Raw genomic sequence first — 116,715 nt, forward strand, 5'->3', positions numbered from 1 at the left:
GGAGACAGTTGTCCAAACAATTGAATGTTTACCAATTTATAACATTTAACTCTCATGATACCAATATTTGTGTATATAGAAAGCTTCTAAATCAATAAGAAAAAAGAATAATCAATAGAAAACTGAGCAAAAACCTTGAACAGGCATTTTACTAAAGGGTAAACTCATCATGTTGATGTTTGATAGAAAGCAACAAAATTCTGTAAAGTAATTATCCTTATTATCCTTCAGTTAAAAAAAGAAAAAAAAAGAGCAAACTCAAATGATTAATAGATATATGAAAAGATGTTTTATATTATTCACAATCAGGAAAATAAAAATTAAATCTACAGTGAGATAATACTATACAACAAACATTATCAAAAAATGAGAAATCAACACTTACAAAGTATTGGCAAGGATTACATAGTATTTTCCAATTGCTGCTGGAATAAAGTACCACAACCCCAGTGGCTTAAAACAACACCTATTTCTGGAGGTCAATCTCACTGGGATAAATTCAAGATGTTGGCAGGGCTAGTTCTTTATGGAGCCTATAGGAGAGAATCTGTTTTCCAGACTTTTACAGCTTCTATAGGCTATCCGCTCTCCTTGGTTTGTAGTCCTGAAATGGTATACCTCAAGTTGGGACTTGAACCCACAGGCTGGTACTTGAACTCAGCCAAAACCCAGACTAGGGCTTGAACTCATGGTCTTTTAGTTAGAATTACTCACGTGGTGTCTGGACCTACTGAGGCTCAGCACAAGAATTAAGCAGGCTACATTTTTATAATGAAAGGAAAGTGGGGACGGGGAGAAGACCACCTTCCTCCTCATTCTTTGAGTAGAAGCCAGGCTTACATCACTAGCTCCTCCTTTGCATTGGGCAGAAGAGCGTTTGATCCTATGAGGTCAAACTAGGACTGTCATGGTGTTTATTCCAATCAGCAGAAGGGTGGTGACATATACTAAACTATGTTAAAATCATCTCAGGTTTCAGTGTAGTGAGGGTCTCTCACTTTGGAATGTTACCTTTCCCTGATAATCCTGTCCTTGGTTCTAAGGATCATCATCTTGCTGGCCTTGAGCAACAGGATGCAGGCCTCATTTTTTTCACTTAATGACCAGGGGCATAGCCTGTGCTTTTATCGATGACTTTATAGTTAAGCAAGTCTGATGCATTCCAGTAGCTTTCTTGAGTGATCATTAACTTATAGTGGTCTCCCAAAGTTTCCTAAGTTTCCCTATCTATAACCCCCTCATGGGATTTCTAAAACTACCTGTGTAACTATCCTAATCTATCCTTATCAGTCCCTCCTTTCATCTTCAAAGTCAGCAATGAAGCATCTTCAAGCCTCTCTCAGAGAAGGCCATGGCAACCCACTCCAGTACTCTTGCCTGGAAAATCCTATGCACGGAGGAGCCTGGTAGGCTACAGTCCATGGGGTCGCTAAGAGTTGGACATGACTGAGCAACTTCACTTTCACTTTTTACTTTCATGCATTAGAGAAGGAAATGGCAACCCACTCTACTGTTCTTGCCTGGAGAATCCCAGAGATGGGGGAGCCTGGTGGGCTGCCGTCTATGGGGTCACACAGAGTCGGACACGACTGAAATGACTTAGCAGCACCAGCAGCAAGCCTCTCTCACCCCTTCTGACCTCTGCTTTTCTTATCACATCTCCTGTGACTTTGAACCTCATGCCACCCTCTTTTAGGTTTCATTATCATTACATTGGCCACCCCCATTCCCTCCAATCTCCCCAAGTCAAGATCCTTAACTAATCACATCTACAAAGTTTTTTTTATAATATAAGAAAAGGAAACATACTAACAGATTCTGGGAATTAGGACTTTTGGAGTGCCATTATTCTGCCTACCACAGACCGAAACAATGGGATCTCATTGTGCTGCTGGTAAATGTATATACTGGTATAGCTGAAATTGAGTCTCAACTCAGATTGAGACTTGAACACATGGGCTGGAACTCAAATCCAGCCAAAAGTCAGATTGGGACTTAAACCCATAGTCTTTTAATTGAGGTCACACACCTGGTTTCAGGACTTAATGAGGCTTGGGTTCTTGATGTCTCACCACAGAAAGAATTCAGTGAGAGACAAAGTAGTAGATAAGAAGTGAATTTATTTAGAGAGAAACTGACTCCACAGATAGAGCATTGGCCATTTCACAAGGAGAGAGTGGCCTTGAAATTTTTTTCAAGTGGCATGATTAATTTTTATGGGCTGGGTAATTTCATAGGCTAATGAGTAGGAGGACTATTCCAACTATTTTGGGGTAAGGGGTAGGGATTTCCAGGAATTGGGCCACGGCTCACTTTTTTACCTTTGATGGTTGGCCTCAGAACTGTCATGGTGCAAGTGGGTGTGTCATTTAGCTTGCTGATGTGGAAGTCTACTCATTTGCCATCTTCGACTTAGTTGATTCTATTCAGTTTATGTTTATCCTCAGGCTATATAGTTCTTTTAAACTTTGTGCCCTGCTCCCTTCCTTCCTGTTTCAAAACTACTTTAGAAAACAATTGGATATTTCCCAACAGAATTGAACTCATGCATTTCCTATGACCCAGAAGTTGCACTTTCAGCCTCCACCTGAGAGAACCCTTGCACCCAGGTACCAGAATAATCAAAGAGATCTAGTCCAAGTATCTCTCTGATCTCATCGCCTTTTGTTTTTGGACTTGCTTACTCTTCTTCAGACATAAAGGGTGTTATAAGATGAAGAATTTGACTTATCTTTGTCCGTTGGTTCCTGGGACAGAGCTCCTGAATCCTTGGAATTTCCTCAGTGATAGAAGTGTCTTTGTTTTGTTAGTTTTTGGCCATGCTGGGTCTTTGTTGCAGCACTCAGGCTTGGTTGCCCCATGGCATGTGGGATTTTATTTCCATGACCAGGGATCCTCTACATTGGAAGGTGGATTTTTAACTACTGGACCATGAGGAAAGTCCTAGAAGTGCCTCTGTTATTCATGGTGGGCCCTCAGATCACACCTAAGTTCATGCAAATGATGTGACTCAGGATGGGGGCTGGGCATGCCAGAAAGACCGTATGATAAGAGGGTTGGGGCTTTGAGTCATGTGACATGAGCCCATCTTATGGGAGAAGGGGCTGCAGATCGAACTACATGGGCAACAGCTGATTTAATCATACCTACTTAATGAAACCCTGGACACAGAAATAGAACTCAGGACACAAAAGCTCAGGGGACACTCCCTGGATAATAATACTCTGTGCCAGGAGGGTGATGCATCCTGATGGTGGGGAGTAGACATGGAAACTTTGTGTTTGGAATCCTCCTAGATCTTGCCCTGTGAGACTTTTCTTCCTGATTTGAATCCTTTTTATTATTGTAAGATTGTAATCATAAGTACAGTGTGTACTTGAGTTCTATGAGTTCTTTTAGTGAATTCTTAAACTTGAGGAGTAGGGGGAATCTCCACATGTTTAACCAGTTGTGGGTGGCCTGGGGACCCCTGAGCTTGGAGCTGGTGTCTGAAGTGGGGGTAGTCTTATGGGGAATGTGCCCTTAACTTGCGAAGTTTGGCCTAACTCTGAGCAGTTAGAGATAGAACTGCATTGTACAGGCCCTTCTGTGTGGGTCATGCCTTGAAACTGCCACGCTGCTCCTTATTCTGCTAGAGCTTCTTTTGCTCACCTTAGATCTTCTCACCTTAGATGGCTGTGTGTCTTGTCTTAGATGTCAACTCAGTGGGAAACCTGCTTATTTAACTTCTATGTAGAGTACATCATGCAAAATACCAGGCTAGATGAATCACAAACTGGAATCAAGATTGCCAGGAGAAATATCAATAACCTCAGATAGGCAGATGATACCACTCTAATGACAGAAAGCAAAGAGAAACTAAAGAGCCTCTTAATGAAGGTGAAAGAGGAGAGTGAAAAAGCTGGATTGAACCTCAACAGTCAAAAAACTATAATCATGGCATCCAGTCCTACCACTTCATGGCAAATAAAAGGGGAACAGTAGAAGCAGTGACAGATTTTATTTTCTTGGGCTCCAAAATCACTGTGAACAGTGACTGAAGCCATGAAATTAATAGATGCTTGCTCTTTGGAAGGAAAGCTATGACAAACCTAGACAATGTATTAAAAAGCAGAGACATCACTTTGCTGACAAAGGTCTGTATAGTCAAAGCTATGGTTTATCCAGTGGTCATGTATGGATGTGAGAGTTGGACCATAAAGAAGGCTGAGCACTAAAGAATTGATGTTTTTGAATTGTGGTTCTGGAGAAGACTCTTGAGAGCGCCTTGGACTGCAAGGAGATCAAATCAGTCAATCCTAAAGGAAATTCTGAATATTCATTGGAAGGACTGATGCTGAAGTTGAAGCTGCAATACTTTGGCCACCTGATGCAAAGAGCCAACTCATTGGAAAAGACCTGATGCTGGGAAAGATTGAAAGCAAAAGGAGAAGGGGGTGGTAGAGGTTGAGATGGTTAGATAGCATGACCAACTCAATGGACATGAATTTGAGCAAACCCTAGGAGACAGTAGAGGACAGAGGAGCCTGCTATGCTGCAGTCCATGGGGTTGCAAAGAGTGGGACACAGCTAGCAACTGAGTAATACACATTGTTGTACCATCCTGGTACTTTCCATCTCTTTCCCTGCTTTTGTTCCTAATTAGGACATCTCATCATTTAACATACAATATAGCTTATCTATTCTTAAAAATATTGATTGTAGTCCTCCACACCTAGAATACCCATGTAGAAAGGGATTTTATCAGTTTTGATCACACTTCTATACTAATGCCTAAAGTAATGCCTGGCATCTACTATAGTAGATGCTCAAGAAATGCTCAAGTAGATGCTCAGGGAGTGAATGAGTAATAGCAAAAATGTCAGCTCCCCAAATGTCTACTAATAGTGGACCAAACAAATATAACAGAATACCAAACAACACATGAATAAGCTACACACACAACATGGGTGAATCTCACAAGCCTAATATTGATTATACAAACAAATGACAGTGGAAAATATACAATATGATTCCATCCACAAAAATTCAAAAATAGGCATACATATCTAGGGGTAAAAGTTTAAACAGAGGCATGAGAATTAATATCAGGATAATGTTTACCTCTGAGAGGGAAGTGGTAGGGAGAGGAGATGAGACAATTGGGGAGGACACATATGGGGCCTCACATGTACTGTACAAATGTACATACATGTGTGCTCAGTAGTGTCTGACTCTTTGTAACCCCATGGACTGTATGTAGCCTGCTAGGTTCCTCTGTTCATGGGATTTTCCCACCTAGAATACTGGAGTGGGTTGCCATTTCCTTCTCCAGGGGATCTTCCCAACCCAGGGAATGAGTCTGCATCTCTTGCATCTCCTGCATTGGCAGGTGGGTTCTTTACCACTAGCACAACCTCTCAGGTACTGACAATGTCCTAAGTCCTGATTCCAGTGGTATTCTCATTGTGATTATTCTTGAAATTGTACATACACATTTCATACACTCTTCAGTCTGTCTGACATATTTCACAGTTAAGAAGAGGAGAGAAAAAACCATAAAAGGATGACTGAATAATATTGAGTTCTCAGTTCCATTGATAAATTTACTGTGAATTTAGAGTGATAGCTAGGCTATGCTGCCTCTGGCAGTGCTTAGATACCTGAGGGTACATCTGGAGAAGGCAGAGTTGGATTCTTCTGTCACTGGAGTTTTGCAGGTGGGAGGCATGAAGGTAAAACGAGCAAGGACATTTAGTGTATTGGAAAGAGAATAACCAAAAACTTGTTCTGTGGAAACAAGGCTGAAAGGGGAGGCAAGTGAAACCAGGAGGGAGAAAGCTGAAATCCTGGAAAGATCTGGTTTGGGCCAGGGATCAGAGATCCTGAGGACCCACGGAGGTCAATGAGCTGGACTCCATGAAAGTAAAAAGCTGCAAGACGATGCAGTCATGGTGTTGGGAGGTGTTCAAAGGGGGCACAAGCCAATGTCTGGTGCAGGGGCTGAATTGTCATAAACATTTATTTTAAAAATATTTCTATTAATTATTTATTTGCCTGTGCTGGGTCTTAGATATGGCATGTAGAATCTTTAGTTGCGGCATGTGAGATCTAGTTCCCTGAACACGGATTGAACCTGGGCTTTCTGCTTTGGGAGCATGGAGTCTTAGCCACTAGATCACAAGGGAAGTCCTAGACATACATGTCTTAGTTCCCACACCTGCAGAAATCCCTCTACCCCAAACAAGCCTAAATAAAGCAACATTCAAAGCACTACCAGCGTCCCACCATGCAGAGGTACCTTGGGACGGGACGTGCTCCCCAGCATGGGAAAGGGGCTCAGAAGGAGTCACTGGAGCCAAAGGATGTGGGGCTCCTCCCTTTTCTCTGACCCAGGCACTTCTGGCTCCATATGCAGTACGTGTCCAGTTGCAAATGTTTAGCACCATTAGCCCTATTAGCTCCACTAGGTATCCTAGTCTGTCACCATCATCCATCATCTAACTATTGCAACAGTCTTTTAACCTCTCCCTCCACTTCCCCTGTGCTTCCTACAGACTTCATCTTTGTGGCAACAGTGGCCATGTTCACTGGTAGTAATGGATCATCCTGATTCCCCCGCCCCCACCCCATAATAATGGATACAGCAAAAAGGAAGGGACAGTCACAAACTTATGGACAACATCTCAAGAAAAAGAGATGACAAGGTAGAGGCCCATAATTATACTGGAGATTTTAAAAAATTAATTTACATACAGTAAAATTCACTCTTTTTGGTGTACAGTTACTTTAAGTCTTGACAATGCAGAAAGTTATGTGATCATGACCACAAATCAAGATACAGATACGCTCCATGGTTCCTAAAATTTTACCCAGGGTGTAGTCAACCCTCCTCTGCCCTCACCCTACCAACTCCTGGGGACCACCAATCTGTTCTCCATCTCTTGGAGTTTTGCCTTTTCTCGAATGTCATATAAATGTCATATACATGGACTCATTCTGTTTGGATTCCTTTGAGTCTGGCTTCTTCACTCAGCATAATGCTTTTGAGAATCATGCATGTTGTTGCTGAGTAGTTTTCCACTCTGTGGATGTATACTCATCGAAGGACTTGGGTTGTTTGCAGTTTGTCCCAGGAACTGACAGAATACAAGATACAGTTCAGTGGCAATATAGATTTAGACTTGACTAATCTGGGCCAAAAAATTGATGCTTTTGAACTATGGTGTTGGAAAAGACTCTTGAGAGTCCCTTGGACTGCAAGGAGATCCAACCAGTCCATCCTAAAGGAGATCAGTCCTGGGTGTTCATTGGAAGGACTGATGCTGAAGCTGAAACTCCAATACTTTGGCCACCTCATGCGAAGAGTTGACTCATTGGAAAAGACCCTGATGCTGGGAGGGATTAGGGGCAGGAGGAGAAGGGGACAACAGAGGATGAGATGGCTGGATGGCATCACCGACTCGATGGGCATGAGTTTGAGTAAACTCTGGGAGTTGGTAATGGACAGGGAGGCCTGGTGTGCTGCTATGCATGGGGTCGCAAAGAATTGGACATGACTGAGCGACTGAACTGAACTGAACCAACCTGACCTATCTCATACATACAGGATTTTCATTCTTTTCAAAGGCATATGGGACATTTACCAAAATAGAACATATTCTGGGTCATAAAGAATGTATAAGCAGATTTCATATAATTGAAGTAATTCAGAGCCTCTGCCTTTAGTATAATTAAATTGAAACTCAATAACAGGAAGATAACTAGAAAATCCCCTAATACTTGGAAACTAAGTAACACCCTTCTAATATAATACATAACTCATAGGCTAAGAGAAAAATCAAAATGGAAATTTAAATATTTTGAGCCAAATGATAATTTTAAAAAACACTTAAAATTTGTGAGAGAGTAAAGCAGTGCCTAAAAGGAAAATTATAGCTTTAAATGTACCTAGTCAAAAAGAAGTTTGAAAATGAGCCTAGCTTCCAACTTAAGAAACAAAAGGACAATAAATATCCCTCTAAAAGTAGAAATATAGACATGATAAACTAAGGACAGAGATCAATTAAATAGAAGACACAATAGAAAAAAACTCAACGAAGCAGAAAGTTGCTTATCTGGAAAAAAAATGATAAAATTGACAAAATTCCAGCAAGACTGATTAAGAAAAACACCAAGAGCCCCAATATCAGAATGAAAAGTGGGACATCACTACAGATTCTACAGATATCTGAGGGATAATATGAGGATGTTATGAATAACATGTCAGTAAATCTGAAAATTTACACAAAATGGAAAAATATTTCAAAAACAGTTTACCAAAGTGATACAGGAAGAAGTGGATAATTTGCATGGTCCTCTATCAAAGAAAATGATTCTGTAATTTAAAACCTTTCCACAATAAAAATCAAGGTACAGATGGTTATTAGTGTCCTCATTGAAAATCTATCAAGCACAAATTTATGATTTATGTACTATTGCGTATGTATAATATATATGTTATATAGAAAGCTGTCAGTGTTCACTTAAATAATACAGGGAATGGTGGGTGACGGTACAGATGGAGCAAAGTTGGCCACATATTGATGATTACTGAAGCCCAACATTGGGCTTATTATGCCTTCTTAGGGCCTACTTTTGAAAATGCAATTTTCCATAATCAAATGTTTTTGTTAAAAAAAAAAAAAGTCAGCATAGCATCACTGTGCAAAACCCTCCACCAGCTATGTAGCTTCCTCTGAGTCAAAGCCACAGTGGGCTGATGGCCAACTAACCAGGCTCTTCCTGATATAGTCACCCTGGCACCCCCTGGAATCTCATCACCACCACACTCTCACTTACTCACTCTCATATCACTCTGACCTTCTCCTTATTGCTTGCACACATCCAAGGCATACTGTCATTTCAGGGTCTTTGCACTTCCTGTTCCCTTTGTGTCACATCTTCATTTTTCAGATTGAGCATGCTTTGCCTAAGTCAAATCTTTGCTCTAACATCACCCTTTCAGTGAAGACTTCCCTGATCATAGTCAAAGTCAAATAAACCCATAAATTGCCCTCTCCTCTGCTTTTTTTCAGAGCATCTGCATCATGACATATGGAATATTTACTTGTGTTTTTTATTTATTGCTTACTTCCCTCAAAAATGTAGACTTCAACCAGACAGGGACATTCACACCTGTATCCCAGAGCCCAGAATGGCACAGTAGGTGCTCAATAAACATGTACTGAATGAATGAGTAAAAAAGGTCCTCAGCTTCTCCAAGGGGTGTGGTGGGGCACCAGACCTGTTCCTAGTCACCTGAGCCTGAGTCACACCTGACCCCTGACCCCGCCCCCACCTTGTTGTTAGAAAACAGGGATATCCCTTCAGAGAGCGAGAGACAGGAGGCTCCTCTGGGAGCCGGAAGACCTGGATCGTCCTCTTAGTGGTTTTGGAAAAATGGGGACTATGGAATCTTGTAAGATGATTTTGGACTCTGGTTCTGCCACTTATCAGCTCTGACATGCTGCTGGGTCACTGCACTTCCCTGGCCATATATTTGTTTCTGACCAATGGCAACAAAACCAAAACCAACCCCACAGGATGGTTGTGATGGTTGGAATAACCAAAGGGACCAGATTTGCCCACGGAAGCGCTTTCACTGTCAGACGCCGATGATAAGAATTTTGGCAGCTCTGCGAGAATTTCCAAAGGGTCTTTTGCCTGAGGTGGCCACATCACCTTTCGGGGTGTTTGTTGCCTTGTCCTTTTTAAAATGAAAGGCTGACCCTGTGTCTCCCTGCGCCCCCCCTCTTAGCCCCCAACCCCCTGCCCCCGCCCGCCGCCCTGCGCCCTGGACACGCGCCCTACCTCTCCTTGCACCTTCGTCCCACACTGTCGCTCTCCACGCGCCCATCCCACACCACTCCTCACCCCGCTCTCTCTCTCTCTCTCTATCTCTCGGAGCCCGCCCCGCATCCTCTCGCTCCCCGCGCTCTCGCGCCCGCCTGCTCCGTGCCCGCTTCGTGCCCGATCCGCGCCCGTTCCGTGCTCGCTGCGTGCTCGCTCGCTCGCGCTCCCCGGCGCCGGCTGCGGAGGGAGCCGCTCTGCCCGCAGCTGGCGCAGCGCGGGGGCGGCCGCGGGTGGGCGGGTGCCGCGGGCCCAAGTGCAGAGCATGAGCCGCCGCCGGCGCCGGCCGCGCGCTGCTTGGGGCCCGACTGCGGCGCGAGGGCTGCGCGGGAGCTACGCTGGCCCGGACCGAGGTAGGCAGCGGCCGCCGGATCCTGAGTACCTCCGTCCCTCCCTCCCTCCTGCGGGCCGTCCCCTCCGGTCGCCCACGCCGGCAGGGCGGGGCGTACGCGGGTCCAGGGTCCCGCCCGGCTCGACCGTCGTGGGGCCGGGGCGCGGGCTCCCGGCACGGGTCTGGGGACGCGCGTGGAGAAGGGCGTGCGGGAGCCCAGTGCGGAGTTCCCCAGAACTCCGCCCGGGGCTGGACAGCGCCAGGACCCCCCAGTCCTCAGCCCCTGCGGGGCACCGGGCGGTCTCAGCCTGGGCGTAGAGGGAACGCACTTGGCAGCCTGGCGTGGGCTCCCGCGCGCGGGTCCCCTGACCTGGGCCTGGCGTGGAGGAGGGGGCTGGGAAACTGAGGAGCTGGGGCTGCGCAGTTGGAAGTTTCCATTTGCTTGTCTGCATTCTGGGCCCCGCGGTGGCATCTCGCGCCCTTGCTGTTTGGCGAGGAATTGGGGCGTGAGCTCAGCCTTTGAAGAGAGCCGGCCAGGGCGAGATGCCCCTCTCTGCACGGTGGGCAAGGGTCATTTGAAGGACCGCGCTCTCTTTGCCCCATGCCTTCCCTGCTGGAAACGAGTCTGGGGCAGGTGCAGCTAGTTCTGGTCTGCGCTTGTGGGGGTGGGGGCACTGCTGTCCAGGGAGAGACACACAGCAGGCCCCTGGCGCCCTCATCTCTAGCTGCTTGGGCGCGCTGGAGCTGGTGGACTGGAGCTGCTGGAGCTGGGAGGCCGTCTACTTCTTGGGAACCACCTGGGGTTGAGATGTGGTGGGGGCCGGGACACCCTCCTTCCCTGCTTAGAAGTGGGAGCCCCATCTGATTCAGCCTCCCCTCTGCTCTCATACATCCCCCACCCTCCAAACCAATGGAAGGGCTCCGATGGCCACCTGCCCTGGGAGCCCAGAACGTGCACAGTGAGCTTGGCGTGCTGGGGGGCCTCGAAGAGGCAGTGGTCTGTTTTTGCCCTCAGGGGTCTCCCACCTCCCTCTGGACATAGTCTTTCCCAGCCTAGCCTGGGTCCAGGCCCTTCCCTGCCCAGGTAGGAGGCGTAGAGAGCAAAGCAGTAGCTCTTGTGTACAGTTGGGAGGCCACGGGTCTTGACTTTGGAGCTGTGGGCAGGCTGCAGGCTCCTTCGAGACTCAGTTTCCTTGCCTGTAGAATGACAGCATGGTTTCAGTGACTTCTGAGGGCTTGTCCCCTACATCTGGGGACACTTTGCACTGGCACCACTGGACCCCAGCCCAGAATAAGAGGAGGGGATTCAGAGTGGGGGGATGTGGAGGGTGTTGGCTGGGGGCACAAGGGTAGGTTTTCTCCCCTCCTGCCTTTCTTCGTTCGTAGGGACATGTATCATAGTGACCAGCAGGTCTCTGGAGTCTGGATGGGCCTGGGTGGGGGTGGCAGCAGAATCTGCAAGCCCTGCCCCTGAGAAGAGTAAGCAGTGTGGACCCACAGGCTAACACCCTCCCGAGGGCAGCTGTGTGCTCCAGCACATAGCTCTGGGGTTGGGGAGCATAAACAGGTGTCCCCAGGTGTGCCCTGGGGGCCAGAGAGACAGCCAACAAGTTTGTTTTTCTCTGGAAGGCATCCTCGAACTGCCAGCCTGATGGCTCCCTTCCACCTGGCAAATCGTGGAAATGGAACAGTTCACACAGAGCAGAGGGGTTTTCTGGTGTAACTTAGCAACTGCAGGCGGAGGAGGAGGAGGAGGAGGGGTAGGAGGAAGAAGAGGATGGAGAGGAGGAGGAGGATTCGGGGAAGAGCAGTAGGAAGAGGAGTGGGGAGGAGGGAGAAATACCAGCACCACCAGCGTCTGTGCTGGGTCGGCCTGAGAGAGGCTGGTGGGCCCAGGCTGATGGGGGAGGGCATCCTCTGCAGCTGGCCAGGCCAGGAACAGACCCATCAGTCTGTCTCCTGGGTCTTCCAGAGGAGATCCATTGGAGGTTGCTCAGGTATAGCCTGAGTACCCCTGAGCCCACCTGTCTCCTTATCTGTGATAATAGGCTGAACGGGTGGGACTGGAATAGCTTTGGTTGACATTTGTTTTTTAAACCACAGAACCCTGTTCTGAAGCCATATGTTTCAAAGCCAAGTTGGTCAAATAGACCAAGTGAAGGTGCAGGGCTAGGAGCTGAAGTTGGGACCAGGGTGGGCAAGTGTAGGCTGCACACCTCTGTATGACCCTACCCCAGAAGAGGGGCCCTGGACCGCCCCACAGGACTTGCTGGGGGTAGGTGCCAGGCCACAGTGGGGGAGGGGGGCAAAGATGCAGGAGAGGCCTGTCCAGGTGGTCTTGGCTCAGTGTGGCTCCCAGTCCAGGTCGGCCCTCCTACTGCCCCCTGCTGGGCCGCCTCCTCCCTCCCTCTCCCCTCCCGAGGCCATCTGCTTGCTTCCGCCCTGGGCCGCTCTGGCTGTTTTTTCTCTCAGAGCCTCCAAATGCTGAGCAGAAATCTGCCTCGTGGAGCTCCCACCCACTGCAGGCTGCCGCTCATCCCTTTGCCCTTGCCTGCCCACCTCCCTCCTGAGATGTGTGTTTACTTAGCAACGCGGCTTCCAGCTGAATCTGAGAAGGGAGGCAGGGAGCACGGAGGCAAGCAGGGGGGATGAAGGGAGGCCTGGAGTCACAGGGCGGCTTTGGTGGGAAGCTCCCGGGCCCTTGACCACAGGAGAGAAGGATGGCCTCTTGACACCCACTGGCCGCATGTCGGGGCCCCCAATCTGCTGGGGTCTGGGAGGACACTCTGCCCTCTTTTAAGACTGTGTTTCTCACCTCTTTCTGGGCACAGAGCCTGGGGCTCTGTGTGTGTGTGTGTCAGAGAGTGAACACAAGGATGCCCTGGGTGTGCAGAGTGAACTGGCCTCTATGGATCCATTCAGAATGTCCCTGCAGTGGGGACACTGGGAAGCCCGAGTCTCACAACCCTGAAGCAAGCTTTGGGAAGGTCAGCAGACATCAGCATGGCGGGAACCATGGAAGGGAGAGTCAACAGCCTCATGTTCTGGCCCGCACAGAGTATGGGAGGGCTGGGGGCCAGGAGTGGAGGAGCGGGGGTCACCCTGGGGCAGGGAAGGCCTCAAGGACTCACCTCCTGGGATGGGGCTCAGGCCTGTGAAAAGGTGACAGGTGTCTGGTATGGCGGTGTTAGGGTCACACCGATGCCTGCACGGCCAGGGAAGGGTGGGGGTGTGAGCCCTGCGTGGCGCTGACCCTGCCTCAGGGTGGACAGACATGGTTTCCCGTGTCTGTGTGCCAAGCATTTTTCTTGTGTGCAAAGCATTTCCTCAGAGCCCCACGGGGGCCTTGGGGCAGGATTCAGGGCAACACCCAGGGGTCCTGCCCTGGATGTTTCTCCCCAGCTTGCTTGACAGGGCAGCTCCTCAGGGCTGGTGCGCGGGCTGGGGAGCGGAGGGGCAGGCTGCGGCCTGTTCCGCCCGGGGTGCTGGTGGGAGCTCGAGGCCCCCGGTGTCCCTTCTGAGCGGCTCTGCGTTCTCCGCAGTGCAGGGTGACTTTGGGGAGTGGTGGGTGAGCGCCAGCTCAAGGAGGAGGGGCTGGGGCCTTGGTAAGTGTCCTAGCTCTTTAGAGGAGAGGTCCCCATTTCTCCTGGGGGACACACGTGCTGAGACCCCCAGCCAGGGAGCTGGCCCGTTAGGTGTAGCCTTGAGAACTCAGGGGGCGCTTTAATTGGCTTGTCCAGCTCCTCCCACCCCGGCTCCTCCCTGGTGCGGTGCTGCTGCCCTAGTTGACATGCCTCAGAGGTGAAGCCATTTGCCTACTGCTTCTTCCAGTTTCAACACAACAACAAACCTCGCTCAGCTGTCTCTCCCTCTGGCTCTTTTGCACCCTGCTCTCCTCCCCTGCGCGGGGCCGACTGTGAAGGGTGTTCTCTGCTTGCTCACTGCACACCATCACCTCCCACACAGCCTGGCCCACTCCCATCTGTGTGCCCCCCACTCCTGGGGAACAGGCTCCAGAGGCCTGGGGACGTCTCCGGCCCTGCTCCCAGGCTGTGGTCCCCAGGGCTCTGCAGGTCCCCCCTCCTCTCCTGGGGCACTCGTTGTCCCCCTTCCTGGGGACCTGGGCCTCCACTTTCTCTTCCTCAACCCTGGTTTCCATTTCCTCCTTGGTGCTGATCCCACCCCAGCTCTTCCGGGCAGCATTCAAGCCCAGACCTGCCTGCTGCCTCCCAGGTGACCTCTGTCATTGCACCCCTAATCCTCCCCTGCCCTGTCCCCTCTCTGAGCAGGTGGGACAGCCAGAGTCTCTCTTGGACCTCTGCCAGGTCAGCCCTGGCATCGATCGAGCATTCAGCTAGTTTGCCCCCACCCCTGACCTCTCTTCCATGCCTCCCCCTCCCTCTGCCCACTGCCACCTCCTGGGGCCGGGCTGCCCTCCCCTGGCCTGGACACCCCAGCAGCCTCCTGCCCCTGCAGTGCCTGCCCCACGGTGCAGCCAGGTGACCTTTTTAACCTTCCCTTTGTAAAAATGCTGAGCCTTATGCGCCATGCAGCCCTGCCTTTCCCCACCTAGTCGGCTCCCAGCCTTCCTCAGGGTGCCTCCCTGCACAGGTGTGCTCTGAGGATGCCCTGGGCACGTGGTGTAATTGTCAGGCTGTGATCCCTCAGGGTCAAGTCTGTACTTGGCCCGTTGGCCCCAGCTGGACCACCAGCTCTGAGAGTGTGGCTATGCTGGAGGACTCAGCAGACATTCGTGGGATGTGTATGAAAATCTATGAGCTGCTGTGCGTGGCAGGGTAGAGAAGTGCACATCTGTGTCTGGGAACCTGTGTGTTGGGGGTGGGGGGCCCCCACCCCCCAGCCTCAGCCATCTTGCTTCCCCTTTCAGGGAGGGGAGAGATGAGCAGACCCACAAGCTCTGGGAATGGCAAGAGGGGGGCATCTCTGGGGATCCAGACCCCTGTTCAAGAAGGAGTAGTGGGGTGGGGCTGGGAGGCCAGGCCCTTGCCTGTTGTCACCACCACTTCCGTTTCTCCAAGTGTCACCCTCAGACTCTACCTTGAAGAGAGAGTTCTCCCTGGATCTGGTTGTCATGGCAACGCTGTTAACAAAGAGTTGCTTCCGTGGAGGAGTCTGGCTTACCCAGAAACTGAGGGGGCTGGGCGAGGGTGTGCGTTCTGATGGGTTCATTAGCAGAGCCTGTTTCCCCAACCCCCACCAAGGCTGCCCAAGTTGCATGGACCCCTCTGCTGGGCCGCTGTTACCCAGACCCTCCCCATGTGACTGTCATGAAGCCTCCATCCTGTCTGGGTGTGGCTTGTATTTCAGCCACAGCTGGCTCTCGGGGCAGGACCAGGGAGGCTCCTGAGTTGGGGGGCTGCAGGCTGTGTCCTGGCACCAGGCACCTCCCAGGGTGAGGAGCCCTTGTGGAAACCCAGGCTCAGAGGCCCAGAGTTCTCTTGCCCAGGACTTTCCTGGAGGCTGGTTCTGTGCCCAAGACCATTTCAGTTGTGGACTCTGAACAAGCCCTGTCCGGACTCCGTTACTGCTCTGAGGTTAGGGCTTTGGTTAAATGAGGGGCAGCCCTGGCCAAGCTGATGGGGGATGGTAGGCTCTGGGGTCCAGGTCTTTGCCCCCAGAGTGGGGTAAGAGTGAAGGAAGGCAAGAGCTGGCCACGTGCACCAGCTCGGGGACAAGACGGTGGGTTAGGGTTGAATGGGATTAGAGGCTCATAGGGGAGGAACTTGCGGAGTTCTGAGGCGAGCTTCCTCAGCTTTCCTGAGCTAATCACTCTGAGCAGGCAGGAGGCTCTGTCAGTTATTTGTTTCACTGTGGTTATTAGCAGTGGGTGGCCCCCACTGGGCAGATGAGGCCAGGAGCAGGAAGACATCAGGGCTGCTCCTGGAAGAGCCTGTGTCCTGTCCACACCGCCCAGGTCTGATAGAAATTAATAACAAAACAGAGTCTAGGTATTTGGAAAATTTGAAATACATGTATAAAGACTTCATGAATCCAATAAGCAATCATAATGGAAATGAGATGACAATGATAGAAGCATTATGAGGGACACTTGTTGGACTCAGCCTTCGTGGCACTGCAGATGTCACCAGCTGACCTTGTCTGGAGAGCCCGCATCCGTGTCCAGGTGCCGCCTCCTCCACCCTGGGTGCTCTGAAAGGGGTCAGAGCAGTAGGCAGGCCTCCCGAGACTGCAGGGGTGCCTAGGGGAGAATTCAGTATCCCTTGGCTTCTCCATGTGATCAGGCCAGGCTGGGTCTGGGGGAGCTGCCTTGCCCCCGGTACACAGACACAGCTTTTGAAGAATATTTATTTGGCTGCGCAGGGTCCTAGTGGCAGCATGTGGAATCTCCCATCTTCCTTGCGGCATGTGGATCTTTAGTTATGGCGTGTGAACTCTTAGTTGCTGCATGTGGGATTAAGTTTCCTGACCAGGGATCCAACCCAGGCCCCCTGCGTTGGGAGTGAGGCGTCTTTTTTTTTTTTCCATTTATTTTTATTAGTTGGAGGCTAATTACTTTACAATATTGTAGTGGTTTTTGTCATACATTGACATAAATCAGCCATGGATCCACATGTGTTCCCCATCCCGATCTCCCCTCCCACCTCCCTCTCCACCCGATCCCTCTGGGTCTTCCCAGTGCCCCAGGCTCAAGCACTTGTCTCATGTATCCAACCTGGGCTGATGATCTGTTTCACCCTAGATAATATACATGTTTCGATGCTGTTCTCTCAAAACATCCCACCCTCGGGGAGGGAGGCGTCTTAGCCACTGGACCACCAGGGAAGTCCTGAGACCAAGGCTTCTAAAGCACATACTCTGGCCATGGCCACCATTCACACATCATAGCCACTCCCACCCCCGGAGGGGAGACGCCATGTGTGTCTCAGGTTGGACTGAGACTTTGAAAAGCTGTGGTTCTGTGAGGTGACTGGGGCACGTCAGGGGAAGAAAGGGAAGGGCCGGTGCAGGGAAAGGCCCAAGGCCGCAGAGAAGAGCGAGGACGGAGCCGTGGCAGCGTGGCGGCCAGAGCCCTGCATCGCCCCGTCTGTGCTCTCTATGTGTATGTGGGCTCAGCATGTGTATCCCATCTGGCATACAGCATGTGTATGTGGGCTCCGTGTGTGTGTGTGTAAACGTGTGTGTGCACACTCACACCCAAGCACCAGTCCTGACCAGCCCTCTATCCCAAGGACTCTCCTGGGCGTTTCACTAATACCTGACGTAATTTAATGCTGTAGACTTCTTTTTTGATGCTGGTATCATTATACCAACTTTGCTCATGAGCCTCTTGGGTCTGGAGAGAGAGGCCAAGGCAGGGTTTGAATGCAGGTCTTTCCTCTGGGCCAAGGACACTTTGGAGAGTAGGTGATGTGCTTCTTCAGTGCCTCTCCTCATCTTCCTGTGCCCTTCATGCTGCCCTCTCCCTGGGTGCAGCCCCTGAGCGGGCTCTTGTTCCCTTCCCTGGCTTTGACTGTGACCTCCCCTTGCCCCCTGTGCTTCCCTGAACTCACACTCACACCTCAGGTCTCAGCTTGGACAGGGTTCCTGGCAGGAGGCTCTCCACCCACCGGGGTTGCACCCCCTGGGGCTGCTGAGGCTGTGGAGCCCCAGGGGTGTGTAGTGGGTGTAAGAGGCTCCCCAGGTGCTGGTTGTTCTTCTGAGTACTTCGCCTGTATCCGCTCATCTCACACACACTTTTGAAAGATCAGGTTCCCCAGACACAGAGCCTGAGATGGGGGTTCTGACGTATGGGGTGTACAGGGTGTGCTCTTGGGGGCATATGGGGGTGAGTAAGCAGGTAGGAAAATGGAGAGGCAAGCATGCAGTTTCACAAACATGCAGTTCCTTTTCTATTTATACTATTATAAATAGTATAATAAATTATTTATACTATTTACATTTTGTTTTGGAGTATATTTTGGAGTATACTGTTTTATTGGATATAATTTACAATGTTGCATTAGTTTCTGCTGTACAATGAAGTGAATCACCTGTATGTATACATATACCCGCTCTCTCTTGGACCTCTCTCCTGCCCCACAGTCCCAACCCTCTGGGTCATCACAGAGCCCCGAGCTGAGCTCCCTGTGCTCTACAGCAGCTTCCCACGAGCTGTTTCACATGTGTTAGTGTATATATGGCAATCCTACTCTCTCAATTCATCCCACCCTCCCCTTTCCCCCTATTCTCTATATCTGCAACTCTATTCCTGCCCTGGAAATTTTACTTTTATTGGAACATACTTGATTTACAATGTTGGGTTAGTTTCAGGTGTACAGCAAAGTGATTCAGTTGTACATATACATATGTCCACTCTTTTTTAGATTCTCTTCCTACATAGTTCATTACAGAGTATTGAGTGGAGCCCTGTGCTATAAGTAGGTCCGTTTCGTTCTTCAGTCGCTCAGTTGTGTCTGGACTTTTTGCACCCCATGACTGCAGCTGCGGTATCCCTGTCCCCAACTCCCAGAGCTTACCTCAAACTCATGTCCATAGAGTCGGTGATGCCATCACCATCTCATCCTTCTGTCATTTTCCCCTTGTCCTCCACCTTCAATCTTTCCAGCATCGGGTATTTTCCAATGTGAATTGATTCTTTACACATTCAGGTAGCCAGAGTCTTGGCAGTTTCAGCTTCAGCATTCAGTCCTTGCAATGACTATTCAGAGACTTATTATCCTTTGGATGAGCTTGGTTTATTCTCCTTAAGTCCAAGGGACCTCAAGGAGTTCTTTCTCCAACACCACAGTTCCAAACAGCATCAACTTTTTCGCTTCAGCTTCTTTATGGTCCCAACTCTCATATCCCATTAACATATTACTTTGAAAACCATAGCTTGACTCTTTGTTGGCAAAAGTATTCTTTCTTTTAATATGCGTCTAGTTGGTCATAGCTTTTCTTCCAAGGAGGAAGTGTCTTTTAATTGCGCATCGGCTTTGAGTCACCATTGCAGTGATTTTGGAGCCCAAGAAAATAGTCTGTCACTGATTTCTGTCAATCCCCAATATTCCAATTTACACCTCTTCCCCCTTTGGTAACCCATGAGTTTTCTCTACATCTGTGACTTGCATTTTTTGATTTGTACAGCTAGGTTCGTTTGTACCGTTCTTTAGATTCCAACCATATTAACAGCAATATCAATGTGATATTGTCATTTCTCTGTCTTGACTTCAATGCACTATGACTATAGGTCCATCCAATTGCTCAAAGCATTACTTCACTCTTTTAGGAGCGTGGTTTTTTTTTTTTTTTTTTTAGGAGCGTGTTTTTACCTGCCCTTGCCTTTCACCTCAGGCCTCCTGATAAGGCAGACTTGTTTGGAAGAGCCTTCACCCATGCAGGAGTCCCCCACCTTAGCGTTACACACCCCTACACCCACCTACTCAGAACTGAGTAAATCATCCTGAGTTGAAATTGTTCTGAGCTGAACTAAGTCGTTCATCTGTTTTCCCGTTGTTCGTTAACAGGTTGACTCAAACAGTTTTTAGAGCTCAGGTCCCCGAGGGGCTCAGGGGAGGACTGGCTTCTGTCAGTGCTCCTGTGCACACCCCCCGGCAGGCCTGAGCTCACCTGTGCTGTGTGGCTTCCGCCAGGGGCTGTAAATGTCCTCCCATAGAGGACCGCTGCAGACCTGAGCCTCTGCAGCTCTGATTTTGGAGGCCTGCGGGTCCTGGCCCCAGGCTGCAGCCGTGTGTCTTGGCTGGAAGTGCCAATTGCCCAGTTGGCCAGACCCTGGGCAGTAGGAGGAGGGTGGTTGTGGCCTTGTGAGTCTGTCAGCACCAAGGGGGCACCTGGTGCCCCAGGCCAGCAGGGGAAACTGAACCAGGGCCCACCTGCCCTCGTGGGAACCCAGTGAGGATGAACCCAGTTTCCATCAGACATTTTATACAGGGATTAAAAACTATAAGCACAGCCTAATGAGATAGTCACCAGGGCTAGTGCTGGAGAATGATAACGTGTCTGTCCCAGGGTTGGAGGGGGCCCTGGACTCTGGAAGCTGTCATTGCCCAGTGCTCGGTGCTCTCATGGTGGGGATGAGCGAGGCAGGAAGAGTGTGCTTCACAGGACTCTGATGCTGGGTGGATCGGCAGGCCAAATCAACAGAGGTGGAGACTGGGCACAGAGGAGTATGGGCCCCAGGTGCCCATGTGGGGAGGTGGATGTGGAGGGGTGGTCAGATACAAGCGGGCGCCAGGTGGCCATGAAAATGGTCACCCTTGTAGCAACAAGTCTCCAAGGGGTTGAGAACCTTGCCCAAGCCCGGACAGCTGAGAAATGGCCAGTCCAGGATGTGGACCCAGGCCTGCACTCTTCACCACACTCTGCGGGCCAAAAGAGACCCATAGTCTGAGGTGCTGCCCGTCCTCACCTCTTTCTGAGATGGCAGAGCCATGGAAGAACTGGAAGTACCTGGATGGATGCCCATCTGTCATCGTCCCATCCCTGAGGGTGTGCGCGGAGGACCTTTGTGCCAGGCCCAGCCCAGGCCCAGGGAGTACAGATGCTATCCTAGTCTGAAAACAGCTAGAGAAAGGCAGAACAGGGAATCAGAAATCAATGAGGGGGAAGGGGAGGGAGAGGAAGCACCCGGAGGCTTCTGGTCAGAACAGAGGGACTAGGACAGCCTCACTGGAAAGAAAGAGGAGGAAGCTGCGTGGACATCGGGAGAGAGGGGACTCCCTGCAGCTGGGGGTGGTGGTTTAGTTACTAAGTCATGTCTGACTCTTGCGACCCCATGGGTTGAGGCTTCCGGGCTCCTCTGTCCATGGGGATTCTCTAGGCAAGAATACTGGATCCCCATTCTTCTGGGGATCTTCCCAACTCAGGAAGAGAACCCAGGTCTCCTGCATTGCAGGTAGATTCTTTACTGACTGAGCTATGAGGGAAGCCCCTCATACTTGGGAAGTCTAAGTAAAAGTACATAGTAGCAGCATGGATCACAAGTTCCTTGAAAGTCTATGATATAACAGATCATGTTAGTAGTTCTAATTCCCCACGCAATTACGAAATGGTCAAAGAGACCAGGAAAAGGTGACCGAGAAAGGAAAGTTTGGTCCATGCACTTTGCTCATCTCTGGCCGCTCCCCTCGCAAGGATGTTGGGTGTCTCTTGGCATTGGCAGGTCGGTTAAAACCCTGATAAAGCTCCCCTTTTGGGGGCTGCCTTCAGTCATTACGAGGCACCGCGAAACTGCAGAGCAGGGCTCATCACTTGCTTGGGCAGGGTGTGTCATTCATTCACACAAGCACACCGTAGAAGTTAGTAAAGTAAAGCAGAAAACGTGCTCACTGAGAAAGCAGAGAGGCTAGAGCTCTGAGTCTTCTTACCTTGTCCTGAAGATTCCGGACGAGCCCCCAAGATGATAGCTTACAGTGAACAATGTCGGATTTGTGATCTCTGAAGAAGATTTAGCTTTGGGACCAGGGACTAGGCTTGATCATTCAAGAGCATTTGTGTAGCAGAGTTTTTTTAAAGTAAGAAAAGAGAGAAAGCTTCTGACATAGACCTCAGAAGGGGAATGAGAGTGCCGCTGCAGGGGGTGCAGCTAGCCCCCAGCCCCGAGATGGACACACACTGGCCCATCTGGGAATGCCAAGTCAGTGAGGGGAGACAGTCTGGGCAGTGACTGTCACCGCTAGTGACAGGTCACCCTGGGGTGAGCCAGGGGAGTTGTGGCTTTGACTGGGGTCTCATGCCACCTCCGTGGCTCAGCTGTGTCCATGTGTGGATGACTCTGGCGGAGGGGCAACTGACCCGCCACTCCAGCCGTGTTCCAGCCCCACGTGGACAGTGCTGCACCTCCTCCAGGAGAGAGCCTGGTGGTGGGCCTTGTTCAGGGGGCCTGCCTGGGGGAAGAGGCTGAGATCAATGGAGTCATGTTGATTTTGAGGTGCTCTGGGAAGCTGAGAGGGGCATGGCTGGCGTGTGGGCATGTGGTTGTGTGGGTGGGGCCCTCCGGGTGGGGCCCTCCCCAGCTCTTCACCCTCCCCAGCTCTTCTTTCCTAGGGATTCCCTTCCCCCTCCTCAATGTACAAATTCTAATATTGTATCTATTTTAATAGCATTCAAAAAGTAAAAAAGGGGGAATTCCCTGGCAGTCCAGTGGTGAGGGCTTAGCGCTTCCACTGTTGCTGGGACTAGTTCCATCCCTGGTTAGGGAACTAAGATCCTGCATGCCTCATGGTCAAAAAAAAGTAAAAAAAAGAAAAGTGTCCAGGTGGAGCATGTTTCCTTCCATCCCCCGCCACCTGATGGCTCCTCCCAGCTGAAGCCCTGTTTTTATCTGTTTCCTGAGTATCTGCCTTGAGTTTCTGGTTCCCACACATCGGCAGTGCATTAATCTCCGTCAGGCACGTGGTTCTCCCCGGAGCATCTTGGAGCTCCTGTCTCAGTGTGTGTAGAGGGGCCTTGCTGCTTTTAGCACATATGTGGTTTTCCCACAATGGATGTATGTGTGATAACTCAGGACTTCCCAGGTGGCTCAGAGGGTAAAGAATCCACCTGCAATACAGGCAGGTGCGGGTTCTATCCCTGGGTTGGGAAGATCCCCTGGAGAAGGACATGGCAATCCACTCCAGTATTCTTGCCTTGAGAATCTCATGAACAGAGGAGCCTGGAGGGCTATGGTCCATAGGGTTGCAAAGAGTCGGACACGACTGAAGAGACTGAGCACGCACGCATGATAACTCATTCATCCAGGGACTGAAAAGTGGACATTCAGACTGTGTCCACTCTCCTTTTCTAAGCAGTGCTGCAATTAGGACCCTTACACATGTATGCTTTTGCTCAAGTGTGAGCATATTTGTAGGAGAAATCCCTAGAAATAAAATAGCAAGGTGAAATGATGGTGCATTTACAATCTTGATAGATTTTGCCCAACTGTCCTCCATGGCCATACTTGTTTATACCTCTGTTGGCAATTTATGTGAGCCTCTGTTTTTCTATCCTCTTATCTTGGCCAATCTGATAGGTGAGAAATGGTATCTTGTTGCAATTTTATTTAGAATTTCTCTGACTATGAATGCGATTGAGGATATTTTTGTATGTTTAAGATCCACCTGTAGTCTCTTTTTGATGAACTGGTGTTTGAATTATTAACATAGTATTTATGTTGGGTTGATGGCATTTTTCTTATGATTCACAGAAGTTCTCTATATATTGAGGCAGCTGATATTTTGGAGTATGAGTTGCAAATCTTTTCCCCAATTTATCTGTATTTTCATTTTGTTATGACTTTTGCCATGCAAAATTTTTAAAATGTATGCAGCCAGAACCATCATTTTTAAAAATGGTTTTGGGGTTTTGTAACATACATGAACTTGTGTGAAATTACTATTTCTGTAGGCAAAAATGGTTGCCTACCAGTACTTTTGTGGGATTCAAATGAACAGAAAGACCTTCTCTTCTGTGAGAGTATAAAGAAATTCTTGTATGTTCTCATAAACTTACGGTTTCATTTTTTTTTCAAGTGTGAATGTTTGATCCATCTGCTGGACTCCAACTTAATTTTTTTCCAGATGGTCATCCATTTGTCCAATGCCACTTATACTTACTTTTTTTTCTACTGATTTGAAATATCACCTTTATCATATATTGAGCTGCCATGTGCTTGTTTCTAGACTTTCTAATTGGCTTCATTGCTCTGACTGTATATTCATGGGCTGATACGTGTTTTAAATTTAACTGTTATGCAAATTTTCAAATGCCATGGAAGGTAAAAAGAATAGTCATGAACCCTCATATTCTTATCACCCAGATTCAGTAGTTAAGATTTTACCCACTTGATTCACTTATATTCATTTTTATTTCTTCCTGTCTCTTTTTGTCTCCTGTTTTTCTTTTGATTGAAGTATTTAAATCAATCCCCAACCTCAGTAATTTGCCCTTATATACTCTGGTATGGATCTCTAAAACAAACAAGGCCATTTTCAAACAAAACCACATGGTTATTAGCACATTTAACAAAATTAACAGCAATTTCTTACTATCATCTAACACCCAGTACACATGCCATTTTCCTTAATTGTCTTGAAAATGCCTTTTTGCAGTTGGTTTGTAAAATTGGTAACTGAATTAAATCCATATGTGGCATTTGGTTTGTATTGTCCTTAAAGCCTCTTTAATTTAAAGAAGCTTATTTTCCCCACCACTCTTTTTAAAAGCTGTTGGCTTGTTGCATAATCTTCTTGAGTTCTCTAGAGTGTCCTGTTTTCAAGACTTGTCTATTTGCTTCCTCTTGGTGTCATTTAACTAGTTCCTCCAGTCCTAGCATTTCCTCTAAACTAGGAGGTAGCTCAAACAACTTCATTTTTGGGGGGCTCATGTTATCTGGGCAAGAATGCTTCATGGTGTTGCCCTATGTCTGGCATTGTGACAGGAGTCTATCATGTCAAGTCTGGTTGCAGTGGTCATGAACGTGGGGGAGAAAGGGGGAGATACCCTCATGCCCTGGCATCTCTTTGTCCTGATTGTTTGAGCCATTGATGACCACCGTCTGAGTCAAGCATGGCATCCAGGGTTGCAACATGGCACCTATCTAATTGTTCCATCTGAATGCATTAGTGGAATTCTGTGAAAAACGTCCCTTCATCAACCAGGGCTATTTGGGTGCCCTGAAATAATTTTATTAAAAAAACGAAGGTAAGTGTTAAATTCTTTCCTTTACCAACACATGGTTCCTCTGATTTTTGCAATTTGTGCTTGTTCTAAAACTCAGCAGCCTCACCTGACCACATTCCTTGTCAAGTTGCCTTTACCATTTTTTTTTTCAAGTTGTGTCTTGAAAATACAGTCCTGTATTTGTTGTAGGATTCCTTTAACTGGTAGGACTTAGTCTTGTTAACTGTGCTGGTATTTACTGTGGTTGTCACTGCGACTGGTTCCTAGTGTGACATCACACCCATGGGGGTGGTTGACCCAACCTGGTTTTCTCATCAGTCCTGATATGTTGAGGGTCAGTCTTACAGCAGGTGAGGCTTTTTTCTCCCTGAATGCTAGATCTTGTTGGAGCAGAAATACATGCACATTTGAGAAGCTGGTGAAGAGGATTTGTAGGGGGAGACCGGCCTGGGATGTCTCAGCTTTTGATCCACGGACATGAGCTGTCTGTGCATTAGGAGAGAGGGTGGGATGGAAGCTGAAGGCCTTAACAGACCCAGCGTCTATCGAAACCAAAGCAGCTTCTTCTTATGGTTGAGAACATTAGAGAGCATCAGACAGTGGCAGCCTCATGACATGACAGGGTTCCCAGCTGGGAGGAGACCCTGGAGCTCTAGGAGAGGTGGGGCACCCACTCGGTACATACAGAAGCTGGGTTTTCCCAGTGAAGGGCTTAAGAAGGTGCGGACTTGTGATGAAGAAGGGCCTCTGGAGGCACAGACCTGGGTCTTATGGGACGGCCGGGTCTGTGGGGGCAGGGCCTGTGGGAGGGGCCAACCCAGGGAGTCCCTGTGGTCTAGATCCCAGCTCAGCGTCCTGCTCCATCCATGCTGGCTTTTGGGGATCTGAGCTCTGTCCCTGTCCTGCGATGCCTGGGTTCTGCTGAGGCCCTCTATGGATGGGCTGATGCTGGTGTGGATCATGGGCAGTGAGCAGGGCGTGTCTGACTTCAATGGCCAGAAGAATCCACCAGTAGCAGAATCCACACCTTGGAGTCCTCTTGCCTCTTTCTTGCCAGGAGGCCTTTCACAGCCTGGTCTTGCTCCAGGGCCTGCCTGGCTGGGAGTGTGGACACTGACAGCAGGGATTTGTTGTTGTTGTTGTTTGGTTGCTAAGTTGTGTCAGACTCTTTGTGACCCCATGGTCTATAGCCCACCAGACTCCTCTGTCCGTGGGATTGCTTAGGCAAGAATACCAGAGTGGGTTGCCATTTCCTTGTCCAGACAGCAGGGATGTGTGGTGCATATACAAAGGGTCTCGAGTGTTTAGGCAGCCTCCTTCCCTCTCCCCTTCCTCCTCCCTTTCCCCCCAGCACCCAGCCCCTTTGCTGAGTGAATGAACAGACAGAAGCTGTCTCCTCGCCAATGCATTGCTGGAGCCACAGAGGCAGCCACGCCTGTGGCCCCCTGGCTGCTCTACGTCTGATTCTGCAACGGTGGTGGCACAGCCAGAGGTATGTGACCAGTCACAGGGCTTTGCTCAGCTGGGGGTTGGGAGCCTCCCCGGAGGTGAAGCTGAAGGGTTGGTGGGTGATGGACAAGAGCCCAGAGGCAGGAACACGCACCATGGGGGGAAGCAGGTTTCTAGAAGCTCCCAGGGCCACCTGTCCAATGTGAGGGACAGTGATGGACAAGAGTCCTAAAGCCCCGGGCTCCTTTCCTGGCAGGCTGGGGTGTTCTTGCCGTGAGGTGTGGCCTTCATCTTGAGCTACCTGCATCCCAGCCCTGCCCAGCCCAGCCTGGACTCCTGCCGACCCTGAAGCTGCCTCTGATGGAGGGTCGGGGGGGGGCGCCAGGCTCTGAGCACAGGGCCTCCTTCCTTCTGCTTCCCAGACCCTCTCCCAATTATGATTTTATTTTACTTAAAATATTTATTTATTTATTTTTGGCTGTGCAGGGTCTTTGTTGCTGAGTGTGAGTTTCTCATTGCGGTGGCTTCTTTGGTTGCAGAGCGTGGGCTCTAGGTGCACAGGCTTTAGAATATGCAGCTCATCGTCTCAGTAGTTGTGGAGCACAGGCTCAGTAGTTGTGGAGCACAGGCTCAATAATTGTGGCACACAGGCTTAGTTGCTCTGCGGCATGTGGGATCTTCCCAGACCAGGGATCAAACCTGTTTCCCCTGCACTGGCAGGCAGATTCTTAACCAATGGACCACCAGTGAAATCCTTCAACTATGATTTTAGATCAGCAGTTCTCAGAGTGGGATCCCAGGACTGTGTTAGAAATGCAGGTTCTCAGGCCCCAGCCCCGACCTCCTGATCAGACACTTTGGGGGAGGGGCTTCCCGCCAGGGGATTCTGATACCTTCTCAAGAGCAAACAGACCGACCCAGGGGTTCAGGCCTGGGTGAGAATAAGACCCTTCCTCTTGGTTCTGGCGTCTTCCCAGATCACAGTCTGCCGTCCTGAGCCAACTAGGCCCCACTGACTGCCACGTCTGCTCCCAGATGTGGACTGACCAGGGCCAGCCCCAGATGTCAAGTTGAGTTGGGACCTGGACACTACTCCCTGCACTGGGGAGCCCGAAGGTCTCAGCGCAGGGACCTTTCATTTGATTTGCTTTGGTCTCTGGAGAGCTGCCCGGTGGCCTTTGGCCAACGCTCAGCATCAGTTACAGAGTCATGGGGCAGAATCGTGGGGTAGATCAGGTCCACCACACCCTTGGAGATCCCTCAGGGGCTGTGGTTCATGCCCTTACCTTAGAGCCTCTGGGAGAGGTTAGTGGCTGGCCCAGGGCCAGGACGTGGGAAAGCACTTTCCTAGGCCACCCCTGCCTGTTGCCCGCCCCCCCCCGCCCCCACCCTCACACACACACTCAGCTCAGACAACCACTCGGGTGTCACTTGGATCCAGTTACTCAGAGCACAGATGAATCCCGACTTTCCGTCACCGGCATTCAGGAGCTTGAAAGGGCTTCGAGGACATGCGGGGGCCTGATGTCTCTCCTTGGCGTCTCTCTCCCTGCCTGGGGTAAGACAGCATCTGGGTCAAGGAGTCACTGTGTTAGCAGGAATCGTATCTGGCAGGAGTGTTCCTAGGTGGCTCAGCGGTAAAGAACCCACCTACCAGTGCAGGAGGTGCAGGAGACATGGGTTTGATCCCTAGATTGGGAAGATCCCCTGGAGGAGGAAATGGCAACCCACTCCAGTATTCTTGCCTGGGAATTTCCATGGACAGAGGAGCCTGGCGGGCTACCGTCGATGGGGTTGCAGAGTTGAACATGACTGATCATGCATGTGGTGTACCTACCTGCAAAGACCTTCTCTAAATTGACCATTTGACATGGATCCCTGACTTTGGGTAAGAGAGGGGGCGGGTTGAGAGGGAAGGGGATGTTTTCAGGTGAGATCTCTTCATTCTCATGCCCTAGGTTAGCAGCCTTTTCCAGTTCTATAGAAACATAAAGTAGGCTCAGAGAGGCTGGGAAACCCAGGAAAAGTCACACAGCAGTATGGATCAGAGTGGACACTCATTTCCTGTCTGGCTGTCCCCAGAGCCCCAGGCCCTATCATCCGGTAAAACACAAGCCTCAGTCTTTAGGAGCAAATGTGTAACCTGGGGGCCCCCTCTCTCCAAAATACAGGGAGGGATATTTGGTCATTACATAGCAAGTTAAACTGATGTGTTTATCATGGGCTTTGCTGGGACCTTAGTGTATTCATTTAGTTTCTGAAGCTTCAGGAGGGAAACAGAGTGTTTAGAATCTCCATAACCTCTGGGGAGGAAGGACTGGTCCCACTAGACCCTGGGTGAGGGGCCCCTGGCCTGGGAGGCTGCACAGGCAGCTGTGGGCCAAGGCCCTGGGAACCTGCCCCCAGCAGCTCCTCCAGCTTGACCAGCAGCCTGGCAGCCCAGGCCATGTGGTGCTGGATTTGCCTCGGGTGGGGGGCGGGGAAGGCAGGTTCAATGGTGGCCCTGGGGACCACAGCCTGGCTGCCAGCCTTCCACTGGGCCAAGGCTGCCTCAGACCTGGTGGGTGGGAGGTCTTTGTCAGGAGTAAACAGCCCTCCACAAGGTCCAGAAAGGTCACTGGGGAGACCGCACACCTGGACCCTCTGTGCACCCATGGGGCCCAGGCCGCAGTCCCTCCCCTTCCCACTCCAGGCCTGGGGAGAGTGGGGGCCCTTCGTTGTTAAGTGCAGGGGGTAGTGAGTGGAAGAAATGTCCCCAGGACAGGTGTTCCTTGAGAGCTCAGAGGTGGGTCTCACCTGCCTGGCTGAGCCTCCAAGCTTTCATCCTCCCCCGGGTTCTGGGTGGATGCGAGCAGAGACTCAGCCCAGGGAGGGTGGGGGACAGGACCCTTCATAGCCCAGGGGGAGTCCCCGGTGGGGGAGGGTCCGTCTGATGCTGGGAGACCGCACCTACTTCGTTCACTCACCCCTGTGGAGCTCCAGCCCACCAAGACTTTCCTCTTCACCCCTCCCCCTGTCACACACGATGCCCCTCCAGTGGTATTCATTTCGCCACGGATGCTGTCCCGCCTCCCTGCCTCACCCTTGCTCTGTGCCCTCAGCTTCACCCGGCCCTCTGTTCCACTCCCCAGGCCTGATCCCAGCAGCCTGTGGACCACCTCAGGTCTCAGGTCTGGAGCCGAAGTCCTGGTCAGGCCCGGAGGCCCTGGCCTGGGCCTTCATGAGCTCTGGCTCAGGCCATGTCCTTCCTAAGACCAGCCTCTGTCCCTCACTGTCTGCTCCACACCCTGCAGCTCTGCCCTGGCAGGCCACCTCCCACTGGTGACCCCACTGTGGACTGCACCCCTCCTGACTTCCACCTTCCTCCCTGCGGATAAGCCACCTGCCCCCTCCCCACCCCTCCTGTCCGGGAGCAGAATGCCACAGTCTGAGCCCAGACCGGTGAGCTCTGCAGCCTTTTCCGTGGAAAGGAAGCCTATGGGCCGGGGACCTCAGAGACAAGCTTCCCCTCCTGTTCCAGAGGTTGCAGAGCTGGGCTGTGGGCACGGGGACGGGGCTGCGGTTCAGTGAGGTAGGACCAGATGCGCACATGGGGTCCTCGTGTGTTAGTGTGAGCAGAGGATGTGATGATTACGATGGCTGCTCACAGGGGATGCTCTGTACGGGTTTTGTGAGCATCTCATGCATGGTAACTCATCTAGTCCTGAGACACAGGGCTGTTCCCACCCCCATCTTACAGGTGAGGAAACCAAGAGGTTAAGGACTAGCCAGGAGGTGCAGGCTGGCTCCAGGCTGTGCTATTGACCACAGAGGAGAAAGGGATGCTGCAGGGGTACCAACTGGGCTCTGTGGGCACCCTGCTGGGCTCAGAGGCCCCACAAGCACGCCCTGGGCAGGTCTGGCTTGTGACTTTGCCGGCAGCACCCTGCTAGAGCTGGCCCATTCAGTGGTACCACAGGCAATTTCTCTGGCTGCTTGCTTGGGCGGGGTGAGATGACCAGACCCGCCTTCCCTCTTCCTGCTCCCCAAATGCAGTGGGAGCCATGCCCTGGGCTACCAGAGTTAGCCCAGAACCAATGTCTGCCACCTGTCTGGGCCCAGGATAAGCAGTGTGGTACCCAAGCCTCAGTTTCCCCATCTGTGCGGCAGATAGTCAGGCTGGGGCTACCCCAGTGCTTCCCAGGGTTAGTGCACATGGGCTGGCTGGACCCACCCCCAAGCCCCCCAGAAACCATTTCCCCGAGTCCCCAGGCAGGTTGATGGGCCGATTCTCCTTACTGTGCTTCTCATGTGAGGCCAGGTGGTGTCCATAACCCCTGGAGAGGCCTGAGTCCCTGTTGCCTCTTGTTGACAAGGGGGGCCCTGTGGTGGTCTGGTGGTTTGGGGTTCCCCTCAGGGCAGGAACGTGAGAGGTACCAGGGATGTCAGATGACCAGAGGCGCTGGTCGGAGATGCCCCAAAGTGTCTGGCCTGGGGGCTGCTGGGCTGGAGCTCTGGTCCCTGCTTCGTGTCTCCCCCAGATGTCTGCACCCCCAGACTCTGACTCCCCAACACGGAGCTCCTGCTCAGGCCTGGGCCTCCTCCTCATGTCTGGAGCCAGGGGGGCTGCTCTCCCACATGATCCCCTCTAGGAAAGCCTAACAGGCACACAGTAGCCAGGGTGCAGCCCTGTGTTGGAAGGCAGTTCTGCAACTTCCAGCCTGGCACAAGTGGCTGCCTCCCCAGCCCCTCCCCGGGTTTCAGACACCTCCTCTGTAGAGGGAGGTGACCTGTAAACTGTGCCCCAGGGCTGGATGAATGCACATCGCTAGGGGCCGGGCCATATCTGCCCTGTCCCCTCCCCAGCTCTCCCACCTGGTAGGGACCCCCAGCACTCCCCAGCCCAGGCCCATGTGGGCTCCACCCAGCTCAGCCTCTCAGGGTCCAGCTTGGAGAGTGAGTGAGCCCGGCTCACCGGCTGAGTGAAGGGGAAGCTGCATGGCAGGCCCAGCTCAGCGTGGTCTGGATGTCAGTGAGCATCAGTTCCCTGCCATCAGGTCTACTCTGGGTCACCTCAGGGGCCTCCTCCCGTACGTGCTTCCCCCAGGAAGGGGACACAGTGCACAGCCTCTACTGTAAACAGTCTGACAGAGGCAGCAGGGGGTAAGGGAAGGGAGAGGGAAGGAAGGCTGGAAGGGCCTCCCGAATTCTCATGCATGCTGAAGCTTTTAGTGTTGCCTGGCAACCAGAGGAGCAAGGAGGGTGTCAGAGAGGAGCCCAGCCCACACTGATGCCCAGCCCCACGCTGGGTAGTCTTCCTCTGGGGGCGGGAGGGGGCCTGTCAGAGGGCTAGGAATCAGGCTCCTGGAGGCACCAGGGTCTCCCTCCAGGCCTGTCTTCTCTAAGGAGCCAAGGGTGATGGGGCTCCCAGGAATGGCCACACACCTGCCACCTGGTGGTCCTGAGGATGGTCTCCCCTTCCCTCCAGCACCAGCTTAGGGCACCCCTGGAGTCTTGGCTTTGGTCTAGACTTTGACCCTGACCAGTGTCTTATATCCTTGGACAGACTGCTTCACGTCTCTGACCTCAGTCTACACTCCTATAAAATGGGCCGGTAGCACTCCTCATAGGAGTTACTGTGAGGAATAAATGACAAAGCTGTGTGGGGCTGCAGGACACGGGAGGCTCCATGAGGAGTGGTCCCTGCCCCCAGGGGGTGACAACCTAAGAAGATGATGGTGACAGACTATCCAGGGCCTTTGGAAGAACTGGTTGAAGGTACCGAGGTCAGCTCTCCATACCCCAGCCTGTGAGACTATCCAGGACATCCTGGGAGGGGTCCAGACCTAGAGTGAGGCCAGGGTGGTTGGCAGTGGGTGGGGCAGGAAGGAGTGATGCTGAGCAGGTGGCCGGCGAGGGCATGAGGACCACACGGTTAGCCAAGGCTGGGGGTGGGGAGAGTGCCTGGGTGTTGGCTCCAGGGAGGGGCTGTGGTTCTTTGGTGACATTGGGAGGGTTTTCGTGTGTCTGCATGTGGCATTTCCACCTCGGCCAACCAGAGGGCTTGGCCTGGGCTGAGTGGGGCTGGACTCTGCCTGGCAGTGACCAGGCAGTGGCCGAGGGGACTTCCCGGGAGGGTGCTGGAAACCCCAGCGCTGCCTGGTTTCCGCTCCAAAGGCCTGGGAATGCCCTGGCCTCTGCCCAGGAGGAAAGTCCCCAGCTTTCCTGCTGTGCGCTGTGGCCAGGGCTCCGGGGCCAGGGGCCTGGAGTGGATGCCAGCACCAGCCAGGCCGGGGGCGCCCGTGTGGTCAGACCCCCATGGGGACATACATACAAGTGTCGCTCATGTCACCCGTGTGCCGTGCTGAGGCTACCTCACAGTCCCTCCCTTTAACCACAGTGTTGGGGTCTCCAGGGAGAACCCCTGCTTGAAGTTCATCCCGCAGTGACCTTGAGCTGCAGCTGTGGCTCCAATCTTGGTTTCGCAATAGACACTGTGCTCAGGAAACACCACCTTAAGCAGGGCACCACCCAGCGTGACTGCTGAGCGGGGTGCCCACCATCCCCCCACCCCTCCTGCGGCCCGGGGCCCAGGGAACCTGGTGTCTCAGGGTGGTAAACTGGGTGTGACGGTGTCAGTTCCAGGTCCTCCGAGAAGCCGAGGGCGGCGGCTGGAGGTGGCAGGCCGGCAGAGCCTGGGTCAGCCCCAGATGGAGAGATTAGGACAGGAAGGGTCAGGTAGGAGGAGCCACAGACCACAGACCGCATGGAGCCTGCAGGAAAGGTGCCTGTTAGCAGAGGCCTGCCCTCAGCAGGGTGGTTTGGGGTGGGGACAGCCCCAGTGCCCTGGGGTGGGAGCAGCTTGGGGAAGCGCGGCCTCAGTGGGCAGCAGGGCGGATGCAGATAGGCTGCGCTGGGGGCTGTCAGCCTGCAGGGGCCCCTCACAGTTATCTTGGTGCAGTGTGGGGGCCGAAGAGGGTCCTGAGAGCAGCCCCCCACCCCCATGCACCCCTTGCCCTCTTTGCATCCCAACTCCTGGGCTTCCTGCCTTGGGTATTTTGGTCCATCTTGCTTCCTCCTTGGACAGTTGGGATCATGACAGCCTCCAGGATCAAAGGAAGCACTTCTGAAGGGATGCGCCTTCTCTGGGTTCCCATGCCGACATGTGCTAGGACCTGGCATGCAGGTCCCACTCAGCCCTCATTCAGCCTTGCGGGGTGGGGACAATGGTGCTGGCCCTGGGCCCCACTCCTGAGCTCATTAGGGACAGGCAGGTGGACCATCAGCTCTGTGCATGCAGCTATGTGGCAGCTGCTGGTCGTGGGCAGCTCCAGAGCCCACATCCAGATGGGCTTGTGCGTGGAGCCCAGGTGGTGTGTGAGGCCCCTTTCATGGTGCCACCACGGCCACCCCCTGGTGCTTTGAACCATGGCTGGTTGCCACGGCCCCAGGGATGTGCATGGGGTGGCTGCCACAAGATGATCAATAACACATACTTATCATCTTACAGGCTTCCCTGATAGCTCAGCTGGTAAAGAATCTGCCTGCAATGCGGGACACTTGGGTTCGATTCCTGGGCTGGGAAAATCCCCTGGAGAAGGGAAAGGCTACCCACTCCAGTATTCTGGCCTGGAGAATTCCACGGACTGTATATTCCATGGGATCGCAGAGTCCAATGTGACTTTCAGTTTTTTTTTGTCATACGGTTCTGTGGTTCAGAGGCCAGCGGTCTCAGTAGGGTGGGGAGGGGCTCTGGGGGAGGGTCTTTTCCTGCTCATCCAGGTTCCACGTGCTGTGGGACCATGATTCCCATTCTCTGCTGGCTGTCAGCTGGGACCCCTCACCCCCAGGCTTGTCATATGGCCCCCTGCACCTCAGAGCCTGCAGTGGTCGAGGGAGGGGAGGTCTGCTCATCTCTCTGACTCTACGCTATCATCACATCTCTTGCTCTGACCACAGCCTAGAAGGTTCCCCAATTTTACAGACTCGTGATTAGATCTAGCCCACCTGGGTGACACAGGATAATAATCTCAAAAGCCTTAATTTAATCACACGTGAAAACTTCCCTGGTGGCTCAGATGGTAAAGAAAGTGAAAGTGAAGTCGCTCAGTCGTGTCTGACTCTTTGAGACCCCATGGACTGTAGCCCACCAGGCTCCTCTGTCCGTGGGATTCTCCAGGCAAGAATACTGGAGTGGGTTGACCATTTCCTTCTCTAGGGAATCTTCCCGACCCAGTGATCGAACCCAGGTCTCCTGCATTGCAGGCAGGTGCTTTAACCTCTGAGCCACCAGGGAAGCCCCATGGTAAAGAATCTGCCTGCAATGAGGGAGACCCGAGTTTTATCCCTGGGCCGGAAGATCCCCTGGAGAAGGAAATGGCTACCTTCTCCAGTATTCTTGCCTGGAGAATCCCATGGACAGAGGAGCCTGGCAGGCTATAGTCCATGGGGTCGCAGAGTTGGGCACAACTGAGTGACTAACACACACACACACACACACACACACAGTCCCTTTTGCAGTGGAGTCTTTTTGCCAGAAGTCCATTTTGTCACATTCACAGTCCCAGGATTTAGGCGTAGTTGGGGCCCATACCCACTGTTAGGAGCCTGATCCCTCCTCTATCGAGTCAGAGGGCCTTGGGCAATCACAGCCCAGGGCGAGCCTGGTGGGGCTCCCCTGCTGCCCAGCCTCTCTGCTGTGTGGGGTGTCACGCCCCATCACCCCCACTGTGCCACACTGCACACCAGGGGAGTGTGTGGGCAGCCACTCCCCACAGTGGGCTTTCCCTGGACTGGGTGTGCAGCGCCCCCTGTCTGTGGGATGGACACCAGAGCGGCGCGGTGGTCTCTCCATCATCTGGCTCCTTGTGAGCTCGGGTGGTCCTGTGGGAAGGGAGCAGCACGTGCTCTGTGAGGGGAGTTTGGGGGAGGGGCATCTGCTACACATTGTGGAGTTCTGGTGGGGTCGGGGCGCAGGGGAAGCCTCTGCTCAGAGCAGGGAGCCTGTGAGAGGGCAGGGAGGGTTCCCAGGGCTGCTCTCAGGATGCTGGCAGCCCGAGAGCCCCAGTCCCGCCCGGCCTGCACAGGGCAGGAAGGGCAGAGTTCCCATGTGCGCCATCCTGCCCAGCCCTTCCTGCTTGCGGCTGTCTGGCTGTGCAGCTAGATGGAGCCGGCAAGCGCACTGCATAGTGCTCGCCCAGCCCTCTACTCCTGGCAGGTAGCCTGAGCCCAGAATGCCCCTCCTGTGGTGCTGCTAAGAATCCCGAAGTTTGGGGCAGGAGAGGGGAGTGCAGAGCACTGTGTGTGGGTGCTCACTGTGTGCCACATGAGATCTGGGTTCTGCATGTACCCGAGTTAAGCCACTGTGCCTGACCTTGGATCTGAAACCCTGTCAGGGGTCCAACCAGGGAGGTCCAACCTCCCTCCCTCTCTCCATCCACCTGTCCGTCTGTCCCTCCATCCCTGTGCGTGGGCTGTCCCACCCGACCCCACCCCCATCCGTGATGGATGTTCTATCTAGCCCAGTATCTCTGCCTAGTGGCCCTCTAGCCAGAGCTTATGTACCCTTCCTCCCTCCTAGAAGAGGCTGCTGGATATTGAACTCCCACCTGTCTTGAGGCCCTCTCCCCACTCCAGTCTACCTCATCCCGTTGTCAAAGCTCACAGCTCACAGCTCATGGATCAAATTCCTCTGCCTTGGCCAGGCTAGGCCTGGGGAGAGTCAGGTCTGCTCCATCTGCTGACAGCTTCTGACCTGGAGGCAGGTCTCCTGATGTGCAGAGTGTGTGTGTTTGGTGGGACACCAGACACGGATGGGAGGGATGTCCTGATTGATCCACCAGGGGCTCCAAGCTCCGTTTTCTCCTGGGGGCCTGACATGGGCAAGTCTTTGTCCTGGCGCCTTCTAGGATCATTGGGGACAGGTGTCCCCCCATGCCCTCATCCAGAACTTTGACACCACACATCCTGGCCTGGCCTGGCCAGGCAGGAGCTGGCCAAGGAACAGCAGGCCACTCCTGTGTGTCCTCAGGGATGGTGCCACCACTCACCCAGGGACCTCTCCCCTGCCACCTGTTCCCATGTTATCAGCCATCAGTCTGTCCTGGGGACTCGAGGGGCATGGCATCATCACCTGTCTTCCTCTGAACCCAAGGAGAACAAGAGGAAACTGATACTCATAGAGGCAGGGGGCCAGTTCAGGTTATCCACCGGAGGCAGAACTGGGCCAGAGCACGGCTTGTCCTTGTCGGGTAGCACCCTGTGCCCCTGGGGGTGCAGGCCTGGAGGAGTGGGCCGTGATCGGGAGCAGAAGCGCGGGTGCCCCTCAGCTGAGCCGTGAGGGCAGAGGCCACAACCCAGATTTCTGACGAACCCGAAAGGCCTGAGGCTCTGGCACCCCTGTAATTAGCTCGTTTCACAGTCTGCTCAGGGTTCGCAGGACGAACAGAACTGCGCTGTGTGTCCCTGGTCATGTCTGGAGGTGAGATGGCATGACTGGGGGCTCGGGGCTGACATCTCAATTTTCACAGCTGCCTGCATTCTTCACACACCCCAGCGCCTCCTGCTCTGCTGCGAATGAGGAACAGAAAATCAATCTGTGTGGATTTTTCTTTTCTTTTCAATACGTGTGTAGGTGTGTTCCTGCTCCAGCATTTGCGCCTCCTGGGGCGTGCCTGATAAAGCCCTGAATCGCAGGATGGCGAGGGGGTGGCCTGGGAGGCAGCATGTGGCTGCAGCCCACCCCAGGCAGATGAGGGGACCTGCTGCTGAGCCCACAGGGACACTTCTCTCCGGGGATCCGCCCGGGACTGGGGCGGGAAATGGCGTCACAGTGCAAGTGGAACCAGGCTCCAATCTCAGAGCCACCTCTCCCCTTCCCGCTGGATTTCTGGTGCATCCCAGGTTTCTTTCATGGGCTGCTGCCCATTAGAGGAGCGAGGCGTGCCTTCTATGACCTGCAGCCGTGGGGCACCCCCGCCCCTGCCCCCGGCATGCCTGGGTTTGTAATGTAGTGTGCACTGCCCTGGGTGACGCCCAGGCCTCGCTGCCTCTGTCTGCTCCTCAGGACAGAGGCCCTGCTCACACCCATCCTTCTAGGTATTCAGCGAGCTGTAGGAGCCACTGCCTGGCCCGGGACGGGTTCTGCCGGCAAGTCATCCCCCACCCCCACCCCAGGGTGGACAAACCTTGTCCCTTGAGGACTGCCCAGCCCTGTACGGCTCCCTTTTCTCTGCCCTATGCGAAACTGGCCTTGACCAGTTGGCATATGGGAAATAGCTGAGCCGTGATGCCTCTTGTGTGCTTTTGACTTTTTTAAAAAACATATTTATTTATTTTGGCTGCACCGGGTCTTAGGCATGGCACATGGGATCTTTGATCTTTGCTGTGGCAGGCAGGATCTAGTTCCCTAACCAGGGAACAAACCCCCGCCCCCTACACTGGGGGCACAGAGTCTTAGGCACTCGACCACCAGGGAAGTCCCTGCCTTTGATGCTTCTTAGCCTGACCTTATGGAGAAGGCAATGGCAACCTACTCCACTACTCTTGCCTGGAAAATCCCATGGACAGAGGAGCCTGGTAGGCTGCAGTCCAGGGGGTCGCTAAGAGTCGGACGTGACTGAAGCGACTTAGCAGCAGCAGTAGCAGCAGCAGCCTGACCTTGGGGCTGGTTGAGGGTCTGATGCAAACAAGGTGATGGGGTTAAGGGCCTCACCGAGGTACCCGGCCCACCTTTCCCTGCGGCATGCACTTCTCACACCCAGTGGTTCTCAGACCTGACTGCACAGTAGAAGTCCCTCGAGTTGATGGGAAGTATAAATTCCTGAGCCACATCTCCAGAGACTCTGGTTTAATTGGTCCAGAGGTGGAGCCCAGAAGTCTGTTTTTATCAGTCTTGTGGGATGGTGGGGGTGGGGGTGTAGTTTTTAAGAGTGAATTGTGCCAGACAATAGGCAGAAACTGGACCCTCCTCTGTCCCCTGGGACAACTTGTGGTTGGTGACAGATGCTTGCCGAACGGGGGCTGGTCTCTGCATCACCCCAGCTGGGAATTGTCGAAGCTTCTTGGTGTGTCCCCTGCAGGGGACTCCTCCTGGTCTCCCCATCTCCAGGGTCACCCTTCATAGGCCTGAGACCTTAGCTGCATCTGTGGGTGTATTGTGCTGGGAGGGTATCTGCACCCACCCTCCTAGGTGTCCATCACATGCTGTGTTTTCTAGAAGAGGAAACTGAGGCTCAGAGAGGTGGAAGGCTTGTGCTGACTCCCTCAGGGGGACGCAGAGCTGGAGACCTCACCAGGCTACCAGGCACCGCTGCATGCCCTGTGTGCCCTCCCTCGGGGGGCTCTACCTGAAGAGGACATTGAATAATCCTGCTTTAAAAAGAAACTTTAAACACCTGAATTGAATCTCTGCAGGAGCATTTTCTCTGAGGAAAGAACTATCAGAGCCTGGAGCCAAATACTTCAGTTAGCACCCCCTGACTCAGACAAGTTCCCCTCCATCTCAGGACCTGGTCTCCTGACCCGACAACCCCCCACCCCCAAGACCCTTGGCCTCAGACTCTAGGGGTAGTGGTGCTCACTGAGCCCTAGTCCTGAGAGTGAAAATGTGCCTTGTATCTCATTCTAAAGAAGGTTCCTTCGCAGAGTCCTGTGAATGTCTGAAGGAAGATTGAGTCCGTGATGAGAGCTTGATAAGCAGAGAAGGCAGAGCTTCATTCACATCTGTAACGTGTTCTTGGATCCCGGGTCTCCATTCCTTGCCCCTACCCTCCACTCATCAAGTAAGATAGGACTCAGGCCAGACTGCAAAGGGCTCAGCTCACCAACCGCATTACTCAGAGTGCTTCTTCCAAATTGGAGGCAATATGGTGTATGCCAGGCATTCTCAAACTTTCTGTAGCAGTGAAGTGAAAGAAACCCAGGGTGATGCAAAATAGATCAAAGGGAATCAGCTCGGCTTGAAAGGAGGTGGGGAAGGTGGCTGAGAGTCTGGTAGGAGACACAGTCACAGGATGGTCCCCGGAATAGCACACCTGAGATCTGGGAAATGCTGCAAAGAGAAGGCTGCTGCTCCCAGGCAGGGAGGTGGGGCCGCGGGAGGCCGGACCGGAAGAACACCCTAAGCAGAGGGAGCAGCCCGTGTGGGGCCCTGTGGGGGTGCAGGAGCAGGTTCATGGGACAGCAATGGGTATGGGGTCAGGGTGAGGCTAGGCCTTGCCAGCCATGTCACCAGGTTTTGACTTCTATGAAGTGTTTTAAGTTGAAGTGTGAGTGCATGCTAAGTCACTTTAGTTGTGTCCGACTCTTTGCCACCCCACGGACCATAGCCCTCCATGGGAATCCTCTGTCCATGGGATTCTCCAGGCAAGAACTGGAGTGGGTTACCATTTCCTTTTCCAGGGGGTCTTCCCGACCCAGGGATTGAACCCTCGACTCTTAAGTTAAGGTGTGCAGAAGCCACACGTGTGATCCCATCTGTAGAGTGATTAGCAGATGGAGAGGGGATGGGATGTGGGGCACGGTCATGAAACAGCCACTGGGAGGTCAGTGTGGAGAGAGGAAGCTTCTTGGGCTAGGGTGTGCCAGTTGAGATGGACAGACAGATGTGGTCAGATGTGAGAAGTGCAGAGCAGGCACACTGCTGGCATTGGGCGATGGGTTGGCTGTGGGGCAGGGGCCAGGGAGGGGTCTTGGCAGCTCTTCTTGGTCCTTGATGTGGCATCCTACTCACTAGAGGGATCCAGCTTCTTGAGTCTCTCTCTTTCACAGTTGTTTCTTCTTTTAAGATTTCTTTTGTTTCTCTGGGATTGGTTCTTCCCTTGGCTGTTTGGCCTTTTGCTTTTTTGCTGTCTATCCTCTCAGACAAGACCTCCACCATCTCAGGACCAGGTCTCCTGCCCTGACGACCCTTGACCCCAAGAGCCTTGGCCTCTGACCCTTGGGGCAAGGGTGCTCACTGAGCCCTGATTCCTGAGAGTGAATTGTTAACCTGCCTTGTGAACATGTTAATGTGCAATTGTTAACACACCTCCTGAACTTGGGGCTGTCTGTCCATTTTAAGAATGAGGTCTGGGGGTCCACCGAATGCGCCCTTTGTTGTATTTGGGTCTGACTGCCCCACAGCATCTTTCCCCCTGTGGCATTTCTGAGCAGACATGTGCAGTGAGGTTGGCTGTGCCAGCCCTTGGAGGGCTTCGCACTGGCCGCCCGGCTCCATGCTGGAAGCCCCCTCAGAGGACAGTTCTCTGTGTGGGGTCTGCCCTGCCTCCGAGCCCGGTAATGACCTCCTGTCCATGTCCTGTGTCTGGAAGGTGGGGGTGACACTTCCCTGCCCCCAGGCAGCCCTCTGCCTTTGTCTGTGTACCCACCTGAAAGGTGGGGTTTCCTGCTTGGGCTCCTCTGTGGTTTCTGCCGTCCACCCGCCCCTCGTGCCTTCCGTTTTCCAGAAGCATGAGTCAGTCTTGTCCATCAGCCACCCACCCTCTTTCACAACGGTTCCTCTGTTCTCTCTTATCTCATGGAAGTTGGAGGGGTATAAAGCCAGTGCATGTGCTCAGTTTCCCTCTTGAACTAGAATTCAGAAGTGCTACATGAAGTACTCTTACAAATCCATAGATTTTGTTGCCCTTCCTTGGGCCTGACTCTGCTGTGGCACCCTTGATTTTTCTTTCTCTTAAACCCTACATCTGATAAATGAACAAATCCTGTCTCTGTAATAAAGTCCAGAACCTGCCACTTCTCACTCCCTACACATCCTCCAGAGCACATAGGTTTTTTGCAGGAGCTTCTAACTGGGCTTCTGTTTCACCTCTGCCTCCTGTGGTTTTTGGCTCTGTAAATCAACCAGAGTGGTTTAAATTCAATTGTGTCAACCCCCACTCCAACCCTCCAGTGGGAAGTAAAGAGATTGTGAGGATGGATGAAAGAGGCAGGGAACACCACACACAGATGTAGACTCCAAGGGTCTGAAGAGGAGCCCTGTATTGGGGTGAACAGTGTCCCCCCAAATTTATGTCCACTTGGAAACAGTGATGTGACCTTATGTGAAAATGTGCTTTGTTGCTCACTCGTGTCCTACTCTTTGTGACCCCACTAACTGTAGCCTGCTAGGCTCCTCTGTCCATGGAATTCTCCAGGCAAGAATACTGGAGTGGGTTGCCATTGCCTTCTCCAGTATGTGAAAATAAGGTCTACGTAATCAAGTGAAAATGAGGCCATATTGGATAATAATGTTAGTCACTCAGTTGTGTCTGACTTTTTGTGACCCCATGGACTGTAGCCCACCAGGCTCCTCTGTCCGTGGGATTTCCCAGGCAAGAACACTGGAGTGGGTAGCCATTCCCTTCTCCAGGGGATCTTCCTGACCAGGGATCGAACCTGGGTCTCTTGCATTGCAGGCAGATTTTCTGCCATCTGAGCCACCAGGGAAGCCAGGTTCTTTTTTTTTTTTTTCCATTTATTTTTTTTAGTTGGAGGCTTTTCAATATTGTAGTGGTTTTTGCCATACATTGACATGAATCAGCCATGGATTTACATGTGTTCCCCATCCCGATCCCCCCTCCCTCTTCCCTCCCCATCCGATCCCTCTGGGTCTTCCCAGTGAAGCCTGGTTCTTAAATCCAATGACTGGTGTCCTTATAAGGAGAGTGAGTGTAGAGGCACATGACTGTGAAGACAGACATTGAAGCAAAACATCTACAAGTCAAGGGGTGCTGAGCATCACTGGCAACCAGTGGAAGCTGGAAAGAGGCAAAGGGCTGTAGCATGGACTTTTCCCTAGGACCTGAGGGAACATGGCCCTGCTAACACCTTGATTCTAGACTTCCAGCACCCCAAATTGTGAGAGAATACATTTTCGCTGTTTCAGGCCACCCATTTTTTGGTAGTTTATACAGAAACCCTAGGAAACAGCCCTTATCCAGGCCTACAAAGCCTAGCAGGGCCTGTTCTCCTCTTTCCATCCTTGCTTTGCCTCCACGTATGCTCTTGCCCCAGGGCCTTTGCACTGGCTGTTCCCTCAGACCCACAGGGATTACTTTAGTCAGGGCTTGCTAAGTCACCTCATGGGAAGGAACTCCCCTGAATGCCTGCTTTAAACAGCAAAGCCCCACCTTCCCTATCCGTTCCTGGTCCACCCTGCCTGCTCTGGTTCTCTGCATGGCTCTTCCAGACAGCTGGGGTCTATTCACTTGTTTGGTATTTATGTCTTCCCTCTGCCAGGGGACCTGGGCTCTGTTGATTGTTTTGCTATCACCTAGAACAGCGCTGCAGCAGCAGAACAGTGCAAGTCACATGCTCAGTATGTGGTCACTGAATGAACGAATAAGAAAAATCCGCAAGTCAGTTGAACAAAGGGGAAAATCCCAAAGTGGGCAATTTCAGGGGGAAAAAAAGCCTTTTTAAATCTCAGTCTCGGAAATTCCCTTATGGTCCAGTGGCTAAGACTCTGTGCTCCTGATACAGGGGGGCTGGGTTCGATCCCTGGTTGGGGAACTGGATCCCACATGCCGCAACTAAGACTCTATGCAGCCAAATAAAAATAAATGTTTTTAAAAAATAAAAAAATAAATCTCAGTCTCACTCATAATTAAAGAAATACAAATTAAATCTGCAATGAGACCATTCTCAACTATTAGAATGTATTGTCAGGGATTTGGATGCTGTCCTGAGCCTATAACTTGGACCATTTCTTCTTTTCTTTACAAAAAATTGGCATATAGAATTCATATAAGGGGCTTCCCAGGTGGCATAGTGGTAAAGAATCTGCCTGTCAATGGAGGAAATGCAAGGGAGGTGGATTTGATCCCTGGGTTAGGAGGATCCCTTGGAGGAGGGGATGGCAGCCCACTCCAATATTCCGGCCTGGAAAATTCCACGGACAGAGGAGCCTGGCGGGCTACAGTCCATGGAGTCGCAGAGTCGGACACAATTGGGTATGCATGCACTGAATTCATATAACATAAAATCTACCCTTTCTTTCAAAGTGAATAATTCAGTGGTTCTTAGTATATTCATGGGGTTATAGAAGCATCATCACTAATTCCACTACATTTTCATACCCCAGAAAGAAACTGCATACTTATTATCTACATTTTCTTCTCCTACCCACCAGCCCTGGCAACCACTATCTATTTTATAACTCTGTAGTGAAAGTGAAACTGTTACTCACTCAGTCCTGTCTGATTCTTTGAGACCCCACGGACTGTAGCCTGCCAGGCTCCTCTGTCCATGGAATTCTCCAGGCTAGAATACTGGAGTGGGTAGCCATTCCTTTCTCCAGGGGGTCTTTCCAACCCAAGGATAGAAGCCGGGTCTCTTGCCTTGCAGGTGGATTCTTTACTGTCTGAGCCACCAGGGAAGCCCATTTTTATAACTGTATGGATTTGTCTATTCTGAACATTTTATGTAAAGGAATCATGCAGTATGCAACCTTTTATGTTCGGTGTCTTTAACTTGGCGTAATGTTCTCAAGGTTCACCCGTGTTGTAGCATGTACTTCATTCCGTCTTATTGCCATGTAATCTCCATTGTGGGCTTCCCCAGTGGCTCAGTGGTGAAAGAATCCACCTGCAGTGCAGGAGATGTGGGCTCGATCCCTGGCTTGGGAAAATCCCTTGGAGGAGGGCATGGCAACACACTCCAGTATTCTTGCTTGTAAAATTCCATGGACAGAGGAACCTGGTGGGCTACAGTCCATGGACCTCAGAGTCAGACATGATTGAAGGGGCTGAGCACAGCGATACCCTATTGTATGGATTTCCCACATTTTGTTTGTCCCTTCATAAGTTGATGGATATTGAGGTATTTCCACTTTGTGGCTAAAATGAGCTATGAAAATTTGTGTGCAATTCTTACGTGAGTATAAACTTCCAAATTTCTTGACTATGTACCCAAGACTGTAAACGTTGGTAACTCTATGCTTGAAATCTTAAGGAACTGACAATTTTCCAAAGTGCAAAAAAATTTTTTGGCAGTGACTTTTATTTTTTAATTGAAGTATAGTTGATTTACAGTGTTATGTTAGTTTCTAGTGTACAAGGTGATTCAGTTATATATATATGTATTCTTTTTCATATTCTTCTCCATTATGATTTATTACAGGATATTGAATATAGTTTTCTGTGCTATATAGTAGGACCTTGTTGTTTATTTTATGTATATTTATTGTTCTTGTTTAGATGCTGAGTCGTGTCCAACTCTTTGAGAACCCATGGACTGCAGCACGCCAGGATTCCCTATCCATCACTATTTCCCCGGGTTTGCTTGAACTCATGTTCATTGAATCAGTGATATCATCCAACCATCTCATCCTCTGTCGCCCCCTTCTCTTTCTGCCCTCAATCTTCCCCAGCATCAGGGTCTTTTCTAATGAGTCAGCTTTTCACATCAGGTGGCCAAAGTATTGGAGCAGTATTGCCTTCTTAATAATAGTGCCTTCTAACCCAAGAACATGGCTGTCCTCCCATTTATTTAAGACTAAATCTCTCCAACTATGTTTTCTAGTTTCCAGTGTACAATTCTTGCACTTCTTCTGTTAAATTTATTGCCAAGTATTTTGTTCTTTCGTTCTTTCACATCAGGTGGCCAAAGTATTGGAGCTTCAGCTTCACCATCAGTCCTTCCAATGAATAGTCAGGGTTGATTTCCTTTAGGATTGACTGGTTTGATCTCCTTGCTATCCAAGGGACTCTCAAGAGTCTTCCCCACACGACAATTCAAAAGCATCTATTCTTCAGCATTCAGCCTTCTTTATGGCCCAGCATATAGTAGTGTGTATCTGTTTATTCCAAACTCCTAATTTATCTCCTCCTCTCCTTTTTTGTAGTTTGTAACCATAAATTTGTTTCCTATGTTTGTCAGCCTGTTTTGTAAGTAAGTTCATTTTTGGGGGACATTTTAGGTTCCACATGTAAGAGATTCCACATAGGATATTTGTCTTTCTCTTTCTGACTTATTTCACTTAGTGTGATAATCTCTGGAGAAGGAAATGGCAACCCACTCCAGTACTCTTGCCTGGAAAATTCCATGGATGGAGGAGCCTGGTAGACTACAGTTCATGGTTGTTGCAAATAGCATTATTTCATTCTTTTTTATGGCTGAGTAATTTTCTGTATTATATATGCACCAGATCTTCCTTATCTGTTCATCTGTTGATATACATTTTGGTGGCTTCCATATCTTGACTATTGTAAATAGAGCTGCTGTGAACATTGGAGTGCATGTGTCTTCGAATTATGGTTTTCTCTAGATATGACTGCACAACTTTACATTGTCACCAATATTGTACTAGAGTTCCAGTTCCTTAACAGTTTCATTAAGACTTCTTATAGGAGTCTGTTTATATCCTAGTGGGTATAAAGTGGTATCTCATTTTGGTTTTGATTTGTATTCCTCTGATGATGTTAAGTTTTATGTGTTTATTTGTAGTTTGCATACTGTCTTTAGAGAAATACTATTCAGATTCTTTGCTCATTTTTATTTTTTAATTTTTTATTAAAATGTATTTAAATTTAGTTGGTTATGCCAGGTCTTAGTTGCAGCCTATGGGAGTTTTAGTTGCAGCATGCAAACTCTTAGTTGAGTGTGGGATCTAGTTCCCTGACCAGGGGTTAAACCAAGGCCCCCTGCATTGGGAGCACAGAGTCTTAAGCCATTGGTCCACGAGGGAAGTCCCCTCTTTGCCTGTTTCTAAAGTGAAATTATGGCTAAGGGGAGACTACTGCATATGATATACAATTTTTTTTTCTTTTTTCCATTCTGGAGGTTGTATTTTCAATACCTTTATAGTGTTCTTTGAAGCACAAAAATTTTAAATTGTCGTGAAATCCAATTCATCTCTTTTTCATTTGATTGCTTGTGCTTTTGCAGTCATAACTAAAAAACCATTGCTTTATCCAGGGTCACAAAGATGCTTTTTCTTTGAGTTTTATGGTTTTCACTCTTATATTTAGATTGAGTTAATTTTTGCACATAGTAGTGAGATAGGGGTTCAACTTGGTTTTTTCAAATGTGACTCTGTAATTATCTCAGTACCATTTGTTGAAAAGACTATCCTTTCCCCAGTGAAATGCCTTGCTACCTTGGTTAAAAATCAATTGGTTATCAATGCACAAGTGTATTTTTGAACTCTCAATCCTATTCCCCTGGTCTATATATAACTAACCTTATGCCAGTATTATACAGACTTGATTACTGTAGGCTTTGTAGTAAGTTTTAAAATGGGGTAGTGTGAACCTTCCAACTTCGTTTATCTTTTTTAAATTGCTTTTGCAATCCTTTGTGAATTTTAGGAACAACTTGTCAGTTTCTGCAAAAAATAAGAAAAGTAGCTAGAGTTTTGGGGTAATCACATTAAATATGAAGATCAATTTGGGCAGTATTGCCTTCTTAATAATATTGCCTTCTAACCCAAGAACATGGCTGTCCTCCCATTTATTTAAGACTAAATCTCTCCAACTATGTTTTCTAGTTTCCAGTGTACAATTCTTGCACTTCTGTTAAATTTATTGCCAAGTATTTTATTCTTTTGGATGCTGTTGTGAATGAAATTGTTTTCTTAATTTTACTCTCAGGTTGTTCATTACAAGTATATAGCATTACAATTGATTTCTGTGTATTGATCTTATATTCTGCAGCCTTGCTGAACTTATTTATTAGTTCTAATTGTGTGCATTTGTGTGTGTGTGTATTTTTTAAGGAATTTTCATACAAAAGACCATGTCATCTACAAAAAATATTGTCTTACTTCTTCCTTCCAATATGGAAGTCTTTTATGTCTTATATCTTTCCTAATCAGTTCCCTTCAGTTCAGTTCAGTTGCTCAGTTGTGTCCAACTCTTTGTGACCCCATGGGCTGTAGCATGCCAGGCTTCCCTGTCCATCACCAACTCCCAGAGCTTGCTCAAAACTCATGCCCATCGAGTTGGTGATGCCACCTAACCATCTCATCCTCTGTCATCCCCTTCTCCTCCTGCCTTCAATATTTCCCAGCATCAGAGTCTTTTTCAGACGAGTCAGTTCTTTGCATCAGGTGGCCAAAGTATTGGAGTTTCAGCTTCAGCATCAGTCCTTCCAAAGAATATTCAGGACTTATTTCCTTTAGGAATGACTGGTTTGATCTCCTTGCAGTCCAAGGGACTCTCAAGAGTCTTCTCCAGCACCACAGTTCAAAAGCATCAATTCTTTGGTGTTCAGGTTTCTTTATAGTCCAACTCTCAAATTCCATACATGACTACTGGAAAAACCATAGCTTTGACTAGACAGACCTTTTTAATATGCTGTCTAGGTTGGTCATAGCTTTCCTTCCAAGGAGCAAGCATCTTTTAATTTCATGGCTGCAGTCACCATCTGCAGTGATTTTGGAGCCCCCAAAAATAAAGTCTCTCACTATTCCCTAATAGTCCTGATTAAAACCTCTAGTACAATACTGAATAGAAGTTGAGATCTCTCTTCTTTACATACATATATTTACAGTTATAAATATCATTCTAAGCACTGTTATCTGCATTCCTTAAGTTTTGGTATATTGTGTTTTCATTTCCATTTATCTCAAGTCATTTAAAATTTCCCCCATTATTTCTTTCTCCAGTGGTTATATAGTAGTGGTTTGTGTAATTTCCACACATATTTTGTGAATTTCCCATATTTCTTTCTGTTATTGACTTCTGCTATCCCTTTATGGCCACAGAACATACTTTGTATGATTTTAGTTCTTTTAAATTTACTAAAATGTGTTTTATGGCCTAACATGTGTATCTTGGGGAATGTTCCATGTCCACTAGAGGAGAATATGTATTCTGTTATTGTTAAATATTCTATGCATGTCTGTTAGTTCTAGTTGGTTTATTGTGTTGTTCAAGTCTTCTGTTTACAAAATGACCTACTGTCTAGTTGTTTTATCCATTATTGAAAGTGGGATAGTGAAGACTCAACTTTTTTTGTCGAATTGTCTATTTTACTCCTTAATTCTATCAGTTTTTGCTCTTAAATTCAGGGGTTCCATTGTTAGGTGCATACATTTATAATTGTTATATCCTCTTGATGGATTGACTTATCATTATAAAATGCCCTTTGTCTCTAGTAACATTTTTTCTTAAAGTCTATTGTGTCTAATAAAGTCTGTGTTGTCTGATATTAAAGTCTATTTTGACTCATCTAGCCATTCCAGCTCTTTTTTGGTTACTGTTTACATGAGATAGCTTTTCCATCCTTTCTTTCAACCTATTTGTCTTGGAATCTAAATTGTGTCTCTTGTAGAAAACATGGTTAGATAATGTTTTTAAATTCATTTTGCCAATCTCTGGGTTTTAATTGCAGTGTTTAGTCTAATCCATATATGTTTGATGCAATTACTGGTAAGATAGGGTTTGCTATTTGTTTTTCATATATTATGTTTGTTCTATTCCATCATTATTGCTTTGTTTTGTGTTGAGTAGTTCTTTTGTAGTACCATTTTAATTTCCTTGTCATTTCTTTTACTGTATATTTTGTTGCTTGGCAGATTAACATTAACATCTTTACTAATAACAATATAATTCTGATTAATATCATCTTAATTTCAATAGTGTACAAATCTTTGCTCCTCTGTAGTTCTGCTACCTCTTATTGTCATAAAATTTACATTTTTATACATTGTGTACTCCTCAGCAATACTTATAATTATTGCTTTATACAGTTGTTTTTTTTAATTCAGATAGGAGAAAAAAAGAGTTACAAACATAAAATACATTTGTGCTGTCTTTTTATATTTACCTATATAGTTGCTTTTATTGATCCTTTTCATTTTTTCATCTGTATTTGAGTTCCTGGTTAGTGTCCTTTAATTTCAGCCTGAAGGACTTTCTTTAGTAATTATTATAGGGTAAGCCTCCTAATGACAGGTTCTGTTTTTATTTGCTGGGTAATTCCTTCCTCATTTTTGAAGGACAGTTTTGCTGCATAAAGAATTGTTGATTGACATCTTTTTTCTTTCAGTACTTTGTATATGTTATCCCACTGCTTTCTGCCCTGCCCTTCTCTGGTTTCTGATAGGGAATCTACTTGGAGTTTGTTGAGCTTTTTGGTTGTATAGATTGATGTTTTTCATCAAGTTTGGGACATTTTAGCCATCAATGCTTCTAATATTCTTTTTATTTATTCATGGTTGCACTGGGTCTTTGTTGCTGCATTAACTTTCTCTAGTTTTGCTGAGCAAGGGCATGGTCTTCTTCAATGTGGTGCATGGTCTTCTCATTGCAGTGCCTTCTCTTGTTGCAGAGCACAGGCTTCAGTAGTTGCTGCATGCAGGCTCAGTAGTTGTGGCATGTAGTCCAGTATTCTTGTTGCTCCTTTCTCTCTTTTCTTTCTGAGACTTCCATTATACACCTGTTGGTATGTGTGATGGTATCTGAGGCTCTATTTTCCTTCATTCTTTTTAGTTTCTGTTCCTCAGACTGGGTGACATTAGCTGACCTCTTCAGGTTTATTGGTTCTTTTTTCTGCCTGTACAGATCTGCTGTTGAGTCCCCTAGTTAAATTTTCATTTCAGTTACTGTAGTTTTCAGTACTGGAATTTCTATTTTTTTAAATAATTTATACCCCTTTGTTGATATTCTTTATTTGATGAAGCATTGTTTCCATACTTTAATTATTCTGACATAGTTTCCTTAGTTCCTTTTTTCCTATTTTATTGAGAATTGACATAATATTGTAAAAGTTTAAGGTATAAACCATGATTATTTCATATATGCATATTTTTCAAAATGATTAGCACAAAAATTTAGTTGATATCCATCATGCCACAGTTACAAATTTAGTTTCTTTTAAAAAAAATTATTTTCTTTGTGCCAGGTCTTAGTTGTGGCATGCAGGACCTTCAGTCTTCATTGCTGCATGCTGAATCTTTTAGTTGTGGCATGTGAACTCTTAGTCATGGCGTGTGGGATCTAGCTTCCTGACCAGGGATCCAATCTGGGCCCCCTGCATTGGGAGCATGAAATCTTAGCCACTGGGCCATCAGTGAAGTCCCACAAACTGTTTCTTTATGATGATAACTTTTTAAGATTTACTCTCTTAGCTACTTTTAAATATACTCTACAGTACTGTTAACTGTAGTCATCATGTTGTAATTACATTGTCAGAACTTATTTATCTTACTGTGAGTTTTTACCTTTTGACCGCTTTGTCAGGATGGTCACTGAGGTATGTTTGTGGTCATTGCATCACACCACACTTGAGTGCCTTGTGCTAGGGAACAGCCCAGCCACCCAGCAGAATGTCCTGAAGCTGGTACAGAACATGAAGAGCTGCCCAGAGAAAAGAGCGAGTTGAAACTAGTGTGTGAGTGTGTGCCTTTTAGTTCAGAAAAAGAACCCCACATGTACATGTAAATCATCTCATGAACACAGAAAATTCTGAGTGGTTGCACACAAGATTAATTAATTGTGGATGTCTCTGGGGAGGGGCTGGGACCTGGGGTGGGAGGGCATTTACTCTTCCTTGTGTAATATTTTGTACTATTGAGTGTTTTTTCATGAGCATATATTGCATTTTCAATTTTAAAACAGGTAAAATAAACAAGCAAACTAGGCAAACAAACATGTGAATGCAAGCGAAGACCCTGCCCAGCTAGGCTTTGGTCTCTTCCTCTCCTCTGGGGCCCTGGTGCTGGCGGGGAAAGTGAACACTTCCCTGTAGGCGGTGCCCACATCTCCTACCATGCCCCCAGGACAGGGGTGGGACCTGGAGGGGAGAGGGCACACGGTCTGCTCTCAGCTCTGTGCCGTTGCTGGGTGTTCTCAGGACAGGCCTCAAGGCAGTGAGGGCCAGGATGGGGGTGCTGGCCTGGGGGCTGCAGCTGTCTAGGGTTAGAGGAGAGGGTAGGTTGGTGGGATCCTCCAAGATGCCATGATTCTGGAACTAACTGTGAGAGACCCCTCCTGGGAACGTTTGTGTCTGCCTAGGGACAGGCACGTGCACAGAAGTACACACAGGTCACCTTGTGTCCGTTTGGGGTCGGGTCCCTTCCCACCAGCCCGGAGCATCAGTCTCTCTGGCTCCAGACAGGATGTGGCTATGAGGATGCTCCTGAGAAGGCAGCCACGGCCCCTCCCCAAGGAGGTGCTCAGAACTCCCAGAGGCCCCCCGCTTGCTCACTCCCATCAGCTCAACCAGCCTTTCCTCTGGACTCTCCTCAGGGTCCCTCAGTGAGCCTCCCCTGCTCAGTTGCCTCCCTGTCCATCACAGACAGCCTCTTCCTGCCTCAGGAGAGCGGGCTGGGAGAGAGCCTGGGACCCTCACAATGGCCCGGGTGTGTTTTCATGGTTGTAGGGTCTCTGCAGGACCATATGTGGTGTTGAGGATGGGACAGTGATCAAGGAAATCAAAGGAGGAACCCAAACTTCCCTCAATATACAAGTAAACTGTCACAAAGCATAATGTAACTTTCCAAAATATTGAAGTCAGCCAAGTAAATAGAGAAGCTCAAGCGTAGGAGACCATATGTTTTGCTCTGGGTAAAACCTTTTCCCGAAGGTGGAATTCAAACTTACCTGCATCACACGCTACACACTTCTACCTGCTCAGCTCGCCACTCTCCCACTGGGTCAGGGCCTCACCCGGCCTAGGTCACTGCCCACAGTGTGTGAGGAGTGGGTCCCCTGGTGCCTGCGCCCAAGAATCACAGGACAAGTCTCCACTCTCCACCATGAGGAGGAAGGTGTGTGGTGGTCCTGGGATGTGTGTCTTGATGGCTTTGGGCTGGGACATGCAGGTGAGTGGGTTCTCGGGGGCTCCCGCAGGGCTGGCTGGTAGGGAGGGCCCCCACAGAGGAGCAGCTCAGGAGGAGGGGAGCCCAGGCCAGTCCAGCATCTGGCATGGAGCCCCTGAGGACTTCCCGGGGCTTGGCACCAAGCTGAAGCTTGGCTATGAGCAGTTATGTCCTGTTGAAATCCTGGGCCTGGGTCAGCTGGGCGCCCCAGGATGGGTCATGTGGCCACAGTGAGGGAAGAGGTGGGAAGACTGTTCCAGAGGCTGAGGGTGGGGGGAGGCCTGGGCTGGAGAGTGTGCGCCAAACCAGGAGAAAAAGAAGTGGCAGATGCAGTCTGCTTTTTTTTTTTTTTTTTTTAGAAATGGATGATAAGAGATTGGAAGGCAGCTAACAGGGGTCAGGGGTCAGGGAGACTGTGTGGATCTGGAGAATTGCAGAGCTGAGAAAATGTGGAAACAGAGGCTGAAGGGGACAGGGAGTTGGGAAGGAGGCGAGCCCCCCAGGGGGCTCCAAGGACCAGCCCACCTGATGGCTAGGGCTCCATCCAAAGGAGAGGATGAAGTGGGAGGGTAGACCAGGAGCCCCAGGGCTTGGGGAGGGGCAGGAGGAGCTCCAGAAGCACAAAGTGGGGTTGGGAAGGAGTTTGGGAGATGGCCAAGGATAAGGGGAACCCAGTGAGATGGGAGAAGTCCCTCCCCCATATGCTGGCAGCTCCAGATCCTGGCCATCCCCGTCCCTACCGCACCAAGCTAGGCTGGTACTGACTGCCTGTCCCCATTCCCCCCCTCCAAAGCAGGTCCAAAGCATCCACCCACCCCAACACACACACACAGACACACACACACATACACAGGTGCTCAGGGGATCTCAGGTATGATTTCTCTGGCAGTCTTCTCTGAGAACTGGAGCTAAATAACCTTGTGGGTAGCAGTCACTGACCCAGCCCACCACATCTTCTCTGTTGTTGTTCAGTGTTCAGTTGTTCCGACTCTTTGTGACCCCATGGACTGCAGCACACCAGGCTTCCTTGTCCTTCACTATCTCCCAGTTTGCTCAAACTCATGTCCATTTGAGTCGATGATACCATCCAACTATCTCATCCTCTGTCGCCCCCTTCTCCTTTTGCCTTCAGTCTTTCCCAGCATCAGGGTCTTTTCCAGTGAGTCAGCTCTTTGCATCAGGTGGCCAAAGTATTGGAACTTCAGCTTCAGCAGCAGTCCTTCCAATGAGTATTCAGGGTTGATTTCCTGAAGGATTGACTGGTTTGATCTCCTTGCAGTCCAAGGGACTCTCAAGAGTCTTCTCCAGCATCACAATTCAAAAGCATCAGTTCTTTGGCACTCAGCCTTCTTTATGGTTCAAATCTTCATACATGACTACTGGAAAAACCATAGCTTTGACTGTATGGATCTTTGTCAGCAAAGTGATGTCTCTGCTTTTTAATATGCTTTCTAGGTTTGTCATAGCTTTTCTTCCATGGAGCAAGCATCTTTTAATTTCATGGCTGCAGTCACCATCCACAGTGATTTTGGAGCCCAAGAAAATAAAGTCTGTCACTGTTTCCATTTTTTCCCCATCTATTTTCATGAAGTGATGGGACCGAATGCCATGATCTTAGTTTTTTGAATATTGAGCTTTAAGCCAGCTTTTTCACTCTCCTCTTTCACCTTCATCAAGAGGCTCTTTAGTTCCTCTTCACTTTCTGCCATTAGGGTGGTGACATCTGCATATCTGAGGTTATTGATATTTCTCTGAGCATCCCTAAGAGATCACTGCTGAGTCAGCTCCCAAGAACTTAACGCTAGTACCCAGCTGCACTGGGACTGCTCAGGGTCTTGAGAGGGAGCTTCAAACCTGAACCTTCTGTTTCGTACTTTCTGTTGGGGAAAGCCTCACAGGTAGCTTGTGTCTCCCTTCCTCCCTGCCCCCTCTCAACTCAGCTGAGCTTCTGAAGAATCCCCAGGACAGCCACAGTGTGCATGGGTAAAGAATCTACCTGCCAGTGCAGAAACATGGGAGATGCAGGTTTGATCCCTGCGTCGGGAAGATCCCCTAGAGAAGGGAATGGCAACCTGCTCCAGTATTCTTGCCTGGAAAATTCCATGGACAGAGGAGCCTGGCAGGCTACAGTCAATGGGGTTTCAAAGAGTCAGACACGACTGAGCACTTATGCATGTACGCACGCACGTCTCTCACTGCAGGCCCCCACAACAGTTTTTCTTTGCCTTGAGTGCACTAAGCTCCTTCCGTTCTTAGGGGCCTTTGCACTTGCTGTGCTTCTGCCTGGCTTCCCTTCCTGGTACCTTTACCAGGACATTCCCACCCAGCATAGCAGCCTCTGCTCCAGGTTCAACACCCCTGCCCTGGGAGGTGGCCTTGGACCCCCAGGCTCTATGCCATCCACCTTCTCATCACCAGCTAGATTTTTTTCATTTGTTTACCATTCTCCCCTCCCATAACCCTAAGGGTAAACCCCGAGAGCAGGGACTGTGTCTCTGAGAACTTGGCACATAGTAAATGCTCATTAACTTTAAAAAAATGAATAAGTGAATAGTTAGGAATGCAAAATGCCATTCAGTGGTTGAGGAGCCCACCAATGAGGAGCTGGAGGAGTGTTGCAGATCCAGGCCCTGGTGCCTCTTTCTCCACGTTCTCACCTGAGGCAGACATCACTAGTACCACACAGCACATGTGACTGATGAAAACCAGACAGGAACTCAGATCTCAGGGAGGCTGTCCAGGGAGCCATTCACTCTCCTTAAGAGGTGGTGGGAGGAAGACTAGGGTATAAGGTGCCATCCAAGGGCAAGGCCTTCGAGCATGCTCTGAGCGTCAGGAGGCTTCCTGTAGGAGGTGACAGGATGGGCCCAAAAGGCACTGGGACAGAGGGAGAAGAACCACAGTTTGAACGATGGGTGATCACATAAGTCGTGGAGCTGAGAATCAAGTGGATACATCCCCAAGACATAAAAACCAGCCTGTACAGGGAGGAGGGTGCCTGTTAGGCTGGCTCCCACAGGTTGTCCCTGCTTGGGACCAAGCAGAGTCTTCTGGTCTGCCAGCTGGAGGGAGAAGCTAGTGGATGTAAGGAGAGAAGCGATGAGTGCTGCTGAGAACATAGAGCAGATCGCATTCTCAGTGAGCGAGAGACAGCACAGGGCCCTGTCCTGAGACTGGAGGGTGCTGCTCCCATTCAGCGGTGCTGCCTGGTGCAGCCTTTCCTGATGCCCACCCAGCAGGGTCCATAGGCTCTTCTGGTCCTTCATGCTGCCTGCCTACCCTGGGCACCCTCTCTCCCTTGGTCACACCCAGGCTGGCAGGAACAGGTCTCCCTTCTCTAGGAGCGGTGAGGATGCTCAAGGGCTGGCACCCCCTGGTGGGCTACTGCCAAGCTAGCCCTGCTTCCTACCAGGCATTCTCAGGAGGAGCACCATAGCATCCCATCCTGGTTTTAGCAAAAGAACATGTATTTCAATATGCTGATGACAGAGACATTCATATGCAGTGGAGAAAATTTGGGAAGTGTTTGATGAAGACATAGAAGAGGAGGCCAGTGGTGGGCAGGTGGCCTGATGACCCTTCCAGGGTGGATATGCCAGTCTGTGTTATAGGCACATACTCGTGCACAGGGAGGCCACAGGTACATGCATGCAAACACGTGTGCACACATGTGTACTCATGATACCCATGCACACTCATGCACAAAGAACACACATGCAAATATTGATACATGCACACAGGCACACACAAACCTGTGCACAAGTGCAAGATCACATGTGTGTGCGTGGACCTGCTATGCTGTTTGTGGACCTGCTATACTTTCCACCAGGCTGCCAAGCAGGGGCTGTTGTCCTGCGAGGTGCCTTGTGGAAACCCACCTCTGTCATCCGCGTCTCGCCTTTCCCACCAGTGACTCTGACACTCGCGCTAACCCCCTGTACTACATTAAAGGGTATTTTTGCAGATGGCACAAATGAGAATTGAGACTCAGGCTTCTGGTTGCCATGAAGCAGCTTGCTCCTGGTAGATGGGCCTCTCCTGCTTCTTCATTTGCAGGCCTTCTGTCTCTCGCCAGCTCTGAGGTGGAGACCCTGCAGGGTGCCATGAGGACATTCACACCTTGTCCTGGTCGCACTGGCTGGCCTGTTCCCCAGGCAGTCCTCACTCCTCTAGTCTGGGAGCTTTGTGTGGGGCAGGGTCTCTCCCTTTACACCTTCTGCCTTTGCCGCCCCTGTGTATCCTCTTGTCAGGCTCTTTTCTGGTGCCTGGTTGACATTGTGACCTATGTCATTCCAGGGAGTGAGTCCCTGTTTGGGGTGGGGACTGAGGCTCGCAGAAGCTGTGACCTGGCCCAGGGCCATCTGCTAATGACTGCAGAGTCCAGGGGCAGCTCACTGAGGGTCCCATGTGCTTCCTTGTCCACCACCACCCAGAGAACAACCACCATCTTGGACAGAGTGGCCTGCGGGGCTCCAAGGCCACAGGGCTGCCCAGCCTCAGGTCATGGGCCTTCTGGAGGACCCAACCTCGGGATCTTCGTCCTCTCAGCATGGTGCCCTGCAGAACCCAGAAGTCTCACCTTGGCCCTGACCTCCACATGACCCCTCCAGGGTCAGCTTCCGCATGGCAAGGCCTCCAAGTGGGGAGGTCGTGTTCTCTTGGCCAGAGGACTGTTCTCTGACGGTAACCAGTACTAGAATGGCCGTTTAACATCAGGGTTGCCCATCAGTTTGCCAAATATTTGACTTAGAGGAATGGAAACTTTTGGGGTGCCATAGCAGGTGGGGCCTTGCCACTCTGGTCCAGGGGGAGTCTGTCTGCCCGGGCCAGTAGCCAGGTTCCTCTGCAGCTCCCACCGCTGTCATGGGCCAGAGACTCAGGTCTGGGTTCCTCAGGGAAAGGGGTTTCTTTCTCCTCTTCTGCTATTGGCAGATAAATGCTGGTGGCTGGTTCCACACATAGACCAGAAAACTGCCTCACTCCAGAAGCTGAACCGGCTAGGGAGTGTCGCCAGAAGGGAGGCCTCGGTTGTGAGGAACTAACTTATTTCTTGGAGAGCAGGAACCTGAGTGTGGCCTCTCTGAGGCCTGTGGGTGGGGCCATGGGAAGGGTCAGAGTGTGGCCTTGGGCGGCCCTCCTGATACTGGTTGCCCCCCACCCCTTCCTGGTCCACTCAGCATGGGCACCAGGGCACCAGCCCAGAGACTCTGCAGGCCCCCCGGGCTGGTTGCTCCACCTCTGCCTGGTGATCTCTGTCCAGTACTGCCAGCCAGGATTGGTGGGCACTCAGTGTGAAGAGGTGACAGGATTTAGAGGAGCATGGCCAGGGAGGGGCTGCTAGGAACTGGTCCCCATTCACTGGAGGACAGGACCAGATATGCTCATGCCCAGGCCCCACTCTTCCCTCCCTGCCTCCACCGAGGGACCTCACGGGACTTCCTCCCACATACCGTCCCCCCTTCTCTGGAAGTGGAAGCCAGGCTTCTGGCACCAAGCATGGAGGGACGGCTCTCCTGATGCACCCAGTTCCCCTTCCAAAGGGCTGCTTCTCTAACGTCTGGCACCTCCTGGCGCCCTTTGTGAGAGCAGGCCCCCGTGCCCAACCCCATGCACCAGGATCTCTGCATCCTCCCAGCCCTGCCCACTGGGGCACCCAGGCCCTTCCCCAACCCCTAGGGCCCTCTGGGTCTGGCTAGGCCCCTGGGGAACTGTCCCCACCTAGCTTGCCTGGCCCCTTGGTCCCCCTGCACCTGGGCCTGGGGAGGGAGCCATGCTGCAGTTAACACACGACCCTGTGGCCGCCTGAGGTCCCTTCTCCACCTACTCCCTTCCCAGCTTGTTGACAGGCGAGTGATGACAGGCCCGGGTGCAGGGAGCGGCCGCCCTCCCGGGTGGTCTGTGCTATTAGCCATGGTTAGTTACACGCCTAGTTACACACTCGCAGCAAGTTACACAACCTGGTGGATGGGTGGCTCTACCTTAATCTGTTTTCACATAAGACAAAGGGGAGTGCCACAGTCAAGGCAAGCAGAGACAACGGGAAGGCTTCTTGGGGGATCCTGCAGGGGGCTGTCTCTGCTGGCAGAGCAGTAACCTGTGTGCTGTGAGGGGGCATCAGAATGGTCTACTCTCCTCTCATTTGCCCTCCCCTGCCCCTTGTGCTCCGGTGGTACCTAAAACCATATCAGTTTGTTTGCTTCCAACATTATTCTCCAAAAGGAAGTATTAATGGGACAGGGCTAGGGAAGTGTAGAGACCCGTGTGTGTTCTCAGTGGATATCGGCCTACCTACCTCAGCTGGGTCCCCTAAGGACAGGGTCAGCAGTCAGGGTCCTGCCCCAGGGTATGAAGCACACGTGCCATGAAGCTCATGGGTTAGTGTGGGTGTGAGCTTGGGCGACCCATGGCCGCTCAGACTGCTGACTGGCCCTCAAGGCACACCACGTCCCATAGGTTCCTGTTAACACTGTTAGCAAGGGCATGGAGGAAACTGGAGAGGGCCTCTCCAGAGGTGGTTATGAGTTCAGATGGCCTGGGCTGCCTCCCAGGGCAGGTTGAGAGCCCCTGGACAGCTCAAGCCCTTGGAACTAGAAACAGAAGTTTCCAGGGTTTACCACGTGCTTGATTCTCTGGCTTCATGTTTTGCCAGCTGCCCTGTGACCTGGGGGTCATCAATCCTGCTTTATATCCAGGAAGTGATAACTCAGAGAGGCACCTGCCTCATCCATGACACTCAGGCTTGGAGCCGAAGCTCTGCCTGCACGGCTGCCCTGGGTGATAAGTGGCTGGTGGGGTTGAGGGTGGCCCCAGCTGGACAGTGTGGGGAGGGGAGTGTGTGCAGGAAGCAGAAGCTGACTGTCACCTGCTCCCTCACCAGTGGTCGTCACCTCTATGTGGTCCCTCAGGGCCCATCAGACTTTCACCTGAGCCTGCTGGCACCTGCCCCTCCCCGCTTCCTCCCCACCCGCGGGGCCCTAGCTTCTGAGGACTTAGCCTCCACAGGGTATTTGTCGTGATGCTGGTCCACATCCACTGTGTGGGCACTTGGGTCCCTACCTCCTCTGTTCCGCAACAGCAATCACCCAACACAAGGCCCCCTTCCATCTTCCAAAACTAAAACCTTGCAGGCTGTACCTTTTTAAAGGAAGGAAGTTTTTACCCTGAGTGGCCTTTGGTTTTGGAGAGAATGAAGAGAGGGAGGCAGAGACCACCTTAAAATGCTCCTTTCCCCAGTTCTGCTTCTCTGAGTTGCGGCTCACAACACACTTGGAAGGGTCTTGGGGCTCAGACAGCTTTGCCCTGCCTGGCATGTTATTTCTTCTTTTTTTTCTCTCTTTCAAATTTTTTCTAAACATAAATTGTTCTGAAGTGTAATGTACATATAGCAAAGTGTGTGAGTCATAAATGTTGCAGCTCAGACTTTTCATGGGGTGAATACATGGGTGATCAGTACCCAGCCCCAGCAGACCCCTTGGATCCTGATTAGATGTTCTTTCGTGTCTGGTTTCTTCTGCTCCACATGATGCTGGTAAAACTGATCCTGGTGTGTCCACTCTTGTTGATGGTGGTGCTCCCAGAGTGATTCTACCTCCTCGCTGTGGGCTGGTTCCCAGGATAGAACCATTGTGGACAGTGCTGCTCTAAACACTGGTGGATGGGTCTTTGGGTGTGAGTATGTAAGCATTTCTGGTGGTTCTACACCCAGCGAGGAGTTCTTCAGCCTGTGTATACTTGGCTTTCTTAGGCATTATTGGTCCGTCTTCCCATGTGGCTTTACCAGTTCCGCTCTCACCAGCAGCGATGGGAGTTTCTCTTGTACCACATCCTTGTCAGCACCTGGAATTTTCTGCCTTTCCATTTTAGCCACCTTAGTGGGCGTACAGCAGTATCACATGGTGATGTGAATTTTCCTTCCCCTGATGACTAATGAAATTGAGTGCTTTTTCTTATGTTTATCATCTTTTTGGATGTCCTTCTTCAAGTTTTTTGCGTATTTTTAAAAAGTTGGGTCTTCAGACTTTTTGATTTATGTGAGTTCTTTATATATTCTGGACATAAAGCCTGCACTGGGTGTATACACCTATGTCTAGCTATGCACATGTATTCACAGGCATACATACACACATGTGTTCACTCAACAGAGAGATGTCAAGTGTCCCCATATGCAAACATGTCCCAGTCTCTGGGGCACAGCAGTGAACAGACCAAGGCCTTGCTCTCACAGAGCTCACTTCTCCCTAGAGGAGACTGACAAATAAGGAAGTAGAAAGAATATGTCTGACTGAAGTGGCCATGAGAAGGAAAGTTCAGGGGGAGAGGAAGTGTGGGAGTGGAGGTTAACACTATAAATATGTCACCAAGAAGGTGACACATCAGTAAAGACTCAAGAGGAAGAGTGCTGCACGCAGAGGGAGGGCGAGCAGGGGGTGGGGGTGAGTGAAAGGTGGGAGGTTTCCAGTCGGCACACCCACATGGCCACTAGACCCTGGCTTTCATTTCACTGAGGGTTCTGGGCAGTGGAGGGGCAAGACCTGACATAGGTTTTAACAGGGCCAATCGAGCTACTGTGTCAAGGCAGGATGGGTGGAAGCAGGGACATTAATTAGGAGCCTGTAGCACTGAGTCCAGCCTCCTGTCCTAGTTTCTCGTTGGTCCCAGGTGTCTGTACTTGTGAGGATGTCCAGGGTCACTGTCATCCCAGAATTAGGCTTTGTTGCTCTTTGCTCAGAGCGTCCTCTCATGGTCATGGGATAGATGCCCTGTTCCTGGCCTCATGGCTAGCCCATGTCATCTGGGCTGCCTCATCTTCCCAGAAGCCCCCAGCACGTGTCTGCTGGCCGCACCATACCTGGTTCCTTTTCCACTTTCTAAAGCCAGCTCTGGCAAGGTTACCGGGTTCCCATATTGGTCCCCACAAGCTCTCCCTGCAGAATCTTGCTCCCTGAGCCCAGCCCCACCCACAGCTTCAAGCGGGGGAACACCCTGGCAGGGGTCAGCCCTAGCAGGCCCATCTCCCTGCCTCCATGGGAACCAGGAAGGATGTGGCTGTGGTCTATGTACACACATGAATGCTGAGGGCACACCTGTGAGCAGAGGAGAGAGAGCACCATCCATATATGTGAGGACATTCCCATCGAAGGGACAATGGGCAGCGGGTGCTCCTTCCTTCTGGGCAAGCGTCTACCTTATTAAGGGATGCTGGTGAAACCTATGAGTGAGCATGTATAGAAAGGCATAGTGGGGCTGTACATGGGCTCAGCCACCTCCTCTGGACCATAACACCTAGAGAGGCAGAGGGGAAAGTTTGCTCTAGACGCAGGTGGCAGTAGGGGTGTTAACTGCCCACGTGGACTTTCTGGAACTATACTGTGGCCACCTGAGGGCTTAACTGTCCTGCAGGGCTATGGGACAGAGCTGAGGACTGCAGGGGTGGGTGCCTGGCAGACTCCCTCAGGGCAAAACCCCTCACCCCTCTTGGCACTATGGAGTTTTCTGAAGGGGCAAGGTGGCCAGGCAGGCTCAGGACCAAGGGCCCAGACTAGTCCTGGTGCTGTGAGTCCCCTGTGGAGGCCACTGTAAGCTCTGCATCCTCTGACTGGCCTGAAAGGAGATGCAGAAGCAGCAGGGGGAGGATAGTGTGAAAGCTTGTGGGGTTGGGGGGGAGGTATCTGCAGCCCTAGCCATTTCTGCTGATGTTGTCCCCTTCTACCTAACTATCCACCCCAGGAGCTATACAAGGCTGTAGCTAGTAGTACAGGTGCTGGAACAGTGAGGTCTGGGTTCCAGTGTTAGAAGAGAAAGTGGGGTGGTTTCCAAGCTGCTGTATCCTCTTGGAGGAGACTGGTGAAGGGACTCCGCACAGCCCCCATTCCTCAGGACAGAAATAGCTGTCTTCCAGGACTCAGCCTGAGGGCCAGTCTTGTTACTGGTGATAAAACAGGCAAAGGAGAGGGATTGGCTGAGGGGAGAGATGGCTGTCTCTCAAGGCTGCTGGGGGTGAGGTGTGGGGCTGTTGAAGGCAGGCTTCCAGGGGACCTACCTGAATACTGATAGGGTCGCCTCTTCCCATTCCAGCCCCAGGCTTGCTCATGAGCTCTCCCAGATTCTGCCCTGCTCCTGTTCCCAACTCAGCCTCTGGGCCCTCTGGTTCTAGACCTCCCAGAGAGGATAGTCTTCCCTCAGTCCACCTTTTCCTTTCAGATTCTCAGAGCCTGGGTTGAGGGCAACGCAGGAACCCGGTGGAGGGGAAGATCGGTCACCTGACAGGATTCTTTCTCAGCGCTGGGGCTCCTGAGGGCGGAATGACGCTTCGCTGTGCCATGTGCCAGGCCCGCCCCAAGCCGTGTCTTAGATTAATCCTCCCACAAAAGCAGCTGCTGTGTCCCCTGTGTTCATTCAATGAAACAGGACAGAGTTCTGTGGGACGCTCGAGGCCAGAGCAGTGTGGAGTGAGAAGCCCGTGAGGGGAGGCATTCAAGCCAGGCGCTGGCCAAGCACCTGCCGTAGCTCTGTAGTGGACATCTAAGATGAGGTGAGGCTGGGAAGGGCGAAGAGAGGCTCGAGGGAGGATACGGGGTCGCAGGTGCTCTCTGTGAGCTGGATCTCACCAACACGACCCGTGCGAAGCGCCTACCAGCACGGCGCCCCTTCGCCTAGTGGCAGAGCCCGTCCGGACCACCCAGCTCCGACATCCTGCTGTGGCCTCTGTACTGACGCCACGGCCCGCTCTCCCTGCACTCCCGGCGCCCCCAAACCCCGCGCCGGGCCTGTGAGCCTGGCCCATGGGGCGCGCGTCCCCGCGCCCCAACCCCTGCACCTTCCCGGTGGCCCTCCGGCAGCGCCCCGCCCCCGGCTTGCCCCGCCCCCTACGCCACGCCCCATTCGAACCCAGGCCGGGCGCCTGCCCCTGCACGTGGTCCGCTCGGCCCCACCCAAGTCCCCTGTACCCCTGGGCCCCCTATCTCGGCCCCACCCAGACTCCTAACGTTCCCGGCCCTGGGCCCTCCCCGGGCGCCCGCCGCCCCTCGGCCCGGCCCCTGGCCCGGCCCCGCCCCGCGGGAGGAGACGGGCGTGGGGAAGTCCGCGGGCCGGGCTGGGGTTTGGAGCCGCCTGGGCGCGCGGGCAGAGAGGCGGCCGCACCCGAGACGCCCCGGGCGCCGGCGGACAGCGCTGGGAGCAGGTAGCCAGGATGTTTCTGGAGCCCCAGGTAGGGCTGTGGCTCGTAGCAGGTGCGGGGCGGCGGGTGGCGGAGGCGGTGACGCAGACGCGCTCGCAGGGCAACCCCTTGATTGCAGTGGGACCGCGGGGCTAGGGATTCCTACGCCGCCGAGCTCCGGAAGCAGGGCTGACCACCCGGCAAGGAGTGCAGCCACCCGGAAAACATCTTCCGCCAGGCCTGGAAGAGGCTTGCCCTTGGGAACCACTCCCTCTGTGGGTCCCGCCGGGCACCTGCTGCCAGGTGGGCTGCGCCCAGGGCTCAGAACGGATGGGCAGCCCAGGCTGCCACTGCCTTGCCTGGCGCGGCTTGCGGAGGCCAGTGTTAGTCTACGGCTGAGTGGCACCTGCACAGCTGGTGCAGACCCCTGTGGGGCGGATGCGCAGGGGAGGCAGGTGACAGCAGCCCAGCAGCAGGGTCAGCGGGAGGGTGGCCGCCCTGGGACTGGCACAAGCAGGCGTGTAAGAGACAAGACGACAGCGCATCCTTTTCCCGACTTGAGGGGCTCAGAACCACCTATTTGCCCTGGAGGAGACAGGGGGACTGTAATGAGGGGGGCACGTGGGAGGTGTGCATGTGTGACGTGTGGGTGAGAGTGAGATTATGTGAAAACCGTGGGATGTTTATATATGGGACGTGTGTGTGAGAGTGGGGCAGGACTGCGCCTGTGTGAGCTCACAGACACCTGTGTATTTAAGGGCAGTGAGCCTCAGGCTGGGGCTTTGAGGGATGAGGGGCAGCTTTTCTACAGGAAGGGAGGCTGAGAACCTGTCGTGGAATTAATCCTGAGTATGAGGCAGTGTTGCATTTCCGTGACTGTTTATTACAGTTCTTCCTTTGAGATGATCGGGTGATGCGATTTAGGTGCTGCTCTTTGAGCCCTCTAAGCCTGGAGCTGATCGCTTTAGACCCAGGACCTCAGGGGGCAGAGAAGGGGGCTGCAGCTGGGCTAATCAGGCCTGGCAGTGCCCAAGAAGCAGGACTCATTCGTTCTTTCACGTAGTCATCACTCATTTACTGAGCCCCTGCTATGTGCAGGCACGGTGGATTCAGCAGGGAGGGAACCAGATAGAAACCACAGCTTCTGTCCTCATGGCTCACCTTCTAGCAAGGGAGACCAGGGGGTGGGGGGGTGGAGCACAATCAATAAATGAGATATGGAATGTTACAAAGTGATACGTGTTAAAAGGGAAAAAGTAAATGAATAGAAAATATCAAGGGTGCATCAGGCAGGATAATTTAGATTATCAGCAGTAGTCAAACAACCCCCAAAGCCAGGGGCTTTACAACACTGTAATTTTCACTCACCGGCTTGTCTGTCAGGGGTTGACAGGGCCCCACCCCAAGCCTTCCTCTCTCAAGGACCTGGGCTGACAGGTCCCATGGCAGAGGGGGAGTGAGGCCCTTGCACTGACATTTCAATGCCCCACTTCACAGTGCCACACATCACTTCCACTCACTGTTCTTGAGTCAGATGAGTCACATGACCCACTCAATCTCACTAGGACCAGCAGTGACAGTTCTGCTCAGCCTGGCCACATGTCCAGCGTGTTTGGTGCCCAGCACATTGACCACCAGTGTGGGGCTGCCTTGAGTGGGCAGTCCGGGGAGGCCTTCACCTGAGGACCTGCTGGACAAGAGGCAGGGAGATGGTGGCAGCGGGAGCAGGAGTGCACGGCCGGAGGTCAGACCAAGCTTGGAAGAGGAAGCTGCCTGTGTTCAGGCACCAGACTGGAAGCCAGTGTCAGGGGCAGGGCTGGTGAGGGTGAGAGGATAGTTTGGCCAAAGCTCAGTTGCTCAGGGGCTCAGCTGAGGGAGTGGAGGAGGAGAGAAGGCCCGATTTGAACACAATCTGAAGGTAAAGCGAGAGGCCCTGCTGATGGTGGAAATGTGGGGTACAGATGGAGAAGAGGCAGCAACTCCAGGAAGGAGAGGTGGGAAAGGATGCAGGTGGAGCAGGTGGGGGCGGGGAGGAGGGGGAACAGTTTGACACCCCCTGGGGCAATGTCACCTGGCACTCGCGAGCAGTATGGAGTCCAGGGAGGGTCTGGCCCTGGTGCCGATGCGGAGCTCCAGCTTTCTTCATCCTGCGGGCTCTTGCCGCCTCTTGGCCATGCTGCCTACACTTGTACCTGCTGGTTCAGGACAGCCCGCCCAGGCGCCACGCCCCCATCTTGCTGGGCCTGCCTGCCGCTGGGGTTGGGGGAGCCTCGTGTGAGCTCCACCAGGGGAGGCAAGGTGAGTGGAGGAGAGCCGCAGCATCCTGTGTCGACCTGGCTGCCTTCTGAGGTGCTGGAGCACTGGGAACAGTCGCATAACCACCAAGACAGGGACCACAGTGGTGCAGGGTCTTCACAGGCTAGGCCATCTAGGGCAGCTGCTTGGGGTGCCGGCTTTGGGATGGGTAGGGTTTGGCCAGAGAGATGGAGCTGAGGTACCTGTGGAAGCCACCTGCACCCTCTGCACCTCTGGATTCCTTGGGAGCCTCCCTCTGGGGAGTTCCAAGTGAGTGACCGGAAGAGGGTTGGTCTCTCAGGGCTCTGGTTTCAGTGAGGAGACCTGTTATGTCTCCCTGTTATTCCTTCTCCTGACCCACTAGAAACTCCCTGGTTTGGAGTTTCCGTGGAAACCCACCTCAAGTCCTCCCTGACTTCTCCCTACAGAGTTATACCCCACACTCGTGTGCCCCTCAGCACCCAGCACAGACATGTGATCCCGCTTCTCTCACGCCGCACAGGGGTGTTACTGCGCCTGTGCTGGCTGACTCGGTGCTCTATGGGCTCCCCCAGTCCCAAGTGTGTGGCGCAGGTCAGAGGACCTCAGGGATGTTTGTCAACTAAATAAGTGAGGGAAGGAAGAAGCAGACACAAGGGCTGGAGGGGCCCGCAGAGACTGCCCAGTTCTGCTTCTTTGTTTTACACATGGGGAGGCTGAGGCCCACAGGGGCTGCGGTTGGCCTGAGTTCAGCCAGGGGTCAGAGTTGGCCCCTTGACCACGATGTCCACTGTCCCAGGTTCTGGGCTGGCTGGAGCCCTGTGGGTTCCAGGACAAGGGGAGCCTGGAGGCAGACAGAATGGAGAGTCCTAGGTGACGGGTCAGGTGGGAGCATGTGGATGATGGCCTCTACTGGGGTTCTCCACTTCTTTCCCCCTGGAGACCTGCTGCCTCCAAGGGCTCCGGCCCTGTGGCCTCAGGGCAGTTGGTGGGCCGTGGGGTTTCTCTGGCAAACCCACTGCCCTGTGTCTCGGCCTCCAGTGGAACCACTGCACCCCACCCTCACTGTCCTGCTCACCCCCGCCTGCCTGGCTGGGGCCAAGCCCACGGCATTTCCCAAAGGTTAGTGTGGCTGCCACACGAGCCGCCCCCCTGTCCATGGCGAGTGTGAGTCACAGGCCCTGGGAGCCAGCTCTCTGGTCTCCTCTAACCCTCACAAGGTCACTGTGCCAGTGAGGCTGAGGCTCCAAGATGTAGGGCAGCACCGTGAGCAAACCAGGAGTTCATCCTGAGGTTGGCCGACCCCAGAGCCTGGACCCCCTGCACGCACCAGGGGCCTGTGCAGCATCCTTAGAAGGGGGAAGCAAGTTCCCAGGGGTGTCCAGCCCAGAGGGCAACATGGGGGGCTGTCAGGGGTGTGTGGCCAGGAAAGGGGGCTGTGAATCGGGTGGCTGATGTGGGTGGCAGAGCAGGCCCATTGGGAATGTGTCCCTGGCCGGTGAAGAGCTGGGAAGCCCCAGGGCATGCACACACGCCCACACACGCAGATTCCTGGCTCACACATACCCCCTTCTCTTTCGCCACTGGAGTGAAAACACACATTCCACATGGACTGAGTCGGGATGTTCCCTGAGGAGGTTGATAGGTAAGATATTGATCTTTAAAAAAAAATGTGTGTTAGGTAATTGATAATTAAACTCTCTTATTAGTTTTAACAGATTTTCAGTTGGGCTCCCTGGAAAACCCAAGAATGATTTAATTAATTTCTAATGTATCTTTTAAAAACTTTCTGATCTTACTGTGTTTTCTAAAAGGTACACAGCAGCTTTCAATAATAGCAGTTGCCCTTGGCTTGATCTTCATTTTAATAAAGAGGCCTCTGATGTTTTGTTGTGAAGTCTGAAATTGGCCCTAAATTTCAAACAGATATTCTTCATCATGAGGTATACTTCATTCCCACGTTAAGTGCCAAGAGTGTACAACAAGAATGGATATTCATCCGAGGCTTTCCTATATCTGGCAAAATCATCAAATTCCTTTCCTCCTTGGACCTATTAATGTGTTGACTTATTAGCTTTTCTGAGCTAAATCATCCTGTTCCTGGAATAAATCCCACAGGGTCAGGCTCAATTGTGCTCTGAAATGCTGCTGAGTTCATTCTGCTGATATGTTGCTTGGGGTATTTTTCATCTATATTCATAGGTGAGAATTTATTCGTACTTTTCTATTAGGGTAGATATTTGTCACATCTATACATCATGGTTATGTTAGCTTCATAAAATGAATAGGAAAGTTTTTCAATATGAATTCTGTAGTTGAAATAGTTTAAATATCATATAAAATTATCTGACTCGCTAAGGCTTGAAATAATTCATTTTGGAAACTGGCTCAGCTGGGGCTTGCTTTTATTTTTCCCTGAGGTTTTAGTTGGCTGTGAAGTTACTTAATTTGTACTATGGTTATTGGTCCATTTGGGTTCTAAATATTTTTAGCCTATTTTGGTTATTTATATTTTCTAGGTAATATCCCAGTTCGAAATGCTTTCAGGCCTTTTAGCACAGATTTATATCATCTATCCTTTTCAGGTTTCTTCTTCACATCTTCTCCACATTAGCTTCTCTTTTTCATCCCTCTGTTTTTGCATTTCTTCCTCTCCATTCTTTGCTTCCCTTCCATCCTCCCTCTTTTCCTTTCTGCTAGCGTCCTCCTTTTCTTCCTTCCTTTTGTTGATGAGAATTGCCAAAGGTTTATCTTTTAAATTTTCATTTTCAAAAGAAAACCAGCTCTTAGTGTACAGCAAGTCCTACTGTCTTCCTTTTCTTAAATTCACTAATTTCTCATTTAGTAATTTCTTCCTCCAGTTTGCTTTGCTGAATGTCTGTTTTGTTTAGAAGCTCTTAAGCTTTTTGAATCAAGTGCTTAGTTTGTTTTAAATTCCCCCTGGTTTATTTAAAATATATTGAAGTCTATGAATTTTTCTGTGAGTACAGCTTTGGCCATATTGAATTTCACAGGATTTCTTCTAAGGGTTATTTTTCTTATGTGTCTATAATTGGAGTTTTGATTGCTACTTGAACACAAACATGACTTAGGGAAGCTTTTTATTAAGTGGGTGATTTTTTTTTTTTTTTGGTTCATCGTTTGTTTCTTAATATCCAGACATATCATTCTGTCGCCTGTACAGACGACAGTTCTGTTTGGAAACTCCACCAGGGTTTCATTGGTCATTTGATGTGTGAGCAATGTGGATGAGTACTCTTGGATAGAAGAACATGCCTTGCTGTTTTTAGGGCATGATATTTCACATATTTTTCTCTTTATGCTTCCATCCCCACGTCCTGAGAGAATTCCCTGCAGTATTTTCATTCCTTTCTACCAATCATCTCTTTGGGTCTGAATCGCGTGACAGGAATTGTAGAAAGTTCTAGTTGTTGTCCTGCCTGTTTCTGGTCTATGAAGAGCCCTATGCGCCGTGCTTGGGCGCTGGGCCCATTTCCCGGGCACAGCGGGGCAAGCATGTTCTCAGCAGCGTGCCTTTCACTTTCAACCTTTGGCAGAAAGTACCAGCCTGCAGGCTGGAGCAGTGGGCTGTTCCTGGCTCCGCTTGGCCAGACCATGTTACCTCAGGCTGTCCTTGGCCTCCTGGGCTGCACCTCATCCCAGCAGTGGTCAGTAATGCCTTGGGGGGCGCTGTGGGGATGTGTAGGATGGCCCAGTAGGTGGAAACCTTCTGTGAGTGTCACTTATTGGCAGGGACACTGCCAGCCGTTTCAGGTCAGGCCTGGATCTGGCCGCCCAGCACGGGGCCCCTCAGGTGCACGTGCACACCTGGCCTTCGGATCCTGCCCTGGCATCCCACAATGCTGTGCTCACTGGCCCCTCCATGCATTCTGCAAGCAGGTGGCTCTGGGCCAGGCCTTGTCCATCTCTCAGGGACCCTGGCAGTCTCGCTCCACCTGCCTTCGCCTTACACCTGTCCTCCCTTCTCTGGAGCCTGTGCTGAATCCTGGGTTTCATAGCAGATCATGGTGGTCACACTCACCGGGGTTCACCACGTTGCAGCTGTAAGGCCTGGGGCTGATGACTTAAACCTTTGGGGATTTGTTCCCTGTCTGGAAAATGGGATGACAGCTGCTGTGCCGGCCACGTGTGCAGAGCGGCGAGTGGGAAAGTGCAGTGCCCCGGGGGGGGATGGAGACCGCTGTGCCGCTGGTGCTCCTGGAGGCCGGCCCGTTCTAGACACTAGGGGGTTCAGGGCACGGGACAGGAAGGCTGCCTGTGTACCCAGCGTGTGCATAGGGAGCGGGAGAGGTTTCTGTTTGAGGGTCAGGATGCGAGTCCAGGTCCTGTTTCTAAGAGGCCGCGGCCACTGGACAGGCTGTGCTGTCCAGGCCCAGTAGGGAGCTGGGTGCCTGCTGCCCTCCACCCTGAGGCTGGCACACACAAACCTCCAGCCCCTGCAGAGCAGCGGGATCCCAGGGGTGCCACTCTGGGTGTCTGCCAGGAGGATGACAATTCAGGCGAAGGAAATGGATTTTTATTTGTTTTTAAACACAAAGGAAAATCGTTGCTCAGCCTAATTAGATGTCATTTAAAAATAAAAGAACTGTACGTTCTTTTCCCCCCTGCACCCCCAGACAGCCTGCAGGGTGGAATAGAGGCCACTCTCTACTCAGGCCTGAGTGTGGCTTGTCTCTCCAGCCCCTCCAGCCCTAGGGGCCCAGCCTCCCTGCCTCTCAAGGACCTTCAACTCTGACCCAGTTCCCTGTTGTCCTGCTGGCTCACAGTCATGCCCCTGCTGCTCCTTGGGGTCCTTCCTGTGTGGGGTACCAGGGGAGCCTGGGTCAGACACCCCTTTCTGGAACCTGGGGTCCTGACAGGTGGCAGAGTTTTGCAGACTTTTTTTTTGCCCCAGATTTTGCTTCACATACTTAGCACCAATCTTAAGTGGACGCCCAGTAGAGGAAGGAGATCCCAGAGGTGAGATTCCAGTGGAGGTGAGGGGCTGCACAACGCCCTCCTCAGTGGCACTTTGAGGACAGGAGTGCCTCCCAAGTCTATCTCATCTTCCTCCCCCTTCTGTCTGAGGCTGTGCTCAGCTCAGCCTCCAGGAGTCTGAGAGCCACCTGCCCATGTGCAGGAGTGCACCGTGACCCTTGTGGAATCTGAGGCCAGAGGGGGGATGGGAAGGCCCTGGGCACCATCCTCTTGCCCTGGGGGCCCTGAGTGGGAGGTTGGCATGCCAGCAGCCCGCCCTCCAGGAAAAGGGCAGGGATTCTCTGAAATCCTACCTGCTCCTCCCTGGGCCTCTCAAGGCTCAATAATGGGATGGTTATTGGTGGACAATGACATTTTGTCCCTCAAGCAGCCACCAGAAGAAGCTGACTGGGCAGAATGGGAAAGAAGGAGGAGGAGGAAACCCGAACTTGGCAGAATTAGTGTTTAGGAGGGTGAAGAGGAGATGGCAAGATTCCTTTAATCAATTCAAATAGGATTTGATAATAGGAAAGAATTCAGAAGGAGAAAAAAAAAATGAATCATGCATCTGTAACAAAGCTTTAATTGTTGGCATCTCTCCGAGGCTGGGCCTTTGTGGAGAAGGCGCCAAGGTGTTGCGTGGCTCCGTTCCCATGGCAGCCACCTCCTGGCTGGAGTCCGGCCCACAGCCCTCCGCCAGCCTCCAGGACTGCCCTGGCTGGCCCAGAGGGTGCACGGAGGTAAATACGGCTCTTCTTCCTGGCATTTGTGAATATGATTTCTTAAAGCTTGGTTTCTGTGAAAAATGCCACCCCTTGCCCTCATTCCCCACAAGGTCCATCAGGCTGGGAGGATGGGAGCGGCACAGAGCTGCACAGCACCCTGCCTGCAAGGATGTGCCCTCCTGAGGGCTTCCCTGCTGGGAGGGCCACAGGGGTACAGGGGTGAGGACTAATGAAGCCTCTCCACAGAGGCATGTCACCCCTGCCACTCTCCATCCCAGGTAGAGCAGCCACCTCGAAGGCAGAGCCAGTTCTTTCATTTAAGAAATGTTTTTAAAAAGTTTGGCCATGCTGCAAGGCTTATAGGATCTCAGTTCCCTGACCAGGGATTGAACCTGTGCCCTCAGCAGTGAAAGCACTGAATCCTAACCACTGGACACCAGGGAAGTCCCCAGAGTCAGTTCTGAGACCCACATGCTGGGACAGGGCAGCGTGGCCAGGCAAGTGGGTCTGCTTGCCTGGAAGGAGAGGCAGCTTCCCCCAACTTTCTCCCTGTCTGCATCAGGGGCCCAGTGACTATCCAGAGTGTATGCCCAGAGGAGAGAGGGCCCCAGGGTAGGGTCAGGAGAGGGGCAGTGCCAGCCCCCATAACTGTGTCTAGAAAGGTGGTGGGGACCCTGGAGAACAAGTGTCCCTGGGGCCTACCAGTGTCCTGCAGTTCTGACTCCACTGAAACCAACAAGTGCTAAGACTGTCCCAAGCATGGTGGCCTCAGGTCACACTCAGTACCACCCGTGAAGCCCCTGCTGGAGGTGCCAGCTTATAGAGGAAGTTGCTAGCTCCCAACTCAGGGGTGGCCAGGTGTCACTCCCAGCCTGCTGGACCCCCGGCCCATGTTTGCAGCCAGACCCTGAGTTTCTTTAGTATGTGGTCTCGGCAGACAAGACTAGGGCTGCAGGAGTTTAAGAGGTATATTTGAGCTCAAAGGTAGGAAGATCTGAAAGCCAGGATTTGGGGAGGGGAAGAACCGCCCCAGGAGAGAGCTGTCTGCCTACCTGTGTCTGAATTCAGGCTGGCAGCTTCTCTCCCGACTTTCTCCTCTTCTGGAGGACTGATCTCCTTTTAACCCATAATATCACATCCTTATCTGTGTAGTCACTGTGCATCCCAGCCACAGCCTGCCCCAAGAGGCTCAGTGGGGACAGAGACCCAGTTTCCTTCATTGGTAGGTCTCCAAGGTGTAGGCGGGTTCCTTGGTAACACTTGTGAATGAATGAGTGAATGGTCAGTTGGTCAAGGAGTGAGGGCACTGTGGAACACCCACCTCTTATCCACCTCCAGCGCAAGTGACATCAGAGAACCAGACAGTGAGCCCTAGAAGGGTGAAGGGCTCCATTTTGCAGATGTAGGAGGCCCAGCCCCAGCTGCCCCAAGGTTCCCAGCAGAGGTCCCTGGGCCAAGCAGCCAGTATGGATCTTTCCCTAACTGTGGCTTCTGAGTGCTGTTGGGGCTACTGCCCTGCTCCCACCAAGCCTGGGTTTTTCTGGAACTGGATGAAACCAGAGACAGCCCCACATATGCACTCATTCTGAAATCTCTGCCAAAGGCTGCCCTCTTGGTTGAGTGGTCCTCCAGGGTGAGGGGCCAGCGCTGGCACCCAGTTTCCCCCCAGGAGCACTTGCTCTCGCTCTCCTCCAGTCAACAGAGGGGAGACTGGCAAGATGTGTAATTTTCAGTTGCTAATTGTGATGCCCTGCAGCTTGCTGAGCTAAAAATAGTCTCCATTTTGTTGAGTAGGTTAAAAAATAGAAGCCCATGTGCTGCCTCCAAAAAAGCACCCCTTGCAAAGCCTGGCAGAGGCAGGGGGCTGTGGTGCCCCTCCTCCACCTCCCAGCAGCTCCCTGGGGGCTCATGTGAGATGGGCCTTCAGGGCCATTTTTGTCCCCGTTTTCCAGGAAGCTGGGATGTTTAACTTGCCATCCATGGATGAGCTTCCAGGAGCCCGTCAGTCCCTGAAATTTTATGCAGAAGGTCGTGGGAAGGTGCACTTATCCGTGTGCCCAGGGTGAGGGCCTCAGTGTTCATCTGATGCTCAGAGGTTCAAGCCCTAGCCAGGCACAATGATGAGCTGGAATGACAGTCTCCAGATGGAGCAGGAAAGTGGGGCAGGCAGGCCTGGGCACACCTACTCACCGCCACCAGCCTGGGCAGCCTTGTACAAGTCCTGTGCACTTGACACCCTCATCTAAGAAATGAGCATCTCCACACTGCCCTCTGTGGGTTGGGGGAATTGCACTGGATGAGATATAACACCCAGCACCTGGCTGGGCTCCCAAATCCCAGTGATAAACATCTCAAGTGCAAAAGGTTAGGACTTCCCTGGTGGTCCAGTGGTTAAAATGCTACACTTCTACTGCAGGGAGCATGGGTTCAATCCCTGGTCAGGAACTAAGATCCCACATGCGGCATGACCACACACACAAAAAAGTAAAAAAAAAAATATATATATATATATACATATATATGTGTGTGTGTGTGTGTGTAGAAGGTTAGTCAAAGAAAGCTTATCCCTGCTTCTCCATTTCTTAGAAACTTCCAGAACTGCAGACTCCAGGATTGAAAGGAGTCTTATATTCTGACTGTACCCTGGGAACCTGGCCTAGACAGCTCCTCCCTTTCAGAGCTGAATGGTGGCCTGACATTGCTCCATCTAGCTGCACAGGAGTCTGTCCCCTCCCTGGGTTGTTGACCCCCCTCTTAGCTGGGCAGAGCTGGTGGACAGTTATTCCTGGAGCCACCCTCTGACTCCTCCCTCTGGAGCTGAGAAACGTGTGTCATGCAGAGCCCCCTGGGGTGGGGGCCATGCATGCCCATTGGGCAGTGCCTTCCCTTTCCTGGGATGCATCCTGAGAGCAGAGTTGGTGTTAGGAACAGGTAAGGGCATCAGAGGCCAGGAGGCTGGAGGACCCCTGAGAGCCCATGGGTGGGGTCCCTCCCAAGTAGCTCCTGAAGGTTGAGGTCTCTGACCCACCTCCTGCCCCAAGTCCCTTCCTGCCCTCCCCTCCCAGCCCACCTTCCTGCCCTGCCCTTCCACCCTACCTTCCTGCCCAGAGCTTGGGGCATCAAGCCAGGGGTCTGACTAGTGCCCCACAGGCCCTGCTCCTGGGCAGGGAACATCGCCTCCCACGGCTGGGAGGCAAGAAATGAGGCAGGAGCAGACCTCAGGTGTGGGAACACCTCCAGGAGGGTGTGCAAGGTTGCCCCAGACAGTGGTGAGCACACACAACCCTGCACACAGATGCTGCAGTAATTGGATGTTTGTCTAGAGTCAGTGTCACTTACATTCTTTACCCCAGTATGTTTAAGTAAATCGTCTGTGATGGCTTCAGCTGTGGAAGTCTTTTACGAGACCACTGGGCAGGGTTAGGCCTCCCCCAGGCCTTGCTGGGTCTCTCATACCAGAAGCAGGAAAAGCACTTGGGAAAGGCCTTTACCCAGGCCGGGACGAGGGTGCAAGTGGAGGATGTGAAGATGCACGAAGGTGTAGCCATGGGCTCATCCGGGTGCACGGAGTGGGCTCTGGCCACCTTGGTGAGGCCAGGAGCCCTGGGCCTCTGTCACAGCTGCGGATCCCAGAGGTGCAGCGTCTCTGAAAGCCCTCTTGGGCACAGCTGAAGTTTGTGAGTGGAAGGACTGTGCCTCAGGTCACAAAAGCTGTACACATATGCACTTGTGGGTATCTGGCTTTTGCATGCATGTGGCCAGCAGCAGATAATCTTCCTCCTGATTTCACTGCCTAATGGGGAGGCATGGACTTCCCTGTCCTAGGGCCACATTAGAAAGCATATAGCAGTGAGTGGCCCCCAGCAGTGAGCGGCCCCCAGATCTCTAGCTAAAGTCTCTTGAAGACATTGCAAAAGGGAATTTCGTTCATAATCTTCTGTGGAAGAGTCCTAAACTCCCTCTTTTCCCACCTTTGCCAGCATCTCTCACAGCACAGGGGTTGCCCAAGATCTCCTCTTACTCCCCCGCTGGGCCTCCCTCACCTCCTGGCCCTCAGTCCAGCAGTTTCTATGTCCTTGATGCTTTGGTGCAGTGTGTTTCTTAGAAGGTGTGCATACGTGTGTGTATGTGCAGGGCAGCTGCACATACTCAGAAGCTAAGCTTTTTGGCTGAGTCCCTAAAAAGGGCCTTTGACCTGAGTTGTGGGATGCAGTGTGCTGTGTGCTCACTTGCATCTGATTCTTTGTGACTCCCTGGACTGTAGCCTGCCACTGTCCTCTGTCCATGGGATTTTTCCAGGCAAGAATTCTGGAATGGGTTGCCATTTCCTACTCCAGGGGATCTTTCTGACCCAGGGATGAGCTCCCGCTTACACCCTGTGGGAAGGATCCCGTGTTCATAGAGTCCTTGGCCTTGAGCAGTACCCAGAGGACGGCGTTTACTTGCTGAACTATGACACCCCTGGCATGTGAACTCTTGTTCTAGGCTGAAGACAGCTCCCTGTGGTTCTCCCCTCCTCTACCCCCACACCGGGAAATTCGGGGACCAGTATCTTGTCTGACACGGCCAGGGCTCACACAGATGGAGCCCAAACCGACACCTGGAGGGAGGCTCGGACCCAGGTCAAGGGGTGTGTGTCGGCTCCTAAGCCCTGGCCCTCAGGGCATGTAGGAGCCGCTGGGTCTCATTCAGATGTGGGGGTGGGGACAGGGGTCTGTGTGGAAACCAGAAGAATGGCTGCCCTTCTCTGAACTCAGCCTCCCTAGAGATGGAAGCAAGGCTAAGGTGTGAGCACTTTACTGGGGAGCTGGCCCCGGGACACAGGAGGGAGGGAGAGAAGCCAGATAACGGTGCTGTGTTCTGACGATCAGCCTTACCGCAGGTCTCTGGAGGCGCTGGGAAGCTTGTGATCTGAGTCTGCCGGGGGTTTTCACCTGGCTCCGTCCGGATGGCTGGTTATGCGCATGCGCACACCCACAGGGGCCAGGGTGGAGCCACAGGGTCTCCCTGCCAGCTCCCAGCCCACCCTCGACACCCGCTGGTGCCCGCAGTGCCACCCCCTGGCTGCTCACTGAAATGCAGGGCGTTGAGTCCCAGCCCAGGCCTGCTGGGTCATGCCCACACTTTCCCTGGGACGTGCTTGTCCCTTTGAAAGTTGAAGCCTCCAGGTGACAAGAGCAGCCCTGCCCTCGGGGCTGCTCTTCCCTCTGGTGCTGCTCTGCCCTGCTGATGGCTGTGAGGCTGTAGGTCAGAGGCTGCAGGTCAGAGGCTGCAGGTCAGAAGTGGTGGCGGGCGGCGCTGGGCCACTTGGGTGCCACCGAGGCAAGGCCCAGATGCGGGTGGCACACAGCGGCCCCAGGGACGTGTTTTCTCATCTATCCCTCATCCCTGCCCAGTGAGGGAGGAGGCCAAGAAACTCTACGGCCCACGTTACAGCCAAGGAAAATGAGGTTCAGAGCGGCTCAGAGGTTTCCCTGCGGTGTGGAGACGTGTCTCCTGACTCCAGCCTGGACTCTCTCACCCGCTCCCAGGACTGAAACCGCAGGAGAGGACTCAGCAGGCGTGTGTGCGAAGGTCACAGGTGAGGGTGCAGGCAGGGAGTGTTAAAGGAATGTAGTTTCTAGGAGGCCGGGGGCTGGGCTGGACCATGATGTAGCGGGTAGCTGGTGTCCGGCTCTGGGCGGCAGCAGGAAATGGAGCCTGGGGGGCCAGGCCAGCCTGCGATCAGGCGGTGGGGCAGCCCAGGAAGGGTGGAAAGAGGAAAAGGGCAACAGTACAGCCACAGGAAGCCCTGTGCTTCCTCGCTTGGCCTACCCGGCCCTCCTGACCTATAGCCAGCCCACTGGACACTGCTGGTGGCAGGTAGCAGAGGGCCCCTCAGGCTCAGCCTTTGCCCAGCCAGACCTCCCTGCCTGCTCCCAGCCCACCCACAGTGCAGCTCTGCCCGTGCAGGGGCATCTGGTACCCTCTGAGGCTTGGCCACAGGGACTCTGGGCCCATTTGCAGGGAGGACCCTCTTCCTCCATAGTGCCCCCAGAGAGCCGGGTAAACCCATGTGTGAGACAGGCAAGTGCTGACACACGGCCGCTCCCTCTGCAATCAGTGCCAGTTCGCTCCCGAGCTGGCAGGAGTGCCCGCTCCCCCCTGCTCCTGGGCCTGCCCTCGTACCCAGTTGCACCTGTGTGGGAGGTAGGAAACTCGCCGGCCTGGCTTCCAAGAACCAGTGAATCACTTTTACCTGCCTGACTGTGAGTTGATTGCATCTATAATTAGAAGGTGCTGGCCTTCCTGTCAGAACAGAGGAAGAGCTGTGAGGAGTCAGAGGAGGCAGTGCAAGTCTGTCTCCCACTCCCCCTACAAGAGCTGCTGCCTTGTCCAGACCAGTACCAGCTGACTTGTGCCAGAGGTGCAGGTTCCTGGGAGCTCCATCATTGTCCTCCCAACCCCAGCCCCGTCTTCCCCCTCCCTCGTTCTGGCCTCTGGAGGCTTCCAGAGAGCTCCACCAGTGTCTGAGTCTGCAGCCTTGAAGCAGGTCTGGCTGTAGGCAGGAGCAGCGGAGGCAGGAGAGAGGCTCTGTGTACTTCTTGTTTTGCCCTTTTCACCTGGAAAGCCTTGAAAAACACCAGTACCCAGGCTGTACCCCCTGCCAGTTAGAATTGTTGCGGTGGAAGCTGGGCAAAGTGGTTTTCTAAATTCTCCAGGTGATTGTTAGGCAGTCACACCCAGAGGCACTGATATAGGTGAAGCTGCTCTCATCACCTGGAGGCTAAAACTTTCAAGCAGACAAGCACGTCCAGGGAAAGTGCAGGCATGACCCGGCAGGCCTGGGCTGGGACTCAGTGCCCTGCATTTCAGTGATCAGCCAGGTGGTGGTGCTGTGGGTTGGGCCACACCAGGTGCAGCTGCTGCTGCCGGTGTTCAATTGCCAAGTTGTGTTGGCCTCTTGCGGCCCCATGGACTATAGCCTACAAGACTGCTCTGTCCATGGAATTCTCCAGGCAAGAATACTGGAGTGGGTTGCCATTTCCTTATCCAGGGGATCTTCCTGACCCAGGGATCGAACCCGAGTCTCCTGAGTGGCAGGTGGATTCTTTATCACTGAGTTACCAGGAAAGCCCACACTAGGAGCAGCAAAGCTTTATAAAGGAGAGGATCTGAAACTCCAGAGAACAGTGAGTTCTGACTCAGGGGAAGGTGCACTGCTGCCGCCGCCAAGTTCTTGGTGGTGCTGACCCTGCGGCTCCAGCTTTGCATTTGTTGTAGAGCATCCCTGCAGGGTCTGGCTCCCCTGGGACCTGTGTGTCTAGAGTGGCCTGTGTGGGGCGTGGAGTAGGTACATGTGTGGGAGTGTGCTTCTCAGGTGGGAGGTGGTACCGTGTTCCAGTGTGTGGTGCTTTACCCAAGTGAGCACACTCCGTCCTCCCAGCATACCTCTGAAACAGTGTTCCCCGTGCCCGTTTACAGATGAGGTCATTAAGGCTCCAAGAGGTTGAGGGTCCTGATAAAGCCACAAGTGGCTGATCCAGGCACAGACTCAGGCCTGCCTGACCACCTTTGCTGCCATCCTGGCCCTGCTGCAATCTGCCCCACCTTGAACTCTTTTCTGTGACTTCCAACATCTCCATGCCTTCATCATTATCACCTACTGGAGGTTTATCAGACTTGTCAATGGCAGTCTGGAGACCTCATTGTATTCGCTTCCTCGGATTATCTGCCGTGTGACCTAGGACAGTTACTTAGCCTCACTGGCAGCATGCAGAGAGTAGCATTTGCTCACCTGGGGTTACTGTGAGGATCAGTGAGATGATTCAACTCTAGCAATAGTCACTGGTGGCACATACAAAGTACTCAGAATTTTAGCTACTGATATTTCATTTAAAAAAATTTTTATTGGAGTATAGTTGATTTACAAGGTTGTATTAGTTTCTGCTGTACAGCAAAGTGAATCAGTTGTACATACACTTATATCCACTCTTTTTTAAGACTCTTTTCCCATATAGATCATTACTTAGTATTGAGCTGAGTTCTCTTTACTATATAGTACATCCTTATTAGTTATCTATTTTACATATAGTAGTGTGTATATAGGGCTTCCCAGGGAGCACTAGTGATAAAGAACCTGCTTGTCAATACAGGAGATGTAAGAAAGGCTGGGTCGATCCCTGTGTCAGGAAGATCCCCTGGAGGAGGGCATGGCAGCCCACTCCAAGTGTGTACATGTCAGTCCCAACCTCCCAATTTATCCCTCCCTTTCCTCCACCCCCCCCCCCGCCCCCGCCGGTAACCACAAGTTTGTTTTCTACATCTGTTGTTTTCTTCTTTACCATTTGTACCATTTTTAAAGATTCTGCTAGTATAAGCGATACATAGTATTTGTATGTCTCTGACTTCACTCCTTATGACAATCTCTAGGTCCATCCATGTGGCTGCAAATGGCATTCATTTGTTTTTATGGCTGAATTATATTCCATTGTGTGTACACACACCACATCTTCTTTATCTGTACCTCTGTCAATGGACATTTAGGTTACTTTCATGTCTTGGCTATTGTACATAGTGCTGTGAACATTGGGATACATCTGTCTTTTTGAATTACGGTTTTCTCTGAATATATGCCCAGGAGAGGTATTGCTGGATCATATAGTAGATCTGCATCTGTTTTTTTTTTTAGGGAACCTCCTTACTGTTCTACATAATGGTTACACCAATTTACATTTCCATCAACAGTGTGGGAGGGTTTCCTTTTCTCCACATCCTCTCCAGCACTTTTTTTCTTTTTTTCTTCTTTTTTTCCTCCTGTGTCTGTTGGTTTTCCAGCTCCAAACCCAACTTTCTTTTTTGTTTTTTTCCAACCCAACTTTCCTCTGAGTTTGGTGACCAAGCTCTGCCAATTACCATTCTGGACAGCTGGTTTCCTATCAGGTTCTACCAGCAGGGGTCACTGTAGGGAAACTGGCAGCCAGGGGAGCTCTTCGGCACTGTTGGTGATGGTCATTCTGATTGGTGTGAGGTGATAGCTCACTGTAGTTTTGATTTTCATTTCTCTAATAATTAGTGACGTTGAGCATCTTTTCATGTGCTTTTTGGCCATCTATATGTCTTCTTTGGAGAAATGTCTATTTAGATCTTCTGGCCACTTTCCAATTTTGTTATTGAGCTGCGTGAGCTGTTTGTGTGTTTTGGAGATTGATCACTTGTTGGTAGCTTTGTACACAAATATCATCTTCCATTCTGTGGATTGTTTTTCATTTTGTTTATGGTTTCCTTTGCTGTGCAAAAGCTTTTAAGTTTTATTAGGTCCCATTTATTTATTTTTGTTTTTATTTTCATTACTCTAGGAGATGAATCCAAAAAGATTTTGTTGTTATTTATGTGAGAGAGTGTCCTGCCTATGTTTTTCTCAAAGAGTTTTATAGTATCTGGTCTTACATTTAGGTCTTTAATCTATTTTGAGTTTATTTTTGTGTTTCATGTTAGAGAGTGTTCTAATTTCAGTCTTTTACACGCAGTCATCTAGTTTTCCCAGCACTACTTACTGAAGAGACTGTCTTTTCTTCTTTGTATATGCTTGCCTCCTTTGTCATAAAGTAGTTGACCATAGGTACGTGGGTTTATCTCTGGACTGTCTATCCTGTTCCATTGATTTATATTTCTGTTTCTGTGCCAGTACCATACTGTTTTGATTAATGTAGCTTTGTAATATAGTCTGAAGTCAGGGAGCCTAATTCCTCCAGCTCTATTTTTCTTTTTCAAGATTGCTTTAGCTATTTGGGGTCGTTTGTGTTTCAACTGAACTGAACTGTGTTTCCTTACAAATTGTAATGTTTTTGTTCTAATTCTGTGAAAAATTCCATTGGTAATTTGATAGGGATTGCATTGAATCTGTGGATTGCTTTGGGTACTAGTCTCATTTTCACAATATTTATCTTACAATCCAAGAACATGGATATCTCTCCATCTGTTTGTATCATCTTTGACTTCTTTCATCAGCATCTTACAGTTTTCTGAGTACAGGTCTTTTGCCCCCTTAGTTAGGTTTATTCCTAGACATTTTATTCTTTTGGATGCAATGGTAAATGGGATTGTTTTCTTAATTTCTCTTTCTGATCTTTCATTGTTGCTATATAGGAATGCAAGATATTTCTGTGTATTAATTTTGTATCCTGCAACTTTACCAAATTCATTGATGAACTCTAGTAGTTTTCTGGTAATGTCTTTAGAATTTTCTATGTAGAGTATCATGCCATCTGCAAACATTGACAGTTTTACTTCTTTTCCAATTGGTTTCCTTTTATTATTATTATTTTCTGATTGCCTTGACTAGAACTTAAAAAACTGTGTTGAATAAAAGTGCTGAGAGTGGGCATCCTTTTCTTGTTCCTGATCTTAGAGGAAATGCTTTCAGATTTTCACGGTTGAGAATGATGTTAGCTGTGGCTTGATGTATATGATCTTTTTTATGTTGAGGAAGTTTCCCTCTGTGCCCAGTTTCTGGAGTTTTTGTCATAAATGGGTGTTGAATTTTGTCAAAACCTTTTTCTGCATCTGTTGAGATCATCATATGGTTTTTATTCTTCAGTTTTGTTAATTGTGTTATCACATTGATTTATTTGCATATGTTGAAGAATCCTTGCATCCCTGGGATAAATCCCACTTGATCATGGTGTATGGTCCTTTTAATGTGTGGTTGGATTTGGTTTGGTAGTATTTTGTTGAGGATTTTTGTGTCTATGTTCATCAGTGATACTGGCCTGTAATTTTCTTTTTTTGTGGTGTCTTTGTTTTTGGTATCAAGGTGATGTTGGCCTTATAGAGTGAGCTTGGGAATGTTATAGCCTCTGGTATTTTGGGGAAGAGTTTCAGAAAGATAGCTTTTATCTCTTCTCTAAATATTTTATAGAATTCTCCTGTGAAGCCATCTTGTCCTGGACTTTTGCTTGAAAGTTTTTTAATTACTTTCAATTTTAGTACTTGTGATTGATCTGTATATAATTTCCATTTATCCCTGATTCAGTATTTGATGGTTGTACCTTTCTGAGAATTTATACATTTCTTCTAGATTTTTCTTTTAATTGGTATATAGTTGTTTGTAGTTGTCTCTTATGACCTCTTTGTATTTCTTTGGTGTCCACTGTAACTTCTCTTTTTTCATATCTTATTTTATTGATTTCAGCCCTTTCTCTTTCTTTCTTGATGAATTTGGCTAAAGGGTTATTAGTGTTTATGTTTTCACAGAACCAGTTTTTTTTTTTTTTTAACTTCATTGATCCTTTCGATTGCTTTCTTCATCTCTGTTTTATTTATTTCTGCTCTGATCTTTATGATTTCTTTCCTTCTACTAACTTTGGGTTTTGTTTTTTTCTCTCTTATTGCTTTAGGTGTGAGGTTAGGTGGTTTATTTGAGATTTTTCTTGTTTTGTGAGGTAAGATTGTGTCACTGTAAACTTCCCTCTTAGAACTGCATACATTTTTGGATCATCATGTTTTTGTTGTCATATGTTTCTTGGTGTTTTTGGTTTCCTCTTTGATTTTTTCAATGATCCATTGGTTGTTTAGTAACATGTTGTTTAGCCTCAACATGTTTGTGTGTTTTTACTATTTTTTTTCCTGCAATTTATTTCTAATCTCATAGTTTTGTGGTCGGAAAAGATGCGTGATATTATTTCAGTTTTCTTAAATTTAGCTAGGCTTGATACGTGGCCCAAGATGTGATCTATCCTGGAGAATATTCCATGTGCACTTGAGGAGAAAGTGTATTCTGCTTCTTTCAGATGGAATGCCCTATAAATTTCAATTAAGTCCATCTTGTCTAATGTGTCATTTAAAACTTCTTTCCTTACTGATTTTATGTCTTGATGATCTGTCCATTGGTGTAAGTGGGATGTTAAAGCCCCCCATAATTGTTGTGTTACTGTTGATTTCCTCTTTTGTGGCTGTTAGCATTTAACTTATATATTGAAGTGCTACTATGTTGGATACATATATATTTACAAATTGTTATATCTTTTTCTTTGATTGATCTCTTGATCATTATGTAGTGTCCTTCTTTGTCTCTTGTAATAGTCTGTTTATTTATTTATTTTTGGCAGTGCTGTCTTCATTGCTCTGCAGGGTTTTCTCTAGTTGTGGCGAGTGGGGGCTACTCTGTAGACGCAGTGCAAGGGCTTCTCATTGCAGTGGCTTCTCTCTTTGTTGAGCATGGCCTCTAGGGCATGAAGGCTTTGATAGTTGTGTCACGTGGGCTCAGTAGTTGTGGTTCCCGGGCTCCAGAGCACAGACTGAGTGGTTGTGGCACACGGACATAGTTGCTCTGCGGCATTTGGTATCTTTCTGGCCCAGGTATCAAACCCACAGCTCCTGCATTGGCAGGTGGATTCTTTACCACTGAATCATCAGGGAAGCCCCTAATAGTCTTTTAATTAAAGTCTACCTTGTCTGATATGAGTATTGCCACTCCAGTATTCTTTTGATTTCACTTTGCGTGGAATATCTTCTTCCAGTCCCTCACTTTCTGTCTACATGTGTCCCTAGATCTGAAGTGGGTCTCTTGTAGACAGCATGTATAGTGGTCTTGTGTTTGTATCCATTCAGCCAATCTGTGTCTTTTGGTTGGAACATTTAATCCATTTATATTTAAGGTAATTATTGATATGTATGATTTCTTAATTGTTTTGGATTTGTTTTTTTTAAGTCTTTTTTTTCTTCCCTTCCTCTTTTGTTCTCTTCTCTTGTGATTCGGTGACTACTTTTAGTGTTGTGTTTGGGTTGCTTTTTCTTTTTTATGTGTATATCTATAGTAGTTTTTTTGGTTTGCATTTCCCACTGAGAGAAGTTCCTTTAGCATTTATTGTGAAGCTGTTTGATAGCACTGAATTCTCTTATATTTTGCTTGTCTGTAAAGCTTTTGATTTTTCTGTTGAATCCGAATGAGAGCCTTGCTGGGTACAGTATTCTTGGTTGTAGGTTTTCCCCTTTCATCACTTTAAATATATTGTGTATATAGGCCCTTTTGGCCTGCAGAGTTTCTGCTAAAAAACCAGCTGATAACCTTATGGGGATTCCCTTGTATGTTATCTGTTGCTTTTCCTTTTTTGCTTTTAATATTTTTTCTTTGTATTTAATTTTTGTCAGTTTCATTACTGTGTGTTTCTGCATGTTCCTCCTTGGTTTTATCCTGTATGGGACTCTCTACACTTCCTGGACTTGGGTGACTGTTTCCTTTCCCATGTTAGTGAAGTTTTTGTAATCTCTTGAAATATTTTCTCAGGCCCTTTATCTTTGTCTTCTTCTTCTGGGATCCATCAAATGTAAATGTTGGTGTGTTTAATGTTGTCCCAGAGGTCTCTGAGACTGTCCTCAGTTCTTTTCATTCCTTTTTCTTATGCTCCATGGAAGTTATTTCTACCACTCTTGACTTTCAGCTAACTTATTCATTCTTCTGCTTCTGATTCTGCTATTGATTCCTTTTTATGTATTTTTCATTTCAGTTATTGTGTTGTTTATCTGGCTTTGTTGTTGTTCTTTCAATCTTCTCTTTGTTAAACATTTCTTATATTTTCTCAGTCTGTGCTTCCATTCTTTTTTTTTTTTTTTTTTGAGATTTTACATCATTTTTACTGTCATTTCTCTGAATTCTTTTCCAGATAGTTTGCCTATTTCCTCTTCATTTAGTAGTCCGCATGGGGTTTTCTGTCTTACTCCTTCATCTGCACCGTATTTCTTTGTCATCTCATTTTGTCTTAACTTTCTGTTTGTGGTCCCCTTTCTGCAGCCTGCAAGATAGTAGTTCCTCTTGCTTCTAGTGTCTGCCCCCTGGTGGATGAGGTTGGTACTAGGGCTTGTCCAGGTTTCCCTGCGGCAGACTGGTGCCTTCCCGCTTGGAGCTGGGTCTTGTCCCTCTGATGGGCAGGGCTGTGTCAAGCGGTGTGTTCTGAGGTGGCTGTGAGCTCAGTATGACCTCAGGCAGCCTGTCTGCTGATGGGTGGAGTTGTGCTCCTGTCTTGCTGGTTGTTCGGCCTGAGGCGTTCCAGGACTGAAGCCTGCAGGCTGTTGGTGCAGTCAGGTCAGCTGACCTTTGCCTCTCCAGGAGAGTGTCCAAGATCCCTAAGTATGTCTTGCCCAGGTTCTTATGGAGGTACTGCTTTGGTCTTGGTGTACATAAGACCTTGTATGTGGCCTCCAAGAATGGAGTCTTTCCTCCAGCTCCGTGGGCTCTTGTATTCAAGCCCTGCTGACCTTCAGGGCTCAGAGCTCTGGGGGTCTTCCCAGTTCCAGACCCTCAGACTCTCTTGGTGGGATGTTTTTAGGCAGGATCATCCCGATGGGGGGGTTTAATACTTTTGGTGTGAGGGCTCCTTTTAGTTTGGATGTCTGCCACCTCTTTCCTCGTGTATGCTGGCTGTTACCTGCTTGATGAGACATGTGACTGATGTGGTGGTGACCAGACCCTGCCCTGGGTGTTCAGCAGGGCCTTCCCTTGCTGTGGGTGTCACTGCCCTATGAGGGGCAGGGTCTCCTCCCCACTTGTTGCTGTAGAAGCCCCCGGATCTGCTGTTGATCTGTTTCTTAGCTGTGTTTCTGATCTTTTGTGTGAAGTAGGGAGGGTTGGAACACTCCCACTGGGAGAGAAGTCACTGAATATTGGTTCTCTGGAGCAGTTCACCCATGAGCATGCTCTGTTGTATCCCCTCTCACCTGTGACGTGAGCTCACATTACACTGTAGTTGGTATTCCTCTCGTGTGTGTGTGTGTGTGTGTGTGTGTGTGTGTGCTTAGTCGTTTCAGTCGTGTCTGACTCTTTGTGACCCCATAGTCTGTAGCCCACCAGACTCCTCTGCCCATGGGATTCTCCAGGCAAGAATACTGGAGTGGGTTGCCATGCTCTCCTCCAGGGCATCTTCCTGACTCAGGCATCAAACTTGAGTCTTTCATGTCTGCCTGCATTAGCAGGCGGGTTCTTTACCACTGAGCCACCAGGGAAGCCCCTACTCCTCTTGGCCCCACTTAACCCTGTGTGTGCCGGCAGTTGGCCCTGGTGTCCCTCAGGCGTTGTTTTCATCAGATCCCCCCAGGGCCCGAGGCTGTGGTGTCATGCAGTTAGACCTGCTGTGGGGACAGCTCAGAATCTGGCCTGGCCCAGCCCCCGGGTGTGTAGCCCACGAGTCCACAGGTGCTGAAGGTAGACTCATCTCCACCGCGGGAGCACTGCTTGTCCATTCAAATGTTCCGCAGGCACTGAGTTTGCAAAGCAGGTTGTGGGGATGTAAATCTGTGGTTCGCATGAGGAGAGATTTCAGCTCTTTCTCCCTTGCACAGCCCTCGGGGCTCAGTGATGATTTTAGCCCCACCTCTGCGTGTGGACCCCCCGCTGGCATCTGCTCCCAAGGCTGCCCCAGATGGCATCCCAAGGATGCCCTCACCCATCCAGGCAGGAGGGGATGGACGGAATGACCAATATGGGGGCATGTGCCCAGTCCAGCAGTAGCAGGAGCCCCTCCTAATAGCTACTGTACTCCTGATTGCAATTGCTCGTGCTGTGAGTTCCCTCCTGAGACAGGAGCCCAGATTTCCTGGTGCTCTGCTCTGAGTGGCTCCTGTCTGAGAAGAGGTCCAGTCAGGGGCGATGGACACACAGGTGTGGCTCTTGCTGGAACTGAGAGGAGGGCCTCACATGTAGGATCAGGAGGGACCGCAGAGTGGACTGGGATAGCCAGCAGAGATGCCAGGCAGAGGTCTCAACAGGGTTGGTCTTGCCATCATCCCCATTTGACAGCTGAGGAAATCAAGGCTGGTTAGATTCATCTAGGAGCAAGGACCTGGCCTGTTGCAGAGCTGGGATTCAAACCCAGGGGTGATCTAAACTCCTATCTTGGAAGACCCACTCAGGGAACCTGTCTTCTTTCACTTGGCACTGAGCCTGGAGACCCTCCCCAAGGTGCTCATGACCAGGCAGGGATGGGTTCTACTAGGGACTGGGCAGGGGCTAGTAAGGAAGGGGCTCTGGGGGGCGGTCCCCAGGATCCACAGGGCTCAGTGAACATAGGAGGGGGAGGAGGCTTGTGGTCAGGGAGATCTGGCCCCAGGCTGGGTTCTAGGGTAGGGGAGAGGCTGGGGGTGGTCCCGCACAGCCCCTGTGGGCTCTCCCAATTCCCTGAAAGGTTTTGGGCCTCTACCTCGAAGCCCATCTCACAGGTGACCTGCTGGATGGTGGCCATGCTTCCGTCTGCAGACCCAGCACCTGTTTATTGTGCCTTTATGCATGCATGGTAAGTTGCTTCAGTTGTGTCCAACTCTTTACAACCCCATGGACTGTAGTCTGCCAGGCTCCTCTGTCCATGGGATTCTCCAGGCAAGAATACTGGAGTGGGTTACCATGTCCTCCTCCAGGGGATCTTCCCCACCCAGGGATGGAACCCAAGTCTCTTACATCTCCCGCATTGGCAGGCGGGTTCTTTACCACTAGTACCACCCGGGAAGCCTATTTTGCCTTTATAAAAAGTGCTGATTTCAAAACTCAGCTTCTTTGCACTAAAAAAGAAAAGTTATTTAAAAGATGACAAGATAGATGTGCCATTTAGAAATGTTACAGATAGTTTACAAATGTGCAGAATGGAAAGCAAGTCCCCTCCCTCCTCTGCTCCCTTGCAGTAATCTCTGTGACGAGCATGGCCAGGAGTGGCTGGATGTCCTCTGTGCATTTATGTACGTGTCACGGTCACGTCTGCTGATGTCACTTAATGACTGACATGGGGTCTTGTGCACCTGGTGAGTCCAGTGATGGGGTCACCACCCCAAGCTGGAGGGATGGGCCTCACCCGGCCGCTCGTTCCCATGGCCTCCTGGGCTGTGTGTAGGCAGGTGTTGGGACACAGTCTCTGGGGGAACAGAGACCCTCACACAGGTGGGGAGCCTTGGGGTAGGAGCAGCATGATGAGTCCAGGACACATGGATGGGGGCCCCACCCCTGGGTAGGTGACTCTACCCTGAGCATCTGCCCCTCACCTGTCAAGGGAGGCAGTGAGTGCCAAGGCTCCCAGGGAGTGGTGGGCTGGTGGCCGGAGTAGAACTCACCCTGTGGCCTCCTGCTGGACTTGTCCATCCCCTTATGGGTGGCAGAGCTGAGGGGCTGAGTCCCCAGGCTGGCTTCCCACTGGCTCCTGACCTCCCAGCTCCAGGGCAGGTGTCCCTGCAGGTTGCCTTGCCCTGTGGGGGATTGGGTGGGGACTGTGCGAGTTAGCTGGAGGTATCAGTGTGCTCCCTCCATAGCACCTCCCGACCAGAGCAGCCTACTCCCTCCACAGGTGAGGGGCCAGGGGCTCTGAAAACACCATCTCTGATGACCGAGAAGCTTGGGGTCAGGATGTCCAGCTGACCATGGTTACCAGTATCAGGTCACCTTTTGAACCCAGAACTGTGTGATCGTGGGAAGTCACCCCACAGCGATGGCCCCTTAGCTGAACTCTGGGGTCCAGGTCTCCTCCAGAGCTAGTGACGGCAGCAGAACAGCCACCAGGGCGTCCACTGTTTCCTCCTCCAAATGATTCCTGAGTGTGGCTACAGGCTGGGCTCCAGCCAGACAGGAAGATGTTAAGGTGGATGATCAGGCACTTCTCGCCTTGTGGGTCAGCAGTCCAGGGATTAACCCAGGGGAGCATGCTAGAGGTGGTGGCACCTAGGCTGGACTTGGAAATCCTAGGGTTTCCTCAGTTGAGTTCCTTCTTGTGGGGCCTCTGATTCATTATCTGAAAGATGAAGAGTTCTTCCGAGTCAGTGATTCTTTGACTTGAGCGGCAAAGAAGACCCAACCCAAATTTCTGACCCAGTGGGGTCTGGGAACGTTCTTTTTTTTTTTTTTGGGAACGTTCATTTTACATGGGTTGCAGGGAATGTTCTGTGAGTCTGAACCCGTGGAGCAAGGACAGCACGGAGCCTGGGGGGCAGACATTGCAGTCCTGGCCTTGGCCCCGGGGACTTCCCTTGAGCACTTGCCCTCATCTCAAAGGATGTTCTGAGAATTCTAAGGTGACCTCCAGGTGTTTGGCAGGGAAGCCAGTATCGTTTGACCTGGGGTCCCTTTCACCCTGGCATGAGGCTCAGCCTATGTCTTGTGGGGTGGGAGCGAGCTCTGCTGGTAAAGCCCTTGGAGGGACCCCTTGTGGCAGCAAAGTAATTGTGGCTGCTGTTTGCTCTGCATGGTGGGGAAACTGAGGCCGGAAGGGCTCCAGGGCTGGCCCTGGTCCCAGTGAGACAGCAGACCAGGTCCAGTTGCAGGCATCATCCCTGGCAGGTTGGCCCTGGGGGCTCTTTCTGCTTCCCAGGGCTTGGAGAGGTCAGTGTGGCCACCTGGGGAGCTGGGCGTGGGGTGGTAGCCCCTGCCTGTTGGTGACCCGAGAGGGTGAGACCTGGCTATGGTCCCCACAGAGGCAGGAAAGGCCAGCTCCTCCACCCCTGCTTTAGTCTCCCTGTCCTGCCTGGGGGGACTAGCCCAGCGGGTGGGTAGGCCCCCCACTCCCCGTCCAGGGAGTAGGAGGGGAAGTGCCCCCATGAGCGCTGGCTCCCGAGCCTCGGGCTGGCAGGTGTGTACCTGCTGACACTGCAGAATCAGCTGCCTGGGCAAAGAGGACGCGGAGGCACAGAGGGCTGCGGACTGTCCCAGGCTGCAGGAGAGCCTCCAGCAGAGCCTGGCTGCCGTGCGAGGGGGGACCCTCAGCCCATCACACTGAACTCCAGACTGCTGCCCAACACCCGCGTCTAACAGGCATTTGAGATCCAGCGAGTCTAAAGCAAGTTCCAGGTCTTTCCCCAGACCGTGCCCTCAGAGCCCTCCCCCAAGCCGGTCAGTGGCTCAGGTCAAATACCATCCATCCCAGTGTCCAGAGCTGACCCTTCCCCACTCCTCTGTCACCTGATCTGAGCCATCTCTTCCAGGGTTTTGTTATGGCAAAGCCCAGACCAGTTGGTTTTCAGATCTCTCCCTTGCTGGTCTCCACACGGCGGCCACAGTGACCCCCCCCGAGTCACGTCACTCCTGTGCCCGGAGCGCCCACGCCTCCTGGGTCACTCACTGGCTGCACCCTGGGCAGCCAGTGTGCATGGTCAGGCTGGTCACTCCCCAGACTCCTCTCTGCTGATGCCCTCCCCAACCCTGGCCTCAGGACCTTGGCACCCGCTGTGCCTTGTACCTGGAACATCCCTCTTTTATGCTGGAAGCCGCACAGCTCACGCTCAGTCGGCCTCAGGGCCGCCTCCCTGCAGCTGCTGTGGCCACCCTTACACACTTGGTGTTCCCCTGGTGCTGTTTTTACTTCTTCCCCGTGGTTTGTCTTTTCTGCTGGGACAGAACCCCAGGAGGTAGAGCGCTCTGTGTCCAGGTTGCTGGAATGAGGCCTGGTATGCACAGAGCAGATGCTGAGGAAATGTTTATCAGACACCTTGATCGGTGGCTTCAGGGCCACTGAGGAGCCTGTCCTCTGCCTGTGCTGACATCTGATGACCCCCTCCCGGCCCTGCTGGGGCTCAGGCCCTCCTGGTGGCCGGCCGGGGAGGAGGGCTAGGCGGAGGAGCCTTTGATGTCTGACCGCCCCATTCCTTCCTCCCAGGAAACTATGCCCCAGACGTCCGTGGTCTTCTCCAGCATCCTCGGGCCCAGCTGTAGTGGACAGGGACAGCCCGGCATGGGGGAGCGAGGCGGTGGGGCCGGTGGCTCTGGGGACCTCATCTTCCAAGATGGACGTCTCATCTCAGGGTCCCTGGAGGCCCTGATGGAGCACCTGGTCCCCACAGTGGACTATTACCCTGACGTGAGTCCTGGTGACCGACAAGGACAGCCAGGGAGGGAGGCCGGGCTGGGGAGGGAGGCCGGGTCAGAGTGGACGGAGCAATGGGGGAGGTGCAGGGTGGCCGGGAGCCCTGCCCTCCCCTCCCGTGCTCTCCCGCCCCTCCCATCTCTGCCTCTGCTGCCCCAGGCAAGTAGGAGGTGGCCCTGGGGGAGAAGAGGAGGCTAAGGGGCAGGCTGGTGCCTCGGGGTTCCGGGGAGGGTCCACCCAGCGTGGGGCCTGTCTCCTAGCTGGGAAGTTGACTTTGTTCCTGAGCTGCCGTGCTTCAGAATGACTTCCACTCCCGCCACCTACAGACCCTGTGGCACCTGCCTTTGTGGGCAGGGCGGCCCCAGTCCTCCCCATCACTCCAGATGACGTTGGCACGCTCTTGGAAGCGTGAGAAAGTGTCCCCTGTCATGTGTGGCTTCCCTTCTGCTGCCAATAGTGACGACTCATGGTGGAGTAGGCTTGCTCCTGGCTCCCTCTCCAGGCGCCCCACCATCCTGGAGGCCGCGTCACACATGAGGCTGCGAGGGAGGGTGGGGAGCAGCCACCCCCTCCGCCCTCCAGCTGGGCTTCCCGGGTTCCTGGCCCACCCTCACCTGTCAGGCTGCCTCCCTCCCTCCCGGAGTTCTATCCACTCCTCCGTCTGTCCATCCATCTACCCCATCCATCCTCTCAGGGCCCGGCCGGGGCTGCTATTGGGGGTTCAGGCATGGGAGCCGAGGTTCTGGGCAGCAGAGCTGGGAAGAGGGGACCCCAGGCCCTGAAGAAGCCTGGAGCAGGGCTGCAGCCCCCAGGGGCAGGGACCTCCAAGCCCAGTGCTGGTCTGTGCCAGTGGCCTTGTGCCCACGCCGGAGGAGGAGTCTCCCCTCTCAGCCCTTCCCAGAGGAACCTCTTCAGCCAGCTCCTCCTGTGTTGTCCCCAAAACACTGTGCCCCAGGGCCTCAGCCTGAGCCCCAGGGGAGAGCAAATGGCGGGTGGTGGCAGAATGGGGTCCCTCTGGTGAGCACCTGGGCTCCCTGCCTTCTCCTCACTGCCCCTGCCCTGCAGACCCCTCGGAGGCACCAGCTCCTGTTCTGGGCTCTCCTCTGCCCTCAGCTAAGAGCTCCCAGATGTGGCCGCCGGGCTCCTTTCTTCATATTAAAAGCCTTCTGCTTCAAAGGGGCCCTTGAGGGTCTCACACTGACCAGCTGGGGCCCCGGTGTCTTTGTGCTGCACAGCCTGGGGACAGGAAGTGGGCAGTTTGGAGGTGTCGGGAGTGGAGGTGGTGGGGGCAGGGGGAGGGTGGTGGTGGAGGATCCCCTGCTACTCCAGGGAAACCCGCCTCTCCCGGTGGCCTCTGAAGGCTGTGTGGGGGCCTTGGGGGCCTGAGCGTGGAGCCCGGTTCCAGGAGCTGCACCCAGAACACACGGCCTGACTGGCATTAGGCTGGAGCAAGGGAGACCTGCTTCTTTGGGCCTAGAGTTGGGGCAGAGGCTTCCGAGCCCCCCAGCCTGCAGCAACCAGGTGGGGGTGGATTACTGTCTGATTGCTAGAGTCCCCGGGAGAGTCCCAAGCAGCCTCCCCACCCCCAAGTCTGCCTTGTCTGCAGGCAGGGGTCTGGCAGAGCCCACATCAGGCAAAAGCTTCTGAGAGCCCTGGGCCCTGGGCCCTGCCGTCTCTCAGACCACAAGCACCCCTCAGTCTGCACCACAGCCCAGTGACAAGGACACGTGGACGTGGGACTGGGGGGCCCGGGCGTGGCAGGCGAGGGCGAGGCCCACAGCTGAGTGGCGACCCGGGGCTTGCAGCAGTTTCTGATGTGGGATCCTGGGGCCAAGGAGAGCCTGCCGTGCCTCACAGATAAGACCCCCACTGACCCCCCACCACCCAGGCCCTGCCCCACTGGCCACTGAACATCTGCCACCGAGCAAGCTTGGCGCCTGGCCCAGAGAGCACTGTGGCCTGGGCAGCAGGCCCACCCAGGCCTGGGGGGTCCCCCCGACATGCACGTTTGGGTTTAGTTCCCAGCGTGGGGTCGGGTAGTGGGTAGGGGAGCCTCCCAGCAGAATAAGAGCACTGGGAGCTGAGCTTGTCAGGGGAGGTGGCGGAGAGCTGCTGCCAAGTGGGGTTTCGTCTGTGCCGTGCCTGGTGGGCAGGGCTGGGGAGCAGTGAGGAGGGAGGAGGAAGGGCACTCAAGGTGGGCTGAGCTGTGCAGGTGGTGCTGGGTCTGGGGGGCGGCTGGGTCAGGTGGAAGGGCCGGCCGCGCCACCCCTGGGGACCACGCCAGGCCTGACTCCCTTGTCACTCTCTCCATCTCTGTCTTCAGAGGACGTACATCTTCACGTTTCTCCTGAGCTCCCGGGTCTTCATCCCCCCTCATGACTTGCTGGCGCGTGTGGGGCAGCTCTGCATGGAGCAGAGGCAACAGCTGGAGGCTGGGTCTGAGAAGGTAAAGTGAGCTCCTGACTGTGCCCATTTCGCTCGCGTTTGGGCAAGAAGCGGGCTCAGGACAGGACCTGGCTGAGCTGGCCAGGGACCCTTCCTCTTGGGGGCAGCTCTGTCTGTCTGGCCTCCTGGCATTGCTGGAGCTGGGTTCCCTGGGGGTCTGCAGGGGCACACGTGGAGCACACTCCCAGGGTGCTGGAGGGATTGCTGCTGGCGAGTGCCTGCACCCCTCCTGGTGGAGGACCACAGTGGACGGCTCTCCTGCTCCATGCCAGGACCCCCAGAGGGAGAGAGCTCCAGCTCCAGCTGGTGGAGAAGGCTGGTCACCTTCTGGTCACTGCCCCCTCTAAGGAGGGCAGGGGGGCGGCACCCTCAGGCTGAAGTTTGCAGTGACTCAAATAGGGTTGTCTCACTGTCATGTCTTCTGATTGAGTCAGGCGTTGGGTGGTCAGGATGGTTAAGAAATCACAGTTTATCCCTGAGGCCCTGGGGCAGGGGCTGGGGTGTGGATTTCAGAAACCCAGGGTCTGGTACGGAAGCAAGGGTGGTAGGCAGGCTGGCAAAAAGCTGGCCTGTTCCCAATGACCTGTCCCTCCACCTGGCTGGGCCTCCTGCCACTGGAGGTTTGCAGTGAAGGCCCATGAAGAGCTCTTCCGAGTCTGCCCTCGGGGGTCTGTCTTGGGGTTGCTGGGCTGAGAGGGTAATTGGCACTGCCTGCAGCCTGGGGACCAGGAAGGGCTCCTGAAGGTGTGGGTGGAAAACAGCCAGAACAGGGTGAGTGGGAGATGGAATCTGAGGTTGAGGGTCAGCGAGCGGTCCCGTCGAGGCCTGAGAGGAGCCTGGGGTGAGCCCGCCAGCCTTGTCTGGGGTGATGTGCAGGGCAGGGCCTCTGAGGAGGGAATGCAGGCCTCTTGTTCCTGCTGAGTGTGGGTGCAGTGGGCACCTGGGGGTTGTCAGCAGGGCCTCCTGAGGTGCTGTGACTCAGTGCTGTGAGTGGCTGGGGGAGGGGGCTCTGAAGGGCATGGGAGCCATCACCAGGGCATGGGCAGGGGGCGAGGGTGGAATCAGTGGGCTAAATAAGGCAGGTGTGGGTGGATGGGGCAGGCAGGTGTAGGGGTGGGCAGTGGGATCATGAGGGGGCCGTGCCCCGAGGGCAGTCGAGGCCAGGATGGTCCAGGTAGGCAGAGGGAGCCGGTCAGGGGCAGGCAGGAGCCAAGGTGGGCCCAGGAAGCGTTTGGTGAACCTGAGCGGGGCTGGGCACCAAGCATCCTGTACCCCCTTGAGCTGTGTATGCATGTGGACCTGGGGAGAGGACGCCTGGGGTGTCTGCAGTCCTTCCTGGCACTTGCCAACCTGCTTTTCACGGAGAGAAGGCAGTTTCTTGCTTAACATTCATGATTTTGCTTGGTTTTCATCATTTTTTTAAAATTATTTTTTATTTTTGGCTGTGCTGGATTTTCATTGCTGTGAGGGTTTTTTTCCTAGTTACGGCGAGTGGGGGCTACTCTGTATGTAGCGTGCAGGCTTCTCATTGTGGTGGCTTCTCCTGTGGTGGAGCATGGGCTCTAGGGTGTGTGGGCTCAATAGTTGTGGCTTCCGGGCCCTGGAGAACAGGCCCAGTAGTTGTGCACGGGCTTAGCTGCTCCGTGGCAGGTGGGATCTTCCTGGATCAGGGATCGAACCTGTGTCTTCTCCACTAGTAGGTCAATTGTTTACCACTGAGCCATCAGGGAGGCCCTTCATCATGTTTTTTATGGGTTAACTTTTAATTACAGCAAATGAAACTAGTTTTCTATGTCATGGTGGTCTTTTGAAAATGAATGTAAGAGAGCTGGCATCAGGGGAATGGAAAGTGAAGCAGGAAAAGACAGTGCCGCAGGTGGACGAAGGCAGCAGGGGTCTGTCCCTACCTGGTAGCGCTCAGCCCAGTGTCAGGGCAGGGGACGCAGGTCCTGTGGGGATGGGTGAGAGGAGCCATAGACCTCACTATACCTGCCCTGACCCAGGCCAAGCTGAAGTCCTTCTCAGCCAAGATCGTGCAGCTGCTTAAGGAGTGGACGGAGGCCTTCCCCTTTGACTTCCAGGACGAGAAGGCCATGGCTGAGTTGAAGGCCATCACCCATCGGGTCACCCAGTGTGATGAGGTGAGGTCCCTCTCAGACCCTGGCAGGGTGCCTTGTCTGGGGGAGCTCTCTACATGGTCTCCTTGGCAGTCATTCTCCTGAAGAGGGTGCTGGGCAGCCCCATTTGCCTCTCACCCCCATGAAGGCAGCTCAGCTGGCCGGCAACACACAGACCTGCCCTCAGCATCCTCTGCACATGGAATACCCTGTGGCTAGAGTGGGAATGGTCCCAGGCCCCCTCCTCCTGCCCTGTGGGTGGGTGCCTAGTGAGAGGTATGTCCCCGGAGGTGAGCTGGGTACCTCCAGCAGATCCCTCCATCCCACAGCAGCGCCTTCTCCGCCCCCGCCCCTCAGGAGAACAGCACTGTGAAGAAGGCTATCTCCCAGATGACGCAGAGCCTGCTGCTGTCCCTGGCTGCCCGGAGCCAGCTTCAGGAGCTGCGGGAGAAGCTCCGCTCACCAGCTATGGACAAAGGGCCCGTCCTCAAGGCCAAGCCTCCAGCTGCTCAGAAGGACATCCTGGGCGTGTGCTGCGACCCCCTGGTGCTGGCCCAGCAGCTGACACATATCGAGCTGGTTAGTGTGGTGGACAACCTTCGAGGGTGGGGCTGGGGGGCATTCAGATGCTCATCTTCTCACCACCCCCCACAGGGTGCGGCAGGGTCTCCCCTGCTGGTCAGACTGGGGTGTCGGGGGAAGCCTGCATGGCAGCTTTGACCACTGCCTCTGGCAGGCGTGTGTACACTTGAGCAGCAGGTTCCCCGGATCTTGGCAGCCCTGCGCTCATGGCCGGGGCTTCCAGGGGCAGAGCTCCTCCCACTGGCTCTGGTCCCCTAGTCCTGCCTGCGCCCTGGGCTGGGCAGGTACCCTGCATGTAGCAGCTGTGGCCGAGTCATACACACAGTCCTGTCCCCCTGTTCCCAGGGGGGCCTTCCAGACCCCTGGAGTACTCCTGGGGGGGCCTGTCCACTGGGCGCTCTGCTCGAGGAAGGGCCGTGGCTGTGGTGCCCGCCCCTGCAGGGAGGTCCTGACTGCTGCTCTGGTCACACTCTGTGCCCTGAGGGTGGGGCTGGCCTGAGGAAGGCAGATGGTCACCCCTCCTGTGCCGTCTCCCCGTTACTCCCAGGAGAGAGTCAGCAGCATCCACCCCGAGGACCTGATGCAGATCGTCAGCCACATGGACTCCCGGGACAAGCACAGGGTGAGGGCTGCGGGTGCACTGGAGGGGGTGCTCACAACTGATGCATGTGGGTCTGGTCTCCAGCGCCTGCTCCAGGGGTGGTGGATGGCCATGCAGGGTGATGTATGTTGGTGGGGGGGGGGGCAGTGTTCCCAGAGGCCTCCAAGCTGATCCCTGCAGGGCTTGGGGGGATCCCCTGGGGGCCCGTCCAGCAGCCCCACTCCCCTCCCCTCCCTGCTTTCACAGTCTCCTCTCCTGGCTTCTTGGTTCGGGGGGTGGGGGTAGAGCAGCACCCACTGGCAGGGTCCTCGGGCTCCCTCTGACCTGCCATGTCCCCACAGTGCCGAGGGGACATGACCAAGACCTACAGCCTGGAGGCCTATGACAACTGGTTCAACTGCCTCAGCATGCTGGTGGCCACCGAGGTGTGCCGGGTGAGTGCTGCACGGCGGCCTTGGTGGGGCACAGTCTCCTCCTGACACCACTGTGTCCCCTGAGGCTCTGCCTCCCCTTCCCTGCAGAGGATGAAACTTTGTAAGTGGAGACAGGAAACTTTTATTGCCAGGGCCTTGGAAGTACCATGCCCACCCCACCCCCCAAGTGATGACTTACATTACAACAGTGACCCACTGTGGAAGCACCTGTGGTGCCCAGCATGGTCCCCTCTGCCTGCCCTCCCACCACTTGGCCCAGCATCAAACCACCACAGCCTCATCTCCTGCCTCTGCAGCCTGGGCAGCTCCCCTCACCCTGGTCCCACAGCTCTGTGGGCACAGGCAGCTCCCCATCAGGCTGCCCTTCAGGGGCTGGTGCTGGAGGGGACGACCCCAGTGGGGTCCAAGCTGAGTTGTCTGGCCGCCCTCCAGGTAGTGAAGAAGAAGCACCGGACCCGCATGCTGGAGTTCTTCATTGACGTGGCTCGAGAGTGCTTCAATATCGGCAACTTCAACTCCATGATGGCCATCATCTGTGAGTGTGGCCCCCGGGGTCCCCCTCCAGTGGTGCGGGGCCTGCCTCCCCTGCCCTCACCCTGCCTGTCACCCCCTGCAGCTGGCATGAACCTCAGTCCTGTGGCGAGGCTGAAGAAGACGTGGTCCAAGGTCAAGACGGCAAAGTTCGACGTCTTAGAGGTAGGCATCAGCCTCAGGAGGGGGCTGCCATCATGCTTCGGCCCCTGTGAAGACGCGCTGCCCCGAGTGCCATCCGGCGTCGGGAGTGTCAGCAGACCCGGCTGTGCTGCCCCCGGGAGGCAGGCAGCCCACACTTCCTCGGCTTCAGGACTTCAGTCAGAACCAGCACTGCCTAAAGCAGAATTCTGGGGAGAGATTAGTAGGGGTTCGGCAAGGCAGGCCGATAGCCCCAGGCTGGGCAAGGCTGACCAAGCAGAGACTGGCCTGTTCCCTGAAGTCCTGGGTCGTCTGGGTGGCCCAGGGGCTGGCCAGTGAGTGTGCAGCCTTGACCAGATGTATTTGATCACAGAATCCAGTTTTATAGGCGTGTCTGTGCAGCTGGTCAGGTTTGGGGCTATTGGCCTCCACAGAAGGGCACAGGAAGATTTTGAAGGAGGTTAAGACGTGTACTTAGGAGGGAACGAGGCAGTGTGAGTGCGCTGCTGAGACTTCTCTCCAGCTCTTCCTGTGATGCTCAGACCCTAACCCAAAGGCCTGGCCTGGTGCACAGCCCGGGGCCCTCTGCACTTCCCCCACTGGGCTCACTCCTGGGAACGACAGGCTGCCCAGAGCTGGTTCCTGCAGAGGGTGTCCTGAGCAGGTCTGAGGGCGGTGGAGGTGCAGTGCCCACCACATCCTCCCGTCTGCCCACAGCACCACATGGACCCATCCAGCAATTTCTGCAATTACCGGACAGCCCTGCAGGGGGCCACGCAGAGGTCACAGACGGCCAACAGCAGCCGGGAGAAGATCGTCATCCCCGTGTTCAACCTTTTCGTCAAGGACATCTACTTCCTGCACAAAATCCACACCAACCACCTGCCCAACGGACACATTAACTTCAAGGTTAGCTCAGCCCCGTGCCCTGTCCCCACCCAGGGAGGGAGACCGGGCTTCACTCTTGAACAGGCAGAATCTGTCTCTGCCTGCCAGTGGCTGGGCAGTGGCCTCGACAGCTCCAGGGTGGGTCCTGGCTGCCAAGTGACCTCCAGGTGTGCGGTGGCCCTAGCTCTGGGTGGGTGATCTGATTACAGAGCTAGGAGACACGAGGCCCCCGAGGAGTGAGGTCAGGGTGTGTTCTGGTTGGTGGTGCTGTGCTGTGGGGGGGGGGGGGGGCCTTCTGGGGTCCGAGTTGGCTCTGAAGGGCTACTGTCCTGTCTCGCTGGCACCAAGGAGGTGAGCAGCAGACTGAAAGCAGAGCCTACGTCCCCTTCCCTAACCAAGGCTTTCAAGCTTAAGGTGACAAATCTTCTGACCCTTCAGAAATTTTGGGAGATCTCCAGGCAGATACATGAGTTCATGACATGGACACAGGTGGAGTGTCCCTTTGAGAAGGACAAGAAGATTCAGAGTTACCTGCTGACGGCTCCCATCTACAGCGAAGAAGGTAAGGGCCACCGCCCCCAACCCCCTGCCCAGACACACACTGTAAAAGTCACTCTGACATGGGGTGCCCTCCCAGGTTATTCCCATGCTACGCTGGGGAAGCTCAGCTGTCAGGGGACAGTGCATGAGGGTGGGCTGCGAGCAGATGGGAGATGAAGGACAAGAAGAGATTGGGCTCCTGAGAGCCAGGATGGGGCTGGACCAGTGCTGTGGAGCCAGAGAAGTCTCAGAGTCCCCAGGCAGCCGGGAGCCCCACACAGCAGACCCCTGGGGACCATCCCGGGCCAGACGTCACTGCCTGCTTGGTCTGGGAGTTCCTTCCTGGGCCTTGCTCCACCCTGGAAGGGAGGGTTTGAGAAGGGTGTGTGTGTCGGGGGCAGACTGACCGTGTGTGGACATGGCTTCTGAGGGTCTTCTCGTCTCTCAGCTCTCTTCATCGCCTCCTTTGAAAGTGAAGGTCCAGAAAACCACATGGAAAAGGACAGCTGGAAGACCCTCAGGTAGGAGAACTCCAGGGGCAGTCTCGTGACCCCACGACCAACCCCCATGCCTGAGTTTATAAGGAAGGGAAAGGATGAGGTGGGGGAGCATCCCTGAGGACTTGGGGCTTGACCTTCCCTGACCACCCCTCCATGGCCAGTTCCTGGCAGCCAGGCCTCCCCTAGTTGCACAGGCCTGCCCTCTGCCTGGTCGGGGGAAGGGCCTGTGGCCACTTGACCATTTCCTCATTCCCTGCCACCTTTAGGACCACTCTCCTCAACAGAGCCTGAAGGCATGGATGCGGCCTGCGGACGCTGGATGAAGCACACTTACATACTGAGTTCTAATCTTGATTGATATGGGTTGAGATAAGGAGGCCTCACTGGTTGGGGTCCATTTTGTACATAACTTTTGTGAAGAAAAAAATAATTATTTCATGCATCAACCTTTGGCACTTAACGAAGTTCTTTTGTTTACTTTAAATAACAGGGCAGGGCCCTGCTTTGGGGAGGGGTGGGGAAAGAGTATCATGGGAGATGGTGTCCATGATAACATCTTATTCTAATGAAATGTAGATTTTTATTTTCTACTTTTGATTATTAACATCTTACAAAAAAAAAAAATTTAAAAAAACCCAACCAAAACCAACGTGAGCCCTGCCTCCTTTCCAGCCAGTGTCTCTGATGTCGGGGTTAGTGCCTTAGAGGGTACTGGAGGCCGGTCTCGCCCGCAGCCGGGCCGCTGGAGGTGCCGGGAAAGTGCTGCCCTCAGCGCCCAGGCCTGCGAGGGTCCAGCAAGAAGGGCTCGGGTGGCCGGGGTGGTGGGGGTGGGTGGATCTCATTTGCTTATTTCTAGAAGTGCACCTTGAACATGGGCTTTCCAAAGTTTACATTTTCATTTTCCTTTATCAGGGATTTATGGGGGTCAGTAGGGAGGGAAGGGGGATACCTGGCAGCGTATTTTCTGTTGGAATACGTCTGGCAAAACTCAACTACATTTTAGGAAAAGAGAAAATCTCAAATAACGTAAGGAGGGGGGATCATGGAATTGTCAGTTTTCCAGGCTATCACTTTGAGACACTTAGCCATAATGAAGTGAAAAAAAAGTAAAATTGAAGGATGGGGACACTGAAAGCCACCTTGAAGTCCAAGTACAAAGTGAAAAGAAGCAACTTACAAATCAGTACCCTCCTTCCTTCTGGGCGGGGAGCTCCCTAGTGGAACTGAAACCCAAAGTTAGCCAGGCCCGTATCTGCTGGAGCCCATGCACATACAACCGCCCAACATTTGGAGTTGTTTTCCACACCAAGACTCGAGGTGTGCACTCCATTTTCTGTCTGACTTCCTGGCCATGGGACCACGACAACCCTGCTCCCTCCAAGGTCAGAAGTGGGCAGTCCACACTGTATCCCTCCCTCTTGGCAGGCTTTCATTCCACGCAAGCAGACCTGGAACTACTCACCCTCTCTCTCCCCACATGGCTGGGGTTCGCCAGAGTCTCCAGCGGGGAGGCCTGGGTGAGGATGGATCTGTTAGCTGCCAATTCCCAGAACTCCTGGGAGCCTGGAGATGTGAGGACGCCGCCTCAGGGGGAGGTGGCTTTGTGATCTGCTGCTGATGTCGCCCTCAGCCCTGGGTGGAGCAAGGATATTCACACTGTATTGTCACAGTGTTTTTGCACTTTTCAGATGTTCTAGATAGTACATACTGTATACTGATAATACATATTGCTTTATGTATTTGAGATAAAGGTTTAAAACTTGAGAATCTATATTTGGAATACAATGTTAGAACCTTTTTTGTCCACGTGTTGAGCTTTCACATCAATGTGCACTTCCCTGGGTTATCAGTTCTAGCACTGACCTGCCACAGTGTCTACATTTGCTATTTTGTTTTTCCAATTTGATACATACCCTAACTCTGATGTTTTGGTATTTCGAGATGAACTGAGTATAAAGCTGTACCATAATGCAGGATGTCAGCTACTGGTGTGACTGGACGTACTTGCATCAATAAAAGAACATGTTGCTCCCACCGTTTGCCTGTTCTCTGTGCGCGGCTTGAGGATGTGGCTCTGATGCTGGCAGGAGGCATGGGGATGCCTGCCAGAGGGCAGGATGAGATGCCAGGGCCACCATGGCCTTTCAGAGATGGAACGGGAACTCTCACCTCCACATTCTGAGAAAGGGCTTTTCAAATAATGTAAAAACAAGAAAAAATTGTACAAGAGGCAGGTTCTATCCTGCTTTCCTCAAGGACAGATCCAGAAGGATATCACTAGCAACCTTGAATTATGTAAGTTCAGGGCCTACCTTCAACGACTGTCAAGGTTCCTTTACTGCAGGGCTGATAGGAGCCTTTGGTGTCCATGGGCTCTGTGGATCTCTCTGGGGGGCTGGGGATGTTGGGGTGCACTGGTTGATGTGCTTCTCCATCGCGGTTCTTCTGTTTCAGTTGGTCACGTTCAGGAGTGCTAAAGGAGAAAGAATTGTTGAGGGGCACACAAGAGCTTGTGGAACTGAAGGAAAAGAAGTGAGATGCTGCCTTTGTCTGGACTGTCTCATGGCCAACCTGTCAGGTGCCCAGGCTGGACGAGGTCAGCTCCACAGACCTGACGCTGCTCCTCAGAGCCAGCTCAGAGCCAGCCCATTAAAGAGTGCTGCTTGCAGAAACCTTTCTGTGCTAGGGGGGATGCTGTGCTGAGGCGGGGATAGAGCCAGCTCAGCCCATTAAAGAGCGCTACCCACAGAAACCTTTCTGTACTGAGGGGGATGCTGTGCTGTGACATCACCCACCAGCAGAGTGGTTACCAGGTGTGCCGAGGAGGGACTGGCACCAAAATGTGGCCAGGGAAAGAGGAACAGAACTCTGACTTATTTACATGTAAATAGCTAATGGTCACCGCGTACTGGAGAGAGGCAAGGCCTGGGGGGTCTCGTCACCTGCTGCCCCTCCAAGTGCCCTGTGGAATGGACAGCATGCGATAGGGGCTCGGGTGTTTGTGGAGCAAATGAGGACCCACGTGAGGATTCCTAAGTGAGTTTTGGATCAATGAAAACACTTTTTAGGTCTTTCCACTCAATAGCATCCTTACTTTCCTGGCATAGTTAGTTTTGGAAGTTACTACATACCTTACCTGAAGAAGGAGCAGCACCTCACTTGTTCTGCATCTTGGAGCTTGAGCTGGGAGTGGGAGGCGAGCTGGCTTGGCGAGCCATGACACTGTCCCTTCACACATGGCGTGGCGCCCTCCAGGCAGTGTTTCTCAAGGTGTTGGTTTCCACCCAGCAGGAGCAACAATGGGAGACTCAGGTATGGATCTTCAGCAACAATGTTAAGGGAACAATGCTGTCAAGAATAAAATAAAATATCCATCAACAGATGCATAAAGAAGTTGTGGTACATATATACAATGGAATATTACTCAGCCATACAAAGGAACAATATTGGGTCATTTGTAGTTAGTTATGTGGATGAACCTAGAGTTTGTCATACAGAGTGAAGTAAGTCAGAAAGAGAAAAAGAAATATTGTATATTCACACATATGTATGGAATCTAGAAAAATGGTACTGATGGGCAAATTTGCAAGTCTGACATAGAGAACAGAGCTGTGGACACAGCAGGGAAAGCAGCGGGTGGGGCGACTTGAGAGAATAGCACTGATATATATACACTACCTTGTTGTTTAACAGGTAGCTAGCCGGAAGCTGCTGTATAGAACCAGGAGAGAGCTCGGTGCTCAGTGATGACCTAGAAGGGAGGGGTGGGGGTGGGCAGGAGGGAGGCTGCAGAAGGAGGGGATACATGTATACATATAGCTGATTCATTTTGTTGTACAACAAAAACAATGACACAACATTATAAAGCAATTATCCAATTAGGGCTTCCCTAGTGACTCAGTGGTAAAGAATCTGCCTGCCAATGCAGGAGATGCAGGTTCATAACCTGGTCTAGGAAAATCCCCTGGAGAAGGAATTGGCAACCCACTCCAGTATCCTTGCCTAGGAAATCCCATGGACAGAGGAGCTTGCTCCCAAGAGTCGCAAAGAGTCGGACATGACTTAGCAGCTGACAACAAATCCTCCATTTAAAAAATTTTAAAAATGGGAGAAAAAAGAATATGAGAGTTAAGCACCTGCCCATTTCTGACAGCATGAAAGACTTAAATGCGTCAGTTCAGTTCAGTCACTCAGTTGTGTCTGACTCTTTGTGACCACATAGACTGCAGCACGCCAGGCCTCCCTGTCCATCACCAACGCCTGGAGTTTACTCAAACTTATGTCCATTGAGTTGGTGATGCCATCCAACGATCTCATCCTCTGTCGTCCCCTTCTCTTCCCACCTTCAATCTTTCCGAGCCTTAGGGTCTTTTCAAATGAGTCGGTTCTTCGCATCAGGTAGCCAAAGTATTGGGAGTTTCAGCTTCAGCATCAGTCCTTTCACAGAATATTCAGGGCTGACTTCTTTTAGGATGGACTGGTTGGATCTCCTGGCTGTCCAAGGGACTCTCAGGAGTCTTCTCCAACACCACGGTTCAAAAGCATCAATTCTTCGGCACTCAGCTTTCTTTATAGTCTAACTCTCATATCAATACATGACTACTAGAAAAACCATAGCTTTGACTAGACAGACCTTTGTTGGCAAAGTAATGTCTCTGCTCTTTAATATAATGTCTAGATTGGTCATAACTTTTCTTCCAAGGAGCAAGCCTCTTTTAATTTCATGGCTGTAGTCACCATCTGCAGTGATTTTGGAGTCCAAGAAAAAAATCTGTCACTGTTTCCACTGTTTCCCCATCTATTTGCCATGAAGGGATGGGACCAGATGCCATGATCTTAGTTTTCTGAATGCTGAGTTTTAAGCCAGCTTTTTCACTCTCCTCTTACACCCTCCTCAAGAGGCTCTTTAGTTCTTCTTTGCTGTCTGCCATAGGGTGGTGTCATCTGCATATCTGAGGTTATTGATATTTCTCCCAGAAATCTTGATTCCAGCTTGTGCTTCATCCAGCCCAGCATTTGTCATGATGTACTCTGCATGTAAGTTAAAGAAGCAGGGTGACAATATACAGCCTTGATGTACTCCTTTGCTGATCTGGAACCAGTCTGTTGTTCCATGTCCAGTTCTAACTGTTACTTCTTGACCTGCATACAGATTTCTTAGGAGACATGTTAGGTGGTCTGGTAGTCCCATCTCTTTAAGAATTTTCCACAGTTTGTTGTGATCCACACAGTCAAAGGCTTTGGCATAGTCAGTAAAGCAGAAGTAGATGTTTTTCTGGAACTCTCTTGCTTTTTCGATGATGTTAGCAATTTGATCTCTGGTTCCTCTGCCTTTTCTAACTCCAGCTTGAACATCTAGAAGTTCATGGTTCACATACTGTTGAAGCCTGGCTTGGAGAATTTTGAGCATTACTTTGCTAGCGTGTGAGATGAGTGCTTAAGCGCTCACCTACTGAAATTGACTGATAAACCTATGCAAAACTTTAACATCCATGTAAAGGCAGAAACTCATAGCTTTAATTTTCAGTCCACAAGGGGGTCAGAGAAGAAAGTCCAGAGCCTGCTCAAGAAGGGTCAAATAGGAGATTTTAGATCATAAAGCTGCCATATCAAAGAGCCACCCCTCAGCATAACAGTGAACTTGAAATAAAACATTCCTACTCCAATCCCACCAAGATGCTAAGGAAGACTGCCTGTTTTGAACCTCAGCACTCCATGGGAATAGGGAGAATTTACCCCTGATAATTGACAACCACATATCAGTGAGTTTCACAAAGTTTTACAGCACAAATCACACTGGTCAAAAAAACTTCAAGCTTAGAATTTAGTTTAACATGGCCCTGAACTGATATTGTCCCTAAGTTACCCAGTAGAAGCAAAAGTTCTGATCTATATTCTAGTTGGAAAAGTCTCTCCTTAGCTGTGTCTAATATACCATTAAATCCACCTACTAGATTTAAAAATTGTTCATTTCTAGATGCTCTATTTGGATAAATTCTGTATAAATTGCCTACTTATAGAGATGCTCTATTTTTGTCCAAGTCCACTTGGACAAAATTCTGGATAAATAACTGGAATGTAACACAGAAAGGCAAAGGTTGGAAAATATGAAACAGACTTAACATATGTTATTAGAGTTACAGAAGGAAAAAGAATGAGGCAGAGCCAATGAAAATTAAATATCTGAGAATCTTTCAGAACTGACAAAAGACAATCCAATTAACCCAAAGATTCTCAAGCAGGATCAGCAGGAAAAAAAAATCTGTATACAGACATATAATGATTCAGAATAGAAGTAAAGAAGAGATTTTAAAGACAGAGAGAAAAAAGGTTGATTACCTTTAATGGCATATCAACTGTTAAGCTGATAGTTTATTTGACAACAGAAATAACTGAAGGCAGAAGACAGTGGAATCATAAAATCAGTGTGCTGTGGAATTAAAGAAACCTCAGCTAGAGTTGGAACAGGCCAGTAGGGGGAGGTCTCATACCCAGCTACGCATCATCAATTACTCCAAATAGCAAGAAAGGCGGCAAACATCTCCATCACAGGAAGGTGTTGCCTGCTTTATCACCAACCAGGAAGAGGCAAAACTCTTTTTCTTCAGAGAGTACAGAAGCCCACCAACTGGAATGAACTCCCAGCTTCCTCCAATGAACATTTCGGTTAATACAGTTCCTTCCAATTCCCCATTTTACCATATAGAAGCAAGTTTCCTTTTCTTGTTCTCTGATTTGCCTATGACCCACTGTAGTTCACTTATTCTGAGTTGCAATTCCTCTGGCTATTCCTGAGTAAACTCACTTTTCCTGGTCAAATAGCTGAATATGTTATTAGAGTTGACAGTGCTAAAAAAATTTCTCAACCTAGAATTCTAAACCCTTCAAAAATATTTCTTCAATGAGATAAAGATATTTATAAACTAAAATAGAGTCTGGCATAATGCCTTTACCAAAAGAAATTCTGAAGGATGAATCTTGACTCTACTACATGAAAATTATTTCCATATGAATCACAGATCTAAATATGAAACACAATCAATAAAGCACTTAAAAGAAAACATAGACATTTAATCTTTACTTTGGAGTAGGCAAAGGTTTTTAAAATTGCACACCAAAATCACTAGCCATAAAAGAAAGCTGATAAATTGGACTTTATTACTAACAACTTCTGCTTATTAACAGATAATATTAAGAGAATGAAGACCAGTCCCCTTCCTGTCAGAAGATATTTGCAATATATAAATCTGACAAAAGACTCATATCCAGAATACAGAAGTAACTCTTATACATCAATTAAAAAAAAGCCCATGAAAGAAAAAAGGGCAAAAAAATGGAATAGGCATTTCACAAATAAGATATTCAAATGGCCAATATGCATCTGAAAAGATAATCAACATCATTTTCCTAATGATCAGCTAAAATCAAAGTTAAATAACTGAAAAAAAATTAAATAACTGTACACATTCAACAGAAATGCAAGAGTCTGAATTAAAAATGTTGAAAATATTTGTGGGGAGGATATGAAGCAACAAGATCTTTCCTATGTGGCTGATAGGGGTTCAGTTATTTGGACGGACTTAGAAAAATTTGACAACACTTGTTAAGACTATTTAAGAAAAAAGAAAAGCACAAATAAACAATATCAAGAAAAAGAGGTTATCATGATTGATCCCATACATATTACACAGATAACAAGAGGAAATGGCAAACAGGTTTGTATGTTTCATCTAAAATTTCAAGTTTATAAGTATAAATTCCTAACAAACAGCCCCTTACCTAAAATAACTCAATCAAAACTGACTTTAGAAGAAACAGAAAATCTGAACAGTTCTACAGTCATTAAATAAATTGAGCTCGTGATCAGAGATTTTCCTATATAGAAAGGTTCAGGCTCAGATAGCTTTCAGGAAGTTTTGTCAAATATTCTAAGGAAGAAATAATTACAGTCATACAAAACTTTTCTAGAAACACAGTACAAAGGAACACCTGTAACTTAGTTTATAAGCAAGCAAAACCTTTATAGAAGAGCCCAAGAATGAGAAAGGAAGTACAATATATAGGCAATCTTAGTCATGAACACAGATGAAAAACACCCCAAAAAAGTTTTTACATATACAACACCCATACACACATATATACAGATATGCAACTAAATGCTTGTATATGCATGCAAACTGAATCCAGCAATATGTAAGCATCATATATCATGACAGATTGGTGTTTACCCCAGGAATGCAAGGGTACTTCAGAAAATTAATTCATCAATTTAACATATTTAAGATGGGAAAAATCATATAATCATTTCAAAAGATATAGTAAAAATATTTAACAAATGCTTTCAAGCATGATAAAAACTTGCCAAGTGGTAACAGAAGGTAACTTTTATTAACTTAAAAAAGGGTATGTATTTAAAAAAATACCATACTTTCTGATGAAACTGCGAATGTCTCCCTTGAAATCAGAAATATGGGCAGGAAGTCCACTATTACCACTTCCAGTCAACACTGCAAAACAAATCCTAACAAGCACAGTTTAAAACAAGAAAAATATATAGAAACTGAAAAGAAACAAAACTTCTCTATTACTTATAGATATATTCTCAGGAAGCATTTAACAGGAGGCTTCCTGTGTGCTGTTTCGGATCTGTCATGAATCCTCTGTTCCTTATTAATTCCTGAATATGCAGGAATTTAGAGGAGTGGCACGCTACTCCCGGGACTGAGGAATACATGCATTTCCTTCGTTAGTTTTTCCATATGGTGATAAGTAACTATTTACAACCCTCTTCCTTTTTATGAACCATACAGTAAAAGTGATTATTTACAACCCTCTCTCTTTGATATGGATCGCCTTATGTTTCCTTGATAATTTGTAAGTCTGGACTTTTTTATCTTTACTGAAAATAGCTACCTTGTAAGACAGTATATATACCCACACTATGTTGAATAAAACACCTTTGCTCCATCAGAGCTTTCTTTCCTTCTCTCTCTCTCAGGCTAATTCTTTGGAGCACAGAAGCCCGCTGAGCTCACTTTCCTGCCCGGGCTTCTAAGACCCTCTCGAGAAGGCACACTGTGACTTCACCCCCTGGAGAGGGCGCCCGGTGCCTACATGAAGCAGTGCAAGCTCTGTGTCAAGAGCTTTGGTTTTCTGCGTAAACCAAGGAATATCAGCCTCTTTCTCTATCTCTTTTACTTTCTTATCGTCAACTCCGGATCACCAGGTTCTGGTCCATTAAAGGACCTCAACAAGTGGCGCCCAGAACAGGGGCCTGGTACATGTGGCAGATTCGGATGGAGTGACTCCAGGGCCTATTGAGGCCGGTAAGTACAAAGACACGGGTCAATCGGCTGGAAAGCCCCCTCACTTTTCTACTTTAAAGTTCAGGGACTTTCGGTTTTGCGCCGACAAGTAGAGGCTTGCCTTCAAACAATAGTTGAACATAATCCCTGGTTCCCTGATGAAGGCAGTTTTGATTCAGAAATTTGGCATTGGGTCAAAGAGAATGTTGAACGAGCCGCCAGACAGGGAAAAAATATTCCGATAGATTTCTGGCCCCTACGGGCTCTCATTAAAGCCGTGATTCTGCCATTTCAAGGTAATTCTAGCCCTTCTGATATTCGGCAACAGGCAGAACACTTATTACATGAATATGAATTAGATGATGAAACCCTACAAAAGGCCCAATTAGAACAACATAAAGTATTTCAGAATTTTCCTACAAGCCCTGCCCTGGTTGCTCCAAACGCTCCTCCCCTGCCAGCAGGCACAAATCCCAAAGTCTCTCCCTTGCTAGAACCTAATGATTCTGGCAACGACTCCCCTAAGACACCTTTTGACATTAAAACCGACAACACCTTTCTGAATAACAATAATCTACCTACTCACTCTCCTTCATGACAGAGGCTCTCTGAATTGCTGGCTTTGCAATCATAAGTCTCTGAAGCTGCAGGTTTCTCCGCCTTTCCAGTTTTTAGAAATCCTGATGCTCAAGGGAAAATAATACCTCAATATGAATGTATTAACTTTTTTCACATGCAACAAATGAAAAAGGCTGTAACTATGTATGGCCCACATTTGCCTTTTACTAGATTCTAAATGCTATGGCATCTTCTATTGGAACCTTTATTCCCTATGATTGATGAATTTTAATAAAAGCTCTCCTTAAACAAGGAGAGTATCTTCAAGGGAAAATGTGGTTTCAAAATATAGCCAGAGATCATGCTAACAAAAGTGCTTGAGCTGACGCTCCCCAAAACCAAATTACTTTTAAAATGTTAATTGGCACTGAACAATTTGATGCTATAAAAGTTCAAATACAATGCCCTCCTTTGTTGCATGGACAATTAAAAACAATGGCCCTTGAAGCTTGAGATAGAATTACTCCTCAAGAAAAACCTACAGGTAGCTACACTAAAATATTACAAGGATCTAATGAAACTTATGCTGATTTTTTAGCTAGAGTAAAAACTGCTATTTCCTGTACTGTAATCGGAGAAAAAGTCAAAAGGCAACTAGAGAAATTACTTGCTTATGAAAATGCAAATCAGGAATGTCAAAAGGCTATAGTTCCGATTCATGAGACAAGGACTATTATTATTTGAAGGCTTGTCACAATCTAGGATCAGAAACTCAAAAGATGCAAATGCTAGCTGAAACAATGGTTGCTGCCTTAAGAGAGGGAAATGAAGAATGCTTTACATGTGGAGATAAGAACCATTTAAAAAGGGACTGCCCTAAGAAGACTAATAAAAAACCTCCAAAAATCTGCCCTCGCTGCCATAGAGGAATGCACTGGGCCAAAGACTATAAATCCAAATTTGACACTGTGTGGAAACCTATTCTGGAAAACACCAAGCAGGGGACCCGCCAGGTCCCCTTCAACAAAAACTAGGGAAAAGATCCACCTTTTCCCTCAAATCCCCTACATCTGGCAGTGCTGCCGCCAATATACCAGCCCTAAATGATTCTCTCCTTTGCCCTCAAACGGTCCCCTCTAAAATATCTTCCAGACTTCTTGGACCCCTGCCCCCACAAACCTTCAGTCTTTCACTTGGCCGATCTAGTTTGACTTCTAAAGGAATTACTGTTCACCCTGGAGTAATTGATTCAGATTATAAAGGAGAAATTCAAATTATGATGTCATCTCAGATTTTATGGCAATTTAAAAAGGGGGATAAAATTGCTCAATTACTCCTTCTACCTTACATTTCTATTAACTCCTCTAATGTATGGACAGGTGGATTCGGCAGTACAGATCAAAAACAGTCCTTATGGACATCATTGGTATCTGAATTTTCCCGACCAACTATAAATATCAAAGTTAATGGAAAAAGGTTTTCTGGTCTCCTCAACACTGGGTCTGATATTACTATTATTTCCAAACATTTATGGCCCAAATTGTGGCCTATACAAAAAATTTCTTGCCAAATTGCAGGGATTTCTCAGACAAAAGTACAAGAGGATTATCAGAGTACTCAAATTTATCCATGTGAGGGACCAGAATGCCAACCTGCAACATTAAGACCTTATGTGATAGATGCACCCCTTAATCTAATAGGAAGGGACTTACTTATGCAATGGCAAACTCAGATATACATTCCACATTTTTCCTAGGGGCCACTGCTCATTTAACAAATAATACAATTGTTAAAATAACTTAGAAGAATGACAAGCCTATTTGGACAGAGCAGTGGCCCCTCACGAAAGAGAAATTACAGGCGGCTAAGGAACTCATAGATACACAACAAGAATTAAAGAATTCCTCAATATTGAGGAATCTTGTTCTCCTTGGAACTCTATTTTTGTTATAAAAAAAGAAATCTAACAAATGGTGTCTCCTAACAGACCTTAGAAAAGTTAATGCATCTATGAAACCTATGGGTGCATGACAACCAGAAATCCCATCACAGACCACTATTCCTCAAAATTGGCACATTCTTATTATCGATTTACAAGATTGCTTTTTTAATATACCTTTACACCCTTTAGACTGAGAGAGATTTGCTTTCTCTCTCCCTTATCCTAATCATATCAGACCTCATAAACAGTACCAATGGACTGTACTGCCACAAGGGATGATGAATTCTCCCACCATGTGTCAGTATTACGTAGCTAAAGCCCTTGAGCCTGTGAAGAAACAATTTCCTAACTTTCTTGTTATTCACTATATGGACAATATATTGTTCTCGGCTCCATCTATCTTAGAAACTCAACACATGTTTGATACAGCTCAACTAAGCTTAAAAAACTCTGGATTAATCATTGTCCCTGAAAAAGTTCAAACCTCTACACCTTACCACTACTTAGGGTTTGTTGTTAATAGACAATGTATTACTCCCCAACTAACTCAGATCCGTACTGATAAATTATCAACCTTAAATGATTTTCAAAAGTTCTTAGGTGATATAAATTGGATTAGACCTTCTTTAGGCATTGCTAATTATCAACTAAATAACCTATTTAATACTTTAAAAGGTGCCCTCGTTCACCTTCTCAAGAGGCACAAGAGGAACTCTATTTAGTACAAAATAAATTACAAAAACAATATCTTACTTGCATCAAACTAGATTTACCTCTAGAATTATTTATGCTCCCCTCTCTTCATCCTCCCACAGGACTTCTTGCCCAGCAAGAACACCCAGTAGAATGGATCTATACCCGTTTTAGGGGAATAAAGTCACTTACCCCCTACCTTGATTTAATTGCTCTAATCATTATCAATGGAAGAAATAGGACTAAAACTCTAATTGGCTCTGATCCTCATAAAACTGTAATACCTATCAATAAATCTCAATTTGAACACACATTACAAACTTCTACTGATCTCCAAATAGCTTTTCTGGAATATTTTGGAGAAATTTCATTTCATTATCCTTCTGGTAAGCTGTGGAATTTCTTCAAAAATACTGAATTTATTATTTCCTGCATTATCACAGCCTATATCACAAGCTGAGGTTTTTTATATAGATGGGACTAAAAACGCCAAAGCTTCATTCTGGTCTCATAAGAAATATAAAGTCTTTTATACTAAATTTCATTCTGCTCAACAAAATTAATTATATGCTCTTATTCAAGTTATTTGCCTACATCCTTACCCCATTAATATAGTCTCTAACTCTATATATTCAGTTTTTGTATTAAAAAATATAGAAACCTCCACCATAAACTCCAATCAACCTATTATTCAACAACTCTTTTTCAAATTACAATCTGTTGTTAGAACCTCAATTCTCCCATTTATATTACACATATTCGAGCACATTCTTGCCTTCCTGGCCCCATGATTTATGGTAATGAGCAGACTGATAAACTGGTTTCCTTTGCTACTCCGGAGAAACAGCATGCTCTGTTGCACAACAATGCTGGTTCCCTACAGCAGCTATGGAAAATCCCATACCGCCAGGCTTAAAAAATGATTAGCAATTGCTCTACTTGTAGACCCCTACATCTTCAACCCATCACACAAGGTATTAATCCTCGCGGTTTGCAACCTAATGAACTATGACAAATGGATGTAACTCATTGCCCTGAACTTTCTCCATTTTCTTTCTTGCATGTCTGTATCAACACTAATTCTTCTTTTATTTGGGCCAGACCTCTTCGCGGTGATGCTACACAACACGTTATAACTCACTTATTAGCTTGTTTTGCTGTAATGGAAACGCCTAGTTCTATTAATACAGACAATGGCCCTGCCTATATTTCTAGACACTTTAAACAATTTTTACAATCTTTTTCTATTAAACTTATTGCAGGTATTCCTTATAATCCACAGACACAAGACATAGTCAAATGAACATATCACACACTAAAGTTGCAAATAAAATTTAAAAAGGGGGAACACACAGGAACACTACTGTCTTCCTTATCTAAAGCAGACTTTACTAGATTCCAACATAAGATATTTTCTAAACCTATAACTATTGTTAATACAGCTTTATTTGTTTTAAATTTTTAACTTGCCACAAGGAGATATCTTGACAAGAACAGAAAAGCATTTCGAGGAATTGAAGGACATTTCTCTTCCTCTGCCCATTTGGTACCAAGACGGGTTAACGAAACAATGGAAATCTGGGAAACTAATCTTACAAGGAAAGGGATATGTTTGTATTTCCCCAGATGGATCCAACAAACTCACATGGCTTCCTCTTCGAAAGATTCGACCCAAGGGGGGCCCCGGCATTCAAAATGGAGACAAAACAAGAACCCCAGGAGGAAGAAATTCCAATATGGGCCATGGCGGCTCTAAAGATCTCCAGGAAGCGCCGCCCTCGGCAGCATCAACCTTATGATCTCCCCACTTGGGGACAAATAAAAACCCTTACTAATCAAGCTGAAAATCTGGTTTCTCAACAGGGAATGCTTCGGAGTCCTGAAAACCTTCTTATCGCTATGCTCTGTTGGCCTGTGCGACCCCCACCTTGAGCCGGATTAACTAATCAGACTTAACTAGGCTTACTTACCTACCCCCACCCCCTTTATTGCAGGTCATAAAATGGACAGAGAAAGGACCAAATGTATCAACTAATGACTCCACCCTTATGCCCCCTCCCTGGAACTTGGAGGGGCCGTCACACCCTGGGGAGGAAGGAAAACTAATTAACATTTCTTTAGGCTGTGAAGTCCTTCCATTGTACCTGGGCCCAGGAGAATTATGCATAAACGTCAGCGACAAACTTGGGCTTTTGTCCTGCCTCCAAAAGAAGACTTTTGGACGTTGCTTGGATTATTTACTGCCCTTTCTTTGTCTGTGAACCATGTTTATACTACTGAAACTTTAGGGAAAGAGTTAGGGAAAGAACAAAGAACATTATGCGAAGGGTTTATTTATAAGAACTTTAAATATACTCCTGTTCGTTGGAACAAATGTCAAGCCAAATCAGGAAAACTAATATTTGTGGCTAGCCACACCATTGTCGATTGGGGACCCCATGGTATGTGGTTATCTAACTGCTCAGATGATATAAACAACACTGCATGTGATTATGCTACTCAGAGTTACTGACACTATGATAGAGAATTACCATGACAAAGGACTTCTTGGCTGGCTTGACAGTGGAATAGCACCCCTCGTCCTCAGATCGTCCTCGATAAACAGAGTGGGCCTGAACAATGGGACGTCTGGAAACTTGTTGCCACCACCGAAGAACTTGGGACTTGGACCGGACATTTCACAGGGACCAATCGTGGTCATAGTAACTATTTCTTTTGCTATAATCAGTCATATTTTATACAGGCCTGTGTCCCACTTCCTTTTATTATAGCCATAGTAAATTTACAATTTAATAAGACTTTATGTTCTGTAATCTGTATTAATTGCAAACTGTATACTTGTCTTAACTCCTCTATTTCTTTAAAAAATTATTCCCTTTTGATTTCTTTGATCTCGATGTAATTTGTGGTTACCAATAAATCTCCAATGACCCTGGGAAGAAGGTCCCATGGCTGGACTTGCTTCCAGATTACTTACTAAACTGCTCCAATGATCTAAACGATTCGTTGGATGGCTGATTCTTGGCATTTTGGGGTTAATAGCTATTTGCACCACTGCTGCCGTTGCCGGCACTGCTTTACAAACCTCAATTCAAACACATAATTTTATCCAAAACTGGACTGAGGATGCTCATAATATGTGGGCTACTCAGGCTCAGGTAGATGAGGATATTCATAAGGAAATACAAGAACTAAAAACAGCCATTAAATGGGTTGGAGATCAATTAATAGATTTGCAAAAACAAGTGATACTAAAATATGATTGGAATCCTACTCAATTTTGTGTTACTCCTGTTCAATCATAGTGCCTTCAACTGGGAACAAATAAAATTTCATTTACAAAATATACATGATAATGCCTCTCTGAATGTACAATTACTGCAAAAGGAAATCTTTGAAACTTTTTCTAAACTTCTTCCCTCTTCCACTAATTCGGAAACTTTAGCTGAACAACTCGTTGATCAATTATCTGGGCTAGACCCATGGGGATGGTTTCAAAGTATTACCCACAGCATTGGGTCTGGAACTGTAACTTTGGTGATTGTCTTGGTAATTATATTTGTTGTTTATTGTTGTCTTTCTATAATGTTATTTAATACTAACAAAAACTCAATTGGACAGGACCTTTTTAACAAATATAATAAAATAGGGGAAATGTCAGGAAGCATGTAACAGGAGGCTTCCTGTGTGCTGTTTCTGATCTGTCATCAACCCTCTGTTCCTTATTAATTCCTGAACATTCAGGAATTTAAAGGAGTGGCACTCTGCTCCCAGGGCTGAGGAATGCATGCATTTCCTACGTTAGTTTTTCCATACAGTGATAAGTAACTATTTATGACCCTCTTCCTTTTTATGAACCGTATGGTTCAGTTCAGTTCAGTCACTCAGTCGTGTCCAACTCTTTGCGAACCCATGAATCGCAACACGCCAGGCCTCCCGGTCCACCACAAACTCATGCCCATCGAGTCGGTGATGCCATCCAGCCATCTCATCCTCTGTCATCCCCTTCTCATCCTGTCCCCAATCCCTCCAAGCATCAGGGTCTTTTCCAACGAGTCAACTCTTCGCATGAGGTGGCCCAAGTATTGGAGTTTCAGCTTCAACATCAGTCCTTCCAATGAACACCCAGCACTGATCTCCTTTAGGATGGACTGGGTGGATCTCCTTGCAGTCCAAGGGACTCTCAACAGTCTTCTCCAACACCACAGTTCAAAAGCATCAATTCTTCGGTGCTCAGCTTTCTTTAGAGTCCAACTGTCACATCCATACATGACCACTGGAAAAACCATAGCCTTGACTAGACGGACTTTTGTTGGCAAAGTAATGTCTCTGCATTTTAATATGCTATCTAGGTTGGTCATAACTTTCCTTCCAAGGAGTAAGCATCTTTTAATTTCATGGCTGCAGTCACCATCTGCAGTGATTTTGGAGTCCCCCAAAATAAAGTCAGCTACTGTTTCCACTGTTTCCCCATCTATTTCCCATG

At 50.4% G+C, this 116,715-nt stretch overlaps 2 protein-coding genes across 7 annotated transcripts; one reads left to right on the forward strand and one right to left on the reverse strand.

Moving 5' to 3' along the window:
* The first annotated feature begins 9,987 nt into the window (after nt 1-9,987).
* RASGEF1A (RasGEF domain family member 1A) lies at nt 9,988-101,766 on the forward strand. Of its 6 annotated transcripts, none has more exons than XM_043476993.1 (13): nt 9,988-10,223; nt 90,746-90,946; nt 93,276-93,398; nt 95,401-95,538; nt 95,872-96,093; nt 96,644-96,718; nt 97,039-97,131; nt 97,564-97,666; nt 97,748-97,827; nt 98,521-98,712; nt 99,130-99,253; nt 99,680-99,752; nt 99,998-101,766. In XM_043476993.1, exons 2-13 carry the CDS (start codon nt 90,752-90,754, stop codon nt 100,020-100,022), a joined length of 1,443 nt encoding a protein of 480 aa, XP_043332928.1. In that variant the 5' UTR covers nt 9,988-10,223; nt 90,746-90,751; the 3' UTR covers nt 100,023-101,766. The 6 variants fall into 6 exon arrangements, with proteins under 6 accessions (XP_043332928.1, XP_043332929.1, XP_043332932.1 ...); XM_043476994.1 differs by lacking the exon at nt 9,988-10,223 and adding an exon at nt 62,453-62,547; XM_043476992.1 differs by lacking the exon at nt 9,988-10,223 and adding an exon at nt 62,933-63,222.
* LOC122446820 lies at nt 101,646-106,393 on the reverse strand. Its single transcript, XM_043477298.1, has 5 exons — nt 106,311-106,393; nt 103,410-103,482; nt 102,868-103,079; nt 102,044-102,204; nt 101,646-101,920 (listed from the first exon to the last, which is right to left on the reverse strand). Exons 1-5 carry the CDS (start codon nt 106,391-106,393, stop codon nt 101,646-101,648), a joined length of 804 nt encoding a protein of 267 aa, XP_043333233.1.
* Between the last annotated feature and the right edge of the window lie 10,322 nt (nt 106,394-116,715).

The sequence above is a fragment of the Cervus canadensis genome, chromosome 8 (assembly GCF_019320065.1).
Source record: "Cervus canadensis isolate Bull #8, Minnesota chromosome 8, ASM1932006v1, whole genome shotgun sequence".
Lineage (NCBI taxonomy): Eukaryota > Metazoa > Chordata > Mammalia > Artiodactyla > Cervidae > Cervus > Cervus canadensis.

Excerpts from the sequence above, each read along its gene's own strand:
- RASGEF1A (XM_043476992.1), top strand. Across the intron at positions 96,094-96,643 it reads AGCTGACACATATCGAGCTG|GAGAGAGTCAGCAGCATCCA; the intron begins GTTAGTGTGGTG and ends CGTTACTCCCAG. Across the intron at positions 97,828-98,520 it reads CAAAGTTCGACGTCTTAGAG|CACCACATGGACCCATCCAG; the intron begins GTAGGCATCAGC and ends GTCTGCCCACAG.
- LOC122446820 (XM_043477298.1), bottom strand. The coding sequence starts at position 106,393 with ATGTTCATTGGAGGAAGCTGGGAGTTCATTCCAGTTGGTGGGCTTCTG. Across the intron at positions 103,483-106,310 it reads AAGAGTTTTGCCTCTTCCTG|GTCATCACTGAGCACCGAGC; the intron begins GTTGGTGATAAA and ends CCTCCCTTCTAG. Across the intron at positions 103,080-103,409 it reads GCTACCTGTTAAACAACAAG|CATTGTTCCCTTAACATTGT; the intron begins GTAGTGTATATA and ends TATTCTTGACAG.